The sequence below is a fragment of the Poecilia reticulata genome, chromosome 8 (assembly GCF_904066995.2).
Source record: "Poecilia reticulata chromosome 8, P_reticulata-male-v2, whole genome shotgun sequence".
Lineage (NCBI taxonomy): Eukaryota > Metazoa > Chordata > Actinopteri > Cyprinodontiformes > Poeciliidae > Poecilia > Poecilia reticulata.
Window position 1 is genome coordinate 16,724,214 of NC_088837.1, and position 121,896 is coordinate 16,846,109.

The following is a 121,896-nucleotide window of genomic DNA, read 5'->3' on the forward strand; positions in this document are numbered from 1 at the left end:
TTTGACTTATATTTGTTGATTTATGACAGTATTCTATTTTGATAAAGAGGAGAGTTTATTGCTTCTATTATAGACATTTTCATGGAGTCGAGCTCGGCGTCGCTATATGATTCTGATATCATTAGTAGCCTGAAGTAATATTTGACCTTCTGACTAAAAATATTTCTGTGCAACTTTACATTAGGTCTCCACTCTCCATGTTTAACTAAAACATTTTTGGTAAATTGGGACAGAGCAGTTTTGGTTTCTCATGGGTGTTTTGTCCCTTTCCCAGCCCTTTGTCTGACTCAATCAGTGCTCATTGCTCTCCTGCTGCTGCGTGTGTTGCAGCATGAGCCAGCAATATCTGATTGGTTCACACTGCATCATGTGACTCTAGATTTTTAAGGGCATTCTTCTTACTACTTCCTGCTGAGCTAATTGTCTTGTGACATGAGTGTTTTCACATCAGAAAAACAGCAGGGGAATTTCTCCCTTACTTCTTATGTTCTCACTAAATACTGTTGAATTCATTTGGCTTGTTGTGACAACAAAAATTGTTTTTATTTAAAAAAAAGAAAAACAGTTCACTTCAAATGTGTTGAGGCTCCTTGTTGACTGTGATTTGTTGTATTGGCATCAGAAACAGACAGAACCAAATGTCAGAAACAAGATTCTTTACCTGATCCAAGCCTGGGCTCACGCTTTCCGAAACGAACCCAAATACAAAGTGGTTCAAGACACCTATCAGATCTTAAAAGTGGAAGGTAAGTGTTCAGAAGCTGTATTTATAACTCTATAGATATGTGTATGACTTATCTCACCTGAAATGAAACTCTTCTTGAATTGCACACATTTTGCACTCTAAACTGCTTTTTCTTGTATATAGGTCATGTATTTCCTGAGTTTAAGGAGAGCGATGCCATGTTTGCAGCAGAGAGAGTGAGACTTTTATCCTGTTTTAATGACTAATTTAGAGCTTTCTTTTTTATAATGATAAAAACAGACTCTTGTTGATGGATTGAGATAAAGAAATGCGTATGTTTCACCTTATCTAATGCCTCATTCACCTTCTGCAGGCCCCTGACTGGGTTGACGCTGAGGAGTGTCACAGGTGCAGAGTTCAGTTTGGAGTAATGACCAGAAAGGTGGGCTGGGCTTCCTTCTAACTGGGCCACATGAAGATTTTATGGTTTTTCTTCCTTGCATCAAAGCGGTTTGTGTAGTTGACTGCTTAAAGCTGCAGCTAAGGATTCACTTGGATTTCTGCTCCTTGCTTTCCCAGCACCATTGTCGAGCCTGTGGGCAGATTTTCTGTGGGAAGTGTTCATCTAAGTACTCCACCATTCCAAAGTTTGGCATCGAGAAGGAAGTGCGTGTGTGCGAGCCCTGCTTTGAGCAGCTAAACAAGTGAGTTTCCCTGACCGTAGTGCAGGAGTGTCTTTGAATATGAAACTAAAGTGTGTGTCGTCTGGCAGAGATGTTACGAAAACTTTTTTGGGTTTTTTTTCTCCCCACATACAAAAAGCACATTAATCTCTAAAACAAGATATGAAAATGTAGGCAAATATTATTTGCAGCTTCAGAGTATGTTGACAGCAGTATTTCTATGTAAGCAGTAAACAACCAGCCATGTTTCTGAGCATCAGGTAATATTTTGTAGCTGTGTGAATGTCACCGACATTTTTTTAACCTTGTTTTATGAAAAAAAAAAAATCCATTACATTTTTTATTCATTTTGGGGCTTTTCCTCAGATTTTTCTGTCAGTAACACCACATGTAAATGTTGACAATGAACTTTTTTCTGAAATCAGTAATACACAGATAATCATGTTTTGAAGTGAACTGTAATGTGCAGATGTCTTTTAACTAATAATTTAATAATTACATGGATATGTCCTGTTGGTGCTAATTGTTGCTTGTTTTGTGTCTGGAGAGTCACAGGTGTTTGCATCAGCATGCTCTTCTCTGATTCATAAGATTGTTTGTCCTCCCTGAACCCCCTTTCCTCACCAGCCACCCCTCCCTCTCTCCTCCCCTTAGGAAAGCCGAAGGTAAAGCCCCCCCCTCCTCCTCCTCCTCCAGCTCGGCTGACCTGCCCCCTGAGTATCTGACCAGCCCACTGTCCCAACAGTCTCAGGTATTTACTTACTTTAGTCTGTGAAATATGTACAAGAGCTTCAAAGTAAATAGATAATTTATTATAGTAGCATAATCTTAAACTGAGTTTAGAAAAATCCAACCTCTAATTTGAGTAGATTTGTTCAGTGGAGAAAGAAACGCATCTTAAATATTTACTAACGAAATGACTGGTGGTACAATTATTGCTTCTAGTTTATTTCATCTAAAATAAACTGGATAATTTTAAGTGGACCTGTTTGAGTTGCGTGTGAAGTTGTCATTTAGGTTTTAAGTTGATTCTTAAATTTAGTAAAGAAACCTACAGAGAAGCATCGTTGGCCCAAAGTTTTCCTTGGGATAAATTTGTAAAAAAAAAAAATCAAATATATATTTTGTCTTTGTTATAAAATGGTATCTACTTCTAACAATGTAGCTATTAGAAATATTAGTCATTAATCACTCATGTGTCATACTTGGTATTTTTTGGGAGGTTCTGTGAACACTTTTTTAAATCCATTTTTATTCTGTCTTTATATTTTGAAGTTGCTCAACGATTTGTAATTAATAAACCTGGCATTTGCGTTTCCCTTGTTTATAAATACGACGCAACACAAAGGCTCACTGCTTTTAGCCATGTGGCCAGGCCAGGATGCAAATTCATCTTGCTGCTAAACACAACGATTAGAATGGTGAAGGAGGTGATAACAGTCTTCAAAATTTACATTACGGTTTTCTCCATAGCAACCAGACACGTCCTCAGCTTTTTTTTTTTTTCAGGCCATACCAGCCACTAGCAACAAGGGGTTAGTGCACAACTGACAAGAAGAAAATCTTTTTTCTGACCAACCATCAAAAAAATAAATGTGTGGAAACTACACATCTTGGTGAGAAGACTTGGCTTTTGGCCACCTAAACTCAGGTTACCTGATGCTCAATGTCAGAAAACTGAATAAAATCAAAACACGTTGGCAAAATGTTTTCTTTTTTTTTTTTTTTTACAAAGCAGTAATACCAATAATTGTGCCACCAGTAATTTCTATTAAATAATTTTTTTATTTATTTATTTTTTTTCCAAAGCTAAATTCATGGACTTGATTTCAAGGTTGGATTTTTCTAAATTGTTTGTGAGGTTATGATGCTACAGCAAAATATAAATTTGTTTCAAGTCTTTTAACATATCTTTACTTGCCATGTAGATGAATTGTGTGACTATATCTTTTCCTTCATCCTTGAAGTGTCGAGTTTCTTATCTTTGTTTTTTTTTTCTTGCTTCTGTTTCTGACCAGATGCCTCCGAAGAGAGATGAAGCAGCTCTGCAGGAGGAGGAGGAGCTGCAGCTGGCCATTGCTCTTTCCCAAAGCGAGGCAGAAGAGAAGGAGAGAATGGTGGGTTAGAGTTACACATCTGAATGAATAGATGATTTAATGCCAGTTTGTCTGATGGAGAAAAAAAAATAGAACTCATTTGGTCACTTGCAGAGACACAAGAACTCGTACTCGATGTATCCCAAAGCTGATCCTACCCCAGTGACCTCCTCAGCACCTCCAGTCAGCACCCTTTACACTTCTCCAGTGGTAATAACAAACATTAGTGTCATATTCATAAAAAATATGACTGCACGTCACATACTTTTTAAATATGTTTCCTTGTGGATCACTTTTAAACATTTGTGTTGCAGAACTCCTCTGCTCCATCTGCCGAAGAAGTAGACCCTGAGGTACGTTCAGCACAATGCCTTGAATTTGAATTAATTTATTCATACAATCACTGAAGTAGTTGCCACTTTTAACTTTCTACTTGTCTTTTAATTGCAGTTGGCGCGCTACCTGAATAGAACGTACTGGGAAAAGAAGCAGGAAGACGCTAGGAAGAGTCCCACCCCCTCAGCTCCTGCTCCCGTGTCACTGGCTGAGCCCCTTCCACCAATCAGCCAGCCTGTAGAAAGCCACGTCCCCGTCCAGCCCGTCAGCATAGTCGAGGTACGTCCAGATTTTACACAGACGTCCAGACACACGTTAAACTGCCCTGGGTCTGTTGAAGCATCAGCTCCCCGCTCATGTCTTCTCTGTCGCCGCTTCCTCAGCAACCATACCAGAACGGCGAGTCCGAGGAGAACCACGAGCAGTTTCTCAAAGCTCTGCAGAACGCTGTCACTACGTTCCTCAACCGCATGAAGAGCAACCACATGCGTGGCCGCAGCATTACCAACGACAGCGCCGTGCTGTCCCTCTTCCAGTCCATCAACAACATGCATCCTCAGCTGCTGGACATCCTGAACCAGCTGGATGAAAAGCGATGTGAGTTTTTGCTTTGCGAATGCCTTTCCGTCTTATGTCCAGTCCCTGAACTTTGATGTCTTGGATGTTGTCAGTGTACTACGAGGGGCTGCAGGACAAGTTGGCGCAGGTGCGCGACGCCCGGGCTGCCCTCAACGCGCTCCGTGACGAACACAGGGAGAAGCTGCGCAGAGCTGCAGAGGAGGCAGAGAGGCAAAGGCAGATACAGCTGGCACAGAAGTTGGAGATCATGAGGCAGAAAAAGCAGGTAACGTTGTTTTTTCCCCCCACTAATAACAGATGTGTTGTTGTAATATTCATTACCATTCTAACCTGTTTACTTGACCTTCAGGAGTACCTGGAGATGCAGCGGCAGCTGGCCATTCAGCGCCTCCAGGAGCAGGAGAAGGAGAGGCAGATGCGTTTGGAGCAGCAGAAACACACGATCCAGATGAGAGCCCAGATGCCTGCTTTCTCTCTGCCCTACGCCCAGGTACTCATTGCTTCAGTCCAATAAAAGAACACTTCTCCTGACAAACCAATCCACCCTGTTTTTATAAATATTTTTTATTCCATTATGCAGATGCAGTCTTTGCCTCCTAATGTCGCTGGAGGGGTGGTATACCAGCCTGGTGGTCCACCCAGCTACCCTGGCACCTTCAGCCCCGCTGGTTCTGTGGAGGGCTCGCCTATGCACAACATGTACATGAATCAGCCGGGGCAGGCTGCACCGGGACAGTACCAGGCCATGCCCCCAGCTCCCACAGGTCTCTAGTTTCACCAGAAAATTTTTTATATTTACCGTTTGTTCCCAGTTAATTTATAAAGACATGATTCTTTGAAATTATAACACAGTAAATTGTCCACTGACACCAGCTGCACAGAACATCTCGACCTCTGAACCCAGGGGTGTGACAAATATGTCAACATTGCTTTTATTCTGCTCGTCCACGAGCAGTAGCTGAAACACAGAGTTCCAGCTTCTACCATGGTTATTAAAATGTATTTAAATGTGCTGTGATAAAAATCTACTTCACATTCCTTATGGAAAGGAGTCCTGCCTATACTAAGATCAATTATTTGTGTTTCAACTTTAGATGTTTTTGAAACTTGTCATCTAATAATCCAAGAGGAATGTGGAGCATGCCTTTACAAGTAAACTTTATTCTGAAAGGCCATCTTAATCACTTTTTCATTACCGATTTGTTTACATTCCTGTTGTGGAGATTATGTTGAAAATATTATAACCCATGACATTCTGAAGTGGTTGTCTATGTTTTTGTTATCACTATGTTGTAATATATTTACATATTGTTGGGAAACTTGTTTTTTTTTTTTCTAATAATTGTTGAGCTTGATGATCTTCCCTCATCATGAACCATAAGTGATGTTATGCATATATTTCTTGATGAAAATGACAGCGTTATGGTCAATAATCATGCCCACAAAAGTTGCAATATTTTAATGTGTGTGACTTTTTTTTTTTTTTGCCAGATCCCAACATGGTAAACGCATACATGTACCAGCCTGCAGGCACCAACGGACAGCCTCCTCCAGGCCAGGCCCCGCCCACAACCAGCCCACCCTACTCCAACTATCAGCCCACGCCCACTCAGGCCTACCAGGTGCGAATGCCTCCATCCGAATGTTTGATCATTTAAAACTAAAACCGGTCCGTTTAAAGCGACGACGCCTTACTGTTCTGTTTGTGTGTAGAATGTGGTCTCCCAAGCCCAAAGCATCCCCCCCATGTCGCAGGCGGCTCCCACCAATGGGATGGCCTACATGAGTTACCAACCGTACAACATGCAGAACATGATCTCAGCGTTGCCAGGGCAGGACCCCAACATGGCCCCACAGCAGCCCTACATGACAGGACAGCAGCCCATGTACCAGCAGGTCGGTCAAGTATTGGTGCATTCTTTACTAAATGTTCATTAACTACAGTTCTCTTTTAAATATACTATTTTTCTCCTTTTTAAAATTTTTTTTATTATGTAGCCAACACATACAGTCCTAGTTCTGCTAAAGTGCTTTAAGTAGCCAGTATTGCTGAGAAAGTGCTTTTATACTAATGGAGTCCATCATGATGGTGTTAATGTTGTGAATCAAGGACTCCACAGTGTAGAGTGAGAGCTGAGACAAAACCCAAGCTGTTGAACGGTTAAACCAGGAAGTTCCTTCCTCGTGACAAATGGTGGGTTAGTCCCAGTCGTTGGGATGGCCACTTTCCTGTGTGAGAGGATTACATTAAACATGGAGAAGAACAGAAAGAGCAGCCTATCGAGACGCCATCTGCTGGTAGAGAGGGGTCAGAGCAGTGCCAAGATTTATGCAATGCTTTGCAAAAGTAATCATTTTTTGTCATGTTCACGCTATAGTTTTTTGGGGGGTGGAGGTGCATTTTATTTGCCTAATGGAGAAATGAAAAGAAAGGGATACATTATATAAGTAAAACTCTGAAGTGAGTTTGTTTAAACTGTGTCACTGATTTGTAAAAACACCTTTTGCTGAAATTTTAACAGCATCTATTTGGTGGTATGTCTTCCAGCTTTGCTCATTTAGAAACATGTTTTTTTTTTGCTGTTCTTCTTTTCATAGTAGAAAGTGTCTGAATTTTTTTTGTCTGTTATTCTTTTCATTAATTTGATTCCACTGAATTTTATTTTAGGTAATCAGAGCAAAGAGCTTTTGATGCCGTTGCTAATCACTCACTCAGATTTTTACCAATACATAATGTTAAAAACCACTTTTGCTATTATTAATCCACTTCACACTTATGAACAATTTTATGAAAGGTACTGGATTTATGATGGGATGCTTGGAGCTAATCCAAAACTGGTTTGTCAAAGCGTTTTGTGAAGATTTATTGCTCCTGGATGTTAGCTATGCTCTTTTTAGGCAGAGTAATTCCTCTGTAGGGCTCTAAGGACATTTTAACATTAACTATGTGGTTCCTACAGACCGGTATAACAAAACTCACTCCTGCGACTTCTATTCAGAAACTCCAGGTTACTTTAAGATATCTTTTCACTAATCATTCTTTTATTTTTTACCTTTGTGTTTACGTCTTGATAGGTTGCTCCCCCTGGTGGCCCGCCGCAGCAGCAACAGCAGCCCCAGGCACAACAGCAGGTGCCTCAAGCGGTTCCCGGCAGTGCAGAGGCACAGCTCATCTCCTTCGACTGAAAGCTCCCACACTGCAGAGTTTCACACACTACACCTTCTCTTTTCCTTTAACACCCCTTTCTTGGACTCAGAGGTTTCCCTTTGGAAATATAAACTAAATTCCCACCTTCCACCTTGCTGTGATGTTGTGGCAAAGTGAAATGTTGTGATGATGTTGCAGAACTGTTGCTCTCCTTGCCTCTTCCCCCATAAAGTGAGGGAATATGGGGGTAAAGCTGCTACGGAGAGCCCCAAAACCCACCACCCCCATCTTCTGTCATCTTTCAGCTGATGTGTATGTAGTATTTCTTTATTAAACAAATAGCTAAAGCGCAAAAATAATAATCAGTGGTGTTCAAGATAACACGAGTAAGAAAATATACTATTTAGAAGACAAAAATAAGACGAGCCTCTTTTATTTCGTATTTTTCTAAAATAAATCATTAGCACGTTGAATTGAGATTTTCTGCAATGGAAGTGGAATATTACAACCTGTTTTGTCAGCGACTGAGGAAACATCTGTCTGTGGTGTTAAAGAAGCTCTGGATCAAGCGAGGGGCTGTTTGAGTTGTGAAAGCTGGCCGTCATCTGGTTTTCCAGGTGTCCCTCACGGACACAAATTTGGTTCCTTCTATTTTGGGATTTATTTGTTGTGCGCAGTTTGGACTGTGGAGTGTCTGAATATAGTTTCTAAAATCAGTAAATGCATTAAAGGGACGCTATAGAAGTGTTGTCTAACCCTTGTTGAATAGCTCAATAACTGCATTTTACTGTTGGTTACCAAGAAATACTAAAATCAGCCTGGAAACCTTAACCACGACATGCAACCTTTTTTTTTTTTTTTAATGAAATGTCAGTTGTTGCCAAGTAAAAACATCACATGGCTGAAACAAGCGTAGATTTAATTCATGGTCATTCTGGTGTAATAGTTGAGCTGCGAAGAAAGTTCAGGTGGGCACTCTTTCTCAAGTGTACTTGTTTGTTTGTTCTTTTTTTTTTAGAAATATGGAAATGCTTATAGAATGAAAATGTGCTGCATGTATGTATCACACTTTCTGTATCTCTTCAGTTTCCATGTGTGAACTTCTTTAATTCCATCGTTCTGATCTGACTTTAAAGTAATTTTAAAAATATATTTAATAAACTTCAGATTCTTACTGTCAACTTGCTTCAACTTTGTCTTATTTTCCACCTGGATTAAAAAATTCACAAGTTTCAATTTACATCATGTTCATCCAAATAAATGCAAATTAAAAGAAATTTAAACAAGGAAGTTGCGATGGATGAGACATGAACAGTGCGTTTAATATTTTACAAATGCATGTGACGATACAAAAGCTATTTTTCAGTTATTTTACAATATTTAGAATGAAAAAAATAAAAAAAAACACTAAAAATAATAAAGGTGTGGTAAACAAAACAAGTGCAGACCTGATGAGAGGAAATGACATGCAGGTAGATTATGTACATCCAACCAAACTAAACTAAAATGTTCTCAAAGTTCTAACATGTAAGTAACACAATAATTTTCCACCCAAAATTTGCTAAAGAATATGGTTGTGATTTTTTTTTGTGTGCTCCTCTTTCCTGTGGATTTGTTAAATAATGTCTAACAGGGATAACCTTCAGAGTTTCCTAAAGATGAGGCATTTGTAGTAGTCTTCCATCTCAACCTGAAAGTAAAATTTTACATGCATAAAATATATGGCAACACTTTATTTGAAGGGGTGTGCATAAGACTGACATGACACTGTCATAAACATGACATAACATTTGTCTTTATGAATGTCTGACAGTTGTCATAAAGTGTCATTCGGTAAATAATGACACTTTTAATGCAAAGTTGCATTGAAAGTCCATTAAAAGTGCCAATTTTGCATTAAAGTGTCATTATTTACAGAATCGTGCACAGTTGGCACATTTAAAGGACTTCTAATGCAACTTTTAAATAAACTTTGCTTTAAAAGAGTCATTATTTACCAAATGGCACTTCATGACAACTGTCATAAACTTCTTCATGTTCGTGACAGATGTTATGTCATGTTTATGACAGGTGTTATGTCAGCATTATGCACACCACGTCAAATAAAGTGTTACCAGATATATCTTGGTGTTTGTACTGTAAATACATTGAGAGTTTTTAGCACATTATTTCTCACCATTCTCTCCAAACGCAGCCCGTTTCCGTAGGCCTGCTGCCTCAGCACATCAAGGTCTGGAAGACCCCACTCTGGATTCCTGACCAACAGAATGACTCCAGCTGTTATTTGAACAGTTGTGTGTTTAAATATTATTTTTACCAATCAAATCTGTCTTTATCTGTCTTCTGCCAAATGATGTCAGTGTGTAAAGATGTTCAATATCAGTTAATTTTAAGAAGTACGTATCGAATGTAGAGGCAGCCATTTGTTAATACTTCAGCAGCTTGTTAATGGGTTTTATAAATACATTTTGGAACATCGACCCTTTGAGGACATTCAAGACTCTGATATGGCCCAAAGTAAAAATTTGTTTGATATTTCTGCTTTTAGTAAAAATTTAATTCCTCACACTTTCAACAAGATCTTAAAACACTCAACAATAAAATAGCAAAGAAGTCATCTAACATCCCAACATATTTCCAACAATGTTTCTGAAAATTTTGAGCAGCTCCATCATGAACACATAAACAACGGAAACAGTTTTTACTCACAGTTTCCGCAGTTCTTCATCCAGAACTTCATTACAGCTTGGTGTAATGACGCCATTAGCGGCATAGACCTGAAAAATATTTAGCAAGGTGTCAGTTTTTAAAGCCTGTTGTGGGATCATGTTTTTGTACGTTGTGACCATAACCATAAATGTCATATCGGTGGATAATAAGCAGCTTGTAATAATTGAACAAAAGAAATGGGAGAAGGAGTTAAAAGGACTCCAGAATATCCAAATGACTGCAACATTCATAGCCATGATGAGTGAATATCATGATCTGACTTTAACTGTATGTTCAACTTGATGATGATGTGAAGTGTGTAACATAGCAAGTTGTTTACAACATACCCCATAAGTTATCAAAAGGCCATTTGGTTTGAGGATCTGTCCTGCTCCACTGATTACACCCTTGGAAAAATATTAGATGCAAAAGGAACGTCGGTTATGAATGTCTGAGCTTCTCAAGAGTGGCAGATCTCCAGCTGGTTTTTCAGATGCCTACCTGTGCTGTTTTGAAGGAGCTGTACTGCAGTAGGTTAACGGCAATAATAACATCACAGGAGTTATGAGAAACACCTGCCCATTTGTCCCAAGGTTCGCTTGCATCCAGCAGGACTGGCTGCAGCACAGTTTTCACATGGGTTGCAGCTATATATGCCTTTATGCTGAAAATGAATACACATCGATCCCCTTTTACATGACTTGTTGGAAAAAAAAAACAAAAGAAGAAAAATGTACATTTTTGTGAGAGACAAACCTGTCTCGGCACTCCTCTTTGATGTCCGATGGTTGCCAGGTAACAAAAGGTAGCTTCTGTGCAAACCGTATGACATGCTGTCCTGTTCCGGAGCCGATCTCTAAAGCAAATAACTGCTTGTGAGACTGATCGTCCAGCACGTCTTCGAGCACCTCGCAGATACCCTCCCAGTTCCTCTCTGCCTGCGGAGACAGCAGCATGATCTGGAAGAGAGATAGAATGATGGGTCAAATCTTTATGTCAAATGTATTAATCTCTTATACCAAAGGTTACATCTTACCCTGTCTTGTGCTGGGTTACAGAGTTTATCTAAGAAGTGACATATTGGTGTAGAGTGGACGTGGGTTGGGTGACTGTAACAGCAGATGGGTTGACAGATTACCTGGTTAAGAGGATTCACTCTGCGCTTCACCCCATGGTAGTAAGGCTAGGACACAAGTGTAAATTGAGGACAAAAAATAATATAAATACTGCAAAGGTGCGTTTGAGTAATGTGATACAACTAATTAAGTGAAAACAGTGGGTTACTTGTTTCACATTAAACATTTAAATTGCTGATTTGGCTCAAGTTATTTTTTTCAGCCACAAATTAAATGTTGTGATTTTATTTATTTTTTACATTGTATTAAACATTAATAAAAGGACAGTTGTCAAAAGCTTAATAGAACATAAATAGAGGCTTTTTCTGACAACTTTTACCAAGTACATTTTGTAACATCACACTTATTAGGGAAAGAAAAACTTATCTCTGTATGAACTGTGTTAATTAACCGTCAAATTAAAGTAAAGTCCAAAATCTGGTTGTGGTGATGGGCTCACTGAACATACAAAGACACATAAAGACAATTACAAAGTCAGCTTTCTATCACCTGAAAAATATTTCCAGGTTTTAAGGACTAATGTCCCTGCAACATCTAAAAATATTCATCTATGTGTTTGTCTTTAGTGAAATTCATTACTTCAACAGTGTCCACAAGTCTGCCTAAAAAGTCAATCAGACAACTGCAGCTAAACCAAAATGCTGCAACTCGCTTTCTCGCTAAAACTAGCTATCATCCCAACAATAAAGTACTTACACCGACTCTCTGTAGCTCAGAGAACAGATTTAAAAATATTTCTGTTAGTTTATGAGCCACTCAGGTCACCTCTGCATCCACAGAACCGGATCCAAACATGGAGAAGCAGTACTCAGTTTTTATGCGTCTCTAATCTGGAACAAACTTCCAAAAAAATAACAAAAATGTAGGGATGTTGAACTCCTTTAAAGGTTAAACCCTAAGAGTTGTCTTTGACTAATAATAACTGGGGCATAAATTAATTCTAGTCTGGCATGCAAATTCTTATAACTTCTCTTTATTTTGACAACCTGAAATAATGTTTCTTTTTTTTGTTTTTGGAAACAAAAAAGAAATGACAACTGGACATTTCTTGTCATTTGCTACTGGCCACTTGCTCCAGTTTGTGCTTAGGAATTCTCAATATTGTCTTTCTGATATCTCTTCTAAATACCAGTCTTGGTCATTTTGTTTGGAGAACCATAATTACCTTGGCGCGCATTGTCCCCTATCAGCTCCCGTAGGTTTGCGAACAGTTCGAGTTCATCTAATGCATTGTGGGTAGGTCAGGCACAGGGAGGACGCCATGTGCTGTTGAGGCTCTGGAATTGGACCTGCCTGTGCTCATCTCGATTTGTTCTGTTTCAGTGGGACTTTGGGCTCCACAGCTCCGGTTAACGCCAGCATGTACTGCACCAGACGCTGCCTCCGGACCGCGTTGCGGGCCGCCGCGAACATTCGCCGGTACGTAACCCCGGAACTGCCGCTCATCTCTGCGTCTTCTTGGGGGTTTCTTCAAGGGCAGACAGCCAGTCTCTGATGCCGCTTTTGTTGCACATTATCTCGTGTTTATCTCTGCTAACGTCGTGGAAATACTGCATGCTGTATTAGGCTGCAGATTAAACCCAGTTTCATGCTACGCGAGGGTGTTTTAGGCGAGTTAGCCGGTGGTTAATGTCTTCTCTCTGGCTGCAACTGCAGCATCATGTTACTATTTGACTGATGTTGTAAAACACAGCCAGACTTTAAAATCCACCCTTTCAGGTGGGCCGTTTTCTGTCTTTATTAGGTTGCTTTTACTGACAGTAACAGTGACAATTCTTTTGAGTTTGTTTATTGCTAATTTGGTTGCCAGATATTTCAGATTTAAAAGTAAAAAAAGACAACAACACGCAGAGTCACCTGGAGAGCGCAGATCTGGCAACAATGTACGGTAGCTTTCTACTGGTTTTAAAATGGCATCGAGTTGTTAGTATGAAGCTACAGATACTTGTAGTTCTGTTTTTACTATGTATTAGGTAATATTTAAAAGTATCCAGGAATGTATAAGACAATACTTTATAAAATATTGTAATTTAAAAAGTAAGTATTACTTAAACTAAGGTGTCAAAAGTAGGTTGGATAAAGATGGTTAAGTAATATTTAATATATATATATTCAAAATTATTGTTAAAATGAAATGTAAGAAAAATGGTATATCAAGAATGTGCTGTAAGGTGGTCAAATTAATAATATATATCCAGTAATGTGTGATAAAATTAATGCCTGTGAAAATCAAAAACTTAAAAAAAGCAATTAAAGTAGTTCGACTAAAGTAAAATGTTCTGTTTAAATCAAAAGATGACCAAAAATTGAGACTCATGCGGAGATTTTTTTTTTTTTTAGATTTGGACCACTCATTACAAATTGTGATCACACTTTTATGTTGGCTTTAAAATATTGTGGACTTAACTCGTTGACTTGGTTGCACATGTTTAATATATAACTTATTTGAGTGGAATGAGAAAATGTTGAAACTGAAAAAGCAAACCTTCAAATCAGATTTGAAATGTGCAGAAAGCCAGAGGTTGTCTTTGTTGGTTTTTGTATCAGCTGAAAGACGCTAAAAATTTGTGATTCTCAAATAATTCGTCTTCTAATAACAATAATACTGAAAGAAACGTGTAATTCAAATGATACGTTGAATACAGAAGCAACATACTAATATGTTTTTATGTATTTGATATTTTTTTTATTTCTTGCAACATTTCAGCATCTTTAGGATCTCATTTCCAACTCGTCCAATAAATGAGAATCGCCTTTTGGAGCAGATATTCCCAAAGCTAAACCCCCGCAGAATCCCTGTTGTTTGTCGTCGACGTGAACAGCGATCGGCGTCGTGTCTCCAGATAATGACCAGATGCAGTCATGTGTTTTTCAGGCACCACCTACAGCAGCAGGCACCGGCTCTGTGTTCTGTCCGGCTTCTGAAAACCAGTTCGACCGCCTTTTCAGAAGCCTTAGCCACGCCCACTCTAGACGAAGCGCCCAAAGAGTACTCTCCGAAAATCCAACAGCTGGTCAGCGACATCTCCAGCCTCACCTTGCTAGAGGTGTCGGACCTCAACGAGCTCCTCAAGGTTTGTGGAAAAAAGTCCCCCCTTTTTTTTTTTTTAATGCTGAACCTGGATAACCGGAGTCTTTGGTCCAACTCATGTTTTTGAGGGATGATCTTTTCTAAATCTCGCTTACAGAAAACTCTGAATATTCAAGATGTTGGAATGATGCCAATGGGGGCAATGGCTGGATCTGCTGTCCCTGCAGCTCAGGTACAAACTCTGACTCTGGTCGCCATAAAAAAAAAAACAACAACACGATCTGATGACTTAAAATCTTAACATGTGGGTTGTAATTTTTGGCTGACATTGCTTGTGTGTTTTCCTTCTTATGAAACCAGGCCGCAGAAGAGGAGGAGGCACCGGTAAAGATGGAAAAGACTCAATTCACAGTAAAACTGACAGAGTTGAAAGCAGCTGAAAAAGTAAAGCTTATAAAAGAAGTGAAGAACTGCATGCAAGGCTTGAATCTGGTGCAGGTAAGAGTAAATTAATGTCTGCTTGCTCTGTTACTCGCTCTTGAAAAAGTACAATTTATTTTATTGTTTGAAGGTTTTCACTTGTGTATTTCTGTGTAAGATTTTTTGGTGTTTGGTCAGCTGTAAAAAAAAAAAAATTAGCAAGCTTCTTGTAGATGATCACAAGGCAGAACAACCTATAGTTGCATTTTGCAGGTTTGCATGAACAATATGTTGCCTATAGATTTAGGATCTTTTGTTAGATGAGATGTGACAATATTGGTTTTTGAACAGTAAAACTATTGCCAGATTTTGTTTAGGCGCCTTTGGGACTGCTACAAATATTTATTTTGTTGGAAAAGTAATGCATGTTGGTTGTATTATTTAATCTGTCAGTGGCAAACATCATACATCAACAGTACATGTGTAAATGAATCCTTATTATGCAAGTGAGTTGCAGACTCCTGGTTGTTTTCCCATCTAAAGCAGCCGTGTAATCACTACGACTGAACCAACGGTGGTTTAATGTTAAAGATAATAAAAGAAAAATAAAGTCAGTTTCAGTGCTGATGTTTGTCTATTAGCTACAGAAACATGTTCACCTCTCGGTTTAATTACAACTACATATTTGATGTATTATCTTAATCTGACGCTCTTCAGTTCTTATAATTTGCAGCTTTTTTATGTTATTAGTTTCTTTATATTCTAAATCTTAAGAACTGCATGAAGAGCTACGAAACGTGCAATATTTTTACTCTACCAGATCAGTGTTGCCGATTTCCTCAGTCCAATCTTTTTTTTTTTTTTCTCTCTCTCCACCTTTAATCAGGCTAAGAAGCTGGTGGAGTCCCTTCCCCAGGAAATCCGGGCGAATGTGTCCAAGGACGAAGCAGAAAAACTCAAAGCGGCTCTGGAAGCAGCAGGTGGCACTGTGGTGCTGGAGTAAAGCCGTGGAACCACTCGCCCCGTTTTCTCTGGAGTTCTGTTGTTCGTGCACTTCATCCTTCATCTGTTTTTTTTTTTTTTTTTTTTTAACTCAAAAAGAAAAAAAAGAGGATCTCAAGAGAAATGGAAAGAAAACACATTTTCCAACGCTCTCATCCTTTAGCATTGTCAGGTGGTACAACTTTGGAGTGAACTTTCCAGAGAATCAGCCTCCACAAATGACTGCTGCGCTCCCTGGTTATGCGCCTCACGTGTTGCGTAGCTTGGAAGCTACAGAAATGCTGGCCTGGATGCCAAACGGAATCGGTGCATTACTCTGTGTTGATGTTCAACTGTTCACAGATGAAGGTTTGAGCTGCAGGAGAATGGTTACAAACGTGGAGGAACAGCAAATGTAACTAGCGCAGTAGATGTCAACGCCGAGTCCATTAAAAGTTCAAAATAATGTCATTAAAGTTGAAGTATTCTTAATTCACTTGTTTCTTGGTCCTGTTTTTGTGTCAAGCTGGACGTTTTGAAACACTCGTATTTTCTGGATGGGTTCAGTCGGTGCTTAAAGAAGCACTGTAAGTGAAAACCACAGTTTTACCTGTGAAGGAACTTTAATATTTTATCCTGCTGAAAACAAGATGCTTTTTGTGCAAAAGTGCATCTCAGAATTTTCTTTATAAACGCACACGTTTCAATGTAGGATGTCATTGAAATGTTAATTTCAGAAATTTCATCCAAAAAGTAAATATTAGTCCTGAAGTTCAAGTAAAATCTCAGTTAATTTTGATCCAAAAATCAGCCTGTCGAAAAATGTAAATATTCCATGAGACCGTATTTTTTAAAAATAGGATTTTATTAGTAGTCATTGATTTTCTCCACTTAAAGGTAAGTCACACAAGGTTATTTCTGAACAATCTGTCTGTTCTGAGTGCTGGATGTAAGTGTTGAAAGGTTGAGTGGAAGTAAAAAGTCTGATATTTGGGTAGTAAAGACATCTCACAATACATTTTTCAGTTTCAGGATTTTTTTTCCACGAGAAACTGAATTTTGTTGCTTTTTTATGAGCTTTACACCACAGTTATAAAAATGTATATATTTCAATCTGTGGAATGAATTAGTTTTCACTTAAATTATTGTGCTCACATAAAAATACTTCTTAATGATATTTATTGAGATGGCCAGGCACCTTAGTGCATGACTGGAGGTAATCCACAATCTTTAAATTATGTCTAAATGCACTGTAAATAACATAGGCTGTGCCTGTTAATGCTTTGAGCTGAAATATGTTGCACTTATGGAGAGGCATTAATAAAAAGAAATGCAATTTTCAAAAAAAGTCAATTGTTAGTCTTAAACAATAAACCTATTGGAAAATGTTTTAACTGTTTGCAAAAGGTTTTTTTTCCCAGTTTAGTACAAAAGTCTGTAAACTTAATCAAAGAAAGATTCCTTTACTCTTGGACATTGTAAAAAAAAAAGTTATATTTATTTGGCATTTTAAGAGCAAAGTGGGTGTACGGTACTCTAAAGCAGCCAGAATCTTTACATTCGTCACCGCTCACTGTTTACCACCAGGTGGCGTAGGTAGTCTCTAAAAAGACTGAACAGAGCTGAAATGTGTGACAGATTCACCTGGACAAACATCTTTGATATCTGACTGATTCATTCTTTACAAGTCACTTTATAATCTTAATATTAACTGTCCTGCTGTTAGGGATTGATTTTAAGCAGACTAAAGAGATTAAATACTTATTAGGCAACCAAATTGTCTGTGGATCAAACAGTGGACCATAAAGCTCTAAGTCGAAGATTACAAAAAGCCTTTAAGAATGAGACTGAGGACTTTTTTTGTAAAGAAAGGCGAGTTTTACATATGTAGAACAAGCAAAAATATTCAAAACTGGACAATAAAATGCTAAATGTTGAATGAAAGATCATCCATTTGCAAAATCTTCTGAACTCGCACACAAAATGAAGCTTTATACATTTTTTTTCATTATGTTTAAGAAAAACCTGCTCATAAAAATCTCTGGAAGCGTTGCAAGGCCTTTGAATTAACTTAAAAATCCAGCATTTGGATTACTATTATTATTGGTGGCCTTTCTGTAAGACATGGCAAGTGAAAACAGAAGAACCCTGAGAAAAATGCTTTAGTTAACTGCTGGTTTGGTCAATGATGCAGAAAATGAGGCAAGATATGCAGCCTCACTGCCTTCTCTTGATTACAAACCATTGTTTATCACATGATTTATGATGGCAGTGGCACTTATTTAAGCATTTACTAATGTTTGCGGCACTCAAAATACCATCACCACTCATTCTTTGTCATCTGCTTCGTTGCCACTTCCTGAACCAGATCCTCCTCTGGGCACGACTCTCCCTCTCCGTGGCCAAACTCTTCTTCCCACCTGCTCCTGTCACCAAGTTTTGTCATCCAAGCTCTTCCTCTCCCTTGTCCAGACATCATTTGTCTTCACCTGTCTTCTGTTTCAACAGAAAACATCTTCATTCAAAGATTAGCCTTTTTTACCATCACATGGTTTTTTAATATATGGAAAATAAAGTAAGTTATGTCAAAAACTCTCATCGTTTTTTTTTTTTTGGCTATGCCAGCTGCTACATAACAAAGATAAAAATTTAAAAAAACGTTTAAGTCGTTTGCCTTAAAAAAAACCCACTGATTCATGAAATATTTGTAATTAAGCATCTCAACCACTGCCAAAACCTCGAGAGAGGCTTTACTGTAATAAAGTTTACTCTGACTGAGAAAAGTCTGTGGATATCCGTCCCAGTGGGAGTCAGAAAATTGCTTTGCTGGAGGATGCACTAACACCCCACCGAGTCAGTGATGATGGATGCTTTCACACTGGTTTTGTGGCATTGCGAGAGTGACGGGAGTGCAGAGGTGAAGAGAGAGAAAGAAGTAAAGAATTTGATAAAAACGTTCGTATTTCCAATTTTCATGTAAGTGTTGGGTATATTAATGAAAAGATGAACTCGTATCTTCCCGTTCTTGTCTGACTCCTCACTGTTCATAAATGTCAGACCAAAGTTTGCCCCAAATCCAAATAGTTGTAGAAGATAAAACCTCTCTTAGCTGATATTAAGCAGTTTAGTCAGAAGCAGGCCTCCTACTTAACATTGCTCATAATATTTGCTAAAGCTTCTTCTCAAGGGAAGATTTATTTAAGGCCTTTGTTGTCACATGGCGTTAGCTTCGGCAAAAAGGCAGCTTCATTTTATTAAGCAAGCCAACGAGATGCATGGAGCACAGAATCATTTCTGAACACAGTGAGTGGCTCTTACAAGGTTAGTCTGCTGATCATGTATATTTGAGAAGCTTGCTGACAGGTTACTGTTCTTGTCCCGTGAGTAAACTCTCCCTCTTCTGTCCAATACTTTAGCAGAACTTGGATTGCATTAAACAATAACCCAGCCGGATGCTAGCTTCATGACGCTTTCCTTAATGCAGTGTCTAAGATTTATAGCATTTTAAAAGCAAAGTCTTCAAACTTGAATCCCAGGACACTAGCAGTCTATATTGGTGAAACTACAACACCAACAAAGCTATTTTTTGAGTTGCATACTCGCCCTCCCACAAACCAGCTGCACTTCTTTTCTTGGCACAAAAACACCAAAGGGTTCATTCTTGCACAAGTGCCTGAATTCAACCACGTGGATTTTCAAACTGTCCACAAATCAGTTTAACATCAGAAAGACGTTTTGTTTTGTTCCATTCGTATGTGGCACGGACAAAATCCTGCCAGCATCAGCATCACACAAGACTGAACACTGCCTTCTGAAGATGCATCCTTCCTTTGTTATCTCATTTAATTACAGCAGCTAAACGGACACGTCTCTTCAAATGTTCAGTTTGAACGGCGTTGGCGGTCACCAGTAAACCTGCTGCGGCTCTCAGGACAGGTGCGACTGACTCTCTGGGCTTCATTTCCAGATGCTCTTACAAACTCAGCAGGAGGTGAAGGTGAAGAAGATCTTGATGAGAACAGGAGGTTATGTGTCTCTCCAGTGGATCACAGTACAAAATGCAAACTAGCAAATGCTCATACTTTATAATATGTGCTGCATTTTTACAAATTATTCACATTTCTTACCCTTTTTCCAAATGATAACTATATTTTCTTGCACATTTTGCCACTCATGAGACTCAGTGAGGATAAACAGAAAAAAGTAATCAGAAAATCATTCGCAGTGCATTTGGAGGTGGTTTAAAAAAGAGCGTCTCTAAAAATGATCCTGTCAAGATCATCTTAAATTTGTTCAAATTGTGTTTTTGACAATTTATTTTCTTTAACTTCGTTGTACAGGAGGTTTAAATTGTGACCCCCAAAATGACCTTATGAAAGTTCAGTGAGTTTGAATTTTACGACAAAAGGTTTTTGACACAACAGGAGTAGTTAAGAATAGTCGGAAATACTTGCAATTCCAGTCTAATTGTCCAATTTAAAATTAATTTAAAGGCAATACATTTGCTGTGGTGATGGTGACCTTTTAAATCTTTTATACCTCTGAACGAAGAATGGTACAACGCTGTAGTCGGGGACTCGAAGAAACGCAGAATGTGATCAAATCGAGGCACGCTCTACCTCATGCATAATTGCCAATGATTATCAGCCTTTTCCTCGTAAGCATTGTGAGATTTCTTTCCTGTCTCAGCTACACTTAGGTGCTTGATGGACTATGGAGTCTTGAACAATAAAAGGTAAAATTGTTTCCTTTCATATGTGCTGTTGAATGGGGTTAAGATCTATTGTAAGATGGAAAAGTGGTCACTTCTAATAACTTAGTTCTGATGGGTGCAACTCGTCTTTTAGGCTAGCGGTTTTCTGCAAATCTCTTTGTTTTCTTGCATGTCATCCACGATACAGATGTTTAAAAAATGACCTATAATTAAATAAAAATGCTGCAGCACTGTGTGTGATTTATCTGTTCTGGCCGGTCCAGACAGCTGGTTCTGGGAGCTGAGAACATCCTCGGTCAATTTGGCTGGAGAGTGAGCGATTCAAGTTGGCCACACTCTAAAAGATTTCATAATATTTTATGAAATAAGGCTCCTTGTTTTCTGCTTTGCACATGGTGGCCGCACCACTGTCCTGTGCCAAGCCCTTCATGTTGTCAAAACAAGATTAATGAACACAAAACTGTAACGTGGGGCGGGTGTTTCGCACAGGAAACACTTTCATCTGTTATTCCGCGGTGTTAACAGTTCATGTCGAAAGTTCACACTATTCATAGACAGGAATGCTATGGGAATACCGGACCTTTAATTACTAATATACTTGAACGGCTTTGTTATCTTTTTTTTCCTTTTGGGTTGTTGCACAACAGGAGGCTCACAAAACAAAAAGAAATTTTGTGCTGAACTTTTTTTTTTTTTTTTTTTTTTTTTGCAGATTAGAGAAGCTGCAATTAAGGATTTAAAGGCTTCTTTCAGACTTAGCTGAGATGATATTCCCATTTGTTCTCCACTTCAAGCATGACTCAAGTTTACTAAATAAGAAACAGATATTCAACTTTTCCGTCTTACCTTAATTAGGACTGTTGTCCATCACAACAAGTCATGTTGCGTGTAATTCCTTAAAAAATGTACACATTTCTTTTGCTCTGTCTTCAAGTTTTCAACAAGCTTTCAGTCTGTGGCCTGAAATAAAAACAAGTAGATCACAGTTTGTCTTATGATTGAACAAGGAGTGAAAGAAGGATGCGCTTCTTGCGTTGTTTTGGATGGCTTTTTTCACTTTAAATAAATCATAAATATGACATTTTGTTCTTACTCAGGCTGTCTGACATTAAAACGTCGTTTAAGATCTGAAATATTCAAGTATGAAATTAAAGGCAAAAATAAAACATAGAAAAAAACCCCAAAAAGAGGCAAGATATTTTTTTTGTTTCTTTAATATTGCAAGCATAAACAAAATATCTGATTAAATGAAATATTTTTTTACACATCTCTTAAAATATAGGCTGGATAATTAATCTAAACATAAAAAAAAAGTGGAGAAACTCAGTCACATCATAAGTGCATCAGTTTATGACTGCAGCTGTATTTTGGGTTCTGTGTGGTTTAATTGGGATTAATTGAATCAAAGTCATCGCTCTGACATGTATTATTTTATTCGTGCGCTCCAGGCTGAGTGAGTCAGCTCCGTGGTTCTGAGTCCTTCCTGCAGTGTGTTTCACTGTCTGAGTGAAACAGCAAAGCTTAAGCCAAAGGCACTCTAGAAGGTACATATCACTCTCACTGTTTTTTTTTGTCTTTGTTTTTTTTCTAAAAACAGTGCAGTCTTCAATCTCATACTACTCTCACAAACCGGACTCTCCTGTAAGGATTTGATCTGCGCCTCGGGGTCTCGTCCCTGAAACTAGCCGCCTCGTTCCCCTGCAGAGTCCTCACTTTTGTGATCCTCGGGCAGCTGAAGCAACATATTGGCGAGAAGGTCGTCGCCTACGAACGCCAAAGGACGATCACGCTTGACTTGCCTTGGACACTTTAGCTGTCACAGACTGTCCATGTTGGACAGCTCGTCCTGACAGAGAGCACTTATTCAAGGTCAAAAGGAGCCAAGAGAAAATGCCATCCTGGATGTGCTGGATGCTCTTCAACTTTAACACAAAGTGAAAGTGATTTACATTCAAGCATATTCTCAGTTACACAGGATATAATTAAAAGTGATGTATATATATTTTTGTTCTTTGTCACAAAGGCAGATGAATTATTTATATTCGCCGAGGCCTTTAACCACAAACGGAGCAGCTACAAATGTGACCCAAGGGACGGGTTAATAAACTGAAATGGAAACAGTCTCTTATTCAATGATAAATTTATGCCTACCTTTTCAGACAAGGCCCCTCTTTGCCCTCTGGGGGACACTGTTACGCAGAAAAATAACACGCAGCTGTGTTTATAATTCCTACCTCAGTCAGTTTTGGTTGGACATTAGGAGACGTCCTGTCCCATCGTCTTTTCAAATTGTAACCTGGCTGGGTTAACTGGTGTAGAGCGGGGAGCTTCAGGGCAGGAGCATTAGCAGGAATTTAAAGGAGTTGCATGTCCCAGTTCCGCAGCTGGATGTGGGTTTGTGGCCACATGTCATTTAATAAGGCTCCAGGTATTATTTTCCCAGGTTTTCGCTTATAGAATGATCTGCAATCCATCATGCTCAAGAAACAGTAGTCCTCCTCCACGGACGCTCTTTTCTGCGGTAACTGCAGCAGGGGAGGCGCTAAAGTCACGTTTGATGTTTTCTTTTTGAAAGGAAAACAAAAATTAGACAGCAAATATTTAAGCATAACAATAAGAAAAAATAAGAATAAATTATCTTTAATATAATGTCAACTTTTAGTCAAAGTGAGATTTTGAGTTTCTTATTGATAATTTAGACATTATATGACCTTGTTAAATGTGCAAAAGTAGTTGTCTGTTAATGCAGTTATCCGTGCTTCTACTGGAGCTTGTGGAAAGAGCTTGATGCAGGTTGGTAATGACAGATAATGCACTGTAAGTACTGGACATCTAGATCTGGCTCGGCCTTTTTCTAGTCTACATCCTGATTTAGTTTTTTTTCCTCTTTATCAGATACTCCTGTCACCACAGACAGACTGCCGGGCTAAAAAAAACATCCACAAGAGAACCAGTTAGTGACTTTGTGTGTTTTTTTTAAGAATAGATATCTATTCAGTTTAGATTTAAAGTTAATGAGTATTTATTACCTCTTTATTATTTTTATTTTAGCTAGAATTTTTTTTATGCCATTTTCTTTTTTTGTTGAAAGCTATCAATACTTGTCAAGTGCCACTGACATTATTTTTGATTTTAGATGTAAAACTGCATCCTTTACAAGTTACCAGAAGTAAAATGTATGTATGGAAAAATGCTCCATTAATAACGTTATCGATTTTAATTGCAGTCGTAAAGAATAGGCATGAATTTTCACACTTTGAAACATGTTCAGTCACTTTCTGTTCACGGACAGGAAAAATTCTGAAGCTCAGAAACACACTGAACGTATTCACATCGATGTCGGAAGCAAAGACTGAAACTGAGATGTTAATCGCCATAACAGATTTTTTAAGTCCATATTTTAATTGAGATCGCCATATTTTGACAGGAGTAATCAAATCGCTTGCTGTTAAACAACTTTTTAACTTTGCAATTTGTTTATCTTTGTTTAGACAGGAGTGTTTTCAAAGCTTCTGTTTCACCGGTGTCGTGCTAAACGTGAAACACACATGGACCTACAAACACACGTCTAAGGAACATTTACAGTCCCAAATTCACTCAATCAGCATATTTCGGACTGATTAACACAACTAGAGAAAACTCATGCACAGAGTGGGAACATGGAAGCCCCAAACAGCTCTTGTTTTTCATGTCAACATTTCAACACAACATTTTGAAATAATTTTATTTTGTGACTCAAGAAGTATTTTACAAGATTTTTACATTTCTAAGTTAGTAAATTAAGACTACTTGCATATTTATATTATTAAACATTCAGACAACATTCCTTTTTGAACTTTGAACTCGTTTTAAGGATAATCTTTAAACGAGTTTTGCTTTTGTGCAACAGCATCACAGGTTTTACCAGCAACATGAGCAACTGGATCATCAGTATATATCCACTCAGTGTGTTTCTGAGCTTCAGAGTCGAGTTTATAAAAAAAAAAAAACTTTCTAGAGGGAACGTAGCTGCCAGTATTTCACCGGGTGGTAACAGCGTTGATGTCCTCGGTTTGGACAGTTGACAGAGCTGAAAGAATGAGCGATGGTTTTACATTATGGACGACAAAACAGATGGGACCAGATACGGTTCCTGGTGGAATTCCTGTTGCACTTTTTTTTTTTTTTTTAAGACGACCAATAGCCTGGGTCTTTTACAAAGCAGAGATGGTGGACTCTTTTTGCACTTTATGTTTTCATGCAAACAAAAATGTCATATTTATAAAAAAGAAAAAAACAAAGAAAAAAAAACGCTTTCTAGAGGGAAGTTTTTTTTTTTAAACAAATCTTCTTAATCTAGTGGATTATCCGGACTGGATATTCTAAGATTACTAAAAAGATGCAGAATCCTACTTTACACTTGCCAACTGTAGCTGTTTGTGTCGCCACAGCAATGAAAGTCATTTTGAAAGTTGAAAGCACTTGAGGGTAAAAGTAAGAGCTTTAAACAAAAATCATAGGGCAGAACCTGCTGGGTTTCTTTCAGGAACTTATCACATTAACCCACTCTCTGTGTCTGAGGGATTTCTGCCTCTTTTTTATTTTATTTTTATTTTTAGAGAACCTAATCATTTCATCACCTGTGCCACCCTGGACCTGAAAGTGGTTAAGTATTAAAGTGCTGCAAAACCGCGATTCAGATGACCCTCTAGACACCGACTGCGTGCAACAAAGGAGCCATAAATACGAGAAATTATATCCTTCAAAGAAAAATACCCAGTACTGCAGATCCCAGGCTTTTTGCTAACTGCGAACGTAGCTGCCAGTATTTCACCGCGTGGTAACAGCGTTGATGTCCTCGGTTTGGACAAATGACAGAGCTGAAAGAATGAGCGATGGTTTTACATTATGGAAAAGTTTGTGGGATGGAGAGTGGGGGCCAAAGATTGTTTTTTTGTTTTTTTTTTCTTCTCTTGAGGTCTGACTGTGGATCGAAGCCTACATGCCTTCCCCCTCTCCGCTCGGGTCCGCTGCGGCCCTCTGCAGCCGGCCAGAGCTCTGATCTTCACATAAACAGGCACTAAAGCCAAGAGAGACAACGTCATAAAAGGCTTACATAAGGGTGATAATGAGTTTTGACAGGCAAACCAGAACATCAGGTTTGAATCACCTTTTTGGTCCAGACGGGCGAGTGCAACAAAACTCAAAAACACTGCTGCTTTTGAGCAGAATCCATGCTGTCCTCCACATTTAAAGTGGAATAAGAAAAAAAATGAAATTAAATTTCTTTAAAAAACCTGTCCTCCTTTAATTGCCATGACACGTTGGGTATTTGATCGTGAAGCTACCTTTGCAGCTCACACACTCCAGCAGCTGGTAGACAACAAAAACAAGAGGCTGCTGTTCATTACATCTGCTCATAATTGTGAAACTCTGTGTTAATCTGGTCACATTCCTCTCAGATTTTCACTTTTAAATTGGTTTGTATATGATTTTATTCTCATATTTTTTTACTGGAAGTTTCAGTTTTGAACCACTCCGCTCAATAGACAAAAAAAAAAAAAAAACCCTCCCAGGTCTGAAGAAACAGCTGGAGGGGCCATGTTGTGTTATGTCCAAATTTTCAAGGCTGATTTATTTATTTTTTTTAAATAAATTCCTGTCAGAGCAATTTAGGCTTTGCTTTAATTTCTGGGCCATGGAGCCTGTTAGAAATTAGCCAAAATTATGTCTCAGCCTCTGAAGTCAGAATTCATTACAGTGCTAAAAACAGCACTGGACGGACAGGAGCTAATAATGGTGAAAAGTAATCATTTTTTGCTTTCTAACCCAATGCAGAACAGCAGTGGACGGTGACAGTGAACCCATTCACAAAGGGAACATGGCAACGCCTAACGAGAGAGAGAGAAAAATAAATAAATCGGCTCAACGCTGCGGTTAATAGTCCTGCATTTTCTCGTCTTTGAATCTGTGAAAGAAAAATACATCAGCTGCTACTGCATCTCTCAGGAAAGTGTAAAATTATGGTAACTGGACCACACAGCATCCCCACTACATGTTTTCATACTTAAATAGCTTACAGATGTCTCACTACAGCGTCCAGCTTTCTGCGCGAGGACGGCAGCGCAGCAGCGGAAAGACTGTGCACTTGACCAAACGGCTTTTAATCCCATCACTTAATCGCTACTAATACAGGAAGCATTTCCAAATAAAGGGCTGTTGAACTTGGAGCTCTTTCCATAATCATTAATCTCTTTGCTGGAGTGTTTGAGGCTTCCAGCTTGGTTCCTGTGTCTGGTTTCTTTACGGACAGCAGAGGCTTCGGCTCTTAACTCTGTGTACTCTGGCAACCCTCTGCTCCTGCGGCGACGGCGCGGTCGCAGCGGTTCCTCCTTCCAAAGAGACACTTATTTTTCACCACCTTTACAAAACATTAGAACATTCTTGTTTCTCGTGGCTGATAAAATGCACACAATGCCGAGTTTGACACAGACATGAAAGTGGGTTTGTTTGAATGGAAAATCTATCCGTGCCCTGATAACAATCAGACGGGCAGAGAGTTCGTTGTCTTTGAAGATGAGACTTTTGACCCCGGTTGTGAACCGTTTTTCCAAACAATCCTACAGATTCTTAGACAGATGGGTTCCTCGTTTTCAGACGGCGGGTTTTCTCTTGGCCGGGCGCGCAGTGTGAAAAGAACATTTGTCAGAATAGAGATCTGACAGGTGTTCCATCACAGAAAGCATTTTCATCCATTCCTTTAACTACGCCTGTTTTTCTTTTTTGTCCTCGGGGTTTTGTGAGGGTGGAGCTCAAACCATCTGCCGTGTGGGAGGCTTCAGCCTCCAATGGCTTTGGAGGTCAATTTCACAAGTTTTGATATTTGAGATATGGCAAAAAATGATTCTGGAACACAAAGTGTTCTTTCAAAAAAGATTGCAAGCAAGGAAGGATTGACTTAATAGATAAAACCAACAAAAAGTACTACTGCAGCTGCTTAATGCCATCAAACAAAAAGCAAATTAATGCAGAGATATATCCCACTAAATTGAGATATTAAAATTTATTTAATATTTCACTCCAAAAGTAAAACTCACAAAGATTAATTTCCTACATATCTTAAGTGTTTTTACTTCTGTTAACGTTCATGTTTATGTTTTACAGCTAATTAAGATTCAGTAGAAACATTTTCCGTTTCTGAAATTCATGATTAACCATTTTAATTTAACAGATTTAATTTGACAAACATCTCATTATTTCAAGAGAAGTGAACTGAAGGGAAGGAGGTTGATGCAGCTGAATAAAGCTGCTGTTCAGTTGCTTTTTATTTCCAGAAATAAAAAAGATAAAAATAAACATATTCATTCAAACAATTCCAGTCACCCAGGAGCATGTCGTCACTAAATACAGTAAGGCACGATTTTAAAAACCTCTGAGTAACGTGAAGCATGTCAAATTTATAGTATGCCAGCTTCAGGCCTAGTCAAAACAAAGTCCTTATTCCAAAACAAGTGGAGCTTATATGTGAAGACGACACTGCAGTCAGTCGCTATACAGTCACGTCTAGTCAACTCAAAAAGCTCAAAAGTTCTAATGTAGTCAAAGTTACATCTCAAACGGTTATAAATAATTCAAATAAACGTGATTAGGTCGTCCCCAGGTTCATCTTTTATGTCCTGAAGCATGGAAAGTTTAACATCTGCCTCCACAAACCAGAACAACAAAACTCTGCTACATTTCCGACAGAGATAAAGGTCATTTTAATACGAATTTCTCTTGTTTTCATGAGAACTCGTCTCCAGTTTCCCGAAAACCCCCTAATGGATCCTGTAGGACACGCAGAGTTAAACGAAAATCCACACAGCAATGCTTTCCTTCATTTAAGCCTCATTTACGGTAAATTCTGTGGATATTTAGCCCTAATAGATTTCTAAAATAAAGTCACTTCCCCCAGTCTTCGACGGCCTTCAAATGCGATTTATGTTTTGCATAAATGCACTTTGAATCGTCATGTATCTATTAACAGTCAAATACTGTTTTGTGCTTGTGTTACAAAACAATTGCTTTCATTTCCTTAGCATTTATATTTTAGCCCTGTGGCCAAATTGACTTGATTTAAAACAAACAGATTTAGCCTAAATGCTAATCTAAGATAATGGAAACACCTGACATTGTAGCTGAAATGTTCTTTCGGGCGCCTGTCATTATGAACCTAATATACCTTTTCTATTAGAGAGCGGAAGAGCAGGGTCAGAGGGATGTTGTGTTGCCCGCCCCATTGGACCCCTGATAAAGAACAACCTCAAGGGAGGCGGATGTTCGTCATTAGTGGAGCAGGGTGCCGTCGGGCGACGACTGAATGGTTTCCTCCTGAAACGAGGCGGGTCAAGAGGTCAGTTGGTATACTGACCTGTTCAATAAGCAGTTTCCTACAACAGGTTGCACAAATGGAGCATTATCCAGATTTATTTTCATAGAGTGGCTGCGACAGAATCCATAACAACTCATCAGGCTTAACTTTATTTTCAGCCCTGATATGGACAGCATGTTCCAGCTCATTATTAATATACATATATGCATTAAATTACTCATTCATCCACCCAGAGCTTCCTATTTTCCTCATCCCTTCATCAGCGAAAGGTCATTACATTTTGGCAGGAGACATACGGACGGCTTCCACACTCATTCGTGAAAGAATAGGTTGCTCTCAAGAGCTCGGTGAATGCCAGATGGTAGATTCAAAAGATGCTCCTTGTGCAATGAGTCAAATCATGAAATTTCCTCTCTTATAATTATTCCATAGCCAGCTGTTAGTGGCATTTCCAAAAATGTGCTGATATTTCTGTCTGCATTGTCGTTTTTAAGAAGCTGGGCTCAGCTCCTGAGGTCTGTTGATCCAGGCTTTTTCACCCAACATCAATTTTTAGTCTCGCATGTCCGTCTCTTGAAGAAAATTCCCCAAACTATTCCAATCAACACTCCCCTAAAGCGTTATAGAGAATCCTTCCCGGAAGTATGAATGCAGATGAGCAAAGAGAGTAAACAGATTTTTATTTTTTTAAGTTGTTAGATTATATTTAGCTGAAAAGATTAATATAAGAAGGCAAGAACTGGATTGAACGACAGTTTACACCAAAGTATCATGGAAAAGTTGGGATTGAGGTGTTTTTTTTTATTATTGATCCTGGAACACGCTCTAAAAAATCTACTTGGTTATGTATTTCACCAAAATACTGGCTTTGACCAAGTTGAGTCCAAATAAATGACCTGGTTTGTTGGGTCAGAGAGGAGCCTAAAAGCAACCAGATTATTATTTTGGTACTTTGTGTATTACAATGACCTGGTTTTACCTCATCGCACCTCTCTCAGAGGATCAGAAAAATATGGTTGGGTGGTTAAGTTAATCACTTTAGTGAAAAAGTTTGTTCACTTACAATACCTACAGGCTTTTACCTCAGCTTATGCTTCCTGCTTTTACCCGCCTGCCCACCTTCTGTCCTCTCATGATTCCCTGAACTTACCCACTTTTGCTCTTTGAAACATTCACACCTTCACTCAGGTGTTCAGCCTGCAGGAAGAGGATTTCATACTTACCTTGGATAAAATCCAAGGTAAGTATGGTTGGAAATGCTCCTGCATTTCCAACCACCGCTCACCATTTCACTGTCCATCCTGTCACACAACATTTACAATCCATCATCGTTATAAGACCTCCTGTAATCAGCCTGCTGGTCTTTAAGCCCAGACCTTCCTGTAAAGATACAATGGTTAATATTTCTATAACCGATCTTTTAAATGGAAATCAACTTGTCACTGTTTCTTGCTTTTGGGTCAAGAAACCGAAAAAGAGACTGTGGGTTTGAGAAGACAAAGTCGACACAAAAGCAGTGAAGCGCTGGTCCAGAAGTACGTTCAGCACAGATAGTAGCTAATAGTAGCTTCATTACTGACTTCATATAAGAAAGAAACAGTTAAATCTACTGGATCAAGGTGAACTTTGTGTCAGATTGCAACTTTTTGTGGCCAAAAAAGGTGAAGGAATGCGTCTGCGCTCTGTGCATGTTTCCTACCGTTCGTGGCTGATGACAGTAACGCAGATACAGGGGTGGCTGGAACGGAGGAGACATGTGATTGCCATTTGGTGCTGAACATCAGTCCCTGTCGTCAGGAGAGTTGCTCGTCTTCATGGCTGCTGGTTCTCGGATGAAAGTGTCTCGGCGGAGTGGTGGGGTGGAGGGGGTGGAGAACAGAGCGGGCAAATGATGCACAGAAATGACACTTGTGAGATATGACAGAGCCTGAATGGAAATACTGCTGGTGCTTATCAGGTACAGCCAGTGGAACATGATTACTACCGACTGGCAGTCTAACAAGGTAATTTAAACACTGCCACCCGGATGCAATCTCATCTCGGTTTTTGCCTGAAGGCCGCTTCTAACACAGCTTCAGAGCCTCTGGTGAAATTGCTGCCTTGCCATCACATCAATGAGCCCATTAATCCCTGGCAGGAGAGCACAACAAACCTCTTACATCTATAATTGATTAATTATGCCTGTTAAAATTCACAAAGATCATTCAAACAGCACTGAGAGAAAAACATTAAAACATAAACATCTCTGATTTGTTGGCTGCTCATGCTCGAATGGGACACTTCATCCTAATATCCTTCCAAATTCAAAACAAATCTATCAACAAAGAGTGTGAAGGGGGTTTAAAATGTTTCCAGTTTTCATCACCGGATAATCACTCCCAGCAGCAACCTCAAAGTTTCTGCTTTTTGAGCAGTTTATATAAGCGGCGGTGCATGCAGGAGTTCTCACCTTTCACTGTGTTAACATATTAGGTTTGCACTTGAAATTGCCGCTTTCATAATTTCATTAATTTTCTTTTTTTAACCCAATTTTTTTATTTTTAATTATTCAAGGTATGTGTATACCTTGAATAATTGAGGTAAAAATGTTAATAGGAACATTACTTTCAAAAATTTGCGATCACACCAGCTTCTTTTTTTTCTCTCTTAAAAATAAAAATGATCACGAAACACTTGAATGTGACAAAAAATAACAGCAAAAAGAAACTTCTGAGTAAGCATTGTTAATAGAATATGTTAATGTATGCGATTAAATTAAAAATAAAAAGAACTTACAAACTACCAGGAGGACAGATAGAACCAGCTACCAGTACATGGAGATGAACAAAGTATAATGGGAGGGGCCAGAGAAAAAGCATCGTTTAAATACTGGGAGAGAGGATGCTGGAACAATGGACCAGGCTGATTAACTAACAAGCTGCAGGTGTGAGCGGGGAGAGCAGAAAGCAGAGTGATGAGAGGAAAAGAGAGTGAGAGAATTATTAAATATCGATAAATAGATAGACCATCACGAGCCACACTCCATACCAGTATGTGGTGGCAATGCTACTAACAGTTTGTGCCCACTGCCAGTAAAACCAAGAAGAAAGAGAGAGAGAGAGAAAAAGAGAGAGAGAGAGAATGACAAGGGAGGGAAGAGGAGAAAACATACACAGGCAAAAAGGGAAATCAAATTTAACAAAGACAAAAAAACTGAGCACAAGAAATAAAAAAAAAAACTAAAATAATAAGTACTAATGTAGAACAGAAACAAAGTTGATCTGATAGGAATAACAAAATAAGAATCTACAACCCCAAAGCAACATGAGATCCAGACGGAAACACACTATTTATTTTACACATTAGTTGTAAGTATAAGGCGACGTCCCAAATAGTTTTTCTGGAAATGATAACAAGCAGAAACCACATATGTTCGGTGAGATGCTTAACTTCTTCACACAAATGTCATATCATGAAAAACATCCTGACTAATGAAAAAAAAATATCTAAAAATCAGATCTTTTGTAATATAAAGTTAAAAAAATAAAATAAAAAGATGCTTTTATGACAAGAAATACAATATAGTGGTCAAAATGTATATATATATATATATATATATATATATATATATATATATATATATATATATATATATATATATATATATATATATATATATATATATATATATAGGAATTAGTAAACAGTAGACAAGCACAAAGCCTCTGCATTCTGATGCTTTCTTTTTATTTCGCACAGATTTTGTAATGGCATTGATTTTCCAACGCCACTTTAAGAAAACCAGTAAATACACCGTTTAATAGTCACCTATTCCAGCAACATTACATCCATTTGCAGCGAGCGTTAAACGGACTGAATTTAAGCATTTCTTTTTTTCTTTTTGCCCTCTACATTACAGATCACTTAATCTTTTTCTATAAGACAAATGTACTGCTATTAATTAAACACATCCATCAAAGATACTTTTAATTATTCCATTAGCATTTGCAACAGCAGGGAAAAGCCCATCTACTTGCCAATAATCATTCCACTCATTCCCCTGTTGCTATTTTCATCGCTGTCTTTAGTCTGCCCCTGTTGTTTTTAATGTGCCCTGAGCACAGTCAGTCACAACAATAACTGCAGCACGGCTGAAAGATTAATTACACGACAGCCGCACCTCTCTCACCTCTGCTTTCCCCCTCCAGGCCTGTTAGCATGCATGGTGTTGAATGATAACAAAGTGAAAACTTACATAATAAAATGCTGGAGTTATGCTGAGACTGGCAGTGGGGCATGCACGTGGAAGCAGACCCAGGAAGCTACAGCTTGAGAATTTTTCTTAAACCCCAAAGTGGTGATTTTCACATAATGAAAAGGAGTTTGTGAAACTGGAACGGTTTAATAGCTTGTCTTGCAGTAAAAAAATAAATAAAAAGAAAAGGCCACATGTTCTTTATTTTTTACGTGTTTTGGCTCTTTAATATTTCAGTTGAATACCAATTTACAATGTCTGACTTCGCAAAATTATGTAGGTCTCCGATTTTTATGCAAGTATTTCACACCAGTTGCAATGTCTGTATAGTTTCTTTAAATAAATTGCAATAAATGTCTTGTGTATGCTGCTTTAAATAATAATATGAAACTGTCTGCAAACTATATACATTTTCCTAGTCATACTCGTTAATCTGCCATGACAAACTAGACACATTTGTTACAATGCTTCCAGATGATATTGCCTAAAGTTTTAAAATGATAGTTTATTTCTGTTAAATTTTAAAATAGACTTCAGGGTAACATTTATTTTAATTGCTTTCTAAAACAAATACAATTAAAAAAAAACAAAACTATTGTGCAGCGATTTACTCCGCACATCTTGATCTTCGTTCTTTGTCAGCATCCAGTGCAGACTGGCTGCAGAATGGCCCGGGGCGTCTCATTGTGCTAAATTCAGCTCTGGATATAATGCAAAGTGACTAAGAGCTGATCATGGGCGATATTAGGCTGAGTTCACCATGTGAGACCCGAATACAAGAGACATTTACCCTTGCACTTGCTGAGGAGTTAAATGTGTTGGTGTCAATTTATAGGCGGTGACTAACCGCACCGCCTATAAATTAGCAACTATACCATAACATAGTGACCAAAAACATTTGGAAAATTGTTTTCCAAATGTTTGGAAAACAATTTTCCAAACATTGTTTGGAAAATTGTTTTCCAAACAAGATAGGATAAATCTATCCTACAGCTAGATTTATCCTATCTAGCTGTGGGATAAATCCATACAGCTAGAGTGACTCTTTGGTCAGAAATAACATCACTTCACCAGCCTTAAATGAATCCCTACGGCAACAAGCTCACCACCAGGTAGTGGTGGTAACTCTTAACTATTTAAATCCGAAAAGTTACTATGGAAACGGTCAAATACAAAAGCACAGCGACAGGGTCTACATGCTGCATACAGGTAACTGTAAATCCTCCATTGTGGTACAGAAGTCTAAGCATTAGCAGCAAAAGCTAAAGGATGTGATGTATATCCGCTTTTCTAAGCACACAACATCCCATGTCTTTTTCAAGCATTCAGATTAGTAACCAGTCTGCCTACTTACCAGGTGGCCATGCAGCACCTCCGCCAGCACAAGCTGTTCACCATTCTTTATATAACATCATCAAAGTCCATGAAAACAACACCCATCATTAGAACAGAGACAAAAAAGGTAAGGAAAGAATTAAAAAAGATTCAAAGTGAACTGTGTGGATATTTATTTAGTTTGAGGTTTTTTTCTACATAAATTGTAACACTCAAATTTTACTGTGACCCTCACTTAATGTAAGTGTCAACTATCAAATTTTGCATTCAAGTGTATGGAAATTCCCATAATTTGGTGTGAATTCAGATGCCACTGATAGAAAAACAAACACAAACACACACAGAGCCCTACTTGTTCATGTTTCAGTGCTCATGTGAGCAGATCTTTAGGCCTTACTGCGATGGAAACTGTTTGCGTTAAACTCTCCCATCTCACTCGTTGTGTTTGACCAGCTGCCGTACATTATCCCGCTCCACCTTTTCCAATCCACACGTCTTGTAAGCCCAACTATTTTCACTTGTTCTGCAGTGAGGTGTGAACTGCACCATTTCCTGTGCCAGGGCTGGCTTATTGAAATCTGTCTTCCAAAGATAACTGGGTGTTTTAAAAATGTAACTTTTTGTCTGGCACTTGTAAGAGTTCTAGTTTAAAGTCAAAATGTCATGACTGTGAATCGTTCTTGTGTCAGGTGGAATCGAGGTAGGAAGAAATTAGGAATTTTATTTCAAAACAACAACCCAGATAGCACAGAATGATTGAAACAACATTGAAAAAATGTCAGCCAGAAACATTGAATCAACATTGAACGCTGACATTGAAACAACATTGAAAATGGTCGTTGACTTGTATGTTGAATCAACGTTAGGGTTTCAACCAAAACCGACATTATATCAATGTTGATTCAAATCATTTGTATGTCAATTTACATGCATATTTGTGTTGATATTGCATTGAATCAGTTAGGAATCAACATTGATTCAACCTTCATCTGAATTTGGTTCTGTACACATATTTCTGTTAATTTTACATTGAATCAATGTTGATTCAACACTCATTTGACTGTGGATCTGCATTCATATTTCTGTTGATTTTACGTTGAATCAGTTACGAGTCAATGTTGATTCAACCTTCAACTCAACGTGGATCTGCATGCATATTTGTGTATATTCTACATTGTATCAGTTAGGAATCAATGTTGATTCATCCTTCATTTGAACGAGGATTTGCACACATTTCCGTTGATTTTACATTGAATTAGTTAGGAATCAACGTTGATTCAACCTTCATCTGAATGTGGATCTACATGCAGATTTGGGTTGATTTCATATTGAATGAAAGCTAAGGATTTATGTAAATCTTTAGGTCAGATAGGTCTGCATCATAACATACCACTAAAAGTTTCTTCACTGGTGTTAAACACTATATTGGCAGATCATGGGTAAACTGTGTACAAATGTTTAAAAATGATAACATGGGTTTGATATAACATTTTATTTAAGAAAAGAGGGGCAGATCTTTAAACATATTTGACTCCTTTTTGACTGTCAGAATAACAGTCTATTGTCCACAGAAGAACAGAGTCCATGAGGTTAAGCTTTGTACTGTATGAACCAGGGAAACGGTACTAGTTGTGGTAACCCCACTTAGACTCTGGTTGGCATCACTTTGATTCCTTGCGATGTCTTCCTCTCATTCTGGCATGTAATGAAGCCACTTCTGGACAGTTTTACTGCAGTCCTCAAGAGTCAGCTTTCGGTCAAACTACAGAGCAACGGCTGAAAAACACAAAAATAAAAGTGAGGAAGGTGCCGGTTAGAAATATGATAAACATTTGAAAAGTTCTGAAAGACATTGAAAGTTTAAACAGTGTACTGGTTACAGGTCTGAGAACAAATACAAACCATATAGTTCCCCAAGTACACAAACTTAATTTTTATCTTAATTGTTCATTAATATTCATCTTAATGTTTACGTGTACAACTACATTTACCCATCAAGCTGCAGTCTAGTGTAGGATTTATGATGCGGCACTCATGTTAAAATGAGGGAATCAATATTTAAAATAAAGGCTGTTTATCAGAAAACCTAAAGATAAAACTCAGGGAGGATCAGGGTTTATTTAACACACCAGAGACAGATAAATAGAGCAAAAAGTGATTTATACTGTAGTTGGAAAAATTTTATAATTTGTACAGAATAAACTTCCATTAAATAGCTGGTTTAATCTTCAATCAACTACAAATATTTCCAAATAAGTTGATTAAATTCATTCAAAAATGTCCATATGCTGATAAAGATCCCACACCAGTAATAATAGACCAGTTCATTTTAACCAGTTACCAACCCAAGAATCAACAGACTGAATCAGTCATCATCAGGTTTAGTTCAGTGTTTCACCTGCCTTACATGTTTTAAGTGTTTCCCTTCTGCCTCACCTGGATTTAATCTGTGGATGATTAACAACCTTCTGCACTTCTTGATGGCTGCAGATGGTCATGCAAATATATAACTCAGTTGTTCTGGAACAGAGACACATCTAAGCACGTCCCTAAGCACATCATAATGAAAAATGAAAACAAGTGATTACTATCACAACAATTTAAAGCCCACCTGGAGCAGACCAAACAATAGGCCCCACCCTATTTTAAAAACTCAAATCCCACAAAATCTCACAGGATTGCATACTTAGACCTGGAGTGGTGGGCAGGAAGAAAATAATACAAAATGAGACATGACCTCAATTATTAAAAATATCTGTTTTGCCCCAAAATAACCAGGATTACTATGGGCACAAAACAATGCCCTTATTTTTCAATAAACACATTTAAGATCAAAGTAATATTGAAAAACTTACCATAAAACTGCTCAGAGGAGAATTCAATTCAGAAGCTGGTTGCAAACAAGCCAGCAGCAAAATGGCTGTTTTGTTGGGACAAACCACTAGTGTAAAAAGGGGGAGTCGGACTGTACAACTCCTAGTAGAGACTTCTAGATGTTTTTGTGTCAACACATTATGCACAGTCAGTAGTAATATATACAGACAAGTAAGAAAATGTACATAAAGGAATCACAACCCAATGTTCTTAACATGTAGTGCGTAATTTGAAACATGATTAACCCCCACTTAGTAATATAATGTTCTGACCCAGAGCTCAAGAATGGGGGAGGGAAGAAGGGATGAGAGGGGGTAAAGAGGGGAAGGCTGGGAGGAGCAAGTGGGTGTGGGGAGTCTTGGGAGGGAGTAGGGGGAGATGAGAAGGTGATGAGGGCTGCAACAAACTGCACAGATTGCACACAATGGTAAATCAACGTTGAATTATAGTCAGAATGGTTGGTTTTTGGTTGAGGTCGACAACTGATGGTTGATCAACCATCAAACAACCATCAAGTAACCAATGTTGAAACTTTGTCATTGAATCAATGTTTTGTGGTTGAAATCTAATGAATGAAATCCCAATGTCTGATCAATGTTGATTCAATGTCAGCTGTTTTGCCGCACCCTTTCCCCTCCCCTCCTCCTCATCAGAGCTCTGGGTCAGAGCATTTTATTAGTGAGTGGGGGTTATCACATTTTAAATAGTGGGATAGTGGGTGATCATTCATTTCTGTACATTTTCTTACTTGTTCATAAGAATTCCTACTGACTGTTTGTGATATATTGACACAAAAACATCTACAATGTGCTACATTGTAGATGTAGCACATCTACAATGTAGATGTGCTACCTTGGAGTGGTCCACCCCTGCTATTTACATGAGTGAGCTGTCCCAAACACACAGCTGCTTTGCTGTTGGCAAAAGATGTTAATTCAATGTTGAATTTCCATCATGTGCAATCTGGGTACAGAGCAGAATCACAACTCAATGTTGTCAACACATAGTGTTTCAGTTAAAACGTGATTAACCCTCACCTAAAATGGGGTGTGCTGTGGTGGCACAGGGGTTGGTTAAGCACAACCCACATATGGAGGGAGACCTTAGCCCTTGACACAGCCATCGCAGGTTCGATTCCCAGCCTTGGCAACCCTCGCTGCATGTCCCCCCTTCTTGTCAACTAACTATCAAATAAAGGCCACTAGAGCCAAAAAAATCTTTAAAATGTGAAAATTTAAAACCCTCACCTAAAATTAGAATTGTTTCACCCGGAGCCCAAGGAGGAGGGGAGGAGATTGAGGGGTAGATGGGCCCAGGTGAGGGGTGGGTGGTGGGGGGAAAAGGGATGTGTGTAGAGGGGTGTGAAAAACAGCTTACATTGATTGAACATTTAGATCACGAGTTCTTCCCCAAACCTTGTCCTCAAGGCAAACTGACCTGCGTGTCAATCAGACATCAATTAAAATCATGTGTGCCAAATTAGGGAAATGCCCAAAGCTTGCAGGGCTGGGAGAACCAGTGCTGAAACACACTGGATTCGATGTTGGCATTTCAATCAATGGATAACAACAATAAATCAACATTGATTCAATGACACAGTTTCAACATTAGTTAATTGGCTAGAATTGGATGTTTTTTTTTATAGTTGATCCACCGTCAGTTGTTGACCTCACTTCTTTCCTTAATGAAACATAATAAAAGAAAATTAAAATGCTCTCTCATGCAATAACATAGATGATACCCGTTAAAAAAAACAACATCCTTAAAAACACATTTAAAAAACGAATTGTATCGTTTCTGAGTAAAAAGGGAATACTTAACCATCTGTTAGTAACAACCATTAAAGCAGAAACTCAGCTTAAATAAACGCCATATCATTTTGTTCAGAACGGTTTCATCGTTAACACTGAAGATTAATAAACAGTGACACATCAGTTCCCATTATTTCCATCCTGTTCATGTAAAGAAAACAAGCATCCACATGGAAACTCACCATTGCTGTTCTCCAAAACAAACACCCTCATGTGATCACAGCCTCATTGATCTCAAACCCAAACAATTTTCCTTTATTGCAATTATGCCTCACAACAGTCCTTCCACATTCCTGCTACATTAAAATTTAATTGTTTTGCAGAGAATAGGAATCACAATGTTTGAACAGTAATAATTGCTAATGATACCCACTGATAGGCCATAACTGTTAATGTTCCCACAGGGTCTTAATGTTGCACTTAGCGTGTTAAACAGCTAAGACTCCCAGAAGTCGTTTGGTGAAACGCTTAACATCAGTTCAGTTGGTTGACATGTTGCAGTGTGAAATCCCACAATGTTGAAACATCCCAATACCTGTCAAAGTGAAGTCTGTCTTAAAGATTGTTATGTAGTTGCTTCATTATTAAGAGCACAAGACATTAAGTTTTACTTTTGATGTTTGATTTTCTTCATATTTTCATTTCATTCAAGGAGGAAAGCATTACCCTCCATTTTTAAAATGCTTCCCTTTCTCCACTGAAACGTCCTTCCTCAACCCAAATGAAAGAAGCGATTATTTTGTAAAAAAAAAAAAAACACAAATGAAACTGCAAGAACACTTGTGCATTTTTAAACGGACTAAAATATTTAGGCTGTCAAAAATATGTGAGACCAATCCTGATTCAGAGAAATGTTCCTGGTTTAAAGCATGCATGATGTGTTAAACATGAGGAGGGAGTGGAGGGACACAGGCAGCCGGCGTAACTGGGTCAACCATGATGACAGCTAAAGTCAGAAGCAGTCCAGTGAACTCTGCTGACCATGTTGCTATTCAGGCACAACAGCCTCAAAGTGATCATGTTACACCTCTTAGGTGAACATTAGCATAAAATGGCTATCATAAAATAGGCTTATAGTTTTCACAAGCATCTTTCTCCTAATGTATTAACACTCGTTTGAAGGAGAGGTGAATCAGGTTAAGTAGATTTGTGAATTAGGATCAATAACTTAGTCTGCAAGCAGAACTGAAACTGAGCTTTTTACAGCGCAAAAAAAAAAAGCATTAACCCTCCTTAAAGGTGACATCAACTCCCCTGGGATTAACAATTACACAGTAGTAAGGAGGAAAAATACATTTTTATTTTATTGCAGATATAAAAAGGACCATGCTGACTGTCAGTAAAAAAAAGTTTAAGAAAAGAAAATAAGAAAAGAAAAAAACAAACATTTTCTCACCGTCCTTTCTCAAAGGAAGTCAAAAATTATGATGTGGCCAAATTCATGAAAAAACTTTTACTTTTACTGCAAAGTGCCAAAGTTAAATATTTTTCCATATTTATCCACAAGAAAACCAATGTGCTTTTCTAAACTTTGTTTTAATTCTTCAATGGATAAAATTGTGAGTTTATTTACTTGTTAGGTCACTTTTTTAGTTGCTTATACTGCAGTGACTAATATACTGGATACTTCTAGGTTTCTCCTTACTTCACAATCTCAGGATAGTGTTTTTTTTTAATGAATGCAACACTGTTTTTGTCAAATCACAAACAAAACACATTTTGGACATTTTCTAGTTCCCTGCAGGATTTGATATCACTGTGGTGCAAAGCAAAAATACCAGGATGTCACCTGCCTGGAAATAAAAGTGTAGTTTCTAAGCCCTTTGGCTCTTCAGAGATGCTTTTTATTCAGGCAAGCATGTAATAGATTACTGTGTGCAAAGGCAATAAGTAAAAAAAACATAGTTCTAAAGGTCTTGAGTTGCTTTAGGACAATGAAATCAAAACAACTATATACTGTTACTGAAAGGCCAAAGCCTTGCACTGTTGTTTACCAGAAAAAAACAAAACAAAAAAAAAAATACATCAACAATTCAGAAACAAATCACTCTTTAGAATTGTTGTGTATAAAGTTTCAGTGGACAAATTTTGAGCTTTTAAGCTTGAATTAAAACCACCCTTCCGGTTCACACTGTAAAATAGTAAGAAATGACTGTGAGCCTACTGTTAGTGGTCTTTGTTGGTTTATTGCCAAGGTGCCAGAGTGTTCTTGTCCATGAGGATAACCAGTCCTGTTTAAAGCCGTCACAACTCCTCACTGGCAGTGCAAGACCTGTGCCAAGTAAATAAGTAGGTGCTTGTTGAGGATGGATGGCGTAATTAACGAGGTCCCTGCGTAAGCACAGACTTGATGTCCTTCTTTCTCAAAGGGCAGAAACCACTAAACCCACTCAGCAGACACTGCACATTTTTTTCCCTCCACCAAATATTGTTTCTGTCTGCTTCTTAAATACTAGGTTTACTTCTTGCCGGTATCTCTGCATGAGAACAACACAAGGAGTGAGACAGATGTTGCTCTATTAAAGGGGCTTTTAATGAACAAGAAATGTGCTGAGCCTATGTACTGTTGTAAAAGTATCACAGCTGCTTCAGATTCCCAAATCCATCACTTGAAAAGATCCTGTCATCTTTAATTAATCCACAATCTGCACCAATCTGTGTCTGACGAAACCATATTTTAATTTGTGTTTAAGCTCTTCTTTGCAGGAACACATACACAGAGGGTAAAAGTTGAAGCACCCAGATAAGGTATTTGTATCTGGTCTAAAAAGACCTTAGTTTTTTAGGTATGGAGAATGAATAATTATTCATTCTCTTTTGCAAAGTAGCTCAAGCTTTGTGAGATGGGTCCGTGTATTTTCAGGCAGTTCGTTTTTTTCATTTGAAATGAAAAATGGAAAAACGAAAATACACGTTTTTTTGTTTATTAAACCAAAATCGGAAATCGGATAATGGCTCGAGATATGTTGGCGAAGCCCAAGTTTTATGGTATTTGCAACCTCAGGTAACATTTCTTTCAGTGTTTTTCTCTATTTAGCTCCAGCTACTTTTTCTTCAGATCAGATTGGCTTCTCTGTTCATTCAAAACAAAAGCTGTGTCACAGCATGAAGCTGCCACAGTCATGTTTCGGTGTACTATTGACTTTAATTTGGCCTCTTGACCTCTCGTGGTATCTTGGTAGATTTTCAGCTGCCTCCTGCTCTGCCTATTTTCAGGTGAAGGCCTGAATGGCGCAGTTTTGATTATGTTTGATGGAGTTATAAAAGTTTTTAAAAGGCATTGCAACAGAATGTTTAATATCACTGCAACAGATCACACCAGTAAAAAGAGGCTCATGTTCACTAAGGTATCTGTGCCAACACACATTCACATGGTTGGTCTTAAGAGATACGTTGCATGGAAGATGATAAAATCATTATGTCCGACGCCCAACGCAGGTGGGATCTGAAGTAAATCAGTTGTGCATGTTATTAATTCCTGATGTATTCGTATCAGTTGGCTCCAAGCCATTGTAGGATGTCGGCCTCAGAGATGCTGAGCACTGACAGAGTGGAGTCTTTGGATGTGGCTTTGTGATTTACTTTATAATCAGCTTCCCAACAGTCCTTGGTTTGCAGACAAGATTGGAATAAATGTATCTGGAGTTAAATGTTTTTTTTTTCTCAGATGGATAGCTGGGAACCTCACATATCTCCTTGCTGAGTAAAACATTTGAAGCTGTGCATGCATCAAAAGCAAGGACACAGGAAACTTATGCTCTCTGCATGTAAAGGTTAATTGGATTGGTTTTCTGAGTAGATAATCATATTTGGAATAGGAAATGGAAAACGCATGATTGCATGAAATGATGCAGTTTGCTTGTTTGATTGTGCCAATCTGATATTGTTGACCGTTTACTCAGGAGAAAATGTATCTTTTAATTTTTTTTTTTTTTTTACTAAATCCTAGAATGCAGGTCTTCCTGGTGTCCTCTCTGGGTTACCTCATGTATGAATGACACCCGGGAGAGCAGTAAATAGATCATGTTTGAACTGAAGCAAAACAAGTGACCTGTAAAGTATTGCAGCTAGGCTTCAGCCGCCTGCAGCACTCTTCTGTGCAGGTGGAGAAACTGCCAGAAAGGATTTAGTGCAGTCGTGAGACGGAGTACATGCGCTGAGAATTAATGAACGAGAATGAATTCAAGGCAGATTAAATTTATGACTTGTGCACAAACAAGCTCCGTTTTGTACTGACAGATAGACGCAATCCAAAAGGTAATCATTCACTTGTCAGTTTGCCTGTTTGCATCTCCCACCCAGGGGGTTCATTGTCGTGTACTGCATCTGTATTCTGTTGCTGTTCTGTTGAGTTAATGAATGCAGAGAGGCTTCGGTAGGCGGCTTTAATCTCCTGGCAGCTTCTGTTCACTGGAGCCGATTCTCCTCCTGAAGAAAGCAGCGGCAGCAGACGGATCACCATGAAGCCAAAGGGTTGGAGGTGGAGAGCGTTAACCAGGTGCAACGAGGCCAGGCGAAAAAGACATGCTAACTTCTTATTGAGCTCATCGCTTTGGTCATGAAACACTGAGTAGGAAGTCACATTTGGTCCTTCGGGCAAACTGTGCAGGAAGAAGGAGGTCACAGTCTGGTCAGAGAGTTCAATTAGGAAGGTCACACCGATGTCAAGCTGTCTGCTTCTGGTCCAAAGTCTTATTGATTTCAGAGGTCAGGGAAATCTATTGGAGCCATTTCGGGCTGTTCTTGCTCAGACTGGGGCGTTATCTCATAATGATTTGTCCTTCCATATCTAATACTGAGCTTTTAATGATGTAATCCCATTAACTCCTCACACAGTTACCAGTCTGTCCCTCCACATGTCAGTATAAAATAGGTTAATGGGTTCCTTTCCCTCACATAGTGTCTTATTTCCAAACTATGAACCAGTTTATGCTTTTATATTGACTTAAAAGCACAACCAGTAAATTGCTCAGTGTTTTACCTTAAAACATAAAGGTATTTCAAATTGTATATCATTGAAATTTATTGTGATAATTGTAAAAAGTATAGTTATTTTATTAAATAAATGTTTACATTTTGCTCGCTTATATGTCCTATAGAGTCTCCTCTGAAATCTTGAAGTATTTTATGAAAAAAAAAATAGCTATAATCGTAAGATAATGTAACTAACCGATTTCTATCAGGATATTTCAGCTTTTCTTTATATTTCTTCAACAAATTGCTATGAATGGGCCTGGATTCAGTTTCAAAAACCACCTCTGAGTGGTATTATTAAAGCAGCAGTGCCTGAAGGTTTGAATTTATTTCCTAATAAATCTTGTGTAGATTTTTTTTTGGCTTCTGCAATTTCTCAGAGAAACCACTGATAAACAGTGGCATCTGTTTGGCATCCTAAACCCAACATGAGGTTTGCCACACACCGTAATCACTGAGCTGTATGTAACTCACACCAAGGTATGTTGAAACATCGGATATTTTACCTTTATGAAATCTGATAAACCTCGAGGTGATTTTTGTTTATCTTGAAGTGCTCTGCACCCTGGACGAATTCCTAGTCCATCACACACACTCGTCAATGAATTCAATTTCGAGGGATCAAATGTCAGTCATGTTTTTAGACAATGCAAGGAAGCCAAAAATACTAGGAAGTAGCACAGGGAGAACACGGCATTTCCATGCCGAAAGACTCCAGGATGGGATTTGAACCCGGGACCTTCTGTGCAACTCTGCAGTCATATTGTTTGACAGTTGACCCTAAAATTTCATAAACTAACTTTCTATTACTAAGGCAAAAGAAAGTTCCTTTTTAACATGAATTAAAAATCCTACTTATGTTTGGACAATACTGACTTTATAATCTTTATGCTCTTCTGAAAGCTTTTCGCTGGCCATATGGCTTAACGCCTGCAGCCTTTGCTTGAGGAAACACGTGTCCACATTTTTGTGAGATTTTGCTCATTCTTTATTTTTTCAACTGTTCAAACTGAGTCAAAGTGTCTTTGAACAGTTTTTGCCACAGATTCACTATTTGATTTAAGTCTAGACTTTCACCTGTCCATTTTGGTGGACCTGCTTTGATCCAAGCATTAATATGGTGCTATGCTTACACATGCTGCAGATTTTTTAAAATTTTTGTTGTAAAAATGTGTCATTCTTCCTTGCATGTAACATTACATTGTATGTTGAAATCCCAATAAACCCACTCGAGTTTGTGATGGTAATTCAACAGGATCAAAGGTTGTGAATATTTTTGCCACATATTGTAAAGTCCTTAGATAATTACCTAGGTAAAAAGAAGCTATATTTATTTGAAATATTAGTTTTTGTTTGTGAGTTTCCACATTTGCCCTTTATTTGAATGTGAAAACTGTAGGCAGGACGTTTCCTTCGATATCAGACATGTCATCTCTTCCCTAATTTGATCTCACTTTGCTTTGAATGCCATCCGTTTTTTCTGAGCAGGAGGAGGTTTGTTGGCGCCATTTGATTTTTTTGCAAACTATTCACACAAGAACGATGTTTCTGCTTAAAATGTTGCTCTTTTCAATCAACACAGCATGCACAGTTGTGCCAGTATGGCTCTTCTGTTGGAGTTTTAGAAATGAGACGAAATGGAAACAGGTTTATATGTTCATCTGTTTGTTGTTGAACAGCCCATGCCTGGGAGGGCAGAAAACGCAAACGGAGAATGTTTGAAATATAACAGGCAGCAAGAGCTTGGCAGCATAGTTAGTCATGACCATGGACCTGATTAGCTCATTCTCGCTGTTCTGGCCAGAGACCATGGTGAAAGAGATGCTTTAAGGTTTCTAAAATCAGATGGGTCAGATTTTGAAGGGTCCTTTGGAAATGGACCAATGTTGTTACATTTACTTAGAGGAAATGACAGAAAGAAAGTTGTGGACAGAGCTGTGTAGAAACATCAGGGAGCGACGCCATTACAATCACAAGAATCTTCATCATCAGGTTGAACTTTTCAACTTTTTCTATGATTCAGCAGCAGCATTTGGGATTTTTCTACCTGTCCACACACATTTCTACTGTTGTCTTTTTAATTTTTCAAAGCATGTGCTTCAGGTGTTTTCTGAATGCCAGTTTTATTTCCACTTAGCAGCACAGATCCATCTGTCAAAAAAAAAAAGACAAAAAAAAAGAGTTAGCTTCATAAAGCTCCTCAGGCTGATACAAATAAACATTCTGGTTCTGCAGCTTGTCAGAATTGATTTCCTCTCACTAAAACACATCCACTGTTAGTGCTCTGAGGCACATTACCCATCCCTACCACAGTATCAAATCACCACATTAACATGGATTTGGCTAGCATTTAATTTATTTTACAAATCCATGACCTTTGCTGCTAATTTAGCTCATGTATCAAAGTGAATCATGCTAAAAAAAGAAAATAACACCAATTACCAATGGATTATCAGCTAGTATAATAGTTAACCAATCTTCAAAATGATGCAAATCATAGTTGTAATATATCGTCTGTTAAATTATAGCAATATGAAAACAATTGCAGTAGATAGAAATTGCCTTTCAGTTAATGCCTGAGGTTTTGAGGTTATTTCAAAAGCATTTAAATCTTAATTTCTAAAAATGACTCCAAGCTCTCTTGGAGTCATTCATTATTATTCCCAGAAAAATGATTTGTGTTCCAGAACAAAGTGTTTCTTGCAATAAAATAAAATCATAAAGAGGAAGAATATATAAATACATTTATTTTTACATAATCACTTCCTTGCAGCCAAAATGACCTGTCTCAACAACTCTTTAGCTCCTGAAAACTGCATCTGCAGTGGCGGCTGTGAACATGACCCATGGGATGTTAATGTCCCTGGCAGTTTCTCAGGAAGAGAAAAACCAACTCACCACCAGGTGGCAAACTATTAATGGTGAACTCCTGCGAGACGGAGGAGTTGAGCCCAAGAAAGGCTTCATTTAAGACTGGTCCTGTCGTCGCAGTTGTTTCGTGGCCCGTCAGATTTGTCATCAATTAAAAATGAATTCATGATCCCCAATCTCTATCTCAAACCAACCGAACATGACAGCAATGTTTCCATGTTACTGTATTGCATACTACTGTATTACTAGTTTGTATCAGCTACATTTACCAGGCACATAAGTACAAACAAAAAGACATATCTGGATATTTCAGAAGCTGTGTTTGTATTGGACATCATGTGCAATTTCAGTAGTTGGTTATCTGAGCTAAAAATAATAAATCTGGTTGTTTTCCATTTATTATTTAACTTTTTTTAGTTGCCCTAAGTCTAAGTGGTTAAAATCTGTGGATCATTGCCAAACATCAGGAGGTCTTGCAGTTAATTTGCTGTATAGAAATAATCCACTACTCTGCACACATACCTGCAATACGAGTTCTGTCAGTCATCTAATCGCATGCGACTATTCTTATACACAACTCTACTTTTAATCTGAGAAATGTTCGGTTATCTGACTCCCGATCCATGAATTTAGCCAGAGCCATGTCAGTCACTCTGCCTTAGTGCTTCCGCTATAAAACACCGCACGTCAGAGATTGAATTTGCTCAGCCTATTCTATGTTTTACTGCTACAATCTGATCCCACATTATGTTGATTTAATTTGTCACGCTTGTCATCAGACAGCACCAGGGTGTTGATAGACTATTAGGCCCTGGCGAGGGGCATCTTTCTGTTTTGTGCGAGTCCACCGAGTCTTCTTCGTATTACACGGGGATGTTGTGGCTTTGGTAAATTGGCTTTGACCCAGACTGTGTGTACTCAGGGAACTCTGCGTTGCTTTAGGGACATGATAAGAGGACCTCTCAAACACAGCAAATGAGTTCTTGCAACCGATGCCTGCGCCGATGACGTGAAGGCATTAACCAAACAAATGATGGTGATCATGCTTCACTCTTCTGCCTTGTGAGGATGAGGATAATTGATGCTAATTTAGCAGAGCAGAATGAAAGCCTTGAAACCTGATGAATATGGAATAAATACACAAACTATCCAAAAAATGAGTCATGTGAATGCATTTACAGTTCTTCAGTTACACTGCTATTGCACAGAAAATATTTTTTGTGTGTGATGTGTGAATGGCTTAAATGCCTAGAAACTCATTTTGCCAACAAGTATCTCACAAAATGTCTGCCTAATCGAATCTTCAGCTTAACTAAGAGTTTTATAGAGCACTTTCACAAACAACACAAGTTTATCTAAGCTTTGACTAAGTTTATTAAAGTGTAAGAGGTTATGCATTACCAGGGTTTCTGATTCAAGGATTTCTCAAAGATGCGGGAATGAATCAAAGCACAACTCTATGCATGTGTTTGAGAGAATGACATTTTGACATAGAGAGCTGAGAAAAGTTGATTTTGCATAATACAAACAAAATGTCTGAACGTGATCAAATTATGAAGCAAATCTCCAAGCATTTACTTTAACTCCAAAAACCAAATTACAATTTGCAAATGCACTCTGGAAACCCCCCCCCCCAAAAAACAGATTTTTTTGGAAAACAGACCTGCGGTCTGATGAAACTATAATTGAAGAGTTTGGCCACAATCGCCACGGTTACATTAGGAGAAACGAGGGAAACTTTTTACTGTGAAGGACAGAGGTGGCAGCATTTTGTTATGTTGTTTTGAGGAAGGTGGTAATCATGAATTAAATAAATTCATGATAAAAAGAAATTACAGGAAAATACTGAAACAGCAGATTAAGACATGAACCGGGAAAAAAACAATGTTTGGACACAAAAAGGCTTTTCTACTGACAATACCCAGAGTTATACCTCCAAATTACAAAGAGGCTTAAGGACAACAAAGTTAAGGTTTTGTTGTGACCATCACAAAGCCCTGGTTTCAATCCAAGAAAAAAAATGTATGCAGAGCCGGAAAGATTAGTTTGAGCATGGAAACTTACAAATCTGACTTAGATGACCCAGTTCTGTAAGGAAGAATGGGCTTGAATTCAAGCAAACTATTGTAAAAAGCAGAAAGACCGGGGGGAAAATTTGTCTTTTATACGGTATATGTAGTTTCAAAATGTATCTTTTAAATTAACCATCAATAAAACAAGCAGTTGGCTGCAAAAGTATCACACCAGCAGTGAGTGAGGGAGGAGCCGTCAGGATACGGGACGCAGTTCTACGGTAAAGTCGGTGTCGAGCCGAAACACGCACACAAACACGCACATCCGACATGAAGGATCCATTCTCCTCCGATCTCAACATCCGACACTCACAAAATTGAACAGTTGATAATTATTTATTTTTAAAAATATATATTTTTGATCAAGGTGTTACAAATGGAGTACTTGGCTTCAGAGTGAGCTATCGCCGAAAACAACAAACAAAAGGAAACTATCTAAATAGCAACAGAAGCTTACCTAATCGAAAATAAATAAACCAAAGTACAAAAACTTACCTTCCTAACCTAAGAAAAACATGAGAAAACTGAGGAAACATAAACGGCAGCTCACTCCAGAACTCTTAACACAGATAAACAAAGGAAAGGGTGTGGCCGGTGGAGAGAGTCAAGGATGGAACACAGGAAGTCCGCGTCAGCAGCTTTTATGTCCGTCACCTCCGAAAAGCAGCCAATGGGACATCTCCGTCGTCTTCTTGGAACCAATCAGGGACGGGCACCTGCCGACTCATCATTTAAAATCAACTTTACGCCGTCAGTCGTAACACCTCGGTCTTGCTTACTTCAGTCTGTGGTTGAGATGGCAAGTCTATCTGGTACAACAAAGGAACAACTTATTCATTTAATATTGCACGAAAGCTTTTATTTAAGGAAAATTATAAGAAATAAGTTTGATCGCATGCTTGAAGCAGAGGTCGTTCAGTGTGACAGGCTCACCTACTGTCAGTTTAACTCTCACACAACTACAGACAACCAGCTAAAATATTCAGCACTGTCAAAAATGCCCTACAAAGGTTGACTGCTGCCTCAGAAGATTAATTAATTTTATTATTTATTATCTTTTTCTCCCTGTTTTTCATTGCTTGCTTGGAGGATCTATCTATTGCATCTTTGTCACACAATTTTGCTATGGTAACAAAATATGTAATCGTACACCGTCACACAAGTTACTATCAAAATTTTATTGTATCAAGCTTGATAAGTGAAATGATCAAGTCATTATGTCCTGCATGAGAATAACAGAGTATCCTTAAATATTTTAAAACTGTCTGTGTTCTTGAGCAATACTTCTTTGACACTATAAATATGAAACTCTTCCATATAGCACATTTATACTAGAAATGTAACCATTTATCAACTCATGATTTCTTTTTACAACAGTGTTTCAGTGTAGGTAAGATTAAAAATAGTGAAAGTAATTTCTTCTGGAAGCATGTTGCAAATCTGTGCACAAACACACACAGGTTTTGCTGTGTGAGGTTTTACAGGGTGTGAAAAGTTTTGAATATTGACCTTGAACTGTGAAAATGTATTTATTTTTAGACATTTTAAAGCTAAAATTTGAGACAGAAAGAATGACAAGAAAAGAGCGGAACACATAAAACTCTAACTCTGACAGAGAAGTCTTTGTGTTTATGTTAATAATGTGATATCTGACAGTTTCTTATATTTCAGCACCGAGTTTCTAGTCACTGAACTGTAAAATGAAAGCCTGTTTTGAAAGGATTTTGTACCTCAGCTCTCTGTCTTCGCTCATTTTGCTGATGGGAAACAAACTCAAACCAATAACACAATCCCTTCCCCGGATATGAAACGTGATCGCTGTTTCCACACCGAGCAGAACGAAAAGCACATGTCACTCTTACACACTCACACTGGATGTTTAATATTCATTCACTATACGCTGTGTCTCTGCAGCTGTGCCACGATGAAGATCCTGGGAGGCGATGACAGCATGAGAGCCACAACGGCCTGTCGGAGACATGAAGGTGGAAAATAACTCACTGGCTTTATGGCTCAATCACACATAATCAGTTTGTCCACATCAGGACACTGCAGGCTCAGTTCCCAGGCCTGAGGGAGAAAATATTGACCTTTCTCCCTAATACATACATTTACCTTTTGAGTAGAGGGGGTTTGAGCCACATTTTCTTCTCATTATTCCTCCTGTTATTAAATAATGTAAACAATTCACTTTTAATGAAAAAAAAAAAGTTACTTTCAGTTCATATAATGGCTTTGCCAGGGTGTTTTTTTTTGTCAGAAAATGCTTCTGTTTGCTCTTCATATTTTGGAACCATTATACAGACCAATGGTAAACCACATTTCATCAGAGTTTGTAATCACCCTCTCTTACATTCATCACAAACAACCAGGCAGGAAGCTGCTTCAGGAGAGGGAACTGGGAAGAAAGTCAGAAAAAACACCACAGTAGTTTGATTCAGATGCACAAAACTGACAGAGACAAATTAGAGCTTGAAAATAAACTATTATTTGTATTTTTTACTGGTTAGCTTAACTTGGGAGTAAAACACTTAAAGGCCAAATATGCCACATGAACAGCCATTACACCCAAAGATGTGCCTGCTGATATCCATCCTCCATAATATCCTCCAAGCTCCTTCTGCAGGATTTTTATCCATGAAAATTAGCTGCAGCAATGAGTCGTTTTTTTTTCTCAGTGCCTGAGCCAAATGAATATCAGATTGTGTCAGAAATTTGCATTCCCTTTCTGCCCAAAAATGTGTAGCATTAGTTTGAGGCAACATTAGGTGCAACTTGAAATGTGAAAAAAACTAAACAGTGGACAGAGTTCAGGATTAATTAGGGTGTAACAGATGGAGTCCAGACAACTGCAAAACTGGGTTATGAATACATTTTATCACCTTTTTTAACCACAACACGGGTATAAATATAATAATGATAATCACTTAAAATGACCACAAAAAAAAGACATGTGTGAAAACACATTTTTAATTGTACTTTGATGTTAAAAACACTCATCACTGCCACATATGGGAAAAGTTTTATGTTTTAAGTCCTGATTTGCTGATTTGATATGTGGAGTTGTACTTAATATAATATTTTTTTTTAATAAAATTCACCATAACATAATTTTGGCTTGCTTGGTATTTTTTATGCCAAGATATTGTGGTGTTGATTTTATGGGAACACTAAAAACACAACAAGCTGTGTCCGTCGCATCTTCTGACGACAAAACAGCACTGCTTTCAGCACTGATCTTGTTTTAACTCAGAGTTCTGACACAAACCTGTGTTCAGCAGATAAACACAATGCGAGCATACTTGCAGGTGTAAACAATCCATCCTGTTATCCTCAGATCAGCATTAAGTAGAAAGGGATGAAGAGATGAATGATCTGAAGCAACAATAACAGGAAGAGACAGTGCTGTGCTCCAGTGGCCCAGGATAAACGCTGTTACAGTAGATTGTTTATCTCCACTTTGTTCAGCAGCTAATAAGAAACTAAAGGCAATAATAACTCTCTGACTATTCACACTGAATTGGTTGCCACAAGCGGCATCTTGCAAATGCCACTGCTGAGGAACCCCATGTTGTTTACAAAAGCATTTGCTAATTATAAATGATCCTTTAAAACATAAAACCGAAAACAAAAATTAATTTCTCATCACCACCTATGAATTTGCCTGGTCGTTCAGTCAGCTTTTTGCTCCCATTGTTGAATACATGTGCTGAATGTACTTAGACTTACTGCTCATACAAACATGAACGTTTTAGTTGCTTCTGCTGTTTTACAGAAACACTCCAGAGCTCGCTAATTTAAAGTGTTTTGCACAAGCATATTGTTTACTTTTACATAATCAGTGTTGTTTTTAAAATGGCACAGTTTGGAATACTGTTGTCTGGTCATAATATGTACTGTGAAGTTAAAGTCTTCGTACATATGTTGGTAAAGTTTATTTGGCAGTCTTTAGTCGAGCTGTAGTCAAAAAAAAATTAAAAAATGAGTGTTGGGGGGGAAAAAAAAAAGTTAATCACAAAATTATTAATTGGTGTGGCTTTTAAACCGGGAGCTGGACCAGACGACGAATCAATACTTAACTTTTTAGCAAGGTCTACTTCTTAATCAGTCAAAACACTCTGTCACTAAAGAACTTCTCAGTTTAATCAGCATATCCTTTCTCTTTTCTTTAATGTCTTAAGTGTTTAATGATACAAAATACTTAGTGAGGTAAATTCATATTTCACATACATAAAATTTTATTCTTTGACCACTTGCACAGATATAATACAATATATGACAGACTGTTTACACCTGAATGTGGTCAGCTTCCACTGACCCGTTCATACTTTACATAACCACCATGACTAGAAGAGTAAAGAAACATATTAATTTGAGCTTTTCCAAGAATACATTCAGACGCAGAGGAGGAATGACCCAAACCTATCTTTACAAGTCAGAGTTTGTTAAAATGCAGATTTTTACTTTGAAATAAAAATAGCAATATGCATCTGTTTTTGCCAAAACCAGTCATTACTCATTTGTTTTGAGTGTGCAAGCATTTCCCTCCACTTCTGCAGCACCCGTGTGAGCACCGTGCTCCCAGCTCAATTATTGGATGTCTACTTGCTCTGTGACAACCCTCGGCAGATGCTGATGGAAAATAGCTTCCGCTTGCATTTATTTTTTTTTCCTACCCACTCAACGGTAGAAACTGGCTGGGAGCAGAACAATTATCTGACACAACAAAAATGTTGCTGTAGTGCTCAAATTTGCTCTGAGGTCCATCAGGGCTTTCAAATAAAGGACAGAGCTCTTTCTTCTTTACGAACTATATTGGCATGAATTCTGGGAATGTCCTGTGGTCCCGTTCTGCTTAATGCCAGAGTGGGACTGATTTGTACCGGCCTTTGACCTCTGTGCTCCTCTGTTTTCCTTCAGCAGCCTTTTGGCTGCTGATGTATTTTCCTCTTAGTGTAATACATCCACATATCTGGAATAATAATGTCAAAAGTATTCATACCCTGTATAAACGCACATTCACAAGAAGGCTAAATTATGCATATAAACACTCGCGTATGTGCATGTAACATTTAGCTGTTATAAATTAACACTGCAAATAGTCATTCATACAAAAGTCATGTTAGGTAGCTCACGCAGATCTGCAAGGAACTAAAATCTTGATTAATACTCTGTAGGTGGCCATTCCTTTTTATCTACAAGCAACTGTACTGCTAGCATTAGCATCTAAAAGCTAACTGGAGAAGCTTTGTTCTACTTTCACACAACTGTTGTTCAGGATGTGGTTGCATGGTAAACACTGTCCATGGAGAAATATGGCGCCTGTAATTACTAGCACCTTTGGACTCACATTTGTACGGTAGCTGATGTCACTTTATGGCATACGTTAACACTTTGTGAAGGATTATCACAAGATGGTAGTTATAGCTCTACATATCTGCTATATTGGCAAAGTAATACTGCAAACACACACTGTTCTGGAGGTGCTGGGTCACTTTGAGTAACACTGATCCAATATGAAGTGATGGAAATGTGGCTTCACTTGGTTGCTTGTTGGTTTGTTTTTGCATTGATTGTAGCGGCACATGGTTGGCACTTTTTCTACATACAGTATACGTTGCCTTGCAAAAACAGTCTTACCCCTTTGGCTTTTTTTTTTTTTTTTTACCTCTTGTCGTATTAAAAGCACAAACTTCAGTCTGTTTATTGATATTTTATGTGGCAAATCAACCAAAATTGTTGATGAGACATGTCTTTTTAATTTTGCAAATTTAAAAAAAATCTGAAATTTGTGTTTGCACCTTTACCTTCCTCTAATCTGATAAATAAAATCCAGTGCAACATCGCCTTTAGAAAGATCCATCCGTTGAATTTTTCTGTAAAATGTTAATAACAATCACCAATGTATTGAGAAATAAGTTAGGACACCCCACATAAATTCCTGTTTTAAAAGACTAAATGTACACATAAGCTTATCGCAGTTAGTCAGCGTTTTGAAGGCGGTTTGTATTTTTAAACATCAGACATTTAGCTCGGTGTGCTTTCGACTGCTGAACTGAGAGTTGAACAGCATGGTTGGATCTAAAGAACTGTCTGCAACCTTTCAAATGAATATTGTAGGATCTTATGAATCTTATACTGACTTTAAAGAGGTCTCAAAAGAATAAAATAAGCCATTCTGCTTTCCAGAAAACAGTCTATACATGGAGGATATTTAAAACACCTGCCAGAATGCAGACCTCTACTTACCGAAGCAAGTGCACCCTGAAAGCAGAAAGCTAAAAAAAGTCTCAAAAATAAACTAAGCAATCAGAGTTAACTTCAATGATAGGCGTACAAGAAGGAAAGACTTGGTCTCTAAGCAACAGACAAAGACCAGGACTTGTATAGGAATTATATTCTTTAAACAGATTAAACTAAATCTGAGGTATTTCGACAACATTTTAAGAAAAGACTGAATCAAATCAGATTTGATTGTTACAGCAAAGCGGAGCACTTAGAGGAATATTTCTAAAGGGCAATGCCGGAAGAAAATCATAGAGTAGCTAAAATATAATGACAGTGGCATGGATATGAATACGTAACACTCTTTTCAGATTAATATTTTTAAAACAAAAATAAAAACCTTAAATATTCTGTCTTTAGCTTGCCTGTAATGTGCTTCTTTCTGTTTGCCTTTTACATAAAATTCCAACAAAATACATCAAAATTTGTGTTTTTGTAATGCAACAAAATGTGAAAAAGGGGTATTGATACGTTCACAACTGTGACCAATATAAAACTGTAACACTCAGCAATACCAAAAGAAAAGCAACATCATTCATTTAGTTCTTTATACCTCGACCTTATTTTATTTCCCACGCCAGGTAGGACCTGGGGTGAGCAGCTGCCTTTTTCCCATCCACAATAACTCTGTGGTCGCCTCACTGTAAAGTCACCAGAATGTTTTTTTTGTTTCTTCCTTTCCCTGTACAGTTTCATTAAAATCGGTATGAACAAGATAGCGACGTACACGCACCAGAGCAGAGCAGATAGAGTACAAAAAGCAATCCCTTCTGTCCTTCTTGTTCTGTGTCATTTGGTCTTGTTTATTATGTGCGCAAGTCCAATGTCCAGTTTGTTGTACCACAAAACACACATTTGTCAAATGGCAAACACTGAAGCAGAGACTCATGCCAAGACTTGGTGTGTGTTCTTTTTTTTTATTTCTATTGTAGTTATTTGTGTTTTCTTGATATTGTTTGTAAAGTTGTTCAACGGGCGGCAGCTCCATATATTAAAATGACAAAACACCGAGAACAATCCATTCACAAGACTCGCAGCCCACTGAGCACCCTGGTCTGGATGTCTGCCATACTGCTGTCTTATTACAGGGCTGAGAGCCGCCGCGTCTCCCGGTGACACTGATGACTGACGACTGCTCCCACGAGTGATTCAGTCGGCACACCGCTTCAAAACCCAACTAGGGCTTTCAGTCGGAGCTCCAGCAGAGCTCAAAGCCGTCTAACTTCCTTCCTGAAGTCCTTTTCTCCTCGTTTCTTTCAGAGGTGGCTCTCAACATTCTCTCTCTGCACCTCGTAGCACTGCGTCTTCTCCGACTGGCTGATGTCCTCCACAAGGGTGCAGTTGCTGGCTCCTTCGTTCTGCTGCGAGCTGGAGTTTTCCGTCTCCTTGCCGTGGACCGTCCCGTTGTGGCAGCGAGCCACGAGCCACGTTTGCTCTTCGGGACTGCAGACCGGGCCGGAAGATTTGGCGATGTCTGGGAGGTGGGGAAGCCGAGGGATGTGGTTCAGCAGGCTGCCCGTCTTGGTGTTGTTGGAATTGCTGTAGGTGTGGCGGTATTCCTCCTCGATGTTCCTCCCCAGCTTCCAGCGCTTCCACTTCTTCAGGATCTCAGATTGCACCTATGGGAATTAGAAAAGATAAAGGAGATGTTAGGAATGAGACGACATAACAATCAGAGGTTGGAAATATTTATTGTAGCTCAGGAAACTCACTTCTTTGTTGACAAAACAGTACAAGATCGCCACCAGGAGACCCTGAGAAGACAATGGATATTTATCCAAAATTCATCTGCATTGGCATTACAGCGGTGAATTCTCCTTTCGCATGTTTCCACTGGTATTTTGATTATCTTTGCTTTCTGAGCTCCAAGTCTTTGAGGCTGGAGGGCCTCCTGGCCATCACGCTAATCTTTAGCTCCCACCAAAGTTTCTCCACGAGTTTCAAGTCGAGGCTCAGACCGAGCCAACCCAAAACATTCGTATTACTTCCAGTCAGAGGAAGCATGTTGTCAAAATTAAAACTTATTTCAAACCTAAATATGCCAGAGGTATGAATAACATTTGGGCTCAACTGTAATCTTCCACATCTCTCTTTGCTCGTTCCTTTCGTTATTTTCCCCTACAGCACACACACACACGCTGATCCAGAATATCTGTGACAAATTTTCTCCGAGTTTTTTTTACGTGAAAAGCAACACAGCTGTTGTGTCCCAACGAGGAGGGACACAGCTGGGAAGGGTTGATCGGACGAGACGCATTGTGAGGTGAGATTATTATTTATGAACACGGAGAGAAACAAATGCATAAGAAATAAAAAATAATGACAAAATTGATAGTAAGTTTTCTATTAGGTTAGTAATAATTAGTGAGCTGCAATGAGTGCATGCAGTTGAGGGACATCTGTAGATGCACTTATGTTTTTTTTTTTTTTACTCAGAAAGTTCTCTTTTACACCATCTTCCCTCCTATGTGGTTTATTTGGCTCATCAATTGGCAGATTAGATTATTTTAATGCATTGCCTTCTGACACTGACTTCTTACAGGACAGTTTAAACTCTTCAAAACTCTTTATTCTTGTCGCTATCGCTTCATAAATAATTTGACTAAGACGTGTAAATAAATGCGTTTGTTCTTAAAGTCATGTTCCAACCTGGAAGGAGGAGAAAAAGAGGTCGATGAAGAGCTTAGTGAGATGTAAATGCAAGCTCTTGTTGGTGGTCTCCTCCGGCAGGAAGATGAAGACAATCTGATGGATACCCAGAAGAGGGATCAGCGTTAAAGTTGATTTCGCCAACCTGAGACGTAGAAAAAGAGCATAAACTAAGTTCCAACTAAGAAACAGTGATTAAAAAGATTGATTTAATCATCTAAACTTACCTGACTTTATAATCTGTGTATCTCATTTGGTGTGCTCGAAGTTTCGAGACAAGAATTTTGATGATATGTATAAAGATAATAAAGTTGATCTGTGAAAAGACGGAGATATTGTCAAAAAACTTCAAAAAATGGATTATAAACATAATGAAACATGTAAAAAGAGAGTTTCAAAATAGCTGTTTCTTCCTGAAGTTGCTTTGCTACTTGGAAATATTGTAAAATTATAGGACCTTTTCTTCTTTACAGGCTATTCTTTTTCAGGGACTCTGGCATTTTGTTTTCAAATGTTAACTTAGCCTTGCATTATTTTTCATAACTTACAAGTTTCTATGAGTCTTACAGACTTTAGAAGTGGTATCTTCTAAAATCTTGCCACCAACCCCAGCAGAGAAAGACCCTGCATGGTGGGAAAAGCCAAATCTGTCTTTTCTGATTCAAGAGGCCCCTAATGTTGTTATCCGATTTTCTGTTGTGCAACGATAAATAAATGTAAACATTGTAGTATAGATTGAGAAGAGAAGACTTGGGCTTCCACTGAAGATAATGTTTGTGGATGACCCAAAGAGGCCTGTTGTGAGCTAGGAAAGCCGTTATGCAACATCCAACGAAGTGAAAAGCTCTGCTGAAGGAATATCACTAAATGTTAATAAATTTGATGAAAAATACAGAAAGTGTTCTCCAGAGCAAATGCTGAAGTTTCCCCTGAAAAGGCAAAACACACATAAGCATCAGGAATAAATCCTCCAGATTAAAAAAAACAATATATTACGCAACTTTGTTGGAACTCTACCGCCTGTGAGACAATGTGAAGGGAAAAAAAACAACTTGATTCCCTCTAATCTGAAGGATGCATCATCATATCTAGAGGCAGGGTGGTGGCTCGGGGTTAACGAGTGCTTTGCGAAACTCTTCACACACTTTAAATCTTTCCATATTTCTCATGTTACTATCACACACTTCAGTGTGTTTTTTATTGATGTAATAAACAACAGACAATCTGAAAAGCGTGCTGTGCTTTTATGTTCACCCCGCTCTTGCCGCTGACACTCTTCCAGAAAGACGAGCGTAACACTAATAGCCCAGTTAATTGCCCAGTCAGCAGATTATCCTACTTCTGCACTGTGGATCTCTGGAGCTCCTCCAGAGACAACATTGTGCTTCTTGCCGTTCCTCTAATTAATGCGCTCCTTGCCAGGCTTTCTAGTTTAGATGAGCAACCATGTCGTGGCAGGTTTGTGGCTGTGCCATTACTTTTTCATTCTCAGATGATGGATTGAATATTACCCCACAAAGATTTCTAAAGATTAAACTTCTCCAGCACGTTCATTCCCGACCTCTCTTCTGTGATCTTTTTTGCGATGCATTTTTGTTCCCCGACGTTCTTTAGAAAACCTCTGAGGCCCGGTGAGAACAGCTGAATTTATACTTAAATAACAACCTTGAAACAAAAAAGCTGCGGTAAAGACTCTGCAGAGGTTTTCAAAAGAGAAAAGAGCCACTCTGATGATCGATTGATTCCAGTTGCCTGCCGATTATTGCCAGTGAATCACTATCACCAAAATATTAATCATAAACATTTATTTTCTTGGTCATGTTAATGTTGTAAAGATTTGTTTAGTTGATTAAACTTGAAAATAACAAAGGAAAAAAAACTACAGATGGGCATTACATTTTCTGAAATTAGGCCAATTGCCACGGACAACATTTTCAAATCTTAAGGGTTTTTTATCCACTGCAAGTAAACAACAGCTTCTTATGCAACTTCTAACAATCTGGTCCAAATACTTTAAAGCCTCTGCTCGTTCTATGTAAACACAGTTCTTATTGTTTTACCTAACTTACTTTGTTCAGGGCAAATGGGAACATCTAATTAAACTATCATGTTCAAAACAATCAGATTCTTAGTGCCTAACCAATGCCTCTAAGAAAAAAAATTTTGGTTTCAAATACTCTGAAATTAAAGAAGAGAATATCTGGTTAGCACGCAAACAGCAACTGCAGCTCGTTTTTACAACAACTAAATTAAAAAAACTGAAGCTTCTTGTCAAACTGAATCTATCTCTGACCAACACATGCAGATTAGATGTAAAACAATGAATCACTGGAACATATTTTGGCTTTTCTATGTCAGCTGGAATTGTATTTAAACACAGTCGGCGCTTTTCTGATGAGCATGCATTTGGATGTGACCTTTAACATGTTCGTTCTGCGAGGATTAAATTAGGAAAGTATTCTGGACTTAATTTGGACGCATGACTCTAATCTCTATCTGTTCAAAGCGAAATGAAAGCTAAAATGTTTATTTAAAAACATTTATTTATTTTTTTTGAATATTTAAGATGTGACCTGAGTAATAAGATAACGGATTTTTAGGATACAGTTTTGGATAAGTAAGTAAGATGAACATTTTTCGTAAACAGTTTGCCAATTCTGGAAGTGTTTCGGCTTTTTCTGCTCTGATGCGAAGCTCAAAAAAACAAAACAAAAACAAAAAAAGCCGGTGGGATCAGAACAACGAGGGAAACTCTGGGATGAGGGCCGGCCCCACCATTCCTACAAACAATTCCGACACAGGAATTCCTGCGGGATACAGGCCACTTAGCAGGACGATTAATGCATGGAAAATGCCAGGATGTCTGGCAAGCATGACCGACTGGAGCAACATGAACGCTCTGAACTGACCCTCACAAAGCCCACGGTCTGTGTCGCTGAACAAAATGCATGATAATTGTATTTGTTTAACCCAGAATCCTAGGAGGCCTAACATGCTTCCCAGACGTTAGATCTGAAGCACAGCCAACCTTTCTCACTTCATAAATAAATGAGCTGGTCTTAATTTTGCATAGGGTACATTTTGACAAAAACACTGTGCAGTCAAGTGGAAATGCAAGATGCCAGTCGTGGATTTGGAGTTTTCTTGGGATTACGTTTGTGCTGAATTTGAACAACAACAACAACAAAAATAGAAATGTAAAATGGATGTTGCAGAAAATTACCACAACGCCAAGCAGTATCGGCGCTCGGATTATCCACCAGATATTCATGTCTGTGTTCTGCTCCCAGCACCTGAAAACAGAAACACATTGAAGGAAACAGCAGCGACTGCAGGACATTTCTTACATGCTTCTTGGACATTTGCTCTGTAATTTATAGCTTCCTTGTTCTGAGATTTGCAGCCGAGTCTCATGTTGGCTGATGAATCGTTTTCTCAGCGTTTAGAAAGTGTGGCTTTGAAATTCCTGTAACTCCGTTTACCTCCAAGCGGTGCGCAACAAGGGCCTGACGACGAACATTAAATATTTCTGACATTTTAATGTTTTAACTCCTGACCATGAGATAATTTATTTTCACCTCAGAGCAGCAACAAGCTGTTGTAAATTTTAATCACACATTTAGAGTTCACTAAACCACCTTCTGAAAACATCTTAGTATGGTCACATAAGAAATATTGCTTTTAAAACTAAAAGTAAAAGAAGAAGATATACTTACTCTTTATTTTCATATAAATATTTAGAGACTGCCCAGGGAACAAGGAATATTAATGGTGTTCCTGTAAAAAAAAATAGAAAAATGGATGTTGCAAAATGAGAAACCTTTGTTTACAACCTTCCGATTTCAAGCCATCGCTAAGCCTGTTAGCTTCCGTTTTCGTTATTAAATTGATTTATTCATATAAATAAATAAGAATAAAACAGATTATATGCTGAACTTGCAGACGCACATCCTCATATCCAGACGCTTACCCCAACCGATGCACAGGTAGATTTTGAAGTAGTTCCTCTCCGTGAACACGGTAATGACCAGCAGGTTGTGGAGGTAGATGCCTTCCACCAGCAGCCAGTAGCTGTTGGCCATGATGCTGTACTGCATCATCACCAAGGCAGTGCGACAGCTAATTGTGGTCTGCAAGAGAGCAGAGGGAAGTTTCACAAAACTACACATGCATTTTCAGCTGAACGTGGTCAGGATCAGAGCCGCCGCAGATGGGATCTCCTTTTCTGGCAGCGCGATCCAGGCGTTGTACTGAAGGCGATCGGATTCTACAAAAGCAGCGACTTTCACAGCCAGCTGTGCCACACAGCTCAGCACACAACGGAAAGCGTCATCTTTCTTTTGTACATAATTAGCTTGTATTACTATCTTCGAGCTATTGGCTTTTGACATGCCCTGACAAGACATTTGTGACAACGTTGCACATCTTCAGCAGAGTAACCGTGGCAACTGACTAACTTTTGACTCACTTTTGGCTGAATGAGGTCAGGAATTTTTACGTACGCCCCACACAGGTGTCCAGTTCAAAAGAGAGCATTTGTTTTGATTGTCAGGCAGAATCTCAGATTAAAGCTTCCTCCAAGTGAGAATCACCAACCAAACCAGTAGGACTTAGCTGATCTTTAAGGCTGCTGCTGCAATAAAAATTTGTCTTGCATCGCCTCATATTGTTGTAATATCAGGAAAAAGTTTTATTTTGCAGCAGTCTGACTTATTATTGATTACTTTGTTCGGACTACTTTTACATATTTCTCTGTGGGTTTTTGATCCTGTGAATATTGTTGCATATTTTTGTGTAATGTTTCTTTGTAGATCTCAGTTCATGTTTTAGTTTGGCCGTCTGGTTCTTTTTTTGTGCACAGCGTTCCGTTTACTTTCTGTTTTTGCTGCTTCACCTATTTCTCAGTTTCCCAACTTTTAGTCATATGGTTTTTGTTTTCTGAGTTTCTGCTTTCTCTCAGCTTTTCTCCATCTAGTAATTAGCCCCACTTGTTTTTCATTCCAGTAAAGATCTTCACCAGCGTATTGTCAGATGATTAAATATCTTACTAAGATGGACAAAGAATAAATTCATTGCACAGAATTGAAGTTATAAACAGATACAAGAGCAAATACGGGAGAAATAATTCAGAACAATTTCATAATTAACCTCCTGAAAAGATTGACAGTGTTTTTATGAACCCAGAACTTTCATTATGGACTATTAGGTTTTCTTCGTAGTACACTTCCATGCTTACCAGCAGCTCCACTGGGGGTATCGATTCACTGGGGAACCCCTGGTCCCTGTCTCCGCTGATCTTTTGCGATGTGAAGTTGGCCTCCAGCAGAGCATCTTTGATTAGGACCGAAAGGGCTCGCAGGATGAAGGAAGCAAACAGGTTCATGTGGATGTTGTTCCTCATGCAGTGAAGTTTTCTAACAAAAACGAAACAAAACAAGACAGGCGTAAAGACTGAATTGCTTTGGATTGCTCAAAAATACTCATTTCAACTCAGAGAAATTGTTTGGTTTTTGTTCCACCTTGGTTCTTTCCTGGAATTTGTATCAGCAGTCAGTATCTTACCTGCAGTAGATTGCTGTCAAACTATTTATTGTTGTTTTTTCCCCCAAATAAACAGTCATGTGATATTACTGTCCACGGCAGGTAAGATACTGATGACAGCATTGCACTTAAAAAAAAAAATCAGTCAGCTGGTTTAAAGTTGACTGATTCTTTTTCTTTGTTGTAAAAAAAATGACAATAAATTTCTTGATGATAAATAGTACCTGAAAAATATAAGAATACCAAGAGCCAGAACCAGCGCCACCAAGGACAAGGAGTAACCCACTGTGTACATGATCCGGATACATCTGTAATAAATCTGCAAAACAACGAATAAAGAAACACGACAGGTTAGAAATTAAAGAGAGTTTAGCACAGCGTTATAATAACTTACTTTCTTATTTTTGGGTTTTGTAAGTACCATTTTCAATATATTTTTTTTAATTTAATCTTTGCAATCCCCTGATATCCAAGCGTTCTTTGTATTTAAGCCACCTTTCACTTAACAATTAACACATTAAAAATATATTAAATGTCAGTAAAATTGTTTTTCTGCTTATAAAATATTTGTGTTACCCTTGTATCTCTTAAAATAATTATGTTTACATATTTTTCTCACCTGGTTTGTGCTATGGATTTCACACTCAGTGGTATTGTACTTAGTCACCCACTGGCCGTTGGCATCACAGTCCTGATACACCATGCCATGTTGAACTATGTGCAGAAAACACACACAAACACAGGTTTTAAACAGAAAATCTCATCATCACAGACAGCTGTCTGTTTCTAACAGATATCATCAGTTTTTTTTCTGACCTTTATGGTACCACGGCAAATACCACGGGCACTCCACACTGACGGTGGTGTTGGGGAGTCCATCGGGCCAGCAGGCATAGTCATCAAACGTCCTGTTGCACACAAGACCTGAGGGTGAAAACAATGAAATAAAGTAAAAACAACATTAATATCACCCTCAGATGCTCGTTTTTGACTGTTTAAGTTTCAAAAAGCTCTTTTGAAGTAACGTCTGCTGGAACGTTGCGGTCTTTCCTCAAAATCATCCTTTCCACGTGTCATTATGTCTCTCATCAGTGGACATCAGTCATGCTTGTGAGAGTATAGACAGCTAGAAGCTCAGGGGGACAAAGTAATGTATCCTATGTTCTCTATAGCTGTTTAGCTGCTCTCACACTAATGGAACAGCAGGGACGTTATACGAGAGCTGCCGTGTTGGAGAGCCGAGAGGTACAATTTTGTATAAAGTGTGGGAAGCAGCTTGTTTTAAAAGATGAGGCAGAACTTCCTAACGGGGAGTAATGCACCTGAAGAGCAAAATTCACCTAATTGTCAAAGACTTTCTCACTTCTTACTTCTCACCCAGAGTTCACAAGTAGTTTGACAGCTGTTACACTTCCTGTTCTTAAATCCTACTTTCTTTTACTTCTTTTTTTTGCTCAGTTGCACAAAAGGTTAGTTTCAAGTCTTTTTGAATCCTTAACTTAACCACTAGATCACACAACTTTGGTCAAATTGATATTGTTTGACTCAAATGAAACAAAACACAAGTCAAAAATGGCAAAAGAAATAAAATGACACATTGTTTGTTCTCCGTTTCCATGTGTTAAGAGATCATAACTCTTCTACACCTGATACTTCACAAATTTCTTGATTCCACATTATGTGATTCATGTCATCTTTAACTTACAAAGGTGGAACTGGTGCAAACCTGGTTTGTGACACAAGGCAAAAACTGACTTTACTGCAAATTTTCCTCTGAAGGTTCTGCAGTAGCAATAAGCCAGGAATGAAAATAAAATAAATAAATACAAAACAAACCCAATATCTAAAGCTCACCACTGCTGGGCGGGTATTGACTGTTGTTGTATTCACATTCTGTCCTATACCGCTTCCAGTCATCCTTCAGTTTATCCAGGGTAGCAGCAGGAGACATCTGATTAGACACACGCAGGAGAAAATTCAATAAAAAGGTGCAGTGATGTCCTAAAGATCTGCTACCTGTGGATGCTGTGATCAGACCAAGTAAACAGTTCAATTAAACTGTTAAAAAAACATGGTTCCAACAAAAACAACATGTTAGTAAATTGTAATATATTAATTTGACTGTAGATAAAGTTTATATACAATATCTAAATAATTGCTCTTTTCATGCTCCTCCTAAAGTTTTTTACTTGTATTTCCATTTCTGCTGTTGCTAGAAAGAAAAAAAAATAGCTTTGATTCAGTTTTGTGTCAGTTTAGCAACATCTGATTATAGATCCATATGGCAAAGTGTGAAAAGTAAGAGCTTGAATGTTCTGTTATAATTTTTTACATGTTAGAGTTGTGTAAAAGATTTGTTTAGTATCTGGTGCAAAAAAAACAACAACAACTCATCAATCCCATAGGGAAACTGAATGTTATTATAACTTATCGAAATCTTCAAAGTTCTTGTAGATGCTGATCGCTGTGAGCAGGAAAGATCTCCTGTAGCAGTCTGTATTACAGTGATTCAAAAGAAGCCTCTGACTGAAAACACTGATTTTTGTTGTAGTTGTTTTATAAATCTTATGAAGATGATTAAAGAATGGCCACAGAACAAAGTCCTATTAAAAATAAAACAACAAAAAAGTTTCACACTCTGGATGATCTCAGAGTCCAATAAAGAAACTACAGAAGGAGCTAAAGATAAGGATGATGGCACAGAGGCCTTCCAACGTCAAAGATTTGAAGCTTGTTGCTAAAGATGAAAGGTCAGTGGAGAAGTGCTTATTTTACAATTAACGGAGTAGAATTGGATTTTTGTTTCTGGCAAAGCAACCCACGTCTGTTTTTTCTTTAATTGTGCTTCTAAATTACAAATAGCCCTAAATGTTATTAATGCACACAACACTTGGAAGTAAAGAACAACTTATTATTGTTTTTTTATTTCCATGTGTTTGGCATCATTGGAAAGCTTAGGATCCAAACTTTCAGAATCTGTAATTCTGAAACAATTTGTGGCTTTGTCGAAGACTAATATATGCATTTATGGTTGTACATATATAGATGCATCATTGCGGGTAAATTTCAAGCTAGGTGGTCCGTGAGTGTTTGTTAAATGGCTTGAGTGGTCCTGAGCCGGAAAAAGTTTGAGAAGACCTGGTTTATGCCAAAGAGCTACTTCTGTGACCTACCTGGATGCTGCACGAGACGATGAGGACTGCCAAAAAGAGGAACAGCCGTGACATCCCTTATTCCTGCTGGTGGTGCTGGGAGGGGAGACTGCAGGATGGGGAGGGCTTTTCACCTCATAAGGGGCTTATCTACACGCGCCACACAGCCTGAGGGACACAGAGACACACGATCCATCAAAGCTCATTGAAAACACATTAACTTGACTCATATTAGCCCCACATAACAAGATGACCAAAACAGGAAAAGGTTGGGTCGTGTCTACACCAGTGCAATTTTCCCAGATTTAGAAGGCAGGCAAATGAAAACAAAAAAACATAATTGAAATCTACGTTTATCTAAACAGGCTAATTTGGAGAAGAAAGAGCATCCACTGGGAGCACGATAAGTCCTAATTCAGTCTTTGTTTTTAAAAGCAAAGCTTGGCAGCTGAATAAAGCACCAAGTTGTTCAGGACAATAAGTACAAGGTCAAAAGCCTCCAGGAACTGCTGCTACTTCTATCAGAGAGAGTCGGTCACAGCAGAGAGGAGCTGCACTCGCTCAGTGACTCGCAGCTGGCTGCGCTTTCTCGTTAAAACCGATCAGTGTTTGGTTGAGTGTGTCTCAGTGTGTGCCAGAGGTCACTCACCTGGCCATCGATCACCTCCAGCTCCCGACGGACTCAAGCGAAGCCGGAGAACGGAACGAAATCTGAAACGTTTCTGCAAAAAACACCTTGACCATAGAAACATTTTTGGCTAAAACGTTTCAAATTCCATTCTGTTCTAGTTCTGTGGCGCACTAGAGGACGGGGGTCATGCTGATGTATTTAGCTTACTGGTATTTGTGCAACAGATAAGAACAGTGTGTCATGACAGACGGACAGGTTGTGATGCATGGAGTCCAGAAAGTCCATATTCAACACTGTCACTCTGCTTTCTAAGCTGTCAACAACAAGACACTGAAACATTGCCTCAAACTGCAGCTGGAATGTTCTAACCACCTTTTACTGCTCTCCTAGAAAGTCAAATACGATTAAATCTAAACCCAAGAAACCAACTTTCTAAATGGACTGTGCAGTGTAATAACCGCTGGATGCATTAGCAGCAGCACAGAAGTATTTGAGTATTTTCTCAAAGCGGCTGTTGTCTGGCTCGACATCGGGTCAGGATCGGTACCGCTGATATAAGAGCGCAGACTCTTCCACATTTCCACACAATCAGATATAATTTGGTCAGCAATCTTTGTTTATGAAATGTTTCTGCAACAGTCTGAGGCTGAGCAAAAGCCAATATTATGAAAACAACTTATTATGAGCCACACTCTGCGTCTGAAAGCTGCAAATGTTGTGAAATATTACGTTTTACCAGAGACTAGCCAGATGTAATTTGGGTTTCATCCTGCATCCCATTGCATGGGCTGTCACAATTATTTTAAAAATCAATTATTTCATCAATTCTTCTGACAATTAATTGATTAATTAGATTTTTAAAAAAGTGGCACATTCTGCAGATTTTTCATTCCACCACTTAAGTCTTTTTATGTAATAAAAGAGGCAAATAAACAGATAATTAAATTCATTTTTGAAATAAGAAAATAAACACCATATTGCCTGAAATATACTTTAGTGTACACTTATTTCAATAACAGATTCAACGATTATTCCGATTAATCGTTTCAGTCACAGAAGAAGCGTACATCAGAGATCATCCTGCTCCTTGTTGAATGACTACATAGAATGTTTTCACACACTCTCTCTCCCCTAGTAGGTAACAGATTCAGAAACAAGTTTTCCCCAGTCACCCGTCTTGCACCACGTTGTGCAACTTAGCACTAAAGACACACAATGATTAACGAAAGTGATCCCCACAGGAGAGATTACGAAAGGAAGGGAAACAGAGAGATCGGGGTTTGGCAAAGTGTGGGGGAGAAAAAAAAAGAAACTATCCCAACCTGGCCTCTGACCACATTACTATGTTTTAAAAAAAGAAGAGTTGCAGGAGTAATGACCGTGATATAGAATATTATTTAAAATTTACGGTATCTCTCTTAGGAGAAAATCTCTTCTACTACAACAAATTTGATCATTTACGGCTTTGATTTGCTTTTCGTCTGCATCGCTTGCACCACTGCTGATTATGCTTGGGCCTGTTTCACGACACACTGAGGTTTTAATAAGTCATGTTTCGAAAACCACAGAAATCTTCTGTCAGGCCATTTCTCGGCTTAATATTCTTTCAGGGAGATAATTCCCGAAAACATGTTGGAGAGACTGGAGTTTCCTCTGGCTGTATGAAGCATGCAGTCACATGCCGCTAAATATTATTCTACAGCTTAAATATCAATACCAAAAGGATAACACAAGCTAATAATATAATATTTAACAGCAAAATGACTAATTATTGCTTTTCTTTAAAACAAAAGCAATAAGATATAAATGTGTTTATTAAGCTCATTCGAATACAATTAAAAGAAATATGTAAAAATCATAATGTAAAGATCTCCCACTGGCTCATTTGTGAAGCTGAAGGTAAAAACGTCGCTTATAATAGACAATATTGCTAAAGTTGCAAAGATTTATATTTTTTATAAACAAACTGTGTCTGTTATTCAGAAGATTGGACGTGTTTGGGTGTCTTCACTGCAGGATAATTAGGGCCACATGGCGCATGTAGTGAGAGCTGAGGCAGGACTAATGAGCGCCAAGGTGTGAGGCTAATAAGGCTTGTAAATCCGGCTGTTTTAATAGCTTGGTGGAGCTGCTGCTGCACCCGGAGATATTTCCACAGGTCCGTCAGGAAACATGTTGTTTAGCATCACTAACTCTAGGTTACAGCAAATATCCCCGAGCTTTTTCTGTTACTTCTGCGCGTCTTGATTTCAGGTTGGAGGACAGCTGAGGGGCCGTGAAGGCACAGGCTGAGCTGACCTCTTGGAGTCGTTTGGGTGTGATTCCCGAGGCTATTTCAGCCAAAAACATATTACCAAATCATCTTAAACCCAGCTTTTGTCTGCTAAACAAAAGCCGTACCCCGCTCCTTGTCTAATTTACGCTTGTGTGCAAATTTACTTATATTTGTGGGGAAAATACTTTTAAAATCAGGCTTGGATGACGCACATGCCCCAACCGTCTAAAAAAGCGTTTGCTTTTTTTTTTTTTTTTTTAAATCGCTCTGTGCTCAAGTGCATGTTGAATGGCTTAATACAATGGCCACTAACAATTACTGTTGTTTGTTGGAGAGTACTTGTCTTTCATTGTGCTGTCTAGCAAATAACATCACAAAAGGAGAGTATGCATGGTTGAATGTTGTGCAGAGGGGAGAAGCAAGGACTAAAAACAAACCTCTTTGAAAAAAACAACAACCACCCAGCCTGGAGATGTGCCTGTGATCTCCAATCTATCGTCCACTTTTCAAAACGAAGCACAAGACTCGACGCAGGAAGATGAAAAGTCCCGCACTTTTCATCTTCCAGAGCTTTGGTTCACACCTCTGAAATAGCGTAAAATCATTTTAAATCACCGTAAAAGGAAATAGCGGCGACGATCCTAAAAGCTGCAGCACAACTCGCATTAAGTTATTAACAGGCGAGAAGCCTGGTAGGTCTCAGACCTCAGGGAAGCAGATGGTGAAATGCATAGGAGGGTGAAGCAGAGTTCAGAATGAGCAAGGCATGATGCTGAAACACGCGCTTACAACTTGGTTGCAGCAAGTTGTGGCAGTCTTTTGCGGCCGGCTGAAAACTGAGCAGCTATGAATGTTTGACTTTCCACATCAAATCAGAAGTTTTTGTGTCGCGCCAGCGCACAACAAAAGTCCATTTAAAGGACTTCGGACTGAAATCTAGATTTGTTGGAGCCTAATTTTACACCAAATATATTTTTTCAATGTTCAATGTGCATGTTAAAGTGAAGAATTGTGTTAATTTTCTCACTCAAGCACACTTTGGCCCTCGCACGTTTTTTGGCAGAGCCAGAAAAAAAGCTGTCTTGACGATGTGAGTCATGATGCGGCAGGGACATAAAGCCAACACAAAGAGGCAAACAACAAACTCTGACTACCTAGGGGTTTTTTTTAGGCCAGCATCAACAGATAACACAATAAACTTACTCATCTAGTGTCACTTCTGCCCATTCAACCTTTACCATGATTACACAAGCATTGCTCATCTGGAGGCACATCTGAAATTCTGTTACCTCTCTACCTTTCTTCAAGAGGAAGTGTAGGGATTTTACATAAGCCTAAAAAAAAAATCCAACACAGCAAACCGACAGCTGCATATTGAGCGAGCAGGCGTAGTGCCAACTGCAGTGTCAAAGTCTTTCGCAGAGGAACGTTATATGCAACGTCTCCAGAAGGTCATTAATGGCAAAGTTAAAGTTTAGATCACCGTGAGTCAACAAATGCGTCCTGACAAGCAGCTTTCCTGCCCTACTTCACTGAACCATGTACTATCAAATATTCATTAAACTGCAGCACAAGACTAAAATGCTGCAGCTTGAGTGCACACGGAGAGCAACCTGTCGCATTGAAATGTCTAAAAATAAATTAAGAAGTAGGTCTTTATGGACTACTGTGCAGTCACCAGGAGGTAGACATGGAGCGTGGCTTGTCTTCACATAATCAAAGATAATAAAAGTAGGCTGTGCATGTCAGTGTTTGCTTAAAACATATTAAAATTTCATGAAAACTTAACATGTTGTTATTAGGAACCAGACCAGCTCATAGCTGTTTATCCACAGTATTGTTGTTGTTTTTTCCAACTTCATTTTATACAAAAAAAATAAAAATACACCAAAAAACAGGCCCAGCTATCTGATAATAGGGTGAAAGGTGGAAAAATACCTTGGAGAAATAGAAAACTCACGTCACATCAAAACGAACAAAACTATTTGAATAATTCTGTATCACTAAATGATGAGGAAAAACATGTAGCAAAAACAACAACCGTTGCAGGGTTGGGTTATTGAGACAACATGGACAAAAAGAAATGACAACAGGTGTAGCAAAACAGAAAAGCAAATCATACTACACCGGCAGCTCTTAAACTTTAGACACCAGCTAAATAAATACTAAATAAATCTGCTGCTACACTGTTTAATATCTTTCCACATATAGAAATAAATGAAAAAATGTGTTAGCGGTTTAAAGATTCAAGGAAATAAAGAAGCTTTGATGGAAATCTCAACTGGCCAGATGGTATAAAAAACTCTGAGTTTGCAGAGGTAGGTGCATCAATATTAACACAGACGGCGCATTTTCACTGTGTTGCATGAGATTATGTAATGATATTACTGCTGCAGCAGCAGCAGCTGAGCATATGTGTGGTATAAATGGTGTGTGAGGGATAGAAGAGCTTACGTGGCTTATCCTGTGATCCGTTTGTGAATATTACACTGTCAAAAACATAGAAAAGCGATGCTGGAGACATGCAATAGAGTGGCAGCACACATGTTTTCAAAGTGCAACTATGCCAGCATCTTTTTAAAATGGTAACAGTGCTTAGACTTTTTGAAAATGGAATAAAAAAACAAACGACAGCAAATCCTTTAACAGGGACATAGTAGGTCTTGCTATTTAAATCATTTTTTCCCCACAAGCTTCTATCTAATATAGTTGTGATGTAATGTTAAAAATGTTTCCACCTCATCTTCAAAGGTATGGGTAAAAAAAAAAAAAAAAGAAGGTAACACAAGAAGACAAATTTTAAAACATTACTGAGGAGTTATATTAAAGAAAAGAAAGTAAATGTTTCATTGAGAGAATAACATATTTTTACATCTCCAGCCAGTGACTGACAGAATCCAGATATTTGAACGGTCACACACCTTTTCTAGGCAGTTTTTAAAATAATACGTTGTACTACAAGTCACTATGCTTCAGATGTTCACAGCCAGACTTGATCCATCTGTAAACTTGCTTCAGGCTTGCTGGATGTGTTGGTGGACACGATGCCGCCCGCCCGCTCGCTCTCCGACATCTGTGTTTGGAAAACGTGTCAAGGTTTGGCTCGGCCTCCACCTCTCACACAGACATTTAAACAAACTCCACGTTTTACATTTTGTCCTCCCCACGAGCTGCTAATCCATTCTTTAAAATGTCCCATATTTACAAAAGAGTGACATAACAGGACTCTATTGTGCAGTACGGTATGAGGAAAACGGTGAGAGGAGGAGGTATTGTTGCACTCAAAAGCAATTTGGAAAAAAAAAACGGGGCTCTGATTACGGCTGCTGAGCTGAAGCTCTGAACGTCTCGGTTTGTCACTGACCCTGTTACAATGTGGGAGCACAGTCCGTGTCGTGACACATCTCTGATGATATGCGCGCAGCAACCGTAACCCCCGATTACTCGAGTTTAGTGACAAACGTTTCCCGTTCAGAGGTCGCATCTGATGAAAGTAGGTGGAAAACAATGACAAGCGGACATGTTGGCACTCGAGTCCAACGTGTGTTGCGCATGTGAGCAAGTGTGGGACTTTGTGTAGGAAGGGCTTTGTTGCCGCTTTCATTCTTACACTTGGACCAAAAACTTTTTTTTTTTTTTGCAAACAACAGCTCGCGTTGGAAACCTTCAAATCGCGGGGTGCCAAGTTCATCGTCCTTCATGATTTCCTGTGTTTTTGCAAATTATCAGAGCAGCAGCTGAACCCGAACACTGACAGAAGTTTTAGTGCCGTAACCACAGTTTACATAATCATGGAGCTCTCATTTGAGCCCATGGTTTATCTGGGGATGACTAATAAAATACATAATCTTGTTTATTAACAGTGAGTGTTGTTTGGCAGAGGAATATTTTTTCTACTTTGTTGCAGGATGAGTTTCAATTGCACCCAAAGATTATTATTTTTTTTAGGATTATTTGACAGTTTAATCAAGAAATTAACCTTGTTTTCAGAAAATACTCCGCGCCGCTTCCAAAATCACAAGTCTGAGGGAGGGTGCACAATGAATTTGTTGGAATCAAGAAAACGGTCAAACTAAACAAATTATTTTGTCTTTCTATTGTTTTCCTCCTTCCAACCGCAAAAGGCTTGGAGCTCATCAGTAAACATACATCCTTGTAATACCAGCGGAAACATGCAAAATCCTACTTGGAAAATGCTTGTCAGCAATTACAGGAAGGGTCTGGTTGCTGTAATGCTAATAAAAATGTTTCCACTGATTCTTGAGGGTTGCAAGCAATTTCTGGTATGCCATTCTTAAATATTAAATGAAAATAGCAGGATTATAGTTTTCTTATCACCCGTCCAAAAAACCCCTGAAACTTTCTTTGTTTAATTAAAATTATTTTAAATTAAACTCTTCCGGCTGTATTAATAGTTTTGATTTAGACTTAAATCTTGACCTTTATAGTACTAACCCTATAATTTAATATGGTAATAAGTGGTTTTTCTACCGAGCTTTAAATTCAGACATACTATATATCACTTAAGCTAAAGGGTAAGTCTGTTTGGTTTTCCTTCTTTTAATTAAAGAACATTGACAGGTTATGAATAAATGCCCTCAAACGGCATATTCAGTGAAGAGAAATGCACGATACTGCTCGATTAAATTCAGTTTCCAGCAACTCAAAAGTCGCTGAATGACTGAATCCGGGGCGTCTATGCCAGCCAGCGGAGCTACGTCAGCCAAAAAAGAAATTGCGCCTTATGCTGCAAAACTAATCTACCATTTCATATTTGTCTCATGGGAATAAATTGGACTTATCGCAGTAATAACTCACTCGGTGACATTTGCACCGGTTGAATTTAGATTTGGCTTAAACAAACGAGCTCTGCAGTGTCACCTGTCAGCACCGGGAAGTCAGAGGGACGAGCCAAACTTTGTGCCGTCTTCGAATACAAAACATCTTGACGGTGACATTTACTGAAAGCATTATCTCTGCCAAAAATGGAACAGTGAGAATATTGGTGTTTATTTGAAAGATTGATAAACTTAACACACTGATCATTTCATATTCTGATGCAAAAGACAAAATTAGCTGCGAAAACTGTGTAAAGGAATGCCGTGTATAAAACTTCACTGATAAGATAAAACTGCCTAATTAAGCCCAATGGGAAATCCCCTTATTTAGGGGCAGGGGGAATAAACAAGTGGCAAACTTGAAAAAAATTAACCATGCAAGTTTGTTGTAGATATTCCAACTGGGAAACAAAAATAGCTTTTGTTGAGAAGGAAGTGTAAAAACAGATCTGGCAGTCACAAAGCAGATCTGCGAAGCACTTTGCTTCATGGCTATGATCAATAAACATTTGGCCATAAATTTGGCCATCATTCTTAATGCTCTTGCATTAAGAATGATGGCCAAATTTATGGCCAAACTTAAGCTAAAGGGTAAGTCTGTTACCCTTTAGCAGACTTACCCTTTAACCATGCGATTATAAAGTGCTCGCATGGTGTAGCAGCTCAAACTACACCATGCGAGCACTTTATAATCGACAAGCAGGACTGGAAAAAAAATCTATGCTAACTATAAAGTTGAAAGAAGATGAGGGAGCAAAAATGCACAAGATAACAGGAAAGACAAAAAAGATATCAAATATATTAAGATATTGTCTAGTTCAAAAAAGGACCAATTTCTCATGGTCTCTGAGCTATTTATGGGATAAGTAGTCAAGATATGAAAGCATCCACTTGCTTCTCTATTCCCACGAACATCTGTTGTATGTTGCTCTCCTATGGATGCTGGCAGCAAGTGTTTATGCTCAGTAATCCCCTGAGCTCTGCTGCGCTGCTCTGTCACTCTGCCATCAGCCTGGATTTTATCACGCGTTAGGGAGGTGCGTCTTATAAGGTGGTAGAGTCGTGGAACATTTCCGTCCCCAGACGTGGATACGCCAAATGTCCGAAACCGTATTTAGTCAGGCTGTTCGGCTTAAAAGAGGAAGAACATCCATCACTTATGAAGGAAAAGTTGCTGCTCCAAAAGGCCGTGCTGTTTATTATAAGGACGCAAAGCAGAACCGCGGGATTGAGCCGGAGTGGCTATTCTGCTGCACCAACAGCCCTAACAAGGGCTCAGTTAAAGTTTTGGGTTCATGTCTGAGTGAAAGCTGTCAGATGAGGAAACCAAGTTAAACCAGAAGGAGGGTTGGGGGGGGGAGGGAGACCGTGCAGCAGAATAAACTCATATGCTTCTTCTGTCTTCACTTTTATCAAAACAGATCCTCATATTTACAAAAATTGTAGCTCAGGGATACTGTAGATTCCCAAGAGAAGCTTCGAGCAAGTCTTTTACAAAGTATGCTAATTGAATCGCTACAGTAACAGAGAGGACAAGGCTGGCATTTTTCATGCTACAAATACCCTAAAGACACTGAACCAATATTGAATTTATCCAGCTGGCAGAAATTTCCTGTAACAACTCAACTCTATCTGATGGAGTTATGTTTTCTCGGTTTAGGACAGATATATTCATGATTTATTAATTTAGACAAGTGTGTGAAGCAAAAAAAAAAATCTCGACTGCTGTCCAAATTAAATATTTGACAGTTTGGATGCATAGTACTGAGATACCATCGACGCAAGAGTTTAACCAAAACAATTGTTGCTTATTGAAATAGAGACGTGTACAATTATGTGCTGTTAATCTTTGACGCCATCTCAACATTTTGCACTAAGCAAAACAAACAAGTTAAAATGAATAACTCTCAAAACAAATTAGAAATTACAGGAGTTATACAAATGATTCGATGACTAATTTAGGACAATCAATCAATCAATCAATCATCAAGAACGTGGACCCGCCATTTCCTTTGGTCATTAATCTGGTCATCTTTTGCACCTTATTAAAAGCTGGTTCATTGGGGTGCATATAATTACCAACAGAAGGTTATTGGTTTGATTCCAGCTTCCTTCTGTCACATGTCAATGGGCAAGGCACTTAGCCCCAAGTTATCTGAGTATCTGTGAATGTGGCTCTTGTGTAAAGCACTTTGAGCTGTATAAGTTCAGACCATTTCCTTCCCAGGAGTAATCAGGAGGGGTTGCATCAGGAAGGGCATCTGGGGTAAAAGATGCCCTTGAGAGAACCCACGCATTCAGAGGAGGAACATGCAAACTCCATGTGGTCTGAAAGCACAACCAACAACAACTAGGCCGCTTTGCTGTTACCAATTTCACAAGGAGTAAATCATGAAGTTTTAGGATCTGATTTATCTGGCAGGTAAATGAAAATCAACACCCACATCATAACCGGCTCCCCGTTCAACAGCGTGAATAAAAATCTCACCTGTGGGCTTTGAACAGGGAGGAATCACTCATCGTGAACTTTCACTTCAAAAATATCATGAAAATTGTTGAATCATTTAATGACACTTCATTAACGTAATTATTATCGACAGCAAGAAATAAAATTAGTCCTTCCTTATCTGTATTTCCAGAAAACAGCAGTGAGTTGTTGCTTCACCCTTTTCCCCAGCTGGTTACATCCAGGCCTTCGGGACCCATTTATCCACAGATGTACAGCTGTACAATAGATGGTTGTATCCAAGCATCGTAGCAAAAGGTTGAGTGTAAGGAAAAAGTGCTGTAGAAAAAGGTCCACAAACTACAGTAATAACTTCCATCTCTGAAGAAATGTCCTTTCAAGAGTTTGGGTTCTGTGTAATATCACATTTATCTATTACGTAAATATAACATTTTGGTAAAATGCATAAATTCATTTTGCAATGATATTTGTACTTGTTGAGATTTACAGCTGCACATGCATGAGTTAAACTTTTACATTACTGATCAACACTGGTTTGAACGTTTCAAAAACCTTATATATATATATAATGCTGTGCTTTAGTAGAGACTGACATTAACTGTCCAGGAGCAACATCTCAGTCAATCAAGAGAAAATGTAATTCAAGTGAAAAAGCAAAAAAGCATATCAAACCGTCACATTATGTCAACCTCCAGATTTGGAAAGCAAAAAATGAGAAACCCAGGAGCTCTTTCGGGAATGTGAGTTAGTGATAGAGAGAAGAATCGACATTAACTTTGCCAGATCTTTGTGTTCCCATGATGTAAACTTACTGTATCTGGGTCAGAAGAAGTTCCATTAATGTAAGAAATGAACCTTCACAGTATATCAATGCCAAACATAAGCTCTGCTAAAACATTATTTATGTTTTTATCTACTCTCTTTTTTGATATTTTCGTCAGTCGATTCTCTTCTTTCCTCCCGTTTTTTCTAAAACTCTCAGAGGAGCTCATCATAACAAACCGGATCTCTCCAGTGAGGTCACTGCCTCTCTGCTGGAGTTTGGGGTGATTTCAATGCTTATTTTTATAGCCCTTACTGTAACTTTATCTAGATTTTTTTTTTTTACCATTAATATTTGTAATGCAATTATCATCAGGTTGCATTTCACGTGACAAAAAAAAGTTCAGACTGTTGAAGCCATATATTATAAAACATCCTGGTTTCATAAGCCAGGTGCATTTCAAATCTGAGTTTATGCTAACACACATTAAAATGAGTCAGATGGTTTTCAGGTCATTTGCGTGTAAACATCAAAGCTACTTTGATTCATGTTGTATATTCCTTACTGACCACTGATGACGCTGATCGCTTTTGGGTTTTTCTACTTCCTGGATGATTTTGAGACCAAATTAGTCTCTTAAAAAAAACAAGTTTATTGTTCTTTTTCCACTCAACACTGTGTTACCGGACTTTTTTGAGTGGTATGTCATTTTTGTAATTCTTCAATGGAAAGTTAGTCCCATGCATGAAGTCACAAGGGATAGATGATAAAACTATAGCTAGTAATAGTCCTAAAACTGCTGTATTATCATTGAGGGTTTAACATTTTATGTTATTGTGACCGTTTCTCATTTTCTTCCAATAATGCTAAATTTTTGCTTGGAATTTCAGAGACACGTCAGTAGTTCATAGAATAAGAAAACAATGTTCATTTTATTCAAGCATATAAGTAAAATCACAGAAGCTGATCATTTTAAGTTGTCCTTATTTTTTTCCCAGAGCTGTTTAAATCAGAAAGTAAGAAGAAACAACACATTGATGCAAACTGTCAGAGTGTTCAGACCTTAACACTCAGGACTAATTTGGAGAATATAAGCAGCTCTTTGTGCCATCAGGATGTTAGTTGTCTATGAATATTTGACGTGTTTAGTCGATGACATCTCGTCTCAGAGAAGAGCGGTAAGGAAACTCAATGGCAACTCTTTAAAGAAGATGGTGCGTGACTGGAGAGAGCTGCTCGACAGAGGTGCGAATCGTGTTGGAGCGAGAAAAAGTCAACATGTCAAACAGCTTAAACATAATGAAGTCATGACAGAAAAATAAATGTCCTCCAATTAAAACTCTCCCAAGTCTGCGAGCTTATAGACAGCGGAAATGTTAAATGGTTCAACAAAGATTTGAAAATACTTTCAATCAAATTATTTTAAAAAGACTACCTTTATTTTTCCACTTTGTTACCTTTTGTGTCATTTTTGGAGGACAGTAATATCTTCTGTCAGATATGCACACTCATCTCACCAAAGGGTGTATATTTGTGGATTTCAACAGCAGCAATGATATTATTAATATTATAAATATTAATATTTCTTTTTTCCCTACTTTTCTAAGGCTTTTGCTTGGTATAACTGCACAACATGACAATTGCTAAAAACATATAAATTTGATTATTGTAATCACCATTAAATATACTGGAGATTTCTATTTTCCTGAACAATAAGATACTGTACTAATGTGAAAAGGGGTCAATGTCTCCTGAATTATCCACAGCATTTTGGAGATCCACGTCCTGCCCCTCGGGTCACTAACACACTGACATCAGCAGGCTCTTCGGTGACGCAGGACCACATGTTGTTTTTCAACTCCGGCTAACAATCCAAGCCTCTGAGACAGAAAGGCTTCATTCATCCAAAGGTAACGCAGACAAAAACATGTTGCTGGAAGATATCCTGACACCGTCTGCAATTCGGATCCCGTCCGTTTACAAACACTCCTAATTCCCAACTATTTACTTCTAGCAGAACAAACAACAAACAGCACAGAGCAAGACTGCTGACCCCAGCAGCAGCCGCTCAAGGACATTTGGCTGTGTTTTTACAACTCGTGTTGCCAAATGCGTGAGAAAATGGAGCGTTCTGCCCAATTTGGGAAAAATTTGAGCAAACTGTTACAACGTATTACTTTAACAAATACTTTAGTGCTCCAACAATAAAGGAAAGGCTATGCCGACTGGTATTAACTCTAATATTAATACTTTCCGATAACCTTGTCAAGACCTTGTAGCCCTTAAGTGTCATAGTCATTTTTCAGATGCAATGTTTTTTGAAAGCTTGTGCTGCTTGGGAATGGCTTTACTTTGGATCTTGTGTTTTTCTTAATTAGTTTGTTAAAGGTTATGGCCTCCAGCTTGTTTTTGGTTGCCCCTGAGATGTCTTCCTCATAGCAAATTCCTGTAAATCATCTTAGCAGAGGCGACTAGCTCACCTTCAAACCACCCTAGTGAAGAATCTCATCCTACTTGCTTGTTTAATCACAGTTGTGGATCAGCACAGAAATGGACTAATCGAGACACATGTCTGCAGACAAGACCCCAGTCCTCGTGTTCATCTCCTGCTCGACGCTACTATCACTCTTGAACAAGACAGACGTCAAGGTTCTTCAACTTCTGAGATTGCGGGAGATATCCATCCCTCTAAAAGTTTAAAACTCAGGATCTGTGCGATGTTTTCTACGGTGGATTGTGAATGCAGTCACTACCACACAGATCAGAGCAGAAAACTGGCAGAGCTGCACATGCTCACCTAATGTCTGAGCAACAAACCCCATAATGGCCTTAGCACTGCAACAGCAGGACATGATCTTGCAACACTTAGCTCCATTCTGCAAGTTTGTGGCCTGCAGTGTGATGTGATTGTGTCCATATGTGGTTGGATCATAGTAGGAAGACGCTGCAGACGGTCATGGAGCTTGTGGAGAATGTGGTAGATTATTTATTCAGTGTGAAAGCAGCCTCAACAGAGAACTGAAGCCACCAGAGTAAGCCGCTACTGCAGACGAACTGCTTCTTCAGGGTGCTCGTAAATTTTCACTTTGTGAACAAACAAGGACAGATTCAATGTGCTTCGTCTCATTTGGATTTTGGAGAAGGAGCCCGTGTTGCTTGTTAAAGCAACATTCAACAATTGTAATAGCAGGCGCATTCTGATGCTCTTTTGCAGGAGGCTCTTTGGCTTGTGCCTTGTTTTGTGAAGCTCTGCATAATCTTCCACCTCAGTTCTTTGACATGGTGTTGCTCCAAGCAAATAAAAAATGTATAAAGATGAAAAAGTAATGTTGATTCCCTTCAAGTAGACATTTTTGTGAGAAATTGTGTTCTCATTATTAATTTTGTTGTTTTTTTTTATTGTCATTTATTCATCATATTTTCAAAAATAACAGTGTATTTCCTCCAGATGATGGAAAAGCGTTTTCACTCACAGCTGTGGAAATAGACTGGACTCCTTTGGGCTCCATATGCTACACTCACTCATAATGGCTGAAACCCACTCTGTGGGGGAAAAAAAATGCATCATGTGTCTAAATTTCCATCCATCCATCCATCCATCCATTTTCTTCCGCTTATCCGGGGTCGGGTCGCGGGGGCAGCAGCTTCAGAAGGGAGGCCCAGACTTCCCTCTCCCCAGCCACTTCTTCCAGCTCCTCCGGGGGAATCCCAAGGCGTTCCCAGGCCAGCCGAGAGACGTAATCCCTCCAGCGTGTCCTGGGTCTTCCCCGAGGCCTCCTCCCGGTGGGACGTGCCCGGAACACCTCACCAGGGAGGCGTCCAGGAGGCATCCTTACCAGATGCCCGAGCCACCTCAACTGGCTCCTCTCGACGTGGAGGAGCAGCGGCTCTACTCTGAGTCCCTCCCGGATGACCGAGCTTCTCACCCTATCTCTAAGGGAGAGCCCAGCCACCCTGCGGAGGAAACCCATTTCGGCCGCTTGTACCCGTGATCTCGTTCTTTCGGTCATGACCCAAAGCTCATGACCATAGATGAGGGTGGGAACGTAGATCGACCGGTAAATCGAGAGCTTCGCTTTTTGGCTCAGCTCTCTCTTCACCACGACGGACCGGTACAGCGCCCGCTTCACAGTAGACGCTGCCCCAATTCGCCTGTCGATCTCCCGTTCCCTTCTTCCCCCATTCGTGAACAAGATGTCTAAATTTGTTTCCCTTTTTCACAGCTCACATCTTCTTATGAAATCATCCTCCAGGAAAAGAAAGCTGATATTTCCACTGTGGTTTGCTTTTTTCTCAGTGAAGATGGCCACACTGTCCAGCTGAGCACTACATTCAACAACAATAGGAATCCATTGCATTGGTGCTTTGGCTCTGAGTTATTTAGCTTCAGAGTTTTTTTTTTCTTTTACTTCCCTATCTTTTTTTTGCAAACTGTTTCACTCAGAAAATAAACAACAACAAAAAAAAACCCCACTCAAGATAAGAGCCTTAATAAAAAGAACAAAACTTTGAAGTGGTCAGTGGACCTGAATGTAAAGACAACTTGTTTGCTGATGGAGAAATGTTGTCATGTGGTTGGTGTGTGACCCAAAGCCCATGGCAAAGAGAGGGTTTGCGACAGTTTCCAGCTGAGTGGCCCCATTGAGGTGCAGAAACTGCATCTTGGGCACTGGACGGCAAAAAAACACACGCACTGTGTTAGGAGGCAAAAATGAACCACACTTGACCCTAGACCCCCACAGATTACGAGGGAAGAGAGCGGTATTTTTAGCGCATCAGTGATGAAGATTTGAGCAAACAGAAAACGGCTCGATAGTTTTGCCCCCTCCAGGGCTTACGAAGCAGTACAAACGAAAACTGAGGCTTTTTCATGTTCTTTGATCTTTTTGAATCCCTCTGCAGGTATTGATTCTGTTGTATAATAAACCAGGCGGTATTTCATTGCTCTCTGTGAGGAAGAGGTTCCAGGCACGTTTTATCCCCCTTCATCCCCCAAAATGGGTGAGATTTGAGCCTCACAATGTCTTAAGTGCCGCCATTAAAAACTCACAAATCAGATAACCAAGAGTGACCCCAGATGAGCCGTGCACCTTTGGCCCCCGTTCAGTCAGCACAGTAGCGTGTAGGTTGATCATTACTGGGGTAATCAAATCAGCCACGCTGAGCCTGATTGTGTAATTCATCTTGGAGAAAGACAGCACAAACAGTGTGTTTCCATCATCACAACCCACTGACTCTTCTCAGCAAGGCATAACTTATGAGTCCTCAGATCCGTCCAGTCATGACCTCTGCAGTGTGATGAGGCTCGTCTCAGTTCATCTTTGGGCTCTGATTGAGTTTAATGGGGATGCTGATTTTCTGCAGACGGCTACTTACCAGACACATAAAGAGGTTAGAATAAGTATTAACATATGAAAGGGAACCCTGAAATATTGCTGGCCTGCACGTGTTTTGCTTAAATAACAGACTTTTTTTGGCTTCTCTCCCTGCTGTTCTACTTATATAATCGAAGTTGGAGACAGTTTGATAGATTTATATGACTCGAACACATGGGATTTCTTCTTCTTTTTTTTTTTTTGCCTGCTTGAAACTGGTCATAAAGAGAAAGTTGAGACCAAAGAATAAAATATTGTTTTCATATGTGGCATTACATGCGGTCAGGGACAGAGACGTCATTGATTGATATCAATCTGAACAGTGATTATTTTTTAAAAATGAGGGAAAAAGAATATGTTTTAGTCGTGATGCCATGGAAAGGTCTCATAAAACAATTATTCATTCAAAATTTAATTATCTATGGATCTGACTTAAATCATTTGTGACTTCTCACATGGGTTTGCTTTGCATGTTAAAGGCATCAATAGGGAACGTCGAGCCTTTATGACTTTATTTTTTTAAGGAAACACTGAAGGTATTTATTTATTTTTTTCAGTTGAAAAACTTTTTAATATTTTATTTAAAACTATATTTTGTTCAGTCCAATTCATTTAGATCTGCCAGTTGTACAAACTAAGCTCCACTTCTAGATGCTTTTGTCACTTAAAGAAAAATGTCATTTACTGAAATGGGATACTGTGGAGTTGCTATGAGTTGCCATCATCTTACCCTATTTGTAAAATGAACTCAGACACATGATTCTTAAACAGACAGGTTCTCAGAGATTAAACTTAATATTACCTACATAGTTTTTCCAGGTCATGTTGCCACTTATATATCAAGTTGTTTTCCTCTCAATCCCTGCAAGCAAATGTTGTGATGTCACCAGCCTATATTATTAATGCTAGTTCAAACAAAACGACAACTGTTTTAAAAAATTGCAAAAAGTATTGTTACGACTATAGGCATATTACACAAAAGGTGTAGCCAACTGAACTTTTAGCATTGTGATTAAAAATAATGAATTACTACTATTAAACTCTGTGAGAGGTGATATCAAAATATGCACAGGAAAGATTAGGAATAATGAGTTCATTTTGTTCTAGTGCTAATCTGGCTTTTATCAGTGCCGGTGTTTGTGATGGTGGAAACACAAGGAACTGGTGATAAGCAAGCGCTAGCACCAGTTTGTCACTAGAAGCGGTGGAATGGGTCCTCAACCAAAAAGCTATTTACAGATTGGACTCCTTTCACAAAGGCAGAAATCCATGTTAATCACAGTCACGCTATCTCTAACTTTTAGCATAACTTCTCTCAGTCTTCTTCAGGTTAAAGCAACTTTTTTTAAAAAAAGCCAAACTACCACTTTTAAGGGTGGGATTTCATTTGCAGCCTTTTGTGGTGGAAATATAACATAATTTAAATTCTTCCCTCTGGTAATTTCTCTCATTTAAGAGCTCTTGATTTGCATTACAGCATTTTATTATTATTGGACAACCTGCTCCTTTGAGTTTCAACAGCCTGGTCATTGGCATAATGAGACCCATTAAATAGAGACAACTGACACTGCGCAGGAGCTCCAAGTCACTCCGAATGTGTTGAAATAACAGCAACAACCAGGAGAAATGTGTGCAAATTAGCAAGCAAGCTCTGCAAATTGGCTTTCAGTTTTGGACGTTTAAACCTATGTTTAAAGTTTCCACTATTTCTAAGAAAAAATGTGAGGCGGTTAAAAAGTCACAGAGATAACCAGCTTCAAATCTATATGGCGAAGATTTCCTCGAAAGCGGTTTGATTTGCTCCAAAAGTTGCTGATATTAAACAGTGAGTAGATGTGAAGTGAAAACTAAACATTTATTTCCAAACACCTAATTTGAACATCACAGGACTCGAGTTTAGTCAAACGACTGAGTGAAGGCTGAAAGAATGTGATTCAAGTCTTTCGGAGTCTGGCCGATGTCCAAAGTGAATGTGGTGGAGAGTCTCCGTGCTGTGAAGCTGACAACGCAAAGCTCTTACAGAACCAAGATTGATGCTTGTTACAGATGATAATAGGTTACTTATGTTCACTGTGCGAAAAATTGAAAAACATGGTATGACGTAACAGTTTCTGACTGAGTGAACAGAAAATGAATAGAGCTCAGAGTAAACAAATGTCAAGCAAATCAGATAAATTTGAGGTTCTTTTTGTACAATGAGGCTCTTTTTGTTGTCACAATGATTATTTAATTTCCAGCGCAAAAGGGAAACAACATCAAAATACTTTCTTGAATTGTATTCTAGGTCAAGAAGGTAAGAAGCTGGCAGCTATTCAAACCACGGGTAAGTGGTGGAATGTGCAGTGGCAAATATCTGATCCTAGTTTCTGTACTGAACAAGAGAAACTGGGAGGAAATGGGTTCAAATGCCAACCAGAGACCAGAAATATATGGATGAAAATGGGCAGACGGCTAAATGGTTTCCAGCCAAGACATTAGGTGTGCACATGTCTGCAAAGAAACAAGCCCATAATTCTCTTAGTGACTGGTCTGTATGAGGAAAAAACACAAAGATGTTAACTTCTTCAGCAGTCGAAAACACGTCTACTTTGGCTCGATAAATAAGAATAAGTGGTTCAATTTAGCTTCGGAAGTAGCAAACTTGATTTAAAGAGGTTTCATTACAGGAACTGAAATTTATTCAGCTATTAACACACTATTAGAGTTTACTTGGGTCTTATTGGTTTAAGCAAGCAGGTGCTTAAAGGTTCAACACAGTCATCCATTAGACTGTGGCTTGAAGCAATGGTCAATGTATCCTTGATAAGAACTGGTTGCTTGCTGCTCCACAAAGTTAATTACTGGTCCTGATTTCTCAAGTTCAATTGGGATTTTAAACAATAAGGATTAGCAATTATAAAAAAAAAATAAAAAATCAGGTCACCCAAATTACAAAACCTTCACATGTCAACCTTTTTTTATTTTTTTATTTTTTTATTTTTGTGGACCTAAATAATTATACTTATTCCAGTAATGGAAAAATAGCTATTAACAAGTTAGGACATCCTCACCCTATTAGCCTGCAAATATCCTTCTTTTAGAAGAAATGCCTTCGTGCAGACGTCAGTCTCTGACACCATTTAAGTAAAGTTTGCAGCATCATTGAGATGTGGCTTTCCTGTTTTTAGCTCTCACCCAGTCCTTGTATTAAATGTTATGGTTTAGGGATCCAGCAGAGGATCTCTAAACCATGATATTTCCAGCTCCATGCTTTAAAGATGCCATGAGATTATTTTCATTGAATGCTGCACTTATAACAAATATGTCGTCTTTTCTGGTGCCTAAAAATCATTCTGTATCAGACTCGTTTGTTCAGAGAACATTATTCCAGGAGTACTGGCCTTTGTTTTCGCTCTCAGGTAATGTTTTAGCTCTTAGCTCTTTTAGTCCTACCATGGTGATCAGTCTTGCTTTAGCTGTGAGGGGCTCATGAAACTAAATGTCAGAGGTTTAAACAGGGCAAGCCTACTTTAACATGCTGAGCAACGGTTTTCTTATCATGTGTAACCAAAAGTGACGCACCTCTGTGTGACTAGCTATTTCAAGCAAAAGTAAACTTAGAAATGTCCTAATTATTCCTCACCTGAAAGAATTTCAAAGATATTTGTCTGGCAAAAAATTATATAAAAAATCTAAATGTACCAATATGTTAGAAAAAACAGTCTGTCGTCAGGTGTCTTTTTTTCCCCCCCAACTTTGATGTTCTAGTGGATTCTGCAGAGGTGAAATTTAAAGTGATTCTGTTTTCAAAGAGGTCAACACAACCAAATTCCTTTATGCCTTTACTCCACAAAGCATTTACAAGTTTAATTTGTCCATTTAGGTGGATGAAATCAGTTTGTTAATGAGCCAGAACAACCAACCACAGGGACATTCAACTAAGCTCCTGGTGAAATTGTTTCAGCCAATGACAAGCTCAGATTGTTATCCAACTGAATTCAAACACAGAAATTAGCCACCATGAAGTTGACCCCATGAAAGAACTCCATTCAAAAACAGCTTGATCTAACCACAAATTATATTCTGCTGCAAATACCAGTTGGCTCCCATGTAGATTGATTTCTCCAAAGAATGCATTTGTACTGGAATATTTTTTTTTACTTTCCAGTTTGGAAGAGAAGCAATAAATAAATACAATAAAATTAAGCACATCATGCGATTTAATGTTGTGGAGCTGCCATAAAGAGGATGTTGAGGAAATAAATTGCCATGTCATTGTTTATCAGAAATTTCAAATTTGATTTCCTGGAGCCTCCAATCATACGTCTAGATTTACACTCACTCATGGACAAAGCTGTCCAAATCTGTAACCGCACGGGTCTGGCAGCACAAGAACTGCCTCTGAATGAGCATTGTGTGCACAGCAGCAGAAATTTGCTAAGACATGTGGGATTTCAGACTATGCTTTGTCTTTCCTCCTGTGCCATTATTTTGCCAGAGTTTTGGCATCTCGGCTTGAACTCTGGCTTAGATAAATACATCTAACCGTCCAACAGAAACTGAGTTTTTAGAAAGTCGGGGTCAGCCTGTAAACAAACTGTACAGGCTGTATAGTGTGAAAGGTCAGGCAAAAAGTTCCCTTAGAGACAATACAGTTAGCAAAATAGTCAAGCCAACCAGTCAAATAAAAAAATTCAAACCTGTCGTTACTTTGACGGGGACAACTCTCTTTGCTACTGCTTTTGAGCAGTCTAATAAAACGTCTTTGCTCTGCTCGGTACTTTTAGATTACAAAAACGTGAGGAAAAGTATCCAAATTTAAATGCTGTCATTTTTTCTTTGGGGTGGCTTTTGAGAGAGAGAGAGGTTAGAGGGTAATATCAGAAGTATCTGCCCCAGAAATGGAAATGTTTCCCTTCAAACAAAGGGCAACAAGCACCAATGCGTCTTACCGAGTTGTACAAGAAAAAAATAATTTCCTCTAAATACTGTACCTCTTCTTACACACATATTATCCCAGAATTTCCAAATTATGAATGTTTTATGACATTGACAAGTGTTCAATTCAGCAATATAAGTGAATAATCTTATTTGCCCATTTTTTGTCATTTAAAAAGCTTTATAAAAACTGCACAACTATAAAAATGGATTGCCTTAAACTCTTAAAGGTGAACTTTTCAATGATTACAACTTTGAATGTGAAACCAGCCCCAGACTTGAAACAGTTATATGGTGATTGTTGGCATTTTCGTTCACATTGAAATATGAAGAACTGGTTTTAAAAATGAAGAAAATAAGAATTGAATGTGTTGATATAATTGGACTATTCTAACGTGAGGTATCTTTACACATTACATTAAGTCGCCTTCTGATTGGATGCTTAGCTCTTATTGATGCTCCTGTGCAGGAAGCAGACAGAAGCGATAGAGGAACTGAGTCTTTGACGTCTCAGAGGAGAAAATAAAACGGATGAACCCAGAAGAAGTGTTGCTTAACCGGGTTAGAGGGTGGCCTGATCCGGTTGTATTGCACATTTTTGCTACGTTTGTCTAATTTTGCTAATATGATATTACTGTAACATTTTAAATTTGTCTTACTCTCATCTTCTGGTGTTAGTCCAACATCACATATTTAACATTCTTCAAGAAAATTTTGTTAATCTGTCTCCAACCTGATAAAAAAAAATCTAAGGTGGGAAATCATCAAAACATACAGTGAACTGAGGCAGAACCAATACAAAGCTATTTTTGTTTAATCAACAATGATGAGGAGGGCTATGGAATAGCTGTGAAATAATTCATCCTTAATGTTGTGATTACTCTAACATGAAAACAACGATCCAAGATTCTCTGAAATCCCAATGTGATCCCTGGTAGCGAGACTCTTCTCGGTTTTCCTTTGCAATTCAACAAATTTCCCTCAGGATCTGACAAACTGTGTATTTTTGACAAGGTGCTACGAGAACAGAGGCTTCCTAATCTAGACAGACTCTTATCTGAGTTCTGTCACAATCTGGGCTGCCGGTTCATTGTTGTGGAATCTATTATTAGCCTTGCTAGGTTCATTGTGAGGGTCCAGCTGAATCAGAACCCGGAGTGCCCCGCATGATGCTCGTGATCACTCTATGTGGGCCGACACAGACACACTTACTCTCACTCATCTCCTGTAGAGAAGATCAAGCTGAGGCTCTTCTTTTAACATCTTTAAGTTGCGTCTCGTCTCTTTACTCGCGGTTTGTCTCACTCAAATTAATTTCTCGTCTTCAATGCCTTCTGTTTTTTTTTTCACCTATTACTACAGGCAGTGATGGATACAAGAAACAAGCCCTTTCTATTCTCTGTTCCCACCTATCAATTTCACTAACCCTCATAGTTATCACACTAAAAAGCTAAAGCTGTCAAGGCCGCCTAAGTCTCACACTGCTCACCCATATGTAGCCGCCGTCTCACAGATCTTGATTTCTTGCTCCAAATAGGCTGTCATATACCTTCATGAGATGACTAAATGCTTTAAATTTTACATTTTTTCATTTTTTCATTTTCTGTCTAACAAGAATAGAAAGGTGGAAAAAAAATCATATTCTATAAGGACAAAGCAAACACAGGGCAAATTATTTGCATGCATAACAAATTAAAGATGATTTAATCATGTTTGGCACTATTAATTTACAGAAGTACTTTTAATCATACTGTCAGTGACTTATTATGCATTTATGGGCAATTCAATGAGTCATATGATAATGAAACACATAAAATTTAAAGCTGTATTCAACCCATTTGCTTCATCTCTCCTACTGTTTACAAGCCGTCCCTCACAACCTTCTTTTCCCAAAGATATATTAAAAAACACTTAATGGAAATTAAAGTTGTATTTTATACATCCACACAGAACCAAGAAAACACCACAAAGTGCTCCTTATTTTCAGAGTTTCAAATAAATGGCCAAGCGCAGACACTCGCCCAAAGTTAAGATCCCGTGTTTTAAACCACAGAAACAGTTGAACTCTGAGCCTTGCAAATGTCGTCCATCAGCTCTCCCGGTCACTTTAGTTTTGTGTTGCAGAACTTCACTAATTTACTTTCGGTATTCATTGAAACACCTTCACCGCCCACTAATGCTTGCAAATCAGCTTCAAAGACTGTATGCAGACAAAGCTCTCTCAGCCATGCGGTGCACCTGCGAGCATGACTCTGATTCCTCACCAATGTGGGTGAGGTTTGTGCAGCACCGTAGCATTACTGCAGCAGATGTGCAGCTAATGAATACGCTTTGTTTACTTGTGTGTGGTAGGTGTTTAACAGAAAATGCACCATGTTTTTCACAAACACCCGGTTCAGTAGGACGCACAAGGGACCGAGGACCCACATGTTTTTGTTGGTTTGCATGATGCCGCTCAAGTGAGTCTAATTAACAACAGAATGGTTCCTGGACAATTAACTCCCGTAACAATCAAATTCAGATTTATCCACTATTAAACTGTGCATTAAGAAGAACTATTTCCTTGGTGTGTAATTACAGTTATATGTCATGGACTAGGTAAGCCTTTAATGTATTATATAGTTGTGTGTTTAGCATGCAATTATGGAAACAAAGAGGGCAGAAAAAGGCTAAGATATTCCCTTTCTAATCTGTAAAAATTAAATAGTGGAAATGAACATTAATGAAATGTCTGGGAATATACAAATACACTTTATGTCTCACTTGGTTTAGCCTCATAAAGGCAGGAGTTACACATTCATGTGATCTGTTGCACTCTCGTTTTAAGTTAAACTGAGAAATATAATTCAAAGAAAAAACTTAAATTATTCATATTCAGTTGGAGCAATTTAGATTAAACCAGTTTGCACAGACATAATGCACTAAATCCTTCTCTGCACATGGGTTTGGTTTATAATGCTGCAGATGAAAGGATGGCGTTGATGGAATTGCACTGATAATGGAGCGATAAGAAAAGCATTAAGTGCATTTGCTGGAATTAAAGAAAGAAAGAAAAAAACATTGAGAAATGTAAATTTGACCCCAACCAGCAAAAGAAAATGAAACAAATAATATTATGACTACTACTGCCACTACTGCATAATAATAAGTCTAATAATATTAATAATCATAAAAAATGGAACAAATTACCGTTGACAGCACTGAGCTCCGCTGATATCCCAAATGCTCATCCTCTGAGGAGCTTTATTCCCTCTCAGTTCAGGTCGCTTCGCTGTAATCCAACTTTCAACAGAGGTTCTGGAGCGCCTCGGGAAGAAGTTCAGTTCTCCGACCTGTCGGCGACACCGCGAACACCGTCGGTCTGCGGCTTCAAACGAAACTCCTGAAGAAGGAGTAAAAGGAAAGGAAACACTTTGTGTGTGTGTGCGGTGGGCGCTGGTGGCCGTTTGTGTGTTTCCGTGTGTGTGTGTGTGTGTGTGCGCGCGTGTTTCAGCCGAGCCGCTCCGCTCCTTGTAGCCGCGTGACGCAACTGGACGCTGGGGGGAGGAGGAGGAGGAGGAGGAGGGTGCGGGTGTCGCCTCGGTGTTGGGACGAAAGATGGATGCAAAGCGCTTCTGACCAATTATATTTATTAAAAGTGTGAAGAAGGTACTCACAGGAGCACTTGTGCAGCTTGCCTTGTTTTTAGTATTCACCTGTCAAAATATGACAATATTTTAATAACTGACTGTGTTTTTCCTATTCAGTAGCTTTATTTGGGGTTTAAAATTGTCGCTTAAGACATCACCAGTGTCACGTGTCCACTTCTATTTTTTTTTAATAAGATTTTCACCTTTAAGGCAGGGGATGTTGTGGAATCTGGGAAAGGGGGCGGAGCTTAAAGCAATCACGGATAATTGGTCATCATTTGCTGAGATGTGTTTATGTACAAACTAAAGTTCAAACACAAAGAAAGGTCACACTATGATTTTTTTTTTGGCATACAAAGTAATGTAACATTTTTTGGCATACAAAGTAATGTAACATTACTTACAAGGTAAACATTACTTAGTTGAGGTATATATATATATATATATATATATATATATATATATATATATATATATATATATTCTAAAAACAATCAAATTAGGTTTAATAATACCCTCATTCTCCATAGATCAATAAACCTTTCGTTTAAATTTAAGCAATTATGGGAGACCACTGGTGGTCTGGGGCTAAGAGGCGGGGCTTTAAGAAAGCTTAAAGTAATAAAGCCAAAATCCCAAAGGGAAATGTTGCTTCAGGTATTTTTATTTTTTTTTTGTAACTGCAGCATCAGGAGTTGTAGGTTAAAAAGAAAAACAGGTAGCAAAAAATGCAACATCATAGAGTTTAATTTGATTACAACATAATAAAATAAATTAAAGTGTGATATGCTAGTATTTAAAACCAAAATGGAGAACATAGTACTATACTGTTCATAAGAAATTGGTTTACCTGGAAAGCACTAATTAAAAAAATTCTTATACTGATTTTTGTTTGCTGCTGAAAGACTAAAAAGTTTTATTTATATAATTTCTTTCACAGACACATGTCACAAAAAGTGATTTAAAAGACAAAAAAAAACTGAAATGACATAGAGATCAAATATCAGAAACTATTTTAAAATATCCCAACGAAAAATATCTTTGAATGTCTTCAGCTGCTTTTAACTGAGCCAAGGTTTTCAACAAGACAGATGAAGCCCATTCAACTGTTGAGGTGCAAAAGCCAGGAAGGAGCAATCCGCTTGAAGTTTTATAACTGATCCTGGAGACGAGCAGATTTTGGTTTGAAGGTAAGATAGGAAGGAGTTTGACCATGAAGATCTCAAAAAGTTAAAATCAGAATTTAAAAATAATTCCAAAAATGAACACGTATAAAACTCCAAAAACATTAAAGCAGGTAATATTCCTTAAACAATGATGACATCGCAGGGATTGTTTCAAGTGAAGTTAAGAAGACGATGACTGCTTGAAAAATGACCAATATTCAACACTCTGCTCTCCTCTCAGCTGTAATTTCTCTAAACTTTCTGAGTTTCTTTCTGTAAATTGTCTTGCTAAGCAGACCTGAGCCTGTTATTTCTTGTGTGTTTCTCTCCGGCGGTCTCTTTACTCTAAATAAAATTTAAATTTGATGTGATCACCGTGGAGACGCCAAGCTGAAATGATGTATGTTCACTTTGAGGATTCTTCCTCTCACACTAGCTCTTTTTGGGCAGCTAATCAATCATCTGGTGGACAGTTTTGTAGAGTGTGCAGCGATAAATGCTTTCCACGAGCACCGCGCGCTGTCCGCATTGTTTTAAATCCTCGAGAAAATCATGTTGAATGACACTAGACTACAAAACGTGTTTCTCTTGCATTTTATCAACTTCAATCAATCGCCTTCATCACCGGTCGTCACACCTTTTTGCAAAGAAATCACCTCCTAGCAGCAGACTTCTTCTGATAGTGGTGGGGACTGTTTCAGCAAAACAGTTTTTCTTGCAAAACACACTACTGAACAAACTACATACTGTGAACTTTGCCCATAAATAGAGTTCAAGGACCTTCTGTGTCAATAAGCTGCGTACAGCTGAAGCAATGTATTCTCTGTGAAAAATATACTGAAACACAGCACGTTTTAACTTACTTTCGCACGTATTAATCTTACCTTTCCTCTTAAATACAAATTGTTTTGATAATCGTACATGTCCTCTTTCTTTTCAAATGTGTAACAATCATTCATTTTTGCTTGCAGTGCTTCTATTGAAGGAACCAGTGGCAGCAGATGGGGTCAGCAGGTCAAATAGCTCCACGTACTCATATTTTTATCAGTCGCACGCTGCAACAGCTGCTGCTGCCGAAGATGCTGAGCTTTGAGCCGGGTTACAAACTGGCCAGCAGCAGCTCCTGTTTGTGACTTTTGCCCTCTCCATGCGAAACAAAAGATGAACAAGGATAACTCGTGACTGAGCGGTGATGCAAGAACCACTCCGAGCTCCTGCGGGCCGTGGTCACACACAGCACTACGGTCTAATAGTCAGGCATCCTTACTTCCACAGCGAAATGCTGAAACGCATTTTCATCAGGTGCAGCCCTTCCTCCACTTCTCAGCCTCTCGCCGCCCTGAGGCAGAGTATGTGAGGTCTTCAGCAGCAGATTGAACCTTTTATAAGAGCTGCGTGACTATGCGTATCAAAGCGTCTCGCTTTCCTGATCACATCTTGCGTAGTGTAGATTATCTGTACTCTGATCAATTTTAAAATGTTTTTTTTTTTCATTCCTTAACGGAGTTCATCGAGTTACAAAAAAGAAAAAGACATTGGATGCTGTAGAATTTCTGACTGAAGCAAAAACTTAATATTGTATCAACCAAATGCAAGAGGAATGATTTTTATATTAGGTGTTGTAAGAATATTTAGCCTAAAAGAGGTAAAAATTCTCACAAAACACCTGTTGTTCACATGGATGAGGAAGCCACAAAAGATCATTGCTAAAAAAAAAGTACAATAAAGGAAAGTTCAATGGAAGGAAAAAGTGTGTAAGAGCCAATACATTATTATAAGTAAGTATTGTATCCAGACAACCACTCCCAATCCAGAGACAATATCAGACTCATCTTACCTGGACTATAGAGAAAAAAGACTGGACTTCTTTTAAATCAACATAGATTCTTAGTTCATTTTTATTTTAAAAGTTTAAGTTCCAGAATCTGGAGGAATAGCAAAGAGGCACAAAATCCAAGTCGCAGCTTTTACTGTCAGTGATGATTTTTGTGGCTATGACTGCTGTTGTTGGTCCACCATGTTTTATCAAGTCCAAAGTCAGCACAGCTGTCTAGCAAGAAAGCTTTATGTAAACCCAGCAGGACTTGGCAACCCCTCAGACCGCCAAAAGTACTAACACCTGGTTTAGTGACCATGATATCACTGTGTGCAATCTCTCCTAATTTAAGCTCCATAGAAAATGTATGGAGGATTGCCAAGAGGGAGACGAGAGACGCCAGATCAAATAGTCCAGCCGAACTGAAAGCTTTTCTTACAGCAACCTGCTTAAAACACACCACTGAGCCACAGGATGATCCTCTTCATTCTGCTCTGCACTGATGAAGTCATTTAAGCGAAAGGAGCGGTGGCTAAGTATTAGGCAGATACATGCTGAACTTTACAGCACAATGACATTTCTGTGGTAATTTGTTGTTGTTGCTCATATGGAATATTTTACATTTCTGAGGCACAAAAGTTTTTACCAGTTATCAAATTTAGCAGTAATAAATGCTTTAGATATTACAAAAATCAATCAAGTTTCACCTTTTGAGCTGAATTGGTCATATTAATTAACTTTTCAGTCATATTCTAATTAATTGAGATGCCCTTGTCTGAGAATTGGTTTAGGATTTTATTTACTGGTTAGAATAGATAATATCAGAAAGTTAACTGGTAACATTTAGAAAAATATAAATAAAGCTATTCTCACTTCCCAATTTTTCTATTTCTAATCCCATTGGTCTCATCGGGATGTGGTCTAAATTTACTCTGCATTCAAAATAGTTACTGTAAATGTTTCAAAAAATCTGCATTTAAAGCGAGAGATTGCCCTTCTGTAAAAGCATGAACACGTTTAGCCGGTCGTCTTCATGGTTTCAAGTGGCAACAGCAACTGCTAGCAGATCCCAGACGCCGCACTTCACGCTGCCACTTGAAAACAAAAAATTAATTCACAGTGTTTGCTTACACCTCATTCAAATTTCTCCACCGCTGTCAAGACAAATTTACTTTCAGATGCTCTCGCAGCCAGTTGATTACTTCATCCGCAGAGTTGGGAAAATTTTAGTCAACGCCGAGGTGAAAAAAGCATCCAGAAAGAAAGAAACTGGAAGAACTAATGGACAGATGAGAGTGCTTTGTGTGTGTCAGGGTTAGATGTATTCTGGCCTCAGGTCTGCCAGTCCCCTCAGAGAAAGGTCTGTTTTTTTTCACCCCCCCCCCTCGATTCTGAACATGCTCTTTGAGTCTGGCCATGGCGCTGGCATTTGATCAGGCCTTATTTTCCCCATGGCAACATGAGTTCATGGCGCTGCAACACATAAACGTTCTCTCATAGCTTGGAAGGGAATTAGACGCTTTCAAAAGACGTTGGTTTTAGCTGTGGCTCCCAATTTGCATTTCTCACATGTCGATTTTACCGTAAACACAGAGAACCGTCCTGAGCTGCTTCACAAGAAACGAGGCGTTTGAGTGTTACAGTAAAAACAAAATGTCTTGTTTTTGTAGGTGACTGGGTTTGAGTGTGTCAGATCTGCTTGTCACTCGGTGTAAATACCTCATTCAGAAGCCGACTGAGGGAAAAATCTCCCGCATGGATCTTTAAACAGTTTAACCCAGTCTGACTTCAGGAGTGACATAAAAGCTTCTGAGATGTAGTCAGAAAACAGATGTGTTTCTTTCTTAGCAGCGAGGGTTGAATTCCCTAACAAGGCGACATGGAGCACAAAACACTCCGTGTGTTTCCATTGAAGTATTTCTGTGCTCTCATGTGATTCCCCACCTCCCCCCTGAGTGTTCTCCGGCCAAATCCCCGTCAGTGACGCTGTCAGGGTGTATCAGAAAGGAGCTGATAGATGTACGGTCATGTTGACGGGCTATCAGCTGTGCTTCTCGCCTTGCCGCCCCTGACAGCCGGCTGGCAGGAGAGTGATTCTCCCTGGAGAGTCGTCTTCGTAGAATAATGTTATCACAAGTCAAGTTTCCCTCCGTGAGGTCAAATTAAAACCCCGCATCTCGGAAATGTGAAAGAGCTTTCGTGATTGATGGAGAGGCTTAATGCAAATGTTCAGTGGCAACATGAGCAACTTATGAAACAGTGCAATGTTTTCTGCATTCTTGCTTCATGTCTCAAAATCATAAATCGATAAATGTAACGCTATACGTAATGTTTAAATATTATTATACATGAATTGTTTTATGTTTGAGAGAAAATCTTTAAATTAAGATATGATGAAGCGTCAGATAAATTTTTTTGCTGCACAGTATCAGCTACATTTTTTTTAGCACTGGGTGTAAAAGCTGCTTAAAAAACATTTTTAAGAATTAATATAATCTTTCTGCATAAGAATATTTTTGAAAAATAGTGTCAATTCGAGTGGATTTTTTGAGTGGGGAAACAATCTCATGTTAAGAGATTATAGTTTTCTATAGGATTTAGACCTGGGCAAAAGAAAATGGAGGAAGATTTGTTTTGTGTCTGGTAAACAACATTCATGTTCATTTAGCTACATGCATCGGATCAAAATCTTGTTGAGATTATTAAATGCTTTATAGTTTAAAAAATATTGTTAGTGGATTCAATAAAGGCAGAAACAAAGCTCAATGGGGTTTTTTGTTCCTGGCTATAAAAATGTTCCTTATTTTAGGGCTAAAGTTTGTTTTTTGTTTTCAATGCTGGTTCATGCAAAGGATTTAGCCCTGCTGGCTTTAAATCTTTGCTTTCTCATTTTAATATTAATAAGTAGTGATCAATCTTCTCGATTCCAAGTAATTATCTCTTGGATTCTCAGTAATCCTATTCTTGTTACTGTGTGGGGGCTTCTTAATAAATCTGACTGAGAACGTAGTTTGACTTCACCTTGTTTGCTCATGTCACATTCAGGCTTTATGTATTGTACTTATTATAATGCAGGATAAAGAACATTTTCTACTCATGTAAACAAGCGGCCTATTACCTATATAAGGCATTAGGAGACATTTTCTTGGTGTTTGGCATTCTGCATGCTCTTAGGAAGCTCTTGCAGAGTGTGTATAATTACTCTGAGAACAGCAGCAGGTGTTTATTCCTGTGAACTACGGAGGCACAATAGACCCCAGAAGCTTGTGTCACAGAGTTGGACCCTGGCCCCGAGTGTAAAAATAGCCATCTGACCCACAGTGTTATCTCTTCATTCCCACAACTATTGGCACTCTCTTTTACTCCCACTTGGGCCACGCCAAATGTCCTGCCCACCCATAATTAAAACCTCTGTTGCTATGAAGGGCAGTGATAAGTTCAAATCAAACTCAGATTTGCGTCCAGAAGCAGAAAAGCTCCATGCACCCCAGCTTATTCCAAGGAGAGATGATTTCTAGTGTATTTGGTGACGAATATGTTTGTTTAGATTTGGATTTCTGTCAAGTTAGGGAAACAAGCAGGAGGAGTTTTGTTTCAAATCTATTTTTCCTCACTTCACTTTGACAAAGCAAGCCACAGATAGGAAGCAAAATATCAACAGCGGAGTCTAAAGTGCTCATAGCTTTCAATAGAGCAGTGTTTCTCAATCCTGGTCCTCAGGGCCTTGCATATTTTAGATGTGCTTCTGTTCCAGCACACCTGATTCAAATGATTGCACGGCCTCCTCTGCATGCCATCAAGTGCTGAAGAGGCCTGTTAATCACACACTTATTCAGGTCAGGTGGGGGGCAGAAGGGAAACACCATAAACATGCAGGGCAGCACTGAGAAACACTGCAATAGATGGATGCCAAAAACTGTCAGATACCCACTACTTTCATATCTGTTGGGGTTTTTTAGTTTTGGGAATTTGTTCAGAAAATATTCAAATACAATTTTATATGTTCAATTACTGTTCAACTTTTTTTTATCTGGCATCCCAAATTAATAGCTAAAAATAGATACAAGCATAGGGAAAATGCATTGCAATGTTGAAATGTCAGCAGTAAGAAGTATTAATATTCAAATTAGTTTTGTTTTGGGCTTTTGGCTGATAGTGATGATGAACAGGATTCAAAAAATTGTGAAAAGTATGAGAAATTATATTAAAACAATCATTAAAAGGAAATTAATCACCATCAAAGTTCTGTCTCCCAAATAAGATCTAAGACATTGCAATGCAGTTTGATAAATCCCAACAACAGACTTGACTAAAGAAAGCTGTGAGCTTCCATGTCAAAAGCACCTGTGGTGTCTAAAAGCACTAACATAGACAAATTTGCCAGCGTAAAAAGGCCACAGATAATTTAAAATGCTTCAGTCCAGAGGCTTTAGTGCTTTCAGTGCTTTAAAACCTGATTGAAAAACGTTCTTAATAACATTGCCTAAAAATGACTTCTGCTGAATAAAGATGGTTTTAGTTGTAAGAATACAAAACAAATTTATTGGTGTCTGAAAATTGTCCCCTTTTAATAATGGTTTTCCATTATGGATACCTTAATTCAGCCGATGACGGAGAAGGTGAAAAGGAGAAAAAGAAAAAAAAATTTAAAAGCCCTTGTAAACTTTAAGTCTCAAGATTTTTCTTATACAAACCCTTACTAGTCAGTGCTGTCATTCAGGAGAAACCAAAGTCGGCGAATTTTGGGTTAAATATCCAATTCCTCTAACTTGAGTTGAAACAGAGATACCAGGTATTGGCAGAAACCTGATTTGCCTGCTGAACTTATATATTTTCTCCAGATCACCTGCACATTACAGACAGCACAAACCAAATAAAGCCGAGGCAGAGCTGCCTGCACCGTTATTTTTATGAAAGTCGTGCCTCTTCATACGTCAATGTCAAAATTCAGGCAGCTTGATTTTGGTTGTTTTTTTTATCACTTTCAAACACTCGGTATTCATGCAGATACTGAATCAGATAAAGAGACTCATCCTGTCACTGTGGCTTGCATGCATTGAAAAACATGCAAATGCTTCATGGCATCGTGTTGCTTCATTGCATAATTAACTTCATTAAGAAGCAAAACTTGTTTGTTTAATCGCCTCGAGACAGGCAAACCATAATTATGGTGATTACCGCACACTTAAAATGGCATAATTGTAATAATTAGTGAAGTGGGAGCTCAACCCCGTGTCCCATATTTTTTTTTTTGTTTGTTTTACAGCGAAGCATTAGCTTAGTTTCAATTGTTATTGTTGCACATCTTACAAAATTTATTCTTTAAATGATGACTTTTGCACTAATGGCAGAACATAAACAATTTCTGCAAAGTTATTGGGATAAAAATGTGATGCAAATACAAATTGATAAGTATTTCCCCAAAGCTATCGTGTGTCATCAAATGTCATGAACAAAACACAGACTAATGATGCCATTTCCCCGCATCTCATTCTCTCCTTCTTCATGTGCTTTATGCTTTTCTGCATTGGCAGGATTATTTGATCGGATGATGGTGAAACCAGATGGTTAGAGAGGTTTGTACCTTTCCTTTTTCTAATATTTGCTGCCTTCCTATCAACCTTCCTTTTTGCACGTAAGCTTTCCTCCGGAGGCAAATATCCTCCAAGTTCCAAAGCTGAAAACCGCTGGAGAATTCCTCACAGAAATGTGTTTACAGCAGTATGAGATTATTTAACAACGTCTACCGCTCCGTTTATGTCCATCTGCTTTTAATTTCTCTCGCCATGTGATCTCAATAAACATTTGTCAACACACGGATGCTCCAGAGATGAGCAGAAAAGCAGTCGGCAGGATCCTTACCAGACAACTTACTGGTAGAGAGAAAGTGAATCGGTTTTATTAATAAAGCACTGAAACCATCGTACATGCATGTGTTGTTTAAAAAAAAAAGATTTTTATCCTAATTCCAGGTTTTGTGCTAAGGTACTGTTGCACCTTGTTCTCCTGTTTTGTCAGTAGTGTTAACGTCACATCTGAATGCAAACACACAAGTGGGTGGGTGAAGCTGTGTGTCTTTCATTCTGACAGGGCTGGAAGCTAATCTCTGCTGCAAACTGTCTCAAGTGTTTGTGCCCAATGTTTGTCCACAGCAGACAAACTGGAATTCAATCAGTCATCTGGGTGATAATTGAAATTGCACAGCTTGCACATTTTTCAACATGTTTGCAGCTTTAGACACATTATAATAGATTAAATTAACCTATATTTTCTCATTCTGTGTGGCTTTCCGCTGTGTGTGGGTGGTTTCTGCGCGCTGTCACTAACAACTTGTAATATAATTTTGGCATTGGCATCTGGACAGCCCAAAGAGAAATACACGCAAAAGTTTGATTCTGTTTTATAACACGCAATGTCGCCTTGCAGAATTAATGAAAACATTTATGCATCTGAGACAAGGGTGAGATAAACATGTGACTTTTTATTTGCATAAGATATGGCTCAACAACTTGCAGAGTGCTGGGCACTTTATTAATGTTTTAAGGTTTTTATTTAATAATTACATAACTTCAAAGTGTTATTGATACCAGCTAGGCAGCATTTATGTTGAGGGGGAGGCCAGAAGAATATGGGGTAAATATTTAAATTGGAGAGAAGACAGATGGATGCAAAAAAAAAAGCAGAAGGAAACTGAAGGGAATTGTTTTAGAATGCACTTATTGTAGAATAAAAACAAGAGGACAGAATGAAGACAGGGTGTATTATTTGACAAGCTTTGACAAAAAAATTGTGGTTGGTTTGACAGTTCGGAACTACATGTTTCTTTGTTTTCCTTATTTTTTTAATGGAAAAGGAGGAGCCAGATGACAAAATCTAAATCCAAGACCATTTGTAGATTATATGCATCACATATCACATAAAAAAAATTGTAAAAATGTCCTTTTAGAAGTGATTTAACTATTATAAAATCCATGTGAAATACAGTACACTACTGCCCCCTCAGGCACAACAGAGCCAATGCAACCAATTCACACTGGTTTCTGTACATCTCTCTGGTGTGATTTACACATTAGTGCAACAACCGTCGTGGGTTTTGTCTCATCTCCCCACATGGGAACAGAACATTGGGTCCTGCTTACCTACACAGCGCCTCAAATGCAATTAGCCATTCTCAGAAACGATCACTTCTAATACCCGCTGACACACAAATCTCCAATTTCTCTTTTTCCCGTCCCCTTAATCGTCACTGCAGAGACGGCCTTCGTGACCTGTTTTTTAAGGCTCCGCGTCCTCTTTTGGATGCATGACCGGGACGTGGAGATGTTCTGAAACCATCTGTGCCTTTTAACTAAATGTCTCTGGTAATAGAGGGGTAAGAACAAACAGATTCTCGTCTGTGAAATCTGGAGGGCTGATCTTTTCAAAGTCCATATGCTAAATATTCAAATATGAAGGGAGGACGCAGAAGCATGCGTTGCACAGCAAATGCCTGGATGAAATTAGCAGAAAATGTTTGAAAATTTAAATCAAGACAGAGACACTGCCAACATCTGCCCTGTAGATAAATTTGTCACACGAGTGTAAATGATAGCAATCATTTGACACACAAAGAACCTTCCCACATGAAAAAATCGAAAGCACTCAGCTGAAGAGGTCCATATTTTCTCTTGAAATCTAAATGTTCCTCCCTCACTGGTTGGCGTCAAACTGATGACACACCAGACAACAGATATATGAGCGCCTTTGGACAACACCCTGCATTAATCGTAGGGCTCAAGATAGAAGAACATACCAAGCTGGTGAGTATAAACTCTGAAGTCCAACAATTACGTATTTTTTTGATGGTTGTGTCATGAAAAGTGTCTGAGCAAGTAAACTAAAACTGAGTTTGAGAATTGATTTATTCAAGTCGTTAAAGCTTGACTTTATTTACTAGAATTTATGAGAAAAAAGTACATTTATCATTTAATATTCCTTTGGGATCAGTAAAGTATTTTATTTTCATTATCTGCTGGAAAAATGGAAGATGAGTAAAGCTTGTAGGTCTTCCTTACAAAAGGAGACTATTGCATTTTTCTTTTTTACTTTCAAGTGGATTTCAACTTTTGTTCACCATCTATATAAGGGACTGTTAGTTTCAGTATCAAGACAAAGTGTTTGAAAGTTGATGCTTATTGTGATTTTAAAGGTATAAAGGCAACATCGTTAATTTAGCACATGGCAGTGAAAATAAAGCATGTTCAAATACATATTATGGTATAATTAATTAATATTATTTTAAATTGTTTAACTGGCAACCTGTTCAGGGCGTACCTTGCCTCTCGCCTAAGAGGTACAGACAATGGATGGTTATTTAAAATGATTTGTTTTTTTATGGCAGAAAACTTTTCAGTTACAAACATATTTTATGTTTTTAAAGTTTACTTTTACAACTTGAATCGATTAAATCATATGCAGATGGATTTTTCAACAACTTCAAAATTGCTCATTTCCTCATGCTGTAGACGAACAAAGAGCCAATCTTTTAGAGTGTGCTTTCGTTTATTTCACTGTCAAAAGATGTGCTTGACGAAAAAAAAACATCAAAAAAACAATCGACTTTGTCTGTAATCTCGAAGGAAAAGCTTATTGGTTAAAAACTTCAGTCCTCTGCAGGTGTGATTAATCCCACCGGAGTGTGACCGGCCTGAGGTGAGGCCTGTAGCAGAGGGAGTTTGGAAACACCATTCTCAGGGGGGTTGAGGCTAAAAAAGGTCCACAATAAAGCAGATCAGACCCCCTGATGGCAAGGAATAATCACAGGCAGTGGTCTCAGTAGTCCATGGCTGGAGGCAGCTCAGGTGTAATGACTTTAAGAGAGTGTTTAAGTTTCAGATTGTGTGCAAAGCAATAATCAGAGCTGCAGCAAACAGTTTTCAACCTTTAAAGACAATCTGCAGAGAAGATTGTGTTCCTACTTCCAGGAAGATATACAGAGATTGCAGCCAAAACCTATGTGACCCTCGTATATTAAATCAGCTTTTCATCATTCAAATGTATTAAATTTATTTCCCATTTTAGCATTCTTTGTTCATAAATAGCTTTAGAAACAATCGCATGTGGCGACTGACCTTTAAAAAGCTCTAGAACATCTACGATCATTTATTGTCGGCGCGCAAAGTATGACCTTTGCTGTTTAAAACCGAGAGTTGATGCTCTTTTATTCTCCTACGAAAGGATGGCGGAAGGAGTCTCTGAAGTGTCTCAGACATCTTCTCGTTCAGGGAGTCGTGTTTCCCGGAGGAGAGCCCACACAGACACAATAACAAAATAACAGCCTGAGGAGAGGTCCTGTTGGTGTTTGTAACATGTTTTTACTGTCTAACAGCTGCCTCTGCAGCCACTTTGTTCCTGCTGAGACTCGACTGCTCAGAGATCACAACCCAAGGGGACTAATAAAGAACAAGCATGTCTGATGTGACAGTTTGGAGTTTTGCTCAGTTGGGAAAAGGCTAAGAGAATTAAAAGAATCTTTGAGATAACTCTGGGCTTTAACGGAAAAATCCTTTCTCGGTGATGTTGTATAAGTTGGATAACAACCACGACTTTTGTTCCATTCTCTCTTTCAGAGTCACTGCTTTTGCTGGTCAACATGGACAGATACTTCTTGCCACTTAACTCAACCTCTGTTTCTGCACAAGTCCCTCGCAACACCACAGTTAATGTCAACGGCACTGTTAAACATTTCAGCGTATTCGATGGCTGCGAGAGGTACTTTGAGGGAGTTCTGTTTGATCTTACCTTACAAATCGTCAATGTAATCGTGGGAATACCTGCCAACTTGCTTGTCATTACAATTCTTATCCGCAATCGCAAAGAACCGTCCACTTCGGACCTGTTCCTGGGCTGCTTGGCCTTCATGGATGCCTACTTTGGCACCATGACCCCCCTCAACTTTTTAAATCTTTACATCTGGCATAGCAAAGAGGTCTGGTCGGCCGTTAAGTTTTCCTTCGGCGTAAAAGACACCAGCGGCCCACTGTTTCTTTCTTGCATCTGCCTGGATCGATTTGTGGCAGTGCTCTTTCCGATCACGTTTGGGCAGCTGAAGCCCATCAAATACAGATTAAGCCTCACACTGCTGGTGCTCTGCCTCACCTTTGCCTACTCTGCAGCCAAGATGGTGGGCGGTTTTCCCAACTTCGAGAAGGTGTTCACTGGCGAGGTCCTTGCAACCTTTACCTGGATGGTGGTCTGTAATGCCAGCATCTTATGGGTCCTGAAGAAATCTCGTGGCGCCGGGAAAGATGACATGCATCCCATGAAGAAGAAGGCTTTCAACATGGTGCTCTCCATCCTCCGTATCATTGTTTTCAACTATTTGCCCCTTGTTGCACTGTTTCCATTTGAAGATCATTACACCCCCGAAGTGTTTCGTTGCTATGTGCAGCCCGTTGGCTTCGCTTTTCTAAACATTAGCAGCACTATCCAACCACTTGTCTACTTGTCCCGTCTGGAGAAGGTTCCTTTCCTTCCAGATGCTTGCATTAAGAAGTTCACTTCCTGCATCACCACAGAAAAAAATAAAAATATATCTGCACAAAAACCATCAGCTTAGATTTGTAAGACTATATTATCACACTATGAAGACAAAATATAATATAATGAAATAGACTGAAGGAGTTTTTTTTCCCTCTAGAAATATGTTTAGATCTAATTTTATTTTCACGCCAAGTAAATAAAAGCAGTTTTGAGAAAACATGTCATGATATAGTAATATAAGTTTGTCCATGTTGTAACAACTTCATTATAACCTGAAATGTACTGGCATGTAATAACTTTTACTCACAAGTCAATTGTTTGGGTTTGGCGCCCTCTTGTGTATAAATATAAGCCATAAAAAATAAATGATGTCATTTAAAATATGAAGTTTTGTCAAATTTTCCTTTCCTATGCCATTGTGTTTTGTGCAACAACAATATGTTTTGGTCAGTAGATGTCAGTCACCTGAACAAAAATTAAACACTTTTGTGTTTTTTATTTTGTTTGTTTGTTTGTTTTATATGTAAATTTGGCTTTATATTCATCATATTTACTGAGCTAATCCCAAACATGTACATCTCACAAGAAAAAATAGGAGAAATCAGCCAAGATCTTCACAAAGAATCTTTACTACTGATGACAAACACAACAAGGCAGCAACAAAATTACACAGAGGGCGAAAATACATCACAGTATTTTTTCTATTACTCTCCTATGAGCAAAAAATGAATAAACCTCTGGCCGATTTTCTAAATAACATATTACATATATTGACACTGTTCACACATTTTAATATTTGGCTCAGCTTGTGTTCCTCCTAGAACTAAATCAGGAGCCAAATAATAATTTTTGATCTTGGGGCAGCTAAATGCTACATGGACCTTAAAAAAAGATCGAGAAGAAGGAAATTTGTACAGATTGTTTTATTTAAAGAGAAAAAAGAAACACTTATTTAGCCAACTAATGACCAAAAGCCCTATTTTGGTCCTAGTCCGAATTTTGCAAAACATCTAAAACTAGCTTTAGTTTTGTTTTTTAAAGACCATCACTGACAATTATAAAAACACTAAGTTCTTATATAAAATAATTTATTTTAAATCTAAAGTTCCACTTATTGCTTTGGATGCACAAGACATAAACTCATGACCTAAACACAAATCTATTCATACAGCCCTTTCAGTGTCCATTTAGTACAAACTGGTACAGTGTTTACCACATTGCAGCTTCCGCAGTTATTACAATGGAGCAACAAAAGTAGAAACCACTGAAAATCCAATTCTAACATTCATTAAGAAGAATAACCAGGGTTCATAGTTTTTTAAAGGTCACGTGTTTTTCATAGCCAATAACAGAAATTCACATTTCGTCAGGTTAGAACCTCAAACGTGGTAAATATCTTTCATTTCATTTTATGTAAGTAAGTAAAAGTAAAGTAAGTAAAAAAATGTTTTCATAACACTAAGTGTTGCAGGAGCATTTGTAGAAAGGTGAGATTTTAGTTGCTATTTAAAAAGCTTAACAAAGTCCACAAATTTAGATAACAGAAGTGTTATCTAAATTTGTTCCAACTCAAAACTGAGGAATCTGGTTAGAAAACCAAACATATGTCATGAAGGTTTGAGTTCCAGCACCTGTTACTGCAGCAAAACGTGGTTTTACAGCATAATGAATATAAATGCATGCCACACTCTTCAGTTTTTAATAATGAATTATAGAACCACTTAAAATCCCAATAAAATACTATAATGTTTGCTTTATTAGCATGGCAAAATGTGTAAAAAGCTGAAGAAATGTGAATACTTTTACAAAATGCTGCTTGTTTTCAATTTGGGGAGGGGAGTCTTTTATGTAATGCCTAAAAGCAAAGCTTAGTGTTTCAGTAAGATTACTTGGTTTTGAGAGGATGGAGTTGGTTTGAACTAAAAGCTGGAATTTTCTGTGCTCAAACATGAGGATTTGTGTCCAGAAATGTGTAAAATGAAGGCAGACCTTTAGGAACATTGTTTTGGGAGAACAGGAAAACTAAAAAGAGAAGAAGAAAGAAAACCTACTTACTGGCGCAGCACTGTGATAAGCACCTTCTCTGGCATTATTCTCAGAGGGTGACTACTCTGTGTATAAAAATACGGCAATAAAGGCTCTGTGAATGTCTGCATGAAAGCATACAGGAGCGAATTGTCCGTATGGTCAAAAAATGACACTGTTCCCTTGCTGTGATCCAGCTGAACTTTGACCTGTTCGGGCCTAGTTGTAACAGTCAGCAGGGTGGGCGGCGAGCTCATTGCTCTGAGCTTTCCGTCCCGGAAGCACAAAGTCCAAAAGCCATTTTCAGGCCGAGCTGCGACCTCGGCGTTCCTCGGCACAGACAATGAGGCCACGCCCAGGAGCCAGTCTTGATTACTTCCTGTTTCTACAACCCAGTGGTGGCTTCCTGAGCCGCGCGAGGTCATTCCTACCACTTCTGCACTCACGTGGAAGCGCTCAGGGTTGTCAGGGCAACAGCTGGGCTGCTGTGAGTAATGGAGGGAAGTGAGGTCTTCGGATAGGACGAGGCATGGGTGCGCTGTGTTTGGGTCTAAAGTTATAGAGGCTACAAAGCAGAAAATTAGCCAGAGTATTGATCACCTACAAATCAGGTTTGCGGTGAACAATTTGCCTGTTATAAAGTTGTTAAATATACTTACTGTAGTCAATGTTGTCCAGTATTTTCTCCCAGACACTGTATTTCAGGTTAGAGAGGTGCTTTGCTGCATCTAGCAGTAAACTGGACATGTCATCTAAATCATTCTCCATATCTTTGTCCCTGTGATTAAAACAGAGTAATAATTACAATATATGTGTATTTTATAACATTAATGCTTTAAAATATTAGCAGCCTACCTTTCCTGAGTGGCTTTAAAATTCTGAAAGAAAAAAAACAGCATTAAAGATAAGTGTGTTTTTAATCGTCAACGGTATTGCTGCATTGTGCAGCTTGTACCTTTAATATAATCATATCATCTTCTTTGAACTGTGCTTTGATGGTAGAGATGGTCTCAGCGACAGAAAGCATTTCTGCTGAAAGTCCATTCAATTTTTTCTTGATCGATGCAGTCTTCTCCTCTTCCTCCTTCTTCACGGCTTCCCTGCGGACCGACTCTTCATCGCAAAGGGCTTGATGTAGCTGCTCAAACTGGTTTTTTATCTTTTTTTGAGTGGTCAGTGTCTGATACTGTCAGGAAGATTATCAGGAAGACGTTTTAATGTTTTCAGTCTTCTTTATGGAAATAACTGTTGCTTTTGTTTAACCGTGAATTACCTTAACATGTGCCAACATGTCAGCAGAGGTCTGGTGTTTTCTCTTGAGGTACTCCAGTTTGCTTTCCAAACTTTTCAGCGTGAACTCCAGTTTGTCCTGAAAGCCAAACATATCCAATCAGCAGACATCACTTCGGGCGTTTTTGCTCTCTCGTCTCTTTCTCTCACACGACGGTTGACAATCAAGGCGGAGTAGTAGAACCGCATTCTGTCAACCGCTCTCAAAAAGGCTGTTTATTCCCCTTACCTTGCAATCCAGAAGTGCCTCTTCAACCGGGGAACAGTCGTGATTTTTATGAAGTTTGGACGCCTGGCACACCACACAGATGGGCTGTTCGTCAGCCAGACAAAACAGCTTCAACTTCTCCCCGTGCAAGCTGCACCTCCCCTGCTCCTCCAGAGAGTTTTGCCTCCTCACCTGCTGAAGAGCTTCGCAGACGTTCTTCAGGGCTAAGTTGGACAGAGGAGGGCATTTGGACGCTTTCCTTCTGCAAACTGGACATTCCCTTGTCCTTGTGTCCCAACATTTCTTCAGACAGCTCCTGCAGAAGCTGTGGCTGCACGACAGCAGAACAGGGTCCCTGAAGATGTCACAGCACACTGGACATGTCAGATCCTCCTCTGGGAGAGACATGATTCTTACCTTACAAATGTCAAACGCTCAGTATTAATAAAAAAACAAAGCTCTTTAGCGTTGGTTCCGACACACGCCGTCCTGAAGTCTCAGTGTGTGTTAACTGCAAGCTGATCTATTGTTCTTGATGAGAAGAGGCAAATGTTCCTGGTTTTCCTGTGCTTGGCTTCTGTGGGTGTAACATCAGTCATGCAGCCGTGTGAGAAAGCCCCGAATGTAGCATGGCTGGCAAACAGGAAATAAAGCCTCATTGGCCAGTTGAAACTGGTTGGTAACTCTCTACAAGGCTGGAATGTGATCTTTCAGGACATACATTTGAACGTTTCAGTTGTGACATCTGTGTTGACGGCTTAAAGCAGGACAACAACAAGCTGCTTTAAACAATAGGAGCTCTAAACAATTTACTATGGCAAATGGCCATCTGAGCAGAGGAAAGTGAGATAAAAATAGTTCAACTATTTTTATGAGTGAATTTAATGACTGGAGCTTTGTTGCCAAACTATCACTTAGGCTCAGACTGTTTCCTCATTATGTTGGCAAGTGAATTTGGAAATTAATTGGTTTGAAATCTTAATCCAAAAATGTTCACATCATTGGCAAAATACGAGGTTTATGTGGCGTTTAAAAAAACAAGATGAATACAACTTTTCCCACCTTTCTGGATAATTCAAGTTTAATTATTTATTTGCCGAAAAACTTTTGATATTAAATAAAAAATTTTAAGTTGCATTTTCCTGGTTGCAACCTTTAACCAATACTTTATTAAAACACCTTTGAGTCAACCATTGTAGCACGTTTTGTCCAAAAGATTGTGAAAACATTGCTTGTAAACAGTTCTATTCAGTCAACCCTGTAGATCTTCTCTCAGATTTAGCTCTGTGCTCTTATCATCCCATTTTGAAACTTTTATTTTATCTTGATAAGACTTTACTATTGTGGTTTTGAGTTAAGATGAAGCTAACTATGTAACTGACAGCAAAAAAATCTGTCTTCCTCTTTCCAAATTTGGTGTAGACAGTTATGTGTACCAGCAACCCTCCCGACCCCACAAGGGACATGGCAGGGTGTAAAGAGGATGGATGGATGGATGGATGGATGGATGGATGGATGGATGGATGGATGGATGGATGGATGGATGGATGGATGGATGGATGGATGGATGGATGGATGGATGGATGGATGGATGGATGGATGGATGGATGGATGGATGGATGGATGGACAGTTATGTGTTTTGGATCAAAATGTCAGAATAAGGGAGAAGTGAAAGAAAAATGAAGCAGAGAAAACTTAAGGAAAACACAGAAACAAACATAAGAAGTAAATAGAAAGAAACACTAATGTAAAGCACATTAACTAACACAAAGGATACACTAAAATGGCAAGAGCTAAGCAAATAAATGAACCATAAGAAAATCATCAACACAGAAACTAAAATGAAAATAAATGAGTTCAATCACTTAAATCACAACAGCTTCAAGATGTCTTAAGGTGTGTAAACTTAGGCAGCTCTGTTAGAGCTATGTTTTTGTGCACATTTTTTAGCACCAAGCATATTAGTTTAATTTTTATACATTTTACATTTATATTTTAATAATATTTGTCAAAATCTCAGAGCTGCTGTACATTATTCTTTCTTTATGTTATCCAGCTTTAGTCTTTTTCACTCTCCTGTAACTCGGTAGAAGCCAAAATTAGATTAAAGACAGAGAGGATTCAGATTAAAAGTGTCTGTTAGAAGAGAGGATGTATTTTTAGGTTTTGGTGACCATTTTTAGGCTGTGAACATGTCATTTTAGATTGTTAGACATGTTGTTAATTATATCATTCAAATAGTTGTGCTTTTTTATGAATATGAAATGCTTAATAATTTCAATTCAGTACCCGGTGTTGCTTTTAAACACCATGTGAGCTGATGAATGCTGAAAACACTACTTAAGTTTTAAGCTACACTAAAAGCACTTTTGAATATAATACATCAATGTTGCAAAGTTAGAGGCAATTAACAGCAATTAAAGTGCCGTTTTGATAAGACTGAAGGGAACCAGCGAGAGAAATGTTTTACATTAATAATATCGGCTGATTCTTGGGTCCTTTTCGGTGCACACCAACCTGCCAAGGTTCCAGTACGCCAGCTAAAAAAAAAAAAGTCTTGATGGTTTTGAAATACAATGAAGTTCTAAATAAAACTCATGTTTACACATTTAATCTCATTTCATGCCAACGAGTAGCTGATCAAACTGCCTCCCACAGTCTCAGCACATGCCCAATGTGTGCATGTCTGTGTTTTGCAGCGGGTCAGTCGGTTCGTGAGAGAATCTAGAGGAGTGATGCAGCCCCTCGCATCCTATCCACCATTTCCACGGGGTTTTGGCTCCTCCAGTATTTGGTTGCCATGGCGATGACGTCAGGTTGCACCACCGTTTCAGGCCAGTAGAGAGGATCTTAAAGGCGGCGCAAACAAATCCTGCACAATCGACTGCAGCAGGGAGCCATCACCCTGGGTATCCCCGGCGCTCAGATTCCCAGCTCCGACTCGACCACCCTCCCATCTCTCTGCCCAAAATGCGCGAGATTGTGCACCTGCAGGCCGGCCAGTGCGGAAACCAGATCGGAGCAAAGGTACTTAATGTATAGACCTTTGCGTCGTGGAAAGATTTGTGCAGATGTTCACGCAGACGCATCTCGCTCGGCGGCCGCTAATCCGTCCTCTCGGAATTCTCCAACTCCGTGCAGCGAATCAGAAATCGTTGCAGCGCTTTGAATATGCAAAATGCAACAACAAACATTAATCGTCGATTAACCGCGTGATGTTTTCTGAAGTGCATACACTGTAGTAATTATTTAATTGCAACAAAAACAAACTGGTTATAACTATAGAAATGCATATAGAATCAAATGTTTATAAATATATATTTCCTGACTGTGGCATTACATTTTTAGGTAATCAGATCGTGTGTTGTGCGTCCTTACTGTCGGTGGAGGAGCATCTTCCCCTCCCCCTTTTTTCTGACCTATTTTCATCAAACCACTTTCAGTCCAATCTTTTCTGCTTGACCAATTATAACCACACTTTTCTACGCCTAAATATTAGATTGCATATATATCTCTTTTTATATAAAACATGCAAAGAGATATTTATCAGAACATTTCCGTCAGAAGTAAACGTGCTTGTTTACTTCTGAGAAAGTGTTTCAGACTGAAGCTTTGCTGTTTAGATATGTGTTTCACCATTTAGTTTGCTTTACATAAACCCTATATTTCTGTAAATGCAATTTTTTTATACCATTAGGTAAAAATGTGAAATAAAGTTAACTTGTTGTTTTACTTCACTAACCATCACCCCTGTTTTTCCTCACAGTTCTGGGAGGTGATCAGCGATGAGCACGGCATTGATCCCACTGGTACCTACCATGGAGACAGCGACCTGCAGCTAGACAGGATCAGCGTCTACTACAATGAGGCCACAGGTAGGCTGCCGATCCAGCAGTAGCAATGCTAAACAATAGTAAGAATTCATGGTTTTAGTCATATCTCAATCTTTTCAGGTGGAAAATATGTGCCCCGTGCCATCCTAGTGGATCTGGAACCCGGTACGATGGACTCAGTCAGATCTGGTCCGTTCGGGCAAATCTTCAGACCTGACAACTTTGTTTTTGGTATGTTTGGCGTATTTAATGTGAATCCACAGTTTTTCATTTTCTCTGTGGATCATAAATAAAGTGGAACATTTTGACCCACAGGTCAGAGTGGAGCTGGGAACAACTGGGCTAAGGGTCACTACACAGAAGGAGCGGAGCTGGTGGATTCTGTCCTGGATGTGGTTCGGAAAGAGGCCGAGAGCTGTGATTGCCTCCAGGGCTTCCAGCTTACTCACTCGCTGGGTGGAGGTACTGGCTCTGGGATGGGCACCCTGCTCATCAGCAAGATCCGTGAGGAATACCCCGATCGCATCATGAACACCTTCAGCGTGGTGCCTTCTCCCAAAGTGTCCGACACCGTGGTGGAGCCCTACAATGCCACCCTCTCCGTCCACCAGCTGGTAGAGAACACAGACGAGACATACTGCATTGACAATGAAGCCCTCTACGACATCTGCTTCCGCACACTGAAGCTCACCACTCCCACCTACGGAGATCTCAACCACCTGGTGTCGGCCACCATGAGCGGGGTCACCACCTGCCTGCGATTCCCCGGCCAGCTCAACGCCGATCTCCGTAAACTAGCAGTAAACATGGTGCCATTCCCCCGTCTGCACTTTTTCATGCCAGGGTTCGCCCCCCTCACCAGCAGGGGTAGCCAGCAGTACCGCTCCCTCTCAGTGCCTGAGCTCACCCAGCAGATGTTTGACTCCAAGAACATGATGGCCGCCTGCGACCCACGCCACGGCCGCTATCTCACCGTCGCCGCCGTCTTCAGGGGCCGCATGTCCATGAAGGAGGTGGACGAGCAGATGTTGAACGTACAGAACAAGAACAGCAGCTACTTTGTGGAGTGGATCCCCAACAATGTGAAGACCGCTGTCTGCGACATCCCGCCACGTGGCCTCAAAATGGCCGCCACTTTCATTGGCAACAGCACGGCCATCCAGGAGCTATTCAAGCGCATCTCCGAGCAGTTCACCGCTATGTTCCGCCGCAAGGCCTTCCTCCACTGGTACACAGGCGAGGGCATGGATGAAATGGAGTTTACTGAGGCTGAGAGCAACATGAACGACCTGGTGTCCGAATACCAGCAGTACCAAGACGCCACCGCAGAGGAGGGCGAATTTGAAGAGGAGGGAGAGGAGGAAGTCGCATAAAATAACCTCGTCTCACACAACTGCCATACCTCATTTTACATCTCCCATCTCCCAGCCCCTTTTTTTTCTCCACCCTTCCCTTCTGAAATGGAAAAGTTCTCCACATTGAGAAAACTAGATTGGTGTTGCTTTAGTGTTAGACGTTGATATTAACTGGAACTAGTGTTGTGATTGGTTTACAAAGTCGTCTATGTTGTGAAAGCACTGGATCGTTGAGCTCCATACTTTTGCCCTGTCATTGTCTTGCCATGTCCAAAAGCAAGTGATTTTAACTGTGAAGCCTTGAAAGTGAAGAATTGAATAAAATCACGTTGAAAGGCCTGTTCCATGCCTCTGAGTTCATTTAGTGTAATCTCAAACATCCACGTAACAGCCAGTGCTATTTTGTTGAAGACAATCCTGATTGTGGTATTTTTAGTCGGATTTTGATATTTCATGATACTTAATCTAAATCTAAATTTTTTTAAAAACATTAGAGAAAATTACAAAAGACCTGTTTGTTAAATAATAAGATTGTCTGATCGTAGTCTGTAATTTAGGTTGATAAATTGAAGGTATAAGATTTAAAATCTACTTAAAGTAATTTTATATTTTTCTTCAAATATAGAATAAAATAATTAAAATTTTACAAAAATGTTTGTAGAAGTCTTGATGCAATCTAGAGAGATCTATGCAAAACCTAATAAAGCTTTTCTGGAATATAACTATTCTACATAAATACATCTAAAAGCAGTTACTACTGACATATGAATATTTACCTAATTTTCAGCATTACCAGTCTAATTTTACCATCTTAAATAACAACTCCTCCGATCTTGGCTCCCATTTATCTCTGTCCTTGAGAACAAACAGTTTGCTTGGTTTAAACTTGCCTTTCTGTGCTCAATGCAAAAAATTTAAAAGATAAAGCACAGTTAAAACCGACACTGATAAAGACTCGTTTCATTAATTTGTAAATCATCTTTAATGTTTTAAATATGTTTAACATTACTGCAATAACAGTTCGAACTAATCAGTCAGATTTAAAGACCGGATATTTATGTACTGCTTTACATGGAGTTCAACGAAACATAGCATTTGACCCCTCACAGATCTCACTTTTGCTCCACTGAAAACTTTGCTAAATACAATCCAGCAGTGAGTCCCTTAAGTCCTTGTGGAGGAATTCTGACCCGCTCTTGTCTGCAGAGCAGTTTTTAATCCTGCAACAGGTTGTGTGGTATCCAATCCAAGTGATCTGCGATTCATGACTCATGCCAAATTATCTCACTTGACTCCATCAGGATTATCTATTGCACAGACAAGTCAAGCAAGCACACACTGAAACAGCCTAGAGTATCACATTATCACTATTTGACTTTCATTATGACTGTACAAGTTTCATGTTAAATGAAACAGAATCCAGACCTTACAAAACGTTCATTTTTTTAAAATTATTATCAATCGACAGCGTATTCTCTCCAAGGTCTTGGGGATCATCAAGAAGATATTTTAGGAAATGTGTAACTGTCCTTTCTTTTATGTTTGATCAATGGTGGTTTTAGCCTTGCAATTTTCCAACAGATGTTTTTACCCAGCCCTCCAGGAGGAGTCGTCACTGCGCTCATGCTCTGATAAACCAGTTTTTCCTGGAAAAGTTCATCACTCTTCCATGCCTTCTCTATTTTGGGATAAACGTTCTCATTGTTGTTGTTCGCTGGACATCAAAAACCCTGGGAGGTTTTCTGTAACCCATTCATGTGTAAATGACTATTCATCTTTCCGTGAATTCTCTTAAATCTTGGCGCTCTTCACGTTGCCTATTCTGGTGATATAGTGATTCTCTAGGTCAGACCTGAGTGTGGCTATTGAAACTAAAGCAAATGAATATGGTTAATCACAGTTTAGTTTAATAATTTAACAAAATTGACAACTGCTTCTTTAGAAAGTATTAGCCAGATTTTATGTGGTTAATTAATCTAACCATCAAATAAAAACTGTTTCTTTTACATACTCAATGTAAGAAAGGGGAGCAAAAACCATGTTTTAGCAGAACCACGAGGCAGGTGAGTTTAGACACAATTTAGATTCAATCCATTAGATATTGTAGAAAACTCTACCTTGGTCATCTATGGACCCAGTGAATCTATCAATTTATCCCCAAAAGGTCAAAAAGTCTTTGTGTGAAATTATTAGTTACTAAATTATTAGTTACTTTGAAAACTCACATTGTTTTCAAAAATGTTGTAAAATCCCACTTCACCTTAATGAAAGTCTTTTCAGTACCATAGGAAAAAAGACATTCATAATCAATGCCTCAATTAAAGATCTGTAGACTTAAAGCCAACATATTTTACAATCCAATCTTGTAATATAATGATAGCAAAGGTACTTGGAGCTATCGGTGACAGCATTTCATTATGAATAATCAGTTTGTCACATATAGTAAGTCCATGGTGCGAACTGAAGCCTGGGACAATGAAAGTTCAGTCTGTTTCCTATAAATATTGGATGGTAGAGAGGAACAGCGCTTTTCTTCTGCTAGTTTTTCAACAAATAAGTTAACCCTGACTCTGCTTTTACTCTTTTCACATTCTTGTTACAGGAAAAGCTTATCTACAAAGTTGTTTTATCATTCTGAGACTTTTTGTACAAATACAGTGATGAGGCTTCTCGTCCTGAGAGTATCTTAGTAAGTTCAGAAACCGTACATGTTGATACTTAATTATTAGATAAGACATCCGTTTCCCCAACCTACATTTTGTCCATCATCTTCATGCTCGACCGACACGCTCAATAACACAAGCAACAAACCAATATTTCACTATTTAATTGGTAAAAGCATAAATAAACATGCCGAAATGATCTGATGAAATGTATGAACCATACCACTATAAATGACGATTGCTCCAAGAATACTTCAAAGTGTAAACATTTGATAGCTTTTTGCTTTTGCTTGAAGAAAATCAGAAATGTTTTGTATTTACACAGCAGGCTTAGGTTAAAATAAAATCATGTTTGATATAATCCATCAAATAAAAAGAGACTTCCATGTCCATTTCAAATGAAATTAAGTGAACAAAAAATAGTATGACATTATAGATCAGCATAGATTGACAAGTGACTTCATAATGGGCTTAATCAATTGATGTGTTACATTGTCATATGGATACTAACCCCCCCCCCAAAAAAAAGAAAACATATAACAACTACAATTATTAGTGCCTATGAAATACTGCAGTATCAAATGTGCTTATTTGACATTCAGAGTTGATTGAAGTGTTTAATTGTTCTTGATTCCCTCCATTAGATCATCGAGAGCTCCTCTGCTGGGTGCCAAGCAGAAACTATTCAGTGCTTGTTTACAAAGGAAGCAGTTGGTTTATGAATCATGCTGTGGAGTTTAAAAGCTCACTCCCCATCCTCTCTTGAACCTGAAGTTCTTTCCTCAGTTTATCAGCTTAAAGCCACGTCACTTAGCAACAGCGCCACGATAACGTGCTTGCAACTTTTTGTCCGTTTTGGTATTTTGCACAAATCTCAAATGAGTCTCTCCTCCTTTGGTAGCTTTAAGGCATCTGGCGCGGCCACGCTGCGAGGGCCAGAATTTTCCTCTGCGCTGGGCCTGTAGGTTCCTTCAGTTTGTCTTTTCTTCTTCACCACAAAGAACAGATAGCCAAGAATGCCCAGAACTATGGCCAGAACGCCCAGGGTGACTGTGGGAGCCACGATAGCTGCAATGTTTGGTCCCTGAATCTGTAAGGAGTTAAACAGTTAGTTCACAAGTTCACAGATTCCCTTGCCACTTCATAAAAGAAAGTAACAAATGCTTCAGTTGCATTAGCTTTTTGTGCTAACTCTAGTTTTGCTAAAAATAATCACTTCTTAATTCAACTTTTTGTCCTTTTAGATCAGTTTTTTTCCAATTACATTTTGAATTTTGTAAATTATTTCCGCTTAAAAATGTCCTGCAATTGAACAATTAATTAGTTAATACCATTTTCACATGGCTTTATCTTGAATTACATCATTTTTTAAAGAGATCATTAAAAATCAATTCCACTTACCGTGTTGGTGGTAGGACTGGGGGTCGTAGGAGTGGAATTTCCTGTACAAAAAAATGCAAATCTAAACGTCGCTTTGGTTCCAGTGAAACAGATTATGAAATCATTGTCAGAGATATTTTTTTCTGTGCCACACGTACAATTTTTGACTGACCACAGGACACAACTAAAAAACAACCTCAGAGACTCCCATATTTTTTAAACAGCTTGTGATTGGAGTCATAGTTTGACCTGTGAGCCCAAAAAATTAATTTTTAGAAGACCATTTTCCAGAGTATACTTAATAAGTTACACATTGTGAATAAATAGCAAAGTAAACAGTAAAAGTAACAAAGTTAAACATTTTCAGCTTAGCTTCAATGTTTGTTTTTATTTCTTCGTACGCTATAGAAGACAACGAGTTTTTGAAAAATATCCACCTGCATTCAGTAGCCGCTCTTTTAGGTACACCTGTTCACAGAGTGTACCCAAAGTGACACAAAGTGTAACTGGGTCAAATACGTCTTAATGCATTTTGGAATTTAAATGTAGTTAAGATGACTCACTCAAGTTCAAGCCGAGCATCACAGAGAGGAAGGAAGAATGTTTCGGATATGGTCGTTGGTGCCAAATGTGCCAGACGTGCTGATCTGAGTATTTCTGGAAACTGTTAATCTACAAGGACATTCACTCACACCAGTTTCGCAGAGGATGATCCAAAAGAAAGAAAATATCCAGTGAGCGGAAGGAGAACGGACAGACACCTTCGAGATAACAACAAGGCAACAGCAAATCCAGTAACTAATTGATACAGCAAAGATAAGAAGAATAATCTGATTGCCCGAACATGTGAAGAAGGGCTACATCAGCAGAAGACTATTTTAGGTATCATTCCTTTCAGCTAAGAACAATAAATAGAAGATCCAATTCACACAGGCAACCCTGAGTCCTTTATATTATTTTTAAAAAATGTCTGTCCTGGTGAATTTCTATACTGCTTCACATGGCGCTGTGGTGTCCTCCGCTGTCACCAGACCTCAATTAAACAGAGCACCTCTGGACGTGGAGGAAGGGCTCGTCACATCACGGATGTGCAGCAGACAAACCTGCAGAAATGTGTGATGCTATTATGTCAGCATGGACCAACTCTCCATGGTATGTTTCCCTTAACCTTGTAGAATCTTTTTTTTTTTTGGAAAGAATTAAGGGAGTCAAACGCAGTACTAGCAAGGTCAAATGGTCTGAGTGTCCATATTACGAGATCTGCAGCTCTAATCTCGTAATGTTGATTTAAACATCGGCTAAACATAGTAACAAAATTGGTTTACAAGTCATAACTGAGATGTAACAGCCCATTAATTGGATAACAGCCTTAGTTAGGATCAGCAAATTGGCAAAACGCATAATTTTTCCTACATGGAACCTTAACAAGAAGTCCATGTTAAATGATACTTTTCTGACAAATTGGTCTATTTAAAATGAAAACCCAACAAAAATAAAATCAAATTACTAACACCAGTAGCATCACATCACTCCCTACTCTGTTTTATAATTTTGCTTGCGACAGATCAAGACAAAAAAAGCAAACAAAATCTGCAGCTCAGCAAGTTATTTTCTGACCGCTTTCGAGCAACCAGCACCAGATACTCCTCCAGTCAGGCGCTGCTTATCAGCTATTTGATCCTTGTCCAGCCATGTAACCGCTCGCTTACCTCATGAAGTTTCATTGTAACTTCTTGACCAGCAGAGCAAATAAGCAGCAAGATGAGAAACATAGGAATGCAGAGTCAACACGCCATACAGGCTTGAACAATAGAGAGGGGGGAAAAAAACTCAAATTTGCCCAGTTTGCTTGTCTTAGGCATCCTAAGAGTCGTGTCAAAGAGAAAGTCTTGTTTTGAAAACTGAAACCAGCGACTAAGGTATCCTGAGTCAATCATTCACCAAATGGCAAAGAGTGAGATTTTCAAGGACGAAAGTACAACTTGATAACCACCGAGGGTCAGAGAAGGGACACTGCAAAACAATTCCTCTAAATTTAGGATTAAAGCAGGATTGCTGTCTAAAAGGTGTACCTTTAGGCAGCCTTGTCGCTCAAAAATACATCTGTCTTTTTAAATGTAATGCTCCTGCCGAACACTAACAAGCCTTTACATGTATCCAATTTTGTCTCTGAAGATTTGTTTTTGAAAAGATTTAAAGGTGTGATTGCGTGTGCGTGTGTGTGTGTGTGTGTGTGTGTGTGTGTGTGTGTGTGTGTGTGTGTGTGTGTGTGTGTGTGTGTGTGTGTGTGTGTATAGGTGTGGTCGGATGCTTAGCTCATTTGTGTAGGAGTGTGGAGAATGGTAGCTTACTCACCCCATACGGGATTACTGCTCAGCACCAGCAGTAAAACGCTCCCAACCACGGCTTCAGGTAAGGGCAGCACCTCTGGACAGGCTGCCATCTCTGCGGGGCAGACTGGGGTCACTGGGCATCAGCTTGGGTCCATTTCACTGCTTCCACCACTCGCTCGGAGAACTTAACGCCTCCTATTAACTGCTACAAACACAGTGTTATTATCATTATTATAAAAGAGGAGGTTCATGTCCTTCTGAGTTCACTTAGACACTCTGTATTGTGTGGCTGAGTCAGGCAGCTGATACCACAACTACTGAGTCACATTCATTCTGCTGCTGAATCACCATCAACCTGCTCAGACTGCTTGAAAATAATAATAATAAAAGAAACCCTATGAATAGATAATGTGTTGCAATCCGAATATAACTTTAAAACGGGAAAGTCGACTTTCAATTCTTATTCTTATTCTTATAAGACCTGTTGACTAACTTAAATAAGACAACACCCAGCTACCTGCTTTGATCCGGACGGTCGGGAAAACATCGAACAGGTTGATTCCTCTCGCACGAGCAGCTTCCGCCTCACTTCTGCGTATAGATAATCATCGGTATAAAAGAAAAATATCCCAAAAAAAAAGAAACGTAAGGCACTGAAATACTCCTAAAATCGATTCAAAGTGTCTTTACCACCGGACTACATCCAAAGCTGCTCTTTCAGTAGATATTTTATGCAAAGCAGTTTTTTCCCCCCCAAAGATTCCCATTGGTCACATGATTCAGTTTCGTGTTACATTACCTGCGCACAGTTATCTACCTGCAGCGGGGCGGACAGATCCTCCTTTGTACCAAAGTCGAGGAAAGGTGCAGTTTAGTGAAGCAGAACAGCTCCTTCCCCATGAAGCCCTTGAGGAAAAGAATAAAACATCTCCAAATCCGTTTAATTGTCTGTCGCGTAAATGTTAAATAAGTCTTAAGCCATGTTGTGACGTGAATAAGCCTAGTTTCTGTCACTTGCCCCAAACTGCACAAAGACAATGTGAGTTCAACTGCACTCCCTGTCCTGTCCAGCTCTTACCTAGCAACCTGCTCATGGAGGTAGCACTAAACAGCGCCTCCATCAGGTTCAACGGTTCCCATCATGAGAGGGGGTATCAGCATTCCTGAGATATTTTAAGGATGAATTTGGGAGGCCAGCTGGTCCAGTGGAGTCTAATCCTTCAGTAATCTCCACTTCTCAGACTCGGGGTTGGGGTGAAAAGAAAAAGTTGCCTACTTCAAGTCTAATCTCTGCAGATCTGAATTTATTAAGATCATTAAGAGGGCACTGAGGTGTGTTTTGTTTTAAGTAAAACACTCCTATTTAAAAGAATTTCAGAATTTCAAGTGTATTGGTGTGTAGTGTTCTCAGTGTATTGGTCTGTGTTTTTACTATATCAGTAGTTGATAATAGTATAGGTTAAAAAAAATGAGAAGGAAAAAAGTTAAAGTCAATTTTCAGATATGTGTATGGTGTAGAGGATGAGTGTTTGTTACATAAAATCATCTTCTTTGTTAATTAAAAGGCTATAGACAAGCGTTTGTCCGCAGTATAGCAGCTTAGTTTAAATTATATGTCCAATTAATACAGGCAATGTCTGCAGACTGGAAAACACATTTCTTAGCCTTCTGGATGCTGTACACTTTCTTTTAAATGTTATTTTTTGCATAACTTTGACTGTTTCAATTCCTAGGGCATAAAATG

The 121,896-nt window shown here is 38.8% G+C and overlaps 8 protein-coding genes across 18 annotated transcripts in view; 4 read left to right on the top strand and 4 right to left on the bottom strand.

Moving 5' to 3' along the window:
• hgs (hepatocyte growth factor-regulated tyrosine kinase substrate) overlaps positions 1-8,708 on the top strand; it is a 12,405-nt gene extending 3,697 nt beyond the window's left edge. The window contains exons 5-20 of one of the 6 annotated variants that reach the window (XM_081610072.1): positions 623-746; positions 869-921; positions 1,059-1,127; positions 1,265-1,389; positions 1,996-2,119; positions 3,387-3,485; positions 3,558-3,674; positions 3,779-3,817; positions 3,915-4,079; positions 4,184-4,397; positions 4,472-4,644; positions 4,729-4,869; positions 4,960-5,143; positions 5,871-6,001; positions 6,093-6,275; positions 7,455-8,708. In XM_081610072.1, the coding sequence (XP_081466198.1) occupies positions 623-746; positions 869-921; positions 1,059-1,127; positions 1,265-1,389; positions 1,996-2,119; positions 3,387-3,485; positions 3,558-3,674; positions 3,779-3,817; positions 3,915-4,079; positions 4,184-4,397; positions 4,472-4,644; positions 4,729-4,869; positions 4,960-5,143; positions 5,871-6,001; positions 6,093-6,275; positions 7,455-7,565 (2,052 nt within the window). In that variant the 3' untranslated portion in view covers positions 7,566-8,708. The remainder of the gene's footprint in view (positions 1-622; positions 747-868; positions 922-1,058; positions 1,128-1,264; positions 1,390-1,995; positions 2,120-3,386; positions 3,486-3,557; positions 3,675-3,778; positions 3,818-3,914; positions 4,080-4,183; positions 4,398-4,471; positions 4,645-4,728; positions 4,870-4,959; positions 5,144-5,870; positions 6,002-6,092; positions 6,276-7,454) is intronic. The other 5 variants (XM_081610074.1, XM_081610073.1, XM_008416101.3 and 2 more) reach the window with 5 other exon arrangements.
• Positions 8,709-8,826: 118 nt separating this feature from the next.
• LOC103468794 (methyltransferase-like 26 B) lies at positions 8,827-12,327 on the bottom strand. Of its 3 annotated transcripts, XM_008416099.3 has the most exons (7): positions 11,273-12,311; positions 10,993-11,195; positions 10,738-10,900; positions 10,584-10,643; positions 10,237-10,304; positions 9,704-9,782; positions 8,827-9,217 (listed from the first exon to the last, which is right to left on the bottom strand). In XM_008416099.3, the coding sequence occupies exons 2-7, from the start codon at positions 11,190-11,192 to the stop codon at positions 9,170-9,172; spliced, it is 618 nt and encodes a 205-aa protein (XP_008414321.2). In that variant the 5' UTR covers positions 11,193-11,195; positions 11,273-12,311; the 3' UTR covers positions 8,827-9,169. The 3 variants fall into 3 exon arrangements, with proteins under 3 accessions (XP_008414321.2, XP_081466203.1, XP_081466204.1); XM_081610077.1 differs by having other exon boundaries at positions 8,827-9,782; positions 11,273-12,318; XM_081610078.1 differs by lacking the exon at positions 10,584-10,643 and having other exon boundaries at positions 8,827-9,782; positions 11,273-12,327.
• A 262-nt stretch (positions 12,328-12,589) lies between these two features.
• Positions 12,590-16,296, top strand: mrpl12 (mitochondrial ribosomal protein L12). Its single transcript, XM_008416098.2, has 5 exons — positions 12,590-12,791; positions 14,248-14,446; positions 14,561-14,635; positions 14,764-14,901; positions 15,710-16,296. Exons 1-5 carry the CDS (start codon positions 12,733-12,735, stop codon positions 15,824-15,826), a joined length of 588 nt encoding a protein of 195 aa, XP_008414320.1. The 5' UTR covers positions 12,590-12,732; the 3' UTR covers positions 15,827-16,296.
• A 36,957-nt stretch (positions 16,297-53,253) lies between these two features.
• Positions 53,254-91,464, bottom strand: gcgra (glucagon receptor a). Its single transcript, XM_008416097.3, has 14 exons — positions 91,122-91,464; positions 66,688-66,834; positions 65,369-65,465; positions 64,331-64,438; positions 64,134-64,228; positions 63,739-63,833; positions 63,210-63,387; positions 61,944-62,103; positions 61,690-61,750; positions 61,197-61,266; positions 58,201-58,289; positions 57,974-58,118; positions 57,037-57,078; positions 53,254-56,943 (listed from the first exon to the last, which is right to left on the bottom strand). The coding sequence occupies exons 2-14, from the start codon at positions 66,739-66,741 to the stop codon at positions 56,581-56,583; spliced, it is 1,557 nt and encodes a 518-aa protein (XP_008414319.2). The 5' UTR covers positions 66,742-66,834; positions 91,122-91,464; the 3' UTR covers positions 53,254-56,580.
• Positions 91,465-104,059: 12,595 nt separating this feature from the next.
• LOC103468790 (G-protein coupled receptor 183-like) lies at positions 104,060-105,451 on the top strand. Its single transcript, XM_008416096.2, has one exon. It carries the CDS (start codon positions 104,175-104,177, stop codon positions 105,138-105,140), a length of 966 nt encoding a protein of 321 aa, XP_008414318.2. The 5' UTR covers positions 104,060-104,174; the 3' UTR covers positions 105,141-105,451.
• A 224-nt stretch (positions 105,452-105,675) lies between these two features.
• On the bottom strand, positions 105,676-111,365 carry LOC103468789 (zinc-binding protein A33). The gene is made up of 6 exons (XM_008416095.3): positions 108,609-111,365; positions 108,363-108,458; positions 108,045-108,275; positions 107,945-107,967; positions 107,749-107,867; positions 105,676-107,654 (listed from the first exon to the last, which is right to left on the bottom strand). Exons 1-6 carry the CDS (start codon positions 108,993-108,995, stop codon positions 107,116-107,118), a joined length of 1,395 nt encoding a protein of 464 aa, XP_008414317.2. The 5' UTR covers positions 108,996-111,365; the 3' UTR covers positions 105,676-107,115.
• A 92-nt stretch (positions 111,366-111,457) lies between these two features.
• tubb4bl (tubulin, beta 4B class IVb-like) lies at positions 111,458-114,115 on the top strand. The gene is made up of 4 exons (XM_008416094.3): positions 111,458-111,615; positions 112,355-112,463; positions 112,542-112,652; positions 112,737-114,115. Exons 1-4 carry the CDS (start codon positions 111,559-111,561, stop codon positions 113,792-113,794), a joined length of 1,335 nt encoding a protein of 444 aa, XP_008414316.1. The 5' UTR covers positions 111,458-111,558; the 3' UTR covers positions 113,795-114,115.
• A 2,472-nt stretch (positions 114,116-116,587) lies between these two features.
• On the bottom strand, positions 116,588-121,460 carry crb3a (crumbs homolog 3a). 4 transcript variants are annotated; one of them, XM_017306078.2, is made up of 5 exons: positions 120,970-121,460; positions 120,670-120,743; positions 120,175-120,354; positions 117,841-117,881; positions 116,588-117,529 (listed from the first exon to the last, which is right to left on the bottom strand). In XM_017306078.2, the coding sequence occupies exons 3-5, from the start codon at positions 120,260-120,262 to the stop codon at positions 117,314-117,316; spliced, it is 345 nt and encodes a 114-aa protein (XP_017161567.2). In that variant the 5' UTR covers positions 120,263-120,354; positions 120,670-120,743; positions 120,970-121,460; the 3' UTR covers positions 116,588-117,313. The 4 variants fall into 4 exon arrangements, with proteins under 4 accessions (XP_017161567.2, XP_008414315.2, XP_008414314.2 ...); XM_008416093.3 differs by having other exon boundaries at positions 120,952-121,460; XM_008416092.3 differs by having other exon boundaries at positions 120,175-120,357; positions 120,970-121,453.
• Positions 121,461-121,896: the final 436 nt, after the last annotated feature.

Excerpts from the sequence above, each read along its gene's own strand:
- LOC103468794 (XM_081610077.1), bottom strand. The coding sequence starts at position 11,192 with ATGCTGCTGTCTCCGCAGGCAGAGAGGAACTGGGAGGGTATCTGCGAG. Across the intron at positions 10,901-10,992 it reads AAAGAGGAGTGCCGAGACAG|CATAAAGGCATATATAGCTG; the intron begins GTTTGTCTCTCA and ends ATTCATTTTCAG. Across the intron at positions 10,644-10,737 it reads GCTCCTTCAAAACAGCACAG|GGTGTAATCAGTGGAGCAGG; the intron begins GTAGGCATCTGA and ends TATTTTTCCAAG.
- mrpl12 (XM_008416098.2), top strand. The coding sequence starts at position 12,733 with ATGTACTGCACCAGACGCTGCCTCCGGACCGCGTTGCGGGCCGCCGCG. Across the intron at positions 12,792-14,247 it reads GCCGCCGCGAACATTCGCCG|GCACCACCTACAGCAGCAGG; the intron begins GTACGTAACCCC and ends TGTGTTTTTCAG. Across the intron at positions 14,636-14,763 it reads CTGCTGTCCCTGCAGCTCAG|GCCGCAGAAGAGGAGGAGGC; the intron begins GTACAAACTCTG and ends TTATGAAACCAG.
- gcgra (XM_008416097.3), bottom strand. The coding sequence starts at position 66,741 with ATGTCACGGCTGTTCCTCTTTTTGGCAGTCCTCATCGTCTCGTGCAGC. Across the intron at positions 64,229-64,330 it reads TTTGCCGTGGTACCATAAAG|TTCAACATGGCATGGTGTAT; the intron begins GTCAGAAAAAAA and ends TTCTGCACATAG. Across the intron at positions 63,388-63,738 it reads GGTATTCTTATATTTTTCAG|AAAACTTCACTGCATGAGGA; the intron begins GTACTATTTATC and ends CGTTTTTGTTAG.
- LOC103468790 (XM_008416096.2), top strand. The coding sequence starts at position 104,175 with ATGGACAGATACTTCTTGCCACTTAACTCAACCTCTGTTTCTGCACAA.
- LOC103468789 (XM_008416095.3), bottom strand. The coding sequence starts at position 108,995 with ATGTCTCTCCCAGAGGAGGATCTGACATGTCCAGTGTGCTGTGACATC. Across the intron at positions 107,968-108,044 it reads ATGATATGATTATATTAAAG|AATTTTAAAGCCACTCAGGA; the intron begins GTACAAGCTGCA and ends TTTTTCTTTCAG. Across the intron at positions 107,868-107,944 it reads TTTAAAGCCACTCAGGAAAG|GGACAAAGATATGGAGAATG; the intron begins GTAGGCTGCTAA and ends TTTTAATCACAG.
- tubb4bl (XM_008416094.3), top strand. The coding sequence starts at position 111,559 with ATGCGCGAGATTGTGCACCTGCAGGCCGGCCAGTGCGGAAACCAGATC. Across the intron at positions 112,464-112,541 it reads CTACTACAATGAGGCCACAG|GTGGAAAATATGTGCCCCGT; the intron begins GTAGGCTGCCGA and ends CAATCTTTTCAG. Across the intron at positions 112,653-112,736 it reads ACCTGACAACTTTGTTTTTG|GTCAGAGTGGAGCTGGGAAC; the intron begins GTATGTTTGGCG and ends TTTGACCCACAG.
- crb3a (XM_017306078.2), bottom strand. The coding sequence starts at position 120,262 with ATGGCAGCCTGTCCAGAGGTGCTGCCCTTACCTGAAGCCGTGGTTGGG. Across the intron at positions 117,882-120,174 it reads GAGCAGTAATCCCGTATGGG|GAAATTCCACTCCTACGACC; the intron begins GTGAGTAAGCTA and ends TTTTTTGTACAG. Across the intron at positions 117,530-117,840 it reads CCAGTCCTACCACCAACACG|ATTCAGGGACCAAACATTGC; the intron begins GTAAGTGGAATT and ends AACTCCTTACAG.